Source organism: Hyaena hyaena, unplaced genomic scaffold, assembly GCF_003009895.1.
Source record: "Hyaena hyaena isolate Hyena2069 unplaced genomic scaffold, ASM300989v1 scaffold_1388, whole genome shotgun sequence".
Taxonomy (NCBI): Eukaryota; Metazoa; Chordata; class Mammalia; order Carnivora; family Hyaenidae; genus Hyaena; species Hyaena hyaena.
This window is the reverse complement of record NW_024082022.1, coordinates 234,122-378,300: the sequence shown is the minus strand read 5'-3', so window position 1 is coordinate 378,300 and position 144,179 is coordinate 234,122. Positions and strand designations below refer to the sequence as shown.

At 37.8% G+C, this 144,179-nt stretch overlaps 1 protein-coding gene across 1 annotated transcript; it reads right to left on the bottom strand.

The window, feature by feature from the left end:
* Positions 1-23,677: 23,677 nt before the first annotated feature.
* On the bottom strand, positions 23,678-82,262 carry VAMP7 (vesicle associated membrane protein 7). The gene is made up of 8 exons (XM_039223617.1): positions 82,143-82,262; positions 71,599-71,753; positions 66,557-66,614; positions 64,110-64,247; positions 61,567-61,657; positions 31,397-31,464; positions 29,761-29,853; positions 23,678-25,578 (listed from the first exon to the last, which is right to left on the bottom strand). The coding sequence occupies exons 2-8, from the start codon at positions 71,742-71,744 to the stop codon at positions 25,510-25,512; spliced, it is 663 nt and encodes a 220-aa protein (XP_039079548.1). The 5' UTR covers positions 71,745-71,753; positions 82,143-82,262; the 3' UTR covers positions 23,678-25,509.
* Positions 82,263-144,179: the final 61,917 nt, after the last annotated feature.

The window sequence follows — 144,179 nt, the reverse complement described above, 5'->3', positions numbered from 1 at the left end:
ACTGGTAAAAATAAATGATTAGTTATAAAACAAACCAGAGACCCTAAAGTGGAGTCACTTATGTTCAGAGACCCAGGTCAGCAAACCAAAATGTACTACCTAAACTAACTGGAGTTTCACACACATGCCCCAGGTAACCTGGAAAATGTACTGAATGGCCTCTTCTGATCCTCTTAGGATGGTGACCTTCCCCAAAACAATGCATCCTTTGCTAATAATTTCTTTTTCAATTCCTCCACTTCCTTTAAAAACTTTCCTTCCCTGTAGCTCAAAGGAGCTCCTTCTTGTTTGCTAGATGGGATGCTGCCTGCTTCATTAATTGTTCAATGAAGCCAAAGGGATCTTTTAAATTACTCGGTTGCATTTTTATTAAAAGGTCACACAGCTTTGTTTTACAAATGGGTTGAATAGACCTCTCCTATCAAATTCCACATAATAGACATAGACATTCAGCCATCCATCAAGGAGGTGAAGCTAACTCCCCTCTCCTATAGTATGGGCTCCACATAGTGTATTCCTGCTCAATAAGACTCATCTACACCCATGGGGAAGAGTAATTCATGGTGGGGAAGTCTGACAAACACTGCCTCAGCCAGGTGATCAAAGTGAACACAGTGACAAGTGGCCTGCAGAGCATATTCCCTTGATATAAAGTGTTGGCAGAGCACTTTACCTCTGTGATATGCTTTCTCAAAACCCATAACCCCAGTCTAATCATGAGGAAAACACCAAGTAAATCCCACTGCAGGACTTTCTACCAAATACCCGAGCAGTTCTTCTCAACATGCCAAGGTCACTGAAACAAGACAAGTCTAATGTACTGTCACAGCCAAGAGGAGCCTAAAGATACATGATTACTACATGCCATGTGGTTCCCTGCATGAGATCCTGGAGCAGGAAAAGGTAGAGCAGAAGGAACCTGAAACAAGTATGGATTTTAGTAAATAATAACATATCAACATTTATTCATTAATTGTGACAATTCTATTGAAAACTATAAAGAGAGTAGATATTAAAGGTCAAATAAAAGAAACCTATTGCATCACACTGGATGCCCTAGAGGAAATGGAGTGGTTTCATAGTTAACATACACATTAACAAAATGGACCCTAATATAAGGAAGAAACAAACAGACCAATTAACCATCCAGGGACCTTTTCCTCATGTTGGTTCTCCCACTGTTCTGGAGTTTTCGTCTCCAGGGACAGAGAAGAAACAGAGACAGAGCTGTTCTGGAACTCCCCTTGAGACCTGATGCCACCTGTCTTCCTCTCCCCAGCCATGGTCACTGTGCACAGGGAGTCTCAGGGACTGTTGATCCTGATGTGTCAAGATTTCGGATTGTAAGGGACTAGGCAAACTTAGCTGCAGTAAAATAAATTAATGTTCTTAAGTGGTGGGAAAAATTAATGCTTGCAAGTGATAAGAGTGGATTTGGATTTGGCAGATCCAGGGGCTCACAATCTCATTTGGGTCTGGCAGATCCAGGGGCTCACAATTCTGCATCCTGCTAAGTGCCTTTAAGGACGCCCCATTCACAGGCACAGTCTCTCTCACTGTATCTGGGGCCTCCAGCAACTCCATGCTGACACTCAATCATTGTCCATTCTACTGAGAACAGTTTCTCTTTCCCTTGGGTTCCATGAAAAGTCATGGCTTTATGTGTCTTTGGCCTGGCTTAGGTCACATTCTCATCCTTGAAGCAATCGAAGTATCCAGAGGCTAGAGCATGGGGTTTGCTACATTTGGATAATATGCTCATCTTCGAGGTGGGTGGAATCTGGGGGCTGCCCTCTGGAGCTGCTTGGATGGGAGGCAGGGGGAGATACAGTTCCTAAAAGAAAGCTGGAGTGCTGTACTTAGGCATGAGAACAGATGTTGGGGCAATGAAAGCAACAGATTCCACATCTCTAAGGACCCACTGCACAGTTGCAGAATCTGAAGACCAAGGAAGAAAGGGGTTTACTTAGGGTCAGGGGCTGCAGCTGTCCATCCAGTGCTCTTGTCTTCCAACAATGGTAAGACACACTTCCACTTGCTGAAAAAGCAACTTTACTATTGGTGCTAAACTCAAGGCTCCTGTCTTGGGCATTGGGTCCTCACATCTCAGAGACTGGAAGTCACACAGACCTCAGTTGTGTCCCTGGGAGAAGTGAGCCCAGGAGTCACACCTGCCCACCAGCCACATTAATCACCCATCCTCAAAGAACAAAGTGGCTCATTTTCCAGTCTCTTCTCTCTTTACTAAAAGCAGAGACCAAATGTGAGGATGGTAAGGAAATTATTGCTCAGTGAAGCAGTGGGAGGCCCAAGGACTATTCCACAACACAAATCCACACTTGACAGGCCACAGGCTATGGGTCATGCATGTGGTTCTCTGAGACCATGAAGCCTCAGTGAGAAATTGGTCACTGGGAGACACAGTTGCTCCCATATCCTTGATTCTTAATGAGTATGCATGTCAAAGATTTACATTACAATCAGGAGGCCAAAGGACCGCAGGGCCATTCTGTTGTATCACTGTTGTGGCCAGGGCCACATTCAGCATTTGAAGGATTGTGACCTCTCTTGGCAGGCTAGGAGGTTGTGAGGGAGGAGGCGCTTGTCTCAACCACACAGATGTTAGGAATGGAAAGATCTTGAAGGGCTGTCTGCGCTGTTACATTGGGTTGTTAACATTGCTTGTTACATTGCCAGGAGCACAGTCAGCTCAGTAATTGGCCACGGGGGTTGTCAAGACCCTGTCTGGCACAAGCTGGAGGACCACAGATGACTTCCTGGATGGCCAGAGGCCAAAGACTGTCCTGTATGAAATCTGTGTAGTGCTGCCTGCTCATATGGGATGAAGGATCCAGCCAGTCCCAAGACAGCCCCACCAGCCCGCAAGAAGACTGCACAAGGGGGCTGGCAGTTTGCTGCACTCAGTCCTGTATAAATCCATGTGCCCTCATGTTTTAAGGCTATGCTGGAACCTGGGGATGCCCAGAGTGAGGCAGCAGCCCCCTTCCCTGGAGGGAGGGCAGGAGGAAACCCGGCATGACCTCTGAGGCCTTCCACAACCCTTTACCCTTCTGCAACTCTTGACGTTGAGTTAGATTTGAAATAGGCAGTGACCAGACAGGCATTTCATTCTTCTTCTAAAAGAGCCCAGGACTGGGGAGAAGACAACCAATGGTCCCGCTCAATCCCTATCTCATGTGTGACCCTGGGTGAGTTCTGTTCATCCTGGAGGCCCAGAGAGATGGAGAGAGAGAAGAGGGAAGAAGGCTAGTTATGATTAACTATAATTCTAACCCTAACCCACCAATCCTAACCCTCTAACCTTTAAATGTAACTCCCTAACCCCTGACCTATACCCCTAACTCAGACTCTTGACCCCCAATCCTGATCCTCTAAATCCTAATCCCTAACATAAGTAATTCTTGAGGCACCAAAGCCTTTGGGGAGGTTAGTGGGAAGGGAAGGAAAAGATGAAGGGAAGCCAACTTCTATTTTTTGGCACTAAAATTGCAATAAAGCGGGAGGTAGCTATGATCTTTAACTGTGATAGGAAATAAACTGGGTGAGAGTTGAAAAAAGAAAACACTGAGGGGTTCTGACAGTAAAATGGAGAAATATCTCTTGTCTTATCAATGTTTCTTGAAAATATTTTATTTCTTTGCTAAGGCTTTGAAATGCATACTTTTTGTGACATCTGTGTGACATTTATTATAGGTAACTCAGTATAAAGAATGGGCAAGTAGAAGGGAAACCCAGACCCTAACCCCTAACCCACTACTCCACCCCAACCCAAACCCTAAACCTTAATCCTGAATATTTAGCGCCAAGTGCCAAGGGTGAGAAATCCTGGTCTATGCAAGACACTTCTGAATATTCTTCCAAATCTATTGTGAATCATGAGATTTTTCCAGTCTGTCTGGTGGGTATAGGCAAAATCCCTTGCCCTGTGTGAGTGTAGGATACTGTTCACTGTAATCTTTTGTGGGTTCTTTCTCAGGCATTTGAGTAGTTTCCTAAGACCTCTAGAGTCCTCTTTCTATAGCTCTCTCCTCTCCAATACCCGACTCTACAAAGACTATATGTCTTGGTCTCCATGAAAATTCAGTCATGTCTCTACTTAGGGAATCTACCAGGCTCTTCTTGGGTTCCTTTTCACTATATAAATGTCTGGGCATCCTCTCAAAATAATAAGCTGTGGCAGTTGTTGGGTCCACCTCTTTGATGTATCACTGCTTTACATTCCCTAGAGACCAGTGTCTTAAAAACTGTTGTTTCACACATATGTTTTCCTCTTTGGGGTTATTTCAAAAGAGAGGATAAATAGAGTCCCTCTGTTACTCCATCTTGCCTAGAAGTGAAAGTCTGTAAAGGGTATCAATAAATTTAATGTTCTCTCTATGTGCATGAGACCTTTAAACATTTTCTTTATGCTGTTCCAAAATTGAAATGGGAATAAAAAAGGTATATCAGGGTGTCAGCCTGTGCATATGAATTTTCTCATATAGAGTACGGTCATTGTTTTCCTTCTCTTTGGAAAAGAGATGTAAAAAATAGCAACATAGTTAAGATTTAGATAATATTTTGGTTTAATAAGCAAGCATGAATCCAACATAATTTTGCACAATGTACCCTGACCAAAAGAATGTTTTAACTTACCCAAATGGTCTTTACCAAAAGGTAAAGCAGCTAAATTGATGTTATAAATGAATCTAGGAAGTAATTGGTTGTGCTAAACAGGAAGCACTGATTTTCCCAGAATGTAGGAACTTTATAGAAACTTCTTTACCTATATACTTTTAGTATTATATGTTGCCAGTGAAGGGAACTCATGTGAGACTTGGAAAGCAGAAAAGAAGTGGAGGCCAATACTCTCTGAAGGTCAGGGCAGTCAGACACAAAGATGTTAAAGTGCCTGGTGTTCCCCAGATTTTTGTCATTCTCTTCCAGTCCATATCCACCTCATCCTCCTGTCTGCTGAACCTGTTGACCAACTGGGACCCCAAGCCAAGTACTTCACATCAAGCCTCCTGAGGCTGCAGCTTCCATAAATTTTTCCACAACATCCTCTTCACAAAGCTACTTTGGCAAAAAGATATGTAGGGATTCTCAGGTTTTCCAGCAAGCTCCAACCTGTCCACTAGTGCTATTGCTTCAAGTAGAAATGCTTAGGACTATTCCTCTGGTCCCCTGGCACCTCCCTTCCAGATCTTCCCTTCCCAGTTTTTCAGACACTTGTATAAGCTTAAATCGTATTGAACCCCTTGCTTCTATAATAATTGTCTTGATTCAGTTTTCCTCACTGAATTCAAATTGACTCATAGCTCAACCATCAACAACACCACTCATCTCATTTATTATTCTTAAAAAGATGGAGCAATCAGTAACAGACCTGCTTCTAATGTAAATGTAGGAAAGTCTAATGCTGCTATTATTTTTGTACAGCCATTTCCTTCAAGATACTCTAGGAAGCAACCCAATTTCTTTATCTGTCTCAAGGCTAGGAAAGATATGAACCAGCAGAGTAAAGCAAGGAGGAACCATTATCTGATGTAAACCATATCCACTCATTTAGAAGGAAATATACGGATGGTGACACCATTTGACCTTGCAGCCAACGGTTTGAAGTACAGAGAAAGAGTTATTTTGTGCCACTTCTTTCTCTGTTAATAACCAAATAAATAGCCATCCTTTTTTTCTGTAAATGTTTGATTAGGGATGGAATACTTCAATTAAAACCTATAGGAGGCCTGTGGAGATACTAAATGGGTTGTTTAGAGTTGCCTTAGCCAAAACAAACAGACAAAATTCTACCATTCCTGACTTCAGTTGCCTAGGTTCAAATAGTTGATTATTGTTTTGTTGTGGCCCGACTTCTTGTACATTTGATCTTGGCCCTTCTTTGTTTCTGTTTTGCTATCCCTGTCTGTTATAACAAATGATTGTCTCCCACCCTCTTATTCCTTTCTTTGTGCCATCTCATTATGAGCCAGTCATTTGACTTTATTTATTTATTTATTCATCCATCCATCCATTCATTCATACATTCTTAGTTTATTGTCAAATTGGTTTCCATATAACACCCAGTGCTCATCCCCACAAGTGCCCTCCCCCATGCCCATCACACCCCTTCCTCTCTCCCACACCCCCATCAGCCCTCAGTTTGTTCTCAGTATTCAAGAGTCTCTCATGGTTTGCCTCCCTCCCTCTCCCCAACCATTTTTCCCCTTCTTCTCCCTCATGGTCCTCCGTTAAGTTCCTCCTAATCCACCTATATGTGCAAACATATGGTATCTGTCCTTCTCTGCCTGACTTATTTCGCTCGGCATAACACCCTCAAGTTCCATCCATATTGCTATACATGTCCAGATTTCATTCTTTCTCATTGCCATGTAGTATTCCATTGTACACATATACCACCTCTTCTTGATCCATTCATCAGTTGATGAACACTTAGGCTCTTTCCAGTTTTGGCTACTGTTGAGAGTGCTGCTATGAACATTGGGGTACATGTGCCCCTATGCATCAGCACTCCTGTATCTCTTGGGTAAATTCCTAGCAGTGCTACTGCTGGGTCATAGGGGAGCTCTCTTGTTAATGCTTTGAGGAACCTCCATACTGTTTTCCAGAGGGGCTAAACCATTTTGCATTCCCACCAAGAGTGTAGGAGGGTGCCCATTTCTCCACATCCTCGCCAGCATCTAGAGTCTCCTGATATATTAATTTTAACCACTCTGACCGGCGTGAGGTGGTATCTCAGTGTGGTTTTGATTTGTATTTCCCTGATGAGGACGGACGCTGAGCACCATTTCATGTGTCTGTTGGCCATCTGGACGTCCTCTTTGGAGAAGTGCCTGTTCATGTCTTCTGCCCATTTCTTCACTGGATTATTTGTGTTTTTGGGCGTAGAGTTTGATGAGTTCCTTATAGATATTGGATACTAGTTCTTTATCTTATATGTCATTTGCAATTATCTTTTCCCATTCTGTCAGTTGCCTATTAGTTTTATTGATTGTTTCCTTTACCATGCAGAAGTTTTTTATCTTGATGAGGTCCCCGTAGTTCATTTCTGCTCTTGATTCCCTTGCCTTTGGGGATGTGTCAAGTAAGAAATTGCTGCAGTTGAGGTCAAGGAGGTTATTTCCTGCTTTCTCCTCTACGGTTTTGATGGTTTCTTGTCTCACATTCAGGCCCTTTATCCATTTTGAGTTTATTTTTGTATATGGTGTGAGAAAATGATCTAGTTTCATTCTTCTGCATGTTGCTGTCCAGTTCTCCCAGCACAATCTGTTAAAGAGGCTGTTTTTTTTTTCCCATTGGATACTCTTTCCTGCTTTGTCAAAGATTAGTTGGCCATACATTTGTGGGTCCAATTCTGAGTTCTCTATTCTATTCATTGTTCTATGTGTCTGTTTTTCTGCCACTACCATACTGTCTTGATGATAACAGCTTTGTAGTAGAGGCTAAAGTCTGGGATGGTGATGACTCCCATTTTGGTTTTCTTCTTCAATATTACTTTGGCTATTCGGGGTCTTTTGTGGTTCTATACATATTTTAGGATAGTTTGTTCTAGGTTTGATAAGAATACTGGTGCAATTTTGATTGGGATTGCATTGAATGTGTAGATTGCTTTGGGTAGTAATGACATTTTAACAATATTTATTCTTTTGACCCAAGAGCATGGAATGTTTTTCCATTTCTTTGTGTCTTCTTCAATTTCCTTCATAAGTTTTCTATAGTTTTCATCACACAGATCTCTTATAACCTTGGTTAGGTTTATTACTAGGTACTTTATGGTTTTTTTGTGCAATTGTGAATGGGATCAGTTTCTTGATTTCTCTTTCTGTTGCTTCATTGTTGGTGTATAAAAATGCAACCAATTTCTGTATGTTGATTTCGTACCCTGCAACTTTGCTGAATTCATGGATCAGTTCTAGTAGGCTTCTGGTGGAGTCTGTTGGGTTTTCTATGTAGAGTATCATGTCATCTGCGAAAAGTGCAAGTTTGACTTCCTCCTGCCAATTCTGATGCCTTTTATTTCCTTTTGTTGTCTGATGGCTGATGCTAGGACTTCCAGCACTATGTTAAACACCAGTGGTGAGAGTGCACATCCCTGTCATGTTCGTGATCTCAGGGGGAAAGCTCTCAGTTTTTCCCTGTTGAGGATGTTGTTAGCTGAGGGGTTCTCGTAGATGCCTTTTATGATGTTTAAGTAGGTTCCTTCTATCCCGACTTTCTCGAGGGACTTTATTAAGAAGTGATGCTGTATTTTGTCAAATGCTTTTTCTGCATCTATTGACAGGATCATATGGTTTTTATCTTTTCTTTTTTGAATGTGATGTGTCACATTGATTGATTTGCGAATATTGAACCAGCCCTGTAATCCAGGAATTAATCCCACTTGATCATGGTGGATAATTCTTTTTATGTGCTGTTGGATTCGATTTGCAAGTCTTCTTGAGGATTTTTGCATTCGTATTCATCAAGGCTATTGGACTGTAGTTCTCTTTTTTTTCTGCTGGGTCTCTGGCTTGGGAATCAAAGTGTTGCTGGCTTCATATAATGAGTCTGGAAGTTTTCCTTCAATTTCTATTTTTTGGAATAGCTTGACAGGAATGGGTATTAAGTACGTTTTAAATGTCTGGTAGAATTCCCCAGGGAGGCCATCTAGGCCAGGGCTCTTGTTGGGAGATTTTTGATAACTGACTTGATTTCCTCACTAGTTATGGGTCTGTTCAGATTTTCTATCTCTTCCCGTTTGAACTTTGGTAGTGAGTGTGTGTTTATGAATTTGTCCATTCTTCTAAGTTGTCTAGTGTGTTGGTATATAATTTTTTATAGTATTCCGTGATAATTGCATGTATTTCTGAGGGGGTGGTTGTAATAAGTCTTTTTTTTTTTTTTATTCATGATTCTGTCCATTTGAGTGCTGTCTCTTTTCTTTTTGAGAAGCCTGGCTAGAGGTTTGTCAATTTTGTTTATTTTTTTCAAAAAACCAACTATTGGTTTCAATGATCTGTTCAGCTGTTTTTGTGGTTTCTATATTGTTTATTTCTGCCCTGATTTTTATTATTTCTCTTCTCCTACGGGGTTTGGGTTGCTCCTGTTGCTCTCCCTCTAGTTCCTTTAGTTGTGCTGTTAGATTTTGTACTTGTGCTTTTCCTAATTTCTTGAAATAGGCCTGGAGTATAATGTACTTTCCTCTTAGGACTGCCTATGCCACATCTCATATAGTTTGGATTCTTGTATTTTCATTTTCATTTGTTTCCATATATTTTTTGATTTCTTCTCCAATTGCCTGATTGGCCCATTCATTCTTTAATAGGGTATTCTTTAACTTCCATGTTTTTGGAAGTTTTCCAGACTTCTTCCTGTAATGGATTTCAAATTTCATAGCATTGTGATCTGGAAGCGTGCATGGTATGATCTCAATTCTTTTATATTCATTGAGGGCTGCTTTATGTCCCAGTATGTGATCTATCTTGGAGAATGTGCCATGCACACTTGAGAAGAAAGTGAATTCCATGGCCTCAGGGTGTAGGGTTCTAAATATATCTGTCAAATCCATCTGGTCCACTGTATCGTTCAAGTCCATTGTTTCTATAGTGGTTTTCTGTCTAGTTGATCTATCCATTGCTGTAAGTGGAGTATTAAAGCCCTCTGCTATTAGCACATTCTTATCCATAAGAGTGTTTCTGTTTGTGATTGTTTTATATATTTAGGTGCTCCTATATTCGGTGCATAGACATTAATAATTGTTACCTCTTCCTGATAGATAGACCCTGTAATTATTATATAATGCCCTTCTTCATCCCGTGTTACTGCCTTTACTTTAAAGTCCAGTTTGTCTGATATACATATAGCTACTCCAGCTTTCTTTGACTTCCAGTAGTATGATAGATATTTCTCCATCCCCTTGGATGCTAACCTATGTCTTTTGATTGGAGCATTCAGTCCATTTACATTCAGTGTTATTAGTGAAAAATATAGGTTTAGAGTCATTGTGTCCTTTGTGGGATTCATGCTTGTGGTGGTTTCTCTGATATTTTGCATTCCTTGCAACATTTCCCTCAGAGAGTCCCCCTCAGGATTTCTTGTAGGGCTGGTTTAGTGGTGACGAATTCTTTCAATTTTGGTTTCTTTGGGAAGACTCTTATCTCTCCTTCTATTCTGAATGAGAGGCTTGCTGGATAGAGGATTCTTGGCTGCATATATTTTCTATTCATCACATTGAAGATTTCCTGTCATTCCTTTCTCGCCTGCCAAGCTTCAGTAGATAGGTCTGTCACCACTCTGATAGGTTTCCCTTTGTATGTTAGGGCCTTTTTCTCCCTAGCTGCTTTCAGAATTCTCTCTTTGTCCTTATATTTTGCCAGTTTCCCTATGATATGTCGTGCAGAAGATCGATATTCAAGTTACATCTGAGAGGAGTTCTTTGTGCCTCTTGGATTTCAATGTCTGTTTCTTTCACCAGATTGGGGAAGTTCTCTACTATAATTTGTTCAAGGACTCCTTAAGCACATTTCCCTCTCTCTGCCTCTTCTGAAATTCCTACGATGCGGATATTGTTCCATTTGATTGTATTGCTGAGCTCTCAATCTCTCCTTTCATGTTCCTGGATCAGTTTATCTTTTTCTCTGCTTCCTCTTTTTCTATAATTGTTTCTTCTAAATCACTTATTCTCCTTTCTACCTCTTCAATCCGTGCATTTGACGCCTCCATTTTATTATGCATCTCATTTATAGCATTTTTTTAATTCATCACAACTATTTTTAAGCACCATCATCTTTGTAACAATAATTTCTCTGATGTCTTCCATGCCTTTTTCAAGCCCAGTGATTAATTTTATGACTATTGTTCTAAAATCTTGTTCAGTTATGTTGCTTATATCTGTTTTGAGCTGTTCTTTAGCTGTCATTTCTTCCTGGAATTTCTTTGGAGGAGAGTTCTTACGTTTTGTCATTTTGGTTAGCTTTCTATCTGCTGTTAGTTTTAAAAGCTTGTTATGCACTCTGCACCTGCAAGTGCTGCTGTATTAAGAGGGTTCTTTGGCTATCCAGGGCCTGTCCATTCAGGAAGTGTTCTTTGAATGTTGTCTCTTGGTTTCTGTTGTTGAGACTTTGGTTATTTTATTTCCCTACTTGTAGTGGTATTTGGGTCTCTCCACCATGTGTACTTTGGCTTATTTCTTGAGGTAGCCCTGGAAAAGAAAACAGACAGACAAATACACAGGGAACAAAGGCACACAAATGCACAGACAAATCCAACAAAGACACAAACTGAAAGGAGGGAAGACAAATAATAAAAATATAAAGAAATAAAAAAGAAAAAAGAAGAAAAGATAAAAAGATATAACCCAAAAGACAAAAAAACCCCAAACAGTCTAAAAGCATAAAACCAGAATTCCCAGCTACAAATAAAGAGCTGGGTGTATGCAGTGCTGATGGAAGAGCATGATAAAGAGAGAAATGACAGGATGGGGAGGAAGCGAAATTGGAAATGAAATGACTACGCAGAGAGACTAAGAGGCTTGATTCAGAGGGAGAAATCGGAGAATATAGTTAGAGGCGAGGAGAAAAAAACGAAGATAATGTCACTCAGAGAAACTATATAGTCTGATTACTCCAGAGTGAGAGAGATAAAAAGGTAGTGGTGGAGGTGTAGAATTTATATCTAGAGAATGGATTAAACGTGACTGTTTAAGCAAACGAGTGACCAGAGTGCCCTGTCCAGCAGAGTGGAGGGTTATGAATGAGACAAGGGATAACATATCTGAATAGAAAGAAGTATCTAGAATTAATCACGGCAGTGATTAATCAAGGCCCCAGGCTCCGGTAAAAAAAAAAAAAAAAAAAGTGCAGCTCTCTAGCATTGATGGGCGTGGTTTGGCGTAGGTGGGTCTTAGCCTCCACTGTGCTGCCAGCAGCTCCCTGAGGCCCCGCCTTGGTGGTTGTGGGGAGAAAAGTGGCAGCGCCCCAGTCCCTTCTCGAACCAAGCATTGCAAATCACTCCTTTGGCCTGATCTCTCTGTGCTGCGGGTGTAGCCAAGGCGGAATGTGTTCTATGTCCCACTCCTTGCCTCGTTTCCAGGTCCCAGTCCACGTGCTTTCTTGATACCAAACACAGTCCCGCAGGTTGCTGCTTCCCTGCTGCTGGGGTGGGGGCGTGGGGGAAGCGGCGCTGCCTCAGATCCGCAGGAGTCAAGCCGCGCACAGCCTGGGATCCACCGCCTCCGCGCTGCTGGGGGTCAAGCCTGGGGAACGTAGCCTCAGGCCCGCAGCCTCCGTGCCATCGGGGATGGTACCGGGAGCACAGCAGAGCAGTTTTTCTCGGCGACCTCTGGGACCGGGGGCACCTAGTTCAAAGTCAGCACCACAGCTAGCACTAAAAACACTCTCCTTCCAAGCCGAGGTTTTTCTCTTCTCCAGGGACAGTTCTCTGAGCAGTTTCAGCTGCTCTTTCTTTTCCCCTCCACTCACCACCGCTGCCCGTAAGGGGGGCTCCCTCCTCTCCCTCCGTGTCTCTGGTCCTGGCCCACTTTTATCTTCCCCAGTTCGCACTCACGCACTTAAGAGGTTGCCTTCCACTGGGAAGGCTGTCTCTTTGTCTTCCCAAACTCCTATGGCTCAGTGTCCTACAACTTCAGTCCTCTGTTTGAGAGATTGGTGCAAGTGAAATGCACGGAGCTCCCTACTTCTCCGCCATCTTGTCTCTTCCGTCATTCAACTTTAGATAGAAAGATTTTTCGGAATTATGTCGAATTAGATTACAATCCCTGGTTGTTGTTGTTGTTGTTGTTTTCGGTTATGTCTCAACCATGGTCTAAGGATGGTACTTGTGGAGGTTGTGTGGCCATTTCAATATCTTTCACTGGTTTCAGTATGGTATACATATACATTTTTAAAAAACTTTTTCTGAGTCTTTTCGTTTTGAAGACACAAAACACACCTGGAACAATGCCCTTTACTGAAGGCTCCGGGCCACATTTATTTTTCTTTGTTTCGAGTTTTTATTTAAATTCTAGTTAGTTAACATATAGTGTACTATTGGTTTCAGAAGTAGAATTTTAGTGATTCACCACTTACATATAACACCCAGTGCTCATCATAACAATTGTCCTCCTTAATACCCATCACCCTTTAGCCGATCCCCTGCCACCTTCCCTCAATCAACTCTCAGTCTTTCTCTATGATTAAGAGTTTCTTATGGTTTGTTTCCCTCTTTTTTCTCTCCCCCTTCCCCTATGTTCATCTGCTTTGTTTCTTAAATTCCATATATGAATGAAATCATATGGTATTTGTCTTCTTCTAACTGATTCATTTCGGTTAGCATACTACATTCTATCTCCATCCATGTCATTGAAAATGGCCAGATTTCAATTTTTGATGGCTGAGTAATATTTCATTATACACACACATACATACATACATACATACATACATACATACATACCACATCTTCTTTATCCATTTATCACTTGGTTGACATTTGGGCTCTCCCCATAGTTTGCCTATTTTACATAATGCTGCTGTAAACATTGAGGGGCATGTGCCTTTGCATCTGTACTTTTTTATTCTTTGGGCAAATACATAGTGGTGCAATTTCTGGGTTTTACAGCAGTTCTAACTTTTTGAGGAACCTACATACTGTTTTCCAGAGTAGCTGCACAAGTTTGCATTCCTACCAACAGTGCAAAAGGGTTCCCCTTTCTCTGCATTCTTGTCAAATCGTTTGTTTCCTGTGTTGTTAATTTTAGCCATCTGCCAGGTGTGAAGTAGTAACTCATCATGGTTTTGATTTGTATTTCTCTGTAGTGATGTTGAGCATCTTTTCATGTGTCTGTCAGCCATCTGGATGTCTTCTTTGGAAAAATGTCTGTTCATGTGTTCTGCCTATTTCTTCACTGGATTATTTGTTTTTTCAGTGTTGAGTTTGATAAATTATCGATTTTGGATACTAACTCTTTATATCACATGTCATTTGCAAATATCTTCTCCAATTTTCATAGGTTGCCATTTAGTTTTGTTGATTGTTTCCTTCACTGTGCAGAAGTTTTTTTTTTTTTTTTTTTTTTTTTTATCTTGATGAGGCCCAAAAAGTTCATTGCTTCTGTTTCCCTTGTCTCTGGAGATTTGTCTAGTAAGAAGTTGGTATGGCTGATGTAAAAGAGGTTGTTGCCTGTGTTCTCCTCTAGGATTTTGATGTTTGATGGTTTCCTGACTCAAATTTATGTCTTTTGGCAATTTTGAGTTTATTTTTGTGTATGGTGTAAGAAAGTAGTCTAGTTTCATTCTTCTGCAGGTTGCTGTCCAGTTCTACCAGCACCGTTTACTGAAGAGACTGTCTTTTTTCCACTGCATACTCTTTTCTGCTTTGTCAAAGATTAATTGGCTGGGGCGCCTGGGTGGCTCAGTCGGCTAAGCGTCTGACTTCGGCTCAGGTCATGATCTCGCGGTTCATGGGTTCAAGCAAGCTCAGAGCCTGGAGCCTGTTTCAGATTCTGTGTCTCCCTCTCTCTCTGACCCTGCCCTGTTCACGCTGTCTCTCTCTCAGAAATAAATAAAATATTTTAAAAATTAAAAAAAAAAAAAGATTAGTTGGCCATACTTTTGTGGACCCAATTCTGGATTCTCTAGTCTATTCCATTGGTCTATGTGTTTGTTTTTGTGCCAATACTATATTGTCTTGATGATTACAGCTTTGTAGTATAGGCTAAAGTCTGGAATTGTGATGCCTCCCACTTTGGTTTTCTTTTTCAATATTAGTTTGGCCATTTGAGGTCTTTTGTGGTTTTGTACAAATTTTGGGATTGTTTGTTCTAGCTTTGAGAAGAATGCTGGTACAGTTTTTGGGGGGATTGCATTGAATGTGTAGATTGCTTTGGGTAGTATTGACATTTTACCAATATTTATTCTTCCAATCCATGAGCATGGAATGTTTTCCCATTTCTTTGTGTCTTCTTCAATTTCTTTCTTAAGTTTTCTAGAGTTTTCAGCATAAATATCTTTTACATCTTCAGTTAGGTTTATTCCTAGGTATCTTATGGTTCTTGATGCAATTGTAAATGAGACCAGTTTCTTGATTTCTCTTTCTGATGCTTCATTATTGGTGTCTGGTAATGCAACCGATTTCTGTACATTGATTTTGTACCCTACAACTTTCCTGAATTCACGTACCAGTTCTAGAAGCCTTTTGGTGGAGTCTGTTGGGTTTTCCATGTAGAGTATCATGTCGTCTGTGAAAAGTGAAAGTTTGACTTCTTCTTTGCCAATTTGGATGCTTTTGATTTCATTTTGTTGGGTGATTGCTGATACTACGACTTCCAACACTATATTAAACAACAGTGGTGAGAGTGGACATCCTTGTCCCTGTCAGGACATCCTCCTGATCTCAGGGGGAAAGCTCTCAGTTTTCCCCCATTGAGGATGATATTAGCTGTGGGATTTTCATATATAGTTTTTATGATGTTTACGTATGTTCCTTCTATCCTGACTTTCTTGAGGGTTTTTATTAAGGAAAGATGCTATGTTTTGTCAAATGCTTTTTCTGCATCTATTGATAGGATCCTATGGTTCCTATGGTTTACTTATCCTTTCTTTTATTAATGTTATGTATCACATTGATTGATTTGAGAATATTGTACCAGCCCTACAGCCCAGGAATGAATCCCACTTGATCACGGTGAATAATTCTTTTTATATGTTGTTGAATTCAATTTGCTTGTATATTGTTGAGAATTTTTTGCCTCCATGTTCATCAGGGATATTGGCCTGTAATTCTCCTTTGTGTAGGGTCTCTGTCTGGTTTGGGAATCAAAGTAATTCTGGCTTCATAGAATGAGTCTAGTAGCTTCCTTCCATTTCTATTTTTTGGAACAGCTTGAGAAGATAGGTATTAATTCTGCTTTAAATGTCTGGTAGAATTCCCCTGGGAAGCCATCTGGCCCAGGACTCTTATTTGTTGGTAGATTTTTGATAACTGATTTAATTTCTTCCACTAGCTGTGGGTTTGTTCAAATTTTCTATTTCTTCCTGTTTGAGTTTCAGTAGTTTGTGGGTGTGTAGGAATTTGTCCATTTCTTGCAGGTTGTCCAGTTTTTTGGCATATAGTTTTTCATAGTATTATCTGGTAATGGTTTGTATTTCTGAGGGATTGGTTGTGATGAGTCCATTTTCATTCATGATTTTATCTCTTTGGGTCCTCACTCTTTTCTTTTAGAGAAGTCTGGCTAGGACTTTATCCAATTTTGTTTATTTATTTATTTATTTATTTATTTATTTATTTTTAAAAAACCAGTTCCTAGTTTCATTGATCTGTCTTATTGGTTTGTGTGTGTGTGTGTGTGTGTGTGTGTGTGTGTGTGTGTATTCTATATTGTTTATTTCTGCTGTGATATTTATTATTTCTCTTCTTCTGCTGGACTTGGGGTTTCTTTGCTGTTCTGATTTTAGTTCCTTTAGGTGTGCTGTTAGACTTTGTTTTGGGGATTTTTCTTGTTTCTTGAGATAGGCCTGGATTGCAATGTATTTTCCTCTTAGGACTACCTTTGCTGTATCCCAAAGGGTTTTAACTGTCGACTTTTCATTTTCATTTGTTTCAGTATATTTTTAAATTTCTTCTTTAATTGCTTGGTTGACCCATTCATTCTTTAGTAGGATTTCTTTAACCTCCATGCATTTGGAGGTTTTCCATACTTTTTCCTGTGGTTGATGTCAAGTTTCAAAGCATTGTGATCTGAAAATGTGTATGGTATGATCTCAATTCTTTTATATTTATTGCAGGCTGTTTTGTGACCCAGTATGAGATCTATCTTGGAGAATGTTCCATGTGCACTCGAGTAGAATGTGTATTCTGCTGCTTTAGGATGTAGAGTTCTAAATATATCTGTCAAATCCATTTGGTCCAGTGTATCATTCAGGGCCATTGTTTATTGACTTTCTGCCTAAAAGATCTGTCCATTGTTGTAAGTGGAGTATTAAAGTCCCTTGCAATTACCACATCCTTACCAATAAGATTGGTTACATTTGTGATTAATTGTTTTACATATTTGGGTGCTCCTGAATTTGATGCATAAACATATATGATTGCTAGCTCTTCTTGATGGATAGACCCTGTAATTATGATATAATGTTCTTCATTTCATATTATAGCCTTTAGTTTAAAATCCAATTTGTCTGATATAAGTATGGCTACTCCAGCTTTCTTTTGACTTCCAGTAGCATGATACATGGTTCTTCATCCCTTCACTTTCAACCTGAAGATGTCCTCAAGCCTACAAAAGGTCTTTTGTAGACAGCAAATAGAGGGGTCTTGTTTTTTTTTTTTTTCCATTCTGATATGCTATGTCTTTTGATTGAGCATTTAGTGTATTTACATTGTTATTATTGAAAAATACGGATTTAAAGTCATTGTGTTATCTGTAGGTTTCATGCTTATAGTGATGTCTCTGGTCCTTTGTGGTCTGTGACATTCCACTCATTGAGTCCCCCTTAGGATCTCTTGTAGGGCTGGTTTAGTGGAGATGAACTCCTTTAGTTTTTGTTTGTCTGGGAAAACCTTTATCTCTCTTTCTATTCTGAATGACAGGCTTGCTGGATAGAGGATTCTTGGCTGCATATTTTTCCTATTCTGCACATTGAGTATTTCCTGCCACTCCCTTCTGTCCTGCCAAGTTTCAGTAGGTAGGTCTGCTATACCCTTATGTGTCTACCTTTGTAGGTTAAGGCCCGTTTGTCCCTAGCTGCTTTCAGAATTCTCTATCATTGTATTTTGCCTTTTTCACTCTGATATGTCATGCAGAAGATAGATTCAAGTTATGTCTGAAGGGAGTTATCTGTGCCTTCTGAGTTTCAATGTCTGTTTCCTTCCCCAGATTGGGGAAGCTCTCAGCTATGATTTGTTCAAGTACACCTTCAGCGCCCCCTTCTCTTTCTTCTTCTTCTTCTGGAACGCCTATGATAGGGATATTATTTCATTTTGCTGAATCACTTAGTTCTGTTATTCTCCCCCCATTGCCCAGATTTTTTTTATCTCTCTTTTTATCAGCTTCATCTTTTTCCATAATTTTATCTTCTATTTCACTTATTCTCCTCTCTGCCTCTTCAATTCTCGCTATCACTGCCTCTAGTTTATTTCAAACCTCATTTACAGCATTTTAAAATACATCTTGACTATTTTTTAGTTTCTTGACCTCTGCAGCAATAGATTCTCTGCTGTCTTCTATGCTTTTTTCAAGCCCAGTGATTAATCTTATGACTATTATTCTAAATTCTTGTTCAGTTCTATTTTTTGTATGTATTTTGATAAATTCTTTAGGTGTCATTTCTTCCTGGAACTTCTTTTGAGGAAAATTCTTCCATTTCGTCATTTTGTTTAGTTTTCTGTCCCTTATGTGTTCTAATACCTTGTTATGTGTCCTGCACCTGAGAACACTACTATATTAAAGAGGGCTTATACACTGTCCAGGTCCTGGCCCTTCAGGAGGTGATTTTTGGAGTGTGTTACTTGCTCTCTGTTGTTGTGACTTTGGCTGTTTGTAGTGCTGTTTTTCACCCTCTACCAGGTGTGCTTTGATTTGTTCATTGAAGTAACCCTGGAAAAGGAAACAAACAAAAAAACAAAAACAAAAAGAATACAAAAACAATAAAACAACAACAAAAAAACAAAACCCAAAACACTATCCACAACAAAAAACAGGGTGGGGGCAGTGGTGATGAAAGAGGCCTTATCCCATACAAAGTGAGAATGACAGGGCCAGGGTAAAGAAAAGAAAAGAAATTGACCAGGCAGAGAAACTATATGGCTTAATCCGGAGAGAGAGGAAAAGAAAGAAGGAGATACAGAACAGGTATAAAGAGAATACATTAAATATGTCTGCTTAAACAAACCAACAACTGGAATATCAGACTAGAGGAGGGAAGAAATAAGGAGAAAAGGAAGGAAGAAAAAAATATATATCTATAATAAGAATTGTCTAAGAATTAAATCAGAAAATGCAAAACCGCTGGTTGCCTTGGAACTGGTGGCAGTGGTTGTCTGATTTGTCAGCATCTATCCCGCTCCAGTGGATATGCAGTTACCAGGCATGGAGGGGCGTGGTTTTGTGTAGGCGGGTCCTGCCTCCACTGTGGGCCCATTGTCCCTTCCCTGAAGCCCCACGTTGGTAGTGGTGGGGAGAAAAATGGCGACACTCAGTCTCTCCTCCATGGACCAGGTGTTCCAAACTACTCTGTTCAGGTCATCCTCACAGTGCCATGGGCACAAGCGAGGCAGTTTGTCTCCCTCTGCTGACTCCCACACCTCCCTGGTGCTCGTCGGATATTTTAAACCTCAATGTCTTAAAGAGTCCCGCTCTATGCACTCCAGTTCCAGAGAAGTGGTATTCCTCGCCCGCCAATATATGGCCTCTGGCTGGCAGAAGCAGGCAGTCTTTGTCCTTTGAATGGTTATATACCTTCTTCCCACAGCACTCCAGGGAGCGGATTGCTTCCTCCCACTGCAGACTCCGCCTCTGAACTAGTTACTCATCCCAGGGCTGGTTCCCCTCCTCCCCACATGCGTGAACAGGGCAACTGGCCCTAGTCCGGAGAAAGCCCCTCAGTTAGAGATTGAATCTTTGTCCCGCTCCGTGGCTTTTCTCTCGTCCAGATACAGTCCTACACTTCCCCAGTCTTTCTCTTCCCTTTGTCTCTCCACAGAAGGGGATCCCTCCCATCCGTGCCTATGCTGCTCGTTTTCTCTCTCCCAGTTCACAAATATGCACCAATGGCCCCCCAGGTTGTCCCCGTGGGTCTCTGGAGATGTCTCTGTCACTCTGCAGCCCTGGCTCCTGGAATTCAAAGTCCTTTGGCCTCAACACTGCTCTGTTTGAGGGACAAGAGAACTTTGGGTCCCCCTACTTCTCCACCATGTTGGATCTCTTCCTACCCGTTCATTCTTTAGTAGGATGTTCTTTAATGTCCATATATTTGTGGCCTTTCAAAATATTTTTATAGTTGACTTCAAGTTTCATAGTATTGTGGTCTAAAAATATGCATGGTATGGTCTAAATATTTTTGTACTTGTTGAGGGCTGATTTGTGACCCAGTGTGTGATCTATTCTGGAGAATGTTCCATGTGCACTCTAAATGAATGTGCATTCTGCTGCTTTCTGATGAAATGTTCTGAATATATCTGTTAAGTCCTGGTCCAGTGTGTCATTAAAAGCCATTGTTTCCTTGCTGATTTTCTGTTTAGATTATCTATCCATTGCTGTAAGTGGAGTGTTAAAGCCCTCTACTATTGTATTATTATTGAGTCTCTTTATGTTTGTTTTTGTTTTATATATTTGGGTCCTCCAAGTTGGGGCATAAATATTTACAATTGTTAGATCTTCTTCATGGAATGAATTAATTATGATGTAATGCCCTTCTTCATCTTGTTAGTCTTTGGTGTAAAATCTAGTTTAAGTATGGCTACTCAGGCTTTCTTCTGACATTCATTTGCATGATGTTTCTCCATCCCCTCGCTTTCAATCTGCTGGTGTCTTTAGGTCTAAAATGAGTCTTGTAGGCAGCATATATATGGGTCTTGTCTTTTTGTTTTATCCATTCTGATACCCTATGTCTTTCGATTGTAGCACGTAGTCCATTTACATTCAGAGTGATTATTGATAGATATGAATTTAGTGCCATTGTATTTCCTGTAAAGTCATTTTTTTCTGGAGATTTTCTCTGTTCCTTTCTAGTCTTTGTGGCTTTTGGTCTTTCTTTCTCACTCAGAGTCCCCTTTAATATTCCTTGTAGTACTAGTTCAGTGGCCAGGAATTCCTAGTTTTTATCTGGGACACTTTTGATCTCTCCTATTCTAAATGACAGCCTTACTGGATAAACTATTCTTGGCTGCATATTTCCTCCCTTCAGCATGTTGAACATATCATACCACTCCTTTCTGGCTTGCCAGGTTTCTGTGGAAAGATCTGCTGCTAATCTTATTTGTCTTCCTTTGTAGGTTAGGGATTTCTTTTCCCTTGCTGCTTTCAGGATTCTTTCCTTATATCAGTATTTTGCAAATTTTACTATGATATGTCTTGGTGTTGGCTAGCTTAAATTTTTTTTTAATGTTTATTTGTTTTTGAGAGACAGAGAGAGAGAGACAGAGACAGAGACAGAGCATGAGCCAGGGAGGGGCAGAGCGAGAGGGAGACAGAGTCCGAAGCAGGCTCCACGCTCCAAGCTTGTCAGCACAGAGCACCATGTGGGGCTTGAATTCACGAACTGTGAGATCATGACCTGAGCCAACGTCAGTCATTCAACCAACTGAGCCACCCAGGCGCCCCACTGGTGTTGGTCAGCTTTTGTTGATTTTGATGGGAGTTCACTGTGCCTGTTGGATTTGGATGTCTTTTTCCTTCCTCAGATTAGGAAAGTTTTCAGCTATAATTTGCTCAAATAAACTTTATGTCCCCCTTTCCCTCTCTTCTTCTTCTGGGACTCCTATGATATGAATGTTATTATGCTTTATGGAGTCGCTGAGTTACCTAAGTCTACATTTATAACCCAATATTTTTCTTTCCCTTTTTTCAGCTTCATTATTTTCCATAACTTTATCTTCTGCATCACTTATTCATTCCTCTGCTTCTTTCCTCTTTGTGATCATTAAATCCAGTTGGTTTTACACCTCAGTTATAGCATTTTTATTTCAGCCTCACTAGTTTTTAGGTCTTTTATCTCTGCTGTAGGGGACTCCTTGGTGTCTTCTATGCTTTTCTCAAGCCCAGTTAGTATCCTTATGATAGTTGTTTTAATTCTGGTTCACATTACTTATACCTGTTTTGATTAGATCCTTGTCCATGACCTCTTTGTGTTCTTTCTTTTGTGATGAATTCCTGTCTTGGCATTTTGTCTAGGTCTCTGTCTTCAGTATGTTAGGAATGCCTGCTATGTTTCCTGCTCCTGATAATAATGGGTATATTAAGAAGACGTCATATACTGTCCAGGACCTGGAGCTTCAGTAAGTGTCTCTGATATATGCTGGGTGCACTCTGTTGTTGTGTTTTGGCCACTCTTTCCCTAAGGTCAGTTCTCTGCAGTTTCTCTGCCTGCATTGGGGAGTGTTTGGACCTTGTCCACTGGTTGGCAGGTTTTAATTAGGTGTTTTGGTCTGCTTTTTAAAAGAGGCTAGATTCTATCTCTCTTAGAGCTGAAGCTCTGCAACACTCTATGGTCAGTAAACTTGGTGTGTGTGGGGGGATTTGTGATCTTCTGGGGGAGGGGTCCACTGCTGCTTTCACAGCACAGCACACATGCCCTAGTAAAAAAGCACCTGCAGAACATGATGGTGGTGTGGGGGGCTTGGTGCAAGCTACTCAAGCCTCCACTGTGGGCACTGTGCTGCTCACTGAAGTCCGTCCATACTGATGGATGGGGGTAAAAATGGCATCATCCCACTCTCTCATCCCTGGGGAGTTCATACCCACTGCCTATTTCATGAAGCTCTCACAGAAGAGTGAACAATCTCCCTTCATGTGTCCCAGGTATCCCTCAGATCCCTGCCTTCACCCTGTGTCTGAGCTTTCTGCTTACCCAGCAGCACAGTTCTGTTTTATCTCAGGTGCACTGGCTGGGTTTCAAAACTCCAAATTTTAGAGACCTGGCACAGCATGGACCTGCACTGACCTTCTGGGGGAGGGTCTTGCTGTGCTAAGGCTGGTGGTGTGGCCCAGAAGGGCAGCTGCACAAATGCACAGGGGCTTGGAGTTTATGGTAAAGTGCAGCAAAAAGCCAGCATCCAAATCAGCTGCCCTCAGCAGGTGCCTCTGCTCCTATGTTAATGATCGGGGTGGCTCAGTGGTGCCTAATGACTCTGCTGTCTGTGGAGAGGTAATACCACCTCTCCTATATGCACTCCAAGAAGAGGAACTGTCTCTCCCAGTGTGACCCTGGGGATTCTCAGATCATGCTGTCCATTCTTGGGCCTCTGCCCTCCTCCACAGGAACACCTCTGTGCCCACCAAGCTCCATCCACCCTAGTGATGGTGCACACTTCTAAAACTTCAGACTGAGCTCTGTTCCTTGTAAAAATTTGGGATAATCAGCTCCTCTCATCAATGGTTTTGGGGAATTTTTTAAAAAGCTTATTTTGAGAGAGAGAGTTCACACAAGGCAGGGAGAGGCAGATGGAGAGGGAGGGAGAGAATCCCAATCAGGTTCCATGCTCAGCAGAGCCTGACGTGGGGCTGATCCCATAACGTGGGATCATGACCTGAGCCGAAATCAGGAGTCGGATGCTTAACCCATTGAGTGACCCAGACGTCCATGTGGAATTCTTTTCCTTGTGCAGTGCCTTGTGCACTGTATGTGCACTCTTACTCTCTCTCTCCTCTCTCCCTGATCAGGGGTTCCACCTCTCTGCAGCACCCATGATTCTGTTCTCCCCAGATCACATCTCCACATCTACTTTCCACAGTGTGGTCTCTTTTATCCCACTAGTTGTGCAGTTTGTTCTCTCAGTCCTCAGATTAGTTTCTTGGTTATTCAGAATGAATTTATCTAGCTGTGTTCAAGGGATGGAGCAAGCATAGGGTACCCTTACTACTCTGCCATCTTAACTCCTCCCCAGGCCACAATTTTTAATGTATTTTTAGCATAAGTAAACTATGGTAAAACGTCATCAGAAGAAATTAGGTTCAAGGAGGAAATTCTAAAGCTCATTGCAGTAGTCTTAAATTTTATTAATGCCTTCAATTTGTGCGTCATTTAAAACAAGATATGTGCTTTCAAAAGCATTCTTATACATAAATAGACCAATGAACAGTTAAGTAATTTATCCCTAAGACATGCACATCATTTTTACTTAGGTGTGTATAAGAAAGGGAAATAAGTTTTTAGTCTTTTTCTTTGGATTAAAGACATTTGGAAACTATTATTCAGGAATGCCAAATGTTTTCCTGGAAGAAATGTGTTTTCCAATAGGAAATGCTTATGTAATTAAAAGGCATTAGTGTTGATAAAGAAGACCAAGAAACATTTGCACTATGTGTGATCATGAAGAAAAGTTCCAGTGGGCCTAAAGTATGTGTCAAATAAATGAATCAGACAGCATGGATAAAAGGTGTAGATGGAAAAACAGGTAGCATGAGTCAGAGTATGTGACACATATATATTCAAGGCACATGACTAGGATTATACAGATGGCTAGGTTTTATAGACTACTTTGTTCTTTTATTTGGAAAACAGTCAAATGTAATATAATTTCCATTTACTGGCATTTATTGATAAATAAATGCAATTAGATTTAGGACAGCAAATGTCCTTTCAGATACACACCAAAACTATGTAATAGCTAACAGATGCCAGTGTAGCCAAAGCAGTATGATCATATTCCAGTTTTCCCGCACTGCAGTGAAATGGATATTAAACTGTCTGGTACTGTTTCTATATATCATACTGTCTACTCTCAAGTTTCACAAAAGAATTCTTCAAAACTAGTCAGATTAAAGAGTTTATTAATCCATAAAGGATACTAAAACTATTATTCAACAGCAGTCAAACCCAAACCCTAGAGTTGACTGTTGACTATGTTCAGTTCGGGCTTCTCCCAGACTGGAAAAAATTGCCCACACTACCTCCTCTTCATACATCTCTAAAACACTAGCACATCCACTGTGGTTCTTTTATTTTTCTCTGGTGAGCTAGAAGAATTCGCCTCTCCACCTCCTACACTACCTATTCAATTAACCATACAAATGTCCTAAATATCCACCAAAGAGAAAAATATATATATATAAAAAACCACAATCTTCAACAATATTTAAACCATCATCTTTTCAAATCAACTGCAATGGGGAAAGAGAGGATATCAAGCTCTGCAAGGTTTGTGAATGGTTAAAACTTTCTTCTTGAAAGTGAATACTAAAAGGATTAGGTTAATTCTGTGTGTTTCTAATGGGCTAGCAAAATGTTCCCCATACGACTGAAAGAAAATGTTTGAAACTTCATCTGCATGGGCTCCTGGAAACAAGCAGCACCAACAAATTAATTACAATTCCCCAAGTAATAAGAATTCTCCATTTATATTGTTTTCAAGCACCTAAAACTCTTCAATAGCAAAAGACATTAAGATGAGATGTTAGCAATGCTATCTTTCTCTTGAATACTGTTGTGTGCACATACAAAGTTCATCCAAATTCTTAGTAGACTGCGCTTAAGACTGGTTGTTTCTACCTCGGTGACAGCTTTGTGCAATTACAAATAAAAATGTTTCTCTAAGTAGATGACTCTAGTTAGTGAACTAAAGAAACAAAAGCCTTTTTAACGCTACTGCTGCAATAAATGGTTCAATCTGAAGTGCACTGGAATAAATTGGACAAAGATAAATCTGGAAGCATACAACAAGATTTAAAAAAAAAGAAATGGAAGAGAGTTGAAGAGACTGGCAGACACCATCTGTCAGTATTCAAAGGCTTGAATCACATGGATTGCTTTTAACTCCTTGTTTTCTCATATTCTCGGTTAATGATAACTTCTCCTTGTTTTATTTCTTCACACAGCTTGGCCATGTAAATCCACCACAGAGAGGTGACACAATGATATAGATGAACACCTAGAGGGAGGGGGAAGGGAATTTTATTTTCTAGACTGTATCATAGGCTCATAAATAAGATATAAAACAAAGCAAAAACCTATGGACAGATATTAGTTCCATTACAGTAGCAGTTGTGTAATAATATAATACACCAAGCAAGTATTTTCAAAGGCAGAAGTGGAATTAAAATTATTCTTTTTATTACAGCTCTCACACATTTGAATTCCAGTATACTTTCTTCATTGGGAGAGAAAGCAGTGGAGTTGTTTCTCTTCACTGGGAACCAGACATAATCAAACTATATGAATTAACTCTGAGACATCATTAATTATCAAGATCGCAAATTATCATACTTCTCCTAAAGTATGATTTTATTATGAAGCACATGTTTAGGTTTTACACACGGATTATTTTCATTATTAGGATGATTAGAAATATTTAAAAGTATAAGTAGAGATTCTACATGTATATCATCTATGAGCAAGAATATTACTATGAACCTTTCGGTGAATAATGAGATGATAATTACAATTACCAAATCAAAGGAAAGTTGACGATACAAGTAACAGTAAAAACACGTCCTATTGTAGACGTGCTAGCTTTTTAACTGTACTGTCATTTTAAAGTATGATTTTTTTTTTAATATTTTTTATTTATTTCTAGGAAAGAGAGAGAGACAGCGTGAGCAGGGGAGGGTCAGAGAGAGAGGGAGACACAGACTCCGAAATAGGCTCCAGGCTCTGAGCTGGCAGTCAGCACAGAGCCCGACGCGGGGCTTGAACCCACGAACCGCGAGATCATGACCTAAGCGAAAGTCGGACGCTTAACCGACTAAGCCACCCAGGCGCCCCTTAAAGTATGATTTTTAATAGTACATGCTTGTTCACATTATTAAATTCCAAAAATAGATTTATTTTAAAAATTGGGTTCACTGCATTAATATAGTCATTTTGTCTTTCTTTAAATTACAACTTTTTTGAGATCTTTAAGTGGCCAATTTCATTAGTCAATGCCTGGAAAAAAAATTCATTTATGAATTCCATGCTCATTTCCAAAAGTCAGCAGAGTGTTTTTGCCTTCTCTATAAATGTGAGGGAGGGGGGTGGTTTACAACAAATTCTGGTTATTAATGAATAGTTTAAACTACACACACACACACACACACACACACACACTCCAGTTTGACATGAAGTTGACTATTTGCTACAGATGAAATATAAGGATTTTTAACGCTAAAGTACAATATATTAGGTGACAAAAGTTTTTGGAAAGATTGATACTGCATTGAGAGTGATGCTATGCATGTAGTAAGTCATCAATAAATAAAATCTGAATTTAACATTAATATAGCTTTGTAAATCAATCTAAATTCCCAGACCCACGTAGTAGGAAGAAGCTAAGCTAAGGAGCCTTGAATGTGCCACCTGAAGATCCTGAGCAAGGAGACATTCAAGGCCATGTACAATTTCCAGTATAATATCAACAGATCAATGGCTGCCCTTCTCTGTTACATAGATCCTGCTATCTAAGGTGGTGGTCTTTCAACAGAGGTCAAGGAAATGTGGAGCTGAGTCACAGGAATCTGCTCAGAGTTAAATCTGGGCTTCTGCAAATGGCAAGAGGAAAGGGAGAAAGGCGGCTTTGCCCAGCCACAAACCACCCTCAAAGTAAAGCATCTTCCTCCCACCCTCCTTAGAGCAGCAACTCTCAAACTTTTGATTCAGGACCTCTTTACACTCTTAAACTTTACTGAGGACTCCAAACAGCTCTTACATAGGGGGATTATAAGTGTCAACACTTACTATATTAGAAATAAAGTTTAAAGAAATACCTATATAATTTATTTAAAAACAAAAAGAATAAAAAGCCATTATAGATAAACATAACTATATTTCTCCAAGGTCAGTTTTATGTGTCAATTTTGCTAGGCTACAGCACATAGTTATCCAATCAAACACTAATCTAGGTGGTACTGTATTTTGTAGATGTAATTAAAGCTCATAAATCAGTTGCCTTTAAGTAATTCAGATTATCCTGCATAAGCTGAATTAGCCTGAATCAATCAGTTAGAAGTCCTTAAGGGCAGAGCTGAGGTTTCCTTGATGAAGAATAAATTATGCTTTGTTCCTGCTCCAGAAGTCCAGCCTGCCCTTCCTGACAGCCTGCCCTGAGGATTTTGAACTTGCCTAGCCATTCCCACCAGCACATAAGCTACTTCCCTATGATATATCTCTTAATAAATATCCAGAGAAAGTCAACGAGAGGGTACATCTGTTACAAGGACAATTCTATGGAAAAAAAAAAAGGTTATATATACCAAAAATAATAAGAGCTCTTAAAAATTTAAAGGATGGCCATGAAAAATAAATACATGGAATGAAGAGAGCTGAAAAGAAAGTTAACTTGCAGGAAGAGTGAGCTGAATGATTCTCCCAGAAAGCAATACAAAAAGGAGTTTAAGCATATTAAAAAGGTTACCAGACACTGAGGATAGTTCAAAGAGGTCCAATTTTTGTTTACATAGGGATTACAAAAGAATAGCATATAGACTCATTTATATTTATAGACAAGAGAACTACTAGAGAAGAGAACTACTAAATAAACATTAGGAAACAGAACTCATAATGCATTCAAGGAATACTGCATGATGGCCACTTAGTATTTTATTCCAGAAATGAAAGAAAAGTTCATTTTAAGTACATTTATGAATGTAATTCTTTATATTAATATTAAATGTAGACAGTCATATTAATTCACTGGGAAGAGAAATATCATTTCCCAAAATTAAATGCTTATTCCTGACTAAAACTTTAGGTAATCTAGAAACAAAAATAAAATCCTTTAACCAGACAAGAAGAGTCTAACAAGTATTCATAGTATCTATCACTCTTACAAATGAAATATTAGAAGCATTCCTATTAAAACAAGAAACTAAAGTTGCCACTGACACCGTAATGATTCCACATTGCTAGTAACTTTAAATTATATATATGTATACATATACATACATATATGTAATTACATAAAATTACATATAATGTGTGCATAAATTTGATGAGGTTTAAATTATTAATACATGGTATCATAATTTACGTATAGCAGGGGCCAACAAATTACAGCCCATAGCTTGTGAGCTAAGAATGGTTTTTATATTTAAAAAAAAATTTTTAATGTTTTATTTATTTCTGAGAGAGAGAGAGAGAGAGAGAGAGACAGTTTGAACAGGGGAGGGTCAGAGAGGGAGGGAGACACAGAATCGGAGGCAGGCTCCAGGCTCTGAGCTAGCTGTTAACACAGCCCTAAGCAGGGCTCGAACTCACGAACCGCAAGATCATGACCTGGGCCAAAGTTGGATGCTCAACTGACTGAGCCACCCAGGCGCCTCGTGGTTTTTAGATTTTTAAAAGTTCGTTTTTAAAAAAAGGATATGTGACAGACAATACATGTAGCCTAAAAAGCCTAAAATATTTACGACCTGGCACTTTACAGAACGTTTGCTGACTCCTGACAAAAGAATCAGAATACAGAATAAATTGACAAACTATTGTAACTAATAAGAGTTATAGAAAGGTGCCAGATACAAAAACAGATCAATCAGATAAGAGAAAATAGAAATAAAGAAATGGAACATGCAATCAGCTAGAAAACAGAAATGTAATTAGAAAATATGGAGTCAATTACAAAATGTAATTTTATTTTTTTTTTTTTTAAATGTTTTATTTATTTCTAGGAGAGAGAGAGAGACAGCGTGAGCAGGGGAGGGCCAGAGAGAGAGGGAGACACAGACTGAAACAGGCTCCAGGCTCCGAGCTGAGTCAGCACAGAGCCCGACGCGGGGCTCGAACGAACCGCGAGATCATGACCTAAGCGAAAGTCGGACGCTTAACCGACTAAGCCACCCAGGCGCCCCACAAAATGTAATTTTAAAGGAATCCCATTTCAGTAGTGACAAAAACACTAAATATCCAGGAATATTTGGAATGCCTTGCATGACTCCAAACATATAAACACTCTCAACAGCAAGATGAGATGTGAGTAGAATATTTTGGATGAATTCATAGGAAAGCCTCTACTTGCTCATGTGTATTGCCTCTGAAAGCTATATGTAGCTCATTTCAGAATGCTAATAATTGAGAAGGAATTCCAGCTTTTAACTTTTTAAAGATCAAAAAATAACACACCAAAATGCCAAAAACTTACGATTGATACGATGATGATGATGATGGTGAGCTTGAGATTCTTCATACACATGGCTCGTGCAAGATTTCTGCTGGTTGTTTTGAAGGTCACAGACTAGAAAAAACAAACAAACATGAATTCTTTGATCCCTGGCACTGACTACGTGACGGATTTGCAGTGATGACTGTAAACATTTTACTTTCATTAATCATGTTGAATCAAGAATTTACTACTCTCATCACAGGTAGAGTATGTGTGAGGCAGCGTTCTGAGTTACTGGAAATGGTTTTTATCTTGACCTAAGCGGTGGTTACATAGGTATAGATATATGTGTAAAAAATAACTGAATGGTACACTTGCCGCATTTTATTCTATATAGCTTATTCCTCCATAAGGAGAGACATGCTAGTTAATTAGTATCTTTTGTTATTCTGGGTCACATAGCCAACAAAATTAAAGACTTATTTGGAAAGTACAAACTATATTAACACTGGCCGAACACAGAGAGTTCTAGCTAAATAGCGTAATCTTCATAGATTAAGAATTTGGTCTGCAGATCTGGAATCAGATGCTTCTTTGCCCCATAGCAGTGGGTTACAGAGTGAGCCATTATAGAAACTTGGTATTCTGACTTGCTACATGGTACCACCCTTCCTCCAATTTCCATGTCCTTTGATTAAAATGAAACTATTATCCCTCCTAACAACTATTGTTAATAGATGTCTCTATAAAACTAACTATAACCGTAAACACTGAAATAGCTCTTATTATGTACCAGATACTGTGTTAGGCATTTTGCATGCATTATGTGCTTTAATAAGGTACATCTCCATTTTACAGAGGATGAGGACTGAGGCATAGAGAGGTTAAGTAGGTTGCCTAAGATCACAAAACCAGTTAAGTGGCAAAGGTGTAATTCATCCCAGGCATCCTGACTGTAGAGCTTGTGTTCCTAACCACTGTGATCTAGCTGCTAGTAAGAATAAACATGATTAGGCACTGATCCATTTTAAGGTGTAAACTACTCTACATTTAAATTTGTAATTGTGTAGACCTAAATTTTAACTGATCTCTGGCCTCCATCTACATACATCTATTCACTGTATAACTATCATCTTTCCTCAAAACCTTCATCCACTTTCCAGATGGAAAATGTAAAGACACATATAATTGTAGCAGAAGTAGGGCTCACTGGCCCTTCCCAATATCAAATGACTCTTGTTTGATACAATGAAGGCTCAAGCTGCCATGGTCAGCAAGAAAGAGACTGAACCGTTCAGTTTTCAGGATTCATGCTGGATCACAATTGGCCTGTACATTTATTTGTTTCATGTTTCCCAGAAACAAACTGGTATATGCTGCTGAGCTAAGTTATAAAGGCACCAATCTAAAGCTTTACAGAATTGTTTCTATACTGTATATTGAGTATATTTCCCAAACCAAAGTTTCCTTAATGGCTTCTAATGGGTTGTGACTTTTATTCTATATCTATGCCTCATTATTATCCTCATCATCACAACATAATCACATAATAGAGGTTAGAAAGGGAAAAACTTGCAAATTATTAAATTTAACATATTTCCCTATTATGTTAGCCATTAACCAGTTTCTCTACTTTATTTAGACACTGAAAAATATTACCATATCCCATACTTACTGAATCCACAAGATTTTCTGTCTTATCTATCAATAATTCCAATCTTTCTCCTCGCTGAGCTACCAGATCTGAAAATGTGGGGGAAAAAACAGAAAATGTCATTTTATATTAAAAATCTTCTATTTTTTAAGACAAATCTGATTTTAATTATAGTTGGTATTCTTGACAACTCATTTACTATAGGAGGATGTTTACCTTTAAGTAATAAAAAACCTTAGGAAAGCTGACCAACTAAAGTAGGGATTGGCAGATTTTTTTCATAAAAGGCCAGACACTAAATATTGTAGGCTTTCTGGACCAAATCGTCTCTGCTGCAATTATTCAACTCTGTCAGACATAGACTATATGTAAACAAATGGGCATGATGATATTCCAATGAAATTTTATGTGGATTTGATCCAAAGGCTATATAGTTTGTTAAGCTCTAAATTAAGGGCATGTTCTGAGGGTTTTAAAAAAAATGGAGCCCTCAAAATGAGTGAGAGTTGGATACTTCCAGAATTGCAGTGTGAGAAGTTCCACAGATGTTCTCTCCAACAAAATAACTAGAAAAATTATGAAAACAAACCACAGCTGCCATTTAAAGTCTCTGAAAACTATGAATGTCCTATGGGCATACAGCAAATGGAGATATATATACATGAAAATTATCTAATTCTTAGTAAAAACAGTCAGTCTACAACATTTGAACCATGAACTGCCCCATCTCTCAGCTCGATGAGCCAGAAGCTCTAGTCCCGGGGAGTAAAGCCCAGAGGCTCACTTTCCCTCCAAGTTCTGCTCACGGCTATGCTTTCTCCCCATGAGGGGCAAGTCATTAACGTTTCTCCTCCTCCCTCTACCTCTAGCTCCGTAACGCAGAAGCTCTGTCCCAGCAAGGCACGCCTGATGGGTCTGGGCTTCCTTTCTTTCACCTACTGCCCCACATAGGGCAGAAGCTCTATTGGAAGCTCTATTAGATTACACTGGATCAATTTATGTCTGGGGGACATCTTACTAAAAAATACAGCAATTAGCCTGCAATTAGTGGAGGCTAACATCTGGGTGTGACACCAACAGAGGCAGATCAGCTATCAGCTTGACAGGGAGATTAGGAAAAGAGACACTTGGAGAGGGATGTGTCATTCTAGGGCGACTGCATATGCTCATGGCTTATTCCTTCTGAGAAATGACATTAGAGGCTGCACACTGTGGGAGAACTAGAGTTCAGAGAAAAAGTCCAGCCCCGTCACTAAGCAAATAAAACAACCAAACAACAAACCCTGGAGGATGGGAAACAGTACCAGAGTTGCTATAACACATTACCTAAAACATCCAGTTTTCAACAAAATATTATGAGGTATGAAAAAAAAATAAACAATCCCAGGAAGCTGTGATCTACAGGGAAAAGAGCAGAGGTTGGAAACTTACTTGGGGGGGTGGGTGGGCAGTCAGCTATCGGACTTAGCAATGGCATGATATTTAAAAATCAGTAACAGAAGGAAAACTTATGGGATGAAGCTAAAGCAGTGCATAGAAGGAAATTTAAAGTAGTAAACACCTACATTAAAAAGAAGAAAGATGTTATGGACTGAATCGTATCCCCCCAAATTCATATACTGAAGCACTAACTCCTAATGTGATGGTATTTAGAGATAGGGGCCTTTAGGAGATCATTAGGTTTAGATAAGGCCATGAGGGCTTATGGTGGGATTAGTGTACTTGTAAGAAGAGACACCAGAGAGCTTACTCTGTCTTACTTTCTACCATGTGAAGACATAGTGAGAGGGCGCATCTATAATACGGGAAGAGAGTTCTCACCAGAATCTGACTAGGCAGAATCTGACTAGGCAGGCACAATGAATGATCTTGGACTTCAAGCCTCCAGAATTGTGAGAAAATGAATTTCTGTTATTTAAACCACCCAGTCTATGGTAATTTTTTATAGTAGACTGTGCAGGGTAAGAAAAAAAGATTTCATACTAATAACCTAGCTTTTTACCTTAATGAAATGGAAAAAGAAGAGCATACTAAATCTAAAGCTAAAAGAAGGAAGGAAATAAAAATCAGAGCAGATAAATTTAAACAGAGAACAGAAAACACTACAGAAAAATCAGTGAAACCAGAAACAGGTTTTTGGAAAAGATCAACAAAATTGACAAAACTTTGCATAAATTAACCGAAAAAAAAAAAAGAGAGAGAGAGAACTCAAATTACTGAATCACTATCAACTTCACAGAAATGAAAGGGATCTGAAGAGAATGCTATGAATAAGAGTATGCCAATACATTAGATAAATAAAATGGGTAAATTCTTAGAAAGACATAAACCACCAAAACAGACTCAAGAAAAAATAGACAATCTGAATTGTTACATCAAATAGATTGAATAATTACAATTTTTAAATCTGAGTATAGTTGACCTACAATGTTACATTAGTTTCAGCTGCACAACAGTGATTCAACTTCTCTGTTATGCTCTGCTTACTCCAAGTGTAGCTACCATCTGTCACCATACAATACTATCACGGACTATATTCCTTATGCTCTTTCATCCTTGTGACTTATTAATTCCCATAACTGAAAGCCTGTATCTCCCACTTCCCTTTCCCAATTTTGCCCATCTGCCACCCCTCTCCTCTTGCAACCATCAATTTGTTCTCTGTATTTATGGGGCTATTTCTGTTTTTTAACATATTCATTTGTTTTTTAGATTCCACATATGACTGAAATCACATGGTATCTTTCTCAGTATGACTTATTTAACTTAGCATAATACCCTCTAGTTGCGTCCATGTAGTTACAAATGGCAAGATCTATTTTTTATAGATGTATAATATTCCATTATATGTACATACCACATTTTTATCCATTCATCTATCAATGGGCACTTAGCTAGCTTCTATATCTTCCATATTATAAATAATTCTGGAATTAACATAGGTATGCATATATCTTTTCCAATTAATGTTTTCATTTTCCTTGGGTAAATACCCGGAGGTGCAATTATTGTATCATATGGTATTTCAATTTTTAATTTTCGGAGGAACTGCCATACTGTTTGGACAGTGGCTATACCAATTTATATATCCACAAACACTGCATGAGGGTTTTTCTCCACATCCTTACAGATACTTGTTATATCTTGTCTTTTTGACACTAACCATTCTCACAGGTGTAAGGTGGTATCTCATTGTAGTTTAATTTGCATTTTCCTGATGATGAGTGATGCTGAGCATCTTTCATGGGTCTGTGGGCCATCTTTGTCTTCTTTGGAAATGTCTATTCAGGTCCTCTGCCCATTTTTTAATCAGGTTATTTGACTGGGGTGTTGAGTTGTACAAGTTTTTTAAAAATATATTTTAGGTATTAAACCTTTATCAGATATGTCAAGATATGTCATCTACAAATATCTTCTTCAACTAAGTATATTGGCTTTTCATTTTGATGGTTTCCTTCACTATGCAAAAGCTTTTTATTTTGATGCAGTCCCAATAGTTTATTTTTGCTTTAGTTCCCTTGCCTCAAGAGACCTGTCTAGAAAAATCTACTAGGGCAATGTCAAATAAATTACTGCCAGTGTTCTCTTCTAGGATTTTTGTGGTTTCAGGTTGCACATTTCCTTAATCCATTTTGAGTTTACTTTTATGTATAGTTAAAGAAAGTGGTCCAGTTTCATTCTTTTGCATGTAGGTCTCTAGTTTTCCCAACACCATTTCTTGAAGAGACTGTCTTTTCCTCATTATATGTTCTTGTTTTTGTCATAGATTAATTGATCACATAGGTGTGGGTTTATTTCTGAGCTATTTTGTTACACTGATCTATGTGTCTATTTTTGTGCCAGCAACAGACTGTTTTGCTTACCGTAGCTTTGTAGTATATATCTTGAAATCTGGGATTATAATACCTCCACCTTTGTACCTCAGAATCATTGGGTATTTGGAGTCTTTTGTGGTTCCATACAAATTTTAGTTTTACTTGTTCTAATTCTGTGAAAAATACTACTTGTATTTTGACAGGGATTGTATTGAGTCTGTAGATTGGTTTGACTAGTATGGACATTTTTGCAATATTAATTCTTCAAATCCACGAGCATGGAATAATAGCTTTCTGTTTGCTTGTGTAGTCTTCAATTTCTTTCATGAACCTTTTTATAGCTTTCAGAGTACAAGATTTTGCCTCCTTGGGCAAGCTTATTCCTACGTATTGTATTGTATTTATTTATTTATTTGGCACAACTGCAAATGGAATTTTTAAAATTTCTCTTTCTGCTACATTAGTTATAAGCTGTAACAAACTAATGATTTCTGAGTATTATTTTTGTATCCTGCAATTTTACTGAATTTATTACCTCTAGTACATTTTGGTGGAGTCTTTGGGGTTTTCTATGTATGATATCATGTCATCTGCAAATAGAAACAGCTCAACTTCTTCCTTACCAATATGGATGCCACTTATTTCTTTTTATTGTCTGATTTCTATGGCTTGGACTTCTACTACTATGTTGAATAAAAGTGGTGAGAGTGGACATCCTTGTCTTGTTCTTGATCATAAAGGAAAAACACTGCAATTCTCACCATTGACCATGATGTCAGCTGTGGATTTGTCATATGGTTTTATTATGTTGAGGTATATTCCCTCTAAAACTACTTTACTGAGAGTTTTATGGTGAATGGATACTGAATTTTGTCAAATGCTTTTGCCCCATCTATTGAGATGACCGTATGATTTTTATCCTTTGTTTTGTTGCTATGGTATATTGCATTGATTAATTTATAAATATGTAACCATCCTTGCATCCCCATAATCAATCCCACTTGATTGTGGTAATGATCTTTTTAATGTATTATTGGGTGTGGTTTACTAATATTTTGTTGAGGATTTTTGAATCTATGTTCATCAAGGATACTGGCCTGTTTTTTTTTTTTTTTTTTGTGGTGTCTTTGTCTGGTTTTGATATAGGGTAATGTTGGCCTCATAGAATATATTTGGAAGATTTCCTTCCTCTATTTTTTGGATGAGGAGAATGGGTACTAACTCTTCTTTATATGTTTGGTAGAATCCCCCTGTGAATCCATCTGGTTTTGAACTCTTAATTTTTGGTAGGTTTTGATTACTGGTTAAATCTGTTACTAGTAATTGTTCTGTTATTCTCTTTCTTCCTAATTCAGTTTTGGAATACTGTATGTTTCTAGAAAGTTATCCATTTCTTCTAGGTTGCCCAATTTCTTGGCATATAACTTTTCAAAGTAGTCTATTATAACCTTTTTATTACTGTGGTATTGGTGATTACTTCCCTTTCATTTCTGACTTTAGTCATATGGGTCCTTCTCTATTTTTCCTCCCTCCCTTTACTTCCTTCCTTCCTTCCCTCCCTCCTTCCAGAGAGAGAGAGAGAGAGAGAGAGAGAGAGGGAACACAAATGGAAGAAAAGGGCAGGGGGAGAGAAAGAATCTTAAGCACGCTCTGTGCTCAGCAATAAGCTCAATGCGGGGCTTGATCCCATGGCTATAAGATCATGACCCAAGCCGAAATCAAGAGTTGGATGCTTAAATGACTGAGCCACCCAGGCACCCCTTTATTTTTTAAGTTAAAATAATTTTATGCACTTGAGTTATTTCAGTATTTAATAATATAATGTTATTTTGAGAGCCATTTAAGGCCTTAACTGTGGAACAGGTGGTGTTTAGCCATCATATAGACTCTCTTTAGTAAACAATCAAGCAATTAATAAAAGGCATTTTAATGAAACAAGAAAAATACAGGTTAATGATTAGAGCAAATTACAAACCCAGGGTCTACCAGTGCTGCCAGTGAGAAGTTTTTTAGATGTCAGGCTTGAAGCATCCTCAGATGGAGTTGGAACAAACAGCAGGAATCAGAAGGGTTTTTCTGATTTGTAATCCAAATGTCTGTGATGATCCTTCTGAATGGCCCATTTTAAGAAGGAATTATTAGTATAAATTGGGGAAAAGAGAATAAAAAAGAAAGGTACAACCATCATAAGAGAAGTTTGAGGTCTTTCACAGGTTCACAGGAATGAGAAGGCACATTACTTTGCTCCTTAGTTTCCTGTGAAGGGGGTACAGGTTTTATTTTAGATATAGGAGCCCATGAAGAATGCTCCTATTAACTTTTGCTGCAGTGGGTGACATAATATGACCCAATATCATCCCTCCACAGTGATGCCAGGAACAAAGGCAAGAAGGAAATGGCAGGTAAAATTAAATTCCCTTATAACCTGTAGCCCATTGACAGATACTTGAGACAAGCAAGTAGAGCATTTCTCCAGGAACCCCCTATGGCCCTAATGTTAATGCTTTGCCAGAGGGAAAAACAACTTTAGCTTGACAACAGCAAGGCCTTAGGTGTATTAGAAGTCCTCTTTAGCATATTAAAGACCCTCTGGAGGCCTCCCCTTTGACTTTACCTCCCCAACTCCATAGTATAAAACCAGCCATTCTTCACAACCCCAGTACAGCTCTTTCTGCCCATGAGTCACCTTTTGCACCAAAAAATAAATAAATTTAATTCCAGTGTAAAAAACATACAGTGTTATGTTAGTTCCAGTTGTACAATACAGTGATTTAATAGTTCCATATATTATTCAGTGCTCATCAAGCTAAGTGTACTCTTAATCCCCTTCACCTATTTCACATCACTCCCCACCTACCTCCCTACTGTTAATGACCTGCTCACTATAATTAAGAGTTTTTTGGTTTGTCTCTTTTTTCCCCTTTGCTCATTTGTTTTGTTCATTAATTCCACATGATTGAACTCATATGGTATTTACTTTTCTCTGATTAGCATATTTCACTTAGCACTATACTCTCTAGATTGATCCATGTATTGCAAATAAAAAGATTTCCTTTTTTATGGCTGAATAATATTCGTGTGTGTGTGTGTGTGTGTGTGTGTAATATTTTCATCCATTCATCTATTAATGAACACTTGGGCTGCTTCCATTGTTTGGCTATTGTAAATAAGGCTGCTATAAATACAAGCATGCATATATACCTCTGAATTAGTGCTTTGTATTCTTTGGGGGAAATAACACAGTACAGCTATTAAGGACAAAAAGGTAGCTCTACTTTTTTTAACTTTCTGAGGAGCCTCCATACGGTTTTCCACAGTGGCTGCACCAGTTTGCATTCCCACCAATAGTGCAAAAGGGTTCCTTTTTCTCCACATCCTTTCCAACATTTTTTGTTCCCTGAGTTTTTTTTTTTTATTTTAGCCATTCTGACAGGAGTGAGGCAATAGCTTACTGTAGTTTTGATTTACATTTCCCTGATGATGACTGATGTTAAGATCATTTCAGGTGTCTATTGGCCATCTGGATGTCTTCTTTGGAGAAATATCTGTTCATGTCTTCTGCCCATTTTTTAATTAGAATAATTGGCTTAAATTTTTCATGTTGAGTTGTACAAGTTCCTTATATATTTTGGAACAAAGCTTTTATCATATATATCATTTGCAAATATCTTCTTCCATTCCATAAACTTTTAGTTTTGTAGTTTCCTTCACTGTACAGAACCTTTTCATTTTGATGAAATCCCAATAGTTTATTTTTGTTTTTGTTTTCCTTGCCTCAGGAGATATCTTGAATGATGTTGCTACAACCAATGTCAGAGAAAATATTGCCTGGGCTCTCATCTAGGATTTTTAGAATTTCATGTCTCACATTTAGGTCCTTAATAGATTTTGAGTTTTTGTGTATGATATAAGGAAGAGGTCCAGTTTCATTTTTTAGCATGTTGCTGTCCAGTGTTCCCAACACGATTTGTTGAAGAGACTACCTTTTCCCATTGCATATTTTTGTCTCCTGTGTCAAAGATTAATTGATCTTATAATTATGGGTTTATTTCTGGGCTCTCTATTCCATTCCATTAATTTCTGTCTTTTTATGCCAGTGTTTTGATCACTATAACTTTGTAATGTAACTTGAAGTCTGGAATTGTGACACCTCCCATTTTTTCGTTTTCAATATTGCTTTGGCTATTCGGGTCTTCTAGATCTGTGAAAAATGCTGGTGTGTATTTTGAAAGGGCTTGCATTAAATGTGTGGAAAGCTTTGGGTAATATAGATGTTTTAACAATATTTTTTCTTCCAATCCATGAGAATGGAATGTTTTCCTATTTCTCTGTGTTATCTTCAATTTCTTTCATCAAAGTTTGATAGTTTTCAGAAAACAGGTCTTTCGCCTTTTTGGTTAAGTTTATTCCTATGTATTTTGTTATGTTTGGTGTAATTGTAAAAAAGGACTGTTTTGTTAAGTTCTCTTTCTGCTGGTTCATTAATTACTGTATATAAATGCAATGGATTTCTATACATCAATTTTGCTTCTTATGACTTTACGGAATTCATTTATCAGTTGTAGTAGTTTTTTGGTGGAGTCTTTAGGGTTTTCTATATAGAATATCACCTCATCTACACATAGTGAAAGTTTTACATCTTCCTTACCAATCTGGATGCCTTTTATTTCTTATGTTGTCTGACTGCTGTTTAGGACATCCAGTACTATGTTGATTAAAAGTGGTGAGAACAGACGTCTAATCTTTGCCTTCCTGACCTTAGGGGAAAAGCTCTCAGGATTTCACCATTGAGTATGATGTTAGCCATGGGTTTTTCATATAAGGCTTTTACTATGTTGAGGTATGCTCCCTCTAAATGTACTTTGTTGAGGGTTTTTACCTTTGCTCCAATTGATATGATGTATTGCATTAGCTGATTTGCAAACACTGAACCAAGCTTGCAGCCAAGGAATAAGTCCCACTTGTGTGTGGTGAATGATTTTTTTTAACACATTGCTGATTTGGTTTGCTATTTTGTTGGACTTTTGCATCTATGTTCATCATAGATACTGGTCTGTAGTACTCTTTTTTTGTGTGTGGTGTCTTTATCTGGATTTGGTATCAGGGGAATGCTGGCCTCATAGAATGAACCAGAAAATTTCCTTCCTCTTCTATTTTTTTTCTTGGAAAAGTTTGAAATGAACTGTACATATCTGTTAAATTCATTTGTTCCAGTATGTCATTCAATGCCACTGTTCCCTTCTTGATTTTCAGTTTGGATGATGTGTCCCTTGATGTAAGTGAGGTGCTATAAAGTCCCCCACTATTATCAATTCAGTCTTTTACGTTTATTATTAACTGTTTTATCTATTTGGGTGCATAAATGTTTATAATTGTTATACCTTCTTGTTGGGTTTTCTCCCTTCTGATTATATAGTGTTCTTCTTTGTCTTGTCACAGTATTTGTTTTAAAGTCTAATTTGTCAGATATAAGTACTGCTACTCTCAATTTCTTTTGACACCCATTTGCATGATAAATGTTTTTCCATCCCCTCACTTCTCATATCCCCTTTCTTATTTTATTATCTACTATGTCACCCTGTATCTTTTGATTGTTTAGTTCATTTACATTAAAAGTAATTGCCGACAGATATGTATTTATTACCATTTTGGTACCTGTTTTGTGGTTGTTTTTGTAGTTCTTCTCTGATCCTCTCTTCTCTTGTGTCTTTCATGGTTCACTGGCTTTCCTTAGTAATATACTTGGATTCTTTTCACTTTATTCTTTGTATATGTATTACTAGCTTTTGATTTGTGGTTACCATTAGGTTTGTATATAACATCTGCATATAGCAGTCTGTATGAAGTTGATGATCATTAAAAAAAATTTTTTTAATGTTTTTTATTTATTTCTGAGAGAGAGAGAGAGACAGCATGAGCAGGGGAGGGTCAGAGAGAAAGGGAGATACAGAATCTGAAGCAGGCTCCAGGCTCTGAGCTAGCTGTCAGCACAAGCCCAATGCAGGGCTCGAACCCACAAACCGTGAGATCATGACCTGAGCCGAAGTCGGATGCCCAACCAACTGAGCCATCCAGGCGCCTCAAGTTGATGGTTATTTAAGTGTGAACCCATTCCTTCTCTTCCCCCCCACCACGTTTTACATACATAGCATCATATTTTCCAACGTTTTATTTTGTGAATTCCTTGACTGATTTTTACAGATATACTTATTTTTACTGCTTTTGTGTTTCCTACTCTTAATTATGGTCTTTCCTTTCCACTCAGAGTCACCTTTAATATTTCTTATAGGACTGGTTTAGTGGTCATGAACTCCTTTAGCTTTTGTTTGCAGAACTCATTATCTCTCCTATTCTGAATGATAGCCTTGCTACATAAAGTATTTTTGGCTGGAGATTTTTTTCCCTTTCAGCCCTTTGAATATATCAGGACACTCCCATGTGGCCTGCAAACTTTCTGCTGAAAAATCAGCTGACAGCCTTATGGAATTTCCCTTGTGTATAATGGTCTTTTCTCCTGGTCCTTTTAATATGATCTCTTAATTGCCACTTTTTGGCATTTTAAGTACAATGTGCCTTGGTGTGGCCCTCCTTGGCTGAGTTCTGGGAAGGGACCTCTGTGCCTCTGCATCTGGATAGGTTTCCTTCCCATATTAGGGTAGTTTTCAGCTATTATAACGTCACATAAATTTTCTGTCCCTCCTTGTCTCTCTTTTTCTAGGATACCTACAATGTATTATTATGCTTGATAGGGTTGCTAAGATCCCTAATACCATTCTTATTTTGCAAAACTTTTTTTTTTTCTCAGTTGCTCAGCCTGATTATTTCCCATTACTTTGTTTTCTAGGTCGCTAATTCACTCCTCAGTGTTTTCTAGCTTGATATTTATTCCAAGTGTATTTCTAATCTCATTTACTGTGCTCTTCACTTCTGATTGGTTCTTTCTTTTTTATCTCTTTTTTAAGGGTCTCACTGGTGTCCTCCACTCTTTTCTCACGTCCAGTGAGTATCTTTATGATCATTACTTAAAATTCTCTATCAGGCGTATTATTTATATCCATTTTACTTATGTCTCTTGCTGTGGTTTGGTCCTGTTCTTTCATCTGGGATATATTCCTCTTTCTCCTCATTTTCTCTGTGTCTGTTCCTGTGTGTTAGGAAAGTCAGCTATATCTCCTGCTCTTGAAAGTGTTGACCTTCTGAAGAAGAGGTGCTGTAGTGCCCTGCAGTTCAGTGTCCCGGTCCCCAGGACCTGGTGCTTCATGGGGTGTACCCATGTGTGCTGCATGCACTCTGTTGTTGTGTCCTGGTTGCTTTTTCATTCAGTTGGTGCATCCGTAGAGGCTCTCTTTGCCTGTTGTGGGCAGTGTCTGGTCTCTGGTCAGGGTGGGCTGTGAAGTTTTAACAAGGTATACACCAGTCTGCTTGCGAAATGAGACCTGTAGCCACCACTAGGACCAGGCCAGGTAGGCAGATCTGCAAGGCACACAGGGCATGTAATTTTAATAAGGTAAGCCTTGAGCTCCCACAAGGCCTGTCACCACCACTGCTGCCACCACCTCCAGGACCGAGGTGTTGGTGATGTTTACACTGCTCTTCTGAGGGAGAGGATCCACAGCACTGGGACTGAGGCAAGCATGACTGGGAAGGGCAGATCCAACAAAGCACAGGGGAAGCAGGGCTTCATGTGAGCAGGTTAGGTAGTGAGTGTTGGCCCCACACGGGTTCCCACAAGTGCCCTGTGTTTATGCTGGGGAGTGGGGATGCAAGATGGTGCCTGCCAGCTACTCTGTTCCTGCAGAAGTCTGTCAGCCATCCCTGCCTCTCTGGGATACTCCCTGAAATGAGTAAAATACTCTCCCTCCCATATGTCCCCTATTGTGTTGTCTCTATAAGGGTGGGGATTCAGTTTCCTCCAACCCTCCCAGGCTCTCCCAACTGAGCCTCTGAGTTTTAAAATTCTAGGCTTTAAGTCCCACCGGTTATAAGAACTCATGAAATTTGGCCCTTATAGCTTTCAAAGCCAAATGTTATGTGGATTTGTCTTCACCATGCAGGCTTCCTGGTGTAATAGTCTATTTCTCTCCCCTCTTGACACCCATCAAGAGGTCCATTCTGCTCCCCACCACATCTCCACCCTTCTTACCCCCCTTCAATGTAGCCTCTTCTCTACCTTTAGTTGCTGAATTTGCTCTGCCAGTCTTCCAGTCATTTTCTGGGCTATTTACACTGATATGACTATTATATAGTTGCATCCATGGGCCAAGGTGAGCAATAGGGTCCTCCTACTCCACATCCTTAGTCTCCTTCCTTTTCTCTTTCTTTATTGATGAGTCTGGCTAAGGGTTTGTCAATTTTGTTTGACCCCTTCAAAGAAACAGCTCTCAGTTTCATTAATTTTTTCTACTTTTTTTAAGTCTCCATGTCATTAATTTATGCTCTGATCTTTACTATTTCTTCCATCTATTCACGTTGGGCTTTGTTCTTTTTCCAGTTCTTTTTAGGTATAAGCTTAGATTCTTTAATTGAGCTTTTTCTTGTTTCCTGGAATAGGCTTGTATTACTATTTATTTCCCTCTTAGAACTGTTTTCACTGTGTTCCAAAGAGTTTGGAGCATTGGGTTTTCATTTTAATTTGTCTCCAAGTAGTTTTTGATTTCTTCATTGATCCATTGGTTGTTTAGTACCATACTGTTTAGGCTTTACACGTTGGTGCTTTTCACAGTTCTTTTCCTTCTGACTGCTTTCTAGTTTCATTGTGGCTGGAAAAGATATACGGTAAGATTTCAATCTTCTTAAATTTGAGACTTGTTTTGTGGCCCAATATATAGTCTATTCTGGAGGATGTTCCATGTGTATTTGAGAAGAATGTATATTTTGTTTTATGGATGCAATGTTCTGTATATATTGGCTAGACCCAACATCCTTATTGATTTTCTGCCTGATGATCTATCCAATAAATTAGTTGAGGTGTTAAAGACTCCTACTAATATTGTATGACTATCAATTCTTCTCTTTCTATCTGTTAATATTTGCTTGACATATTTAGGTGCTCCAATGTTGGGTGCATAGATAGTCACAATTTTTATACTTCTTTTTGGAATGATCTCTTTATCATTATATAATGCTCTTCTTTTTCTCTTATTACAGTCTTTGTTTCAAAGCATATTTTGTCTGCTATAAGTATTGCTACCCTAGCCTCTTTTTCCCACTTCCAATTTTGTGGTAAATATTTTCCTATCCATTCACATACAAGTATGTATGTATCTTTAGGTCTGCAGTGTCTCTGATAGGCAGCATAGAGATGGGCCTTTTTTTTTTCCATTCCATTCTGCCACTCTAAGTCTTTTGAATGGAGCACTTAGGCCATTTACATTTCAAGCAATTATTCATAGATATATACTTATTTCCATTTTGTTACTTGTTTTCTGGTGGTTTCTGTAGTTCTTCTCTGTTCCTTTCTTCTTCTCTTGCTCTTTCTTTGGGATTGATGAGTTTCTGTACTGCTACGTTTGGCTTCCTATTTTTCTGCATCACTTACAGCTTTTGAGTTTGTGGTTATCATTGAGATTCATATATAACATCCTAATACAGCAGTTTATATTAAGTTGATGGTCATTTATGTTCAAACACATTCTAAAAAAACCCCAAAAAACAAAAAACAACCACTATTTTTACGTCCCTCCACATTTTATGTATATGCTGTCACATTTTACACCTTTCTATTCAGAATTTCCTTATGTCTAATTATGGCCTTTTCTTTTTCACTTGAGGAAGTCCCTTTCACATTTCTTGTAAGGCTTGTTTAGTGGTAAAACATTCATTTATCTTTTGTATGGGAAATTTTTCTCTCTCCTCAATTCTGAATGATAACCTTGCCAGACAGGGTATTCTTGGTTGTAGGGCTTTTTTATTCCTTCCAGCACTATGAATGTATTATTCCTCTTCCTTCTGGCCTGCAAAATTTCTTCTGAAAATTCAGCTGATAGCCTCATAGAGTTTCCCTTGTAGATAAGTTTTTCCTTCTCTCTTGCTGCTTTTAAAATGCTCTCTTTAGGGGCGCCTGGGTGGCTTAGTCGGTTCAGCGTCCGACTTTCGCTTAGGTCATGATCTCGCGGTTCGTGGGTTCGAGCCCCGCGTCCGGCTCTGTGCTGACTGCCAGCTCAGAGCCTGGAGCCTGTTTCAGAGTCTGTATCTCCCTCTCTCTCTGACCCTCCCCTGCTCACGCTGTCTCTCTCTCTCCTAGAAATAAATAAAAATATTTAAAAATAAAATAAAATTCTCTCTTTATCTTTAATTTTTGACATTTCAATTATTATGTGCCATGGTGTAGACCTCCTTCAACTTATCTTGTTTGGAATTCTCTTGTGTTTCCTGAAACTGGATGTCTATTTCATTCCCTAGGTTAGTGAAGTGTTCACCTCTTATTTCTTCAAGTAAGTTTTGTGTCCCATTCTCTCTCTTCTTCTTCTGGGATCCCTATAACGTGAACATTTGTTTGCTTGATGTTGTCCAAGAGATCCTTTAACCTACTCTCATGTTTTCAAAGGATTCTTTTCCCTTTTTGCTATTTGGTTTGGGTGTTTTCCATTGCCCTGTCTTCCAGAATGCTGGTATGGTCTTCTGCATCCACTAATCTACTGCTGATTCCTGCTAGTGTATTTTTTATTACAGTTATGATATTCCTCAACTCTGACTGGTCCTTTTTAATATTTTATATCTCTTTATTGAAGGTTTCTCTGAGTTCTTCCACTCACCTTCAGCCCAGTGAGCACCTTTACAATCAATACTTTAAATGTTTTATCAGACGTGTAGCTTATCTCCATTTCATTTTGTTATCTTACTGACATTTTTGTCTCGTTCCTCTTAGAGCATGTTGCCCTGTCTCCCCATTTAGCTTAACTTTCGATGTTCGTTTTATGGATGAGGTGGAACAGCTACTTCTCCTAAAATTGAAGGAATGATCTTGTGTCTGGTTGTTCCCTGTGTAGACTATGTGGCTTGGTGGGTTTTGCTGGCTGGCTGGAGCTGTGGCGGGCATGGGTTAGGGGTCCCAGCGTTCTTCACACAGTGGACGCCCTGGCAGGAAAGCTAAAGCTGAAGTAGCTGCAGGCCAGTATGGTCCCTGGGCTCTCCACACAGCAGGTGCTCAGGCAGGACAGCTAATGCTGAAATGGGTGCAGTTCAGGGTATTCCAGGTTGTCTGTGGGGGTGCCCTGTCAAGGTGGCTGGAGTTCAGGCCGTGTGTGGGCTGGGGGGTCCGCAGGCTCTCCACACAGAAGGCGCCCCAGCAGAATTAGCTGAAGCTGAAATGGCTGCAAGATGGGGGGTCCTGGGGATCTACGCACAGAGGCCAGCTTGTCAGGCTAGCTGAAGATGAAGTGGATATAAACCAGGATGTTCCAGGACTCTCTGCACAGAGGGTGCCCTGGAGGGGCAGCTGGAGCCAAGATAAGGTATGTGTCAGGGGGTTTTGCAGTGCTCAGTGCAGTGGACATCCTGGCAGGGGGGGCTACAACTGAAGTGGACATGGGCCAGTGTGGTGTCTGGGTTCTCCCCACAAAGTGTGTCCTGGCAAGACAGGTGAAGCTGAAGTGGGTACAAGCTGAGATGTCCTACGGTGCTCGATGCAGGGAGTGCATTTGGCTAGGCAAATGGAGCTGAGGCTGGCATGGGCAGAGGTACACCAGGGTGCTGCATGCAGGGCTGCCCTGGTGGGACAGCTGGATTCAAAGCAGACATCAGCCAGGAGGTTCCAGAGCACTCTGCATCAAAGGTTCGCTAGCAAGCTGTCTGAGGCCAACGTGGTGTGGTCCTGGGGTGTTCTGGGGTGCCTTGCACCTGTGTCACCTTGGCACAAAAGCTGGAGCTCTACAGGGGCGCCTGGGTGGCTCAGTCTGTTAAGCGTCTGACTTCGGCTCAGGTCAAGATCTCACGGTTCCTGGGTTCGGGCCCCGCGTCGGGCTCTGTGCTGACAGCTCAGAGCCTGGAGCCTGTTTCGGATGCTGTGTCTCCCTGTCTCTCTGACCCTCCCCTGCTCACGCTGTCTCTCTCTGTCTCTCAGAAAGAAATTTTCAAAATTTTTAAGTAAATTTTTTTTAAAAAGCTGGAGCTGGACTGAGCACTAACCAGGGGTGTCCCAGTGTGCAGTGTTCCCTGCTCTGTGGCCACCTTGGTGGGATGGCTGGGGCTGGTGTGGGCTAGAGGCCTGGGGCTCACTGAGGCAGCAGGCTAGTTTCTATGCCAAGACTGTGTTCTGGTCTGTGCTTTCAAGGTGGAGTGGGGGGCATAGACCATTTCTGTCAGTCCCTCCCATCCACAGAGTAATCCTGATGACTGTGCTCAAAACTTAAGCAGGAAGTCCATCCACAAACCTCTGGGAGACCCTCACCCGATGAATCTCCCTCTCACCAGTCCCAGAGTCACCTCCTCCCACTGTGGCCAGCTCCTAATCCACGCTCCCAAGTGCAACGGCAAGAGTGAGCTCCAGTAAAAGGAGTGCTCGCAGAATCAGACCAGGGTCTGAGGGCAAGGGAGAAACATAAACTTAAGCTGTAGTATCATCTTCTGGAAAACAACAAAAAGAGGTTTCCAGCCACCTAAGACCAGAAAAGACATAAAAGCTTAAGAATTCTGCCACAAGAGTAAGGAGCATGTAGCAGGAATATCCAGGCAAGGTTGTAGAAAACCCCGGATAACAGGATCACAAATGCTATTTCCTTCCGGGGGTAATTAGCAAAGACTTTAGGAGGTATCTGATACTTCAAAAGTGAAAACAGCCACACAAAACTTCAAGAAACATAAAGAATCAAGGAAATATGTCAACACTGTAAAATAACAACCATCCTCCAATAACTGAAATCAAAAGCATGAAATTTTGCATTCTAGCTAATAAAGAATTCAACATAGGTGCTCTGAAGAAACTCAACAAACTGCAAAAAAAAAAAAACAAAAAACAACAACAACAAAAAAAAACAAAACAGAAAAACCCACAGAAAGACAATCAACAAAATCAAGAAAACACTACATGAACAAAATCTGAAATTTAATAGAGAGACAGGAATCATAACAATCAAATTCTGGAGCTAAAGAATTCAATGAATGAGATGAAAAATTCAACAGAAAACACCTACCTCAAAGTAGACCAAATGAAAGACATAATAAATGAACTAGAGGATAGGAACTTTGAAACAATGCAGAGGATAACAAAGAGAAAATAACGTAAAATAACCAAAATGCCTACATGATCTATGGGACTCCATCAAATGTACAAATATTAGAATAACTGGGGTTCCAAAAAGAGATGAGAAGAGACGACAGTAAGCTTATTTAGAGAATAATGGAAAACTTCCCATACCTGGAGAGAGACCTGGACATCCAAGTTCATGAAGCTAAGAGATCACTCTATTATCTCAACACAAAAAGACCTTCTTAAGATACATTATAATAAAACTGTCAAAAATCAAAGAGAAAGAGAAACTCTCAAAAGCACCCTGAGGGAAAACAAGATTGTAACCTACAAAGAAATTCCCATTAGACTATCAGTGGATTTTGTAGCAAAAACTCTAAAGGCAAGAAATGAATGTGGAATAACATATCCAAAGTGTTGAAAGAAAAAAAAAATGCCAGGCAAGAATACTCTATACAACAAATTTATCCTTCAGATATGAAGCAGAAATAAGATATTCTCAGACAAATAAAAGCTGGGGGAGTTCATAACCACTAGACTTGCCATGCAAGAAGTACTAAAAGGAAAAGACACTAATTAGTGACATGAAAACTTACAGAAGTATATAATATACTGGTAAAGATTAAATATACAGATTTAGAAAACTCTAATTCTATAATAGGATGGTATGTTAAACACTTTAGTATAAAGATTAAAGGAAATAGGTATTATAAATATCTATAGCTACTATAAATTTTTAACAAATACACAATATAAAAAGAGGCAAATTATGACATCAAAAGTATAAAAAGGGAATTGATTAGGTGGTTTTTGTATGCAGTCAAAGTTAAGCTGCTATCACCTTAAGTTGGACTATTTTATCTATTAGATGGTTTATGTAAGCTCCATGGTAACTGCAAAGCAAAAGCCTAGAATAGATTCACAAAAGATAAAGGGGAGGAGCACTTGAGTGGCTCAGTCAGTTAAGTGCCGGACTTTGGCTCAGGTCATGATCTCATGGTTCGTGAGTTTGAGCCCCACATCGGGCTCTGTCCTGACAGCTCAGAGCCTGGAGCCTGCTTTGGGTTGTGTGTCTCCCCCTCTCTCTGCCCCTCCCCCACTCACACTCTGTTTCTCTCTCAAAAATAAATAAACATTTTAAAAAATTGAAAAAAAAAGATAAAGGGGAAATGGAGCACACAATCCCAAAATATCACCAATTTTAAAAGGTAGGCAGAAATTCAGGACAATACAGATAAACCTAGAGACTATTATGCTAAATAAAATAAGTCAGACAGAGAAAGACAAATACCATATGATTCTACTTATATGTGGAAACTAAGACACAAAACAAAAACAGAAACAGATCATAAATAATGTTAACTGGGGGTTGCTAGAGGGGAGGGAGCAGGGGGAATAGGTTAAATAGGTGAACTGGACTGAGATACCACCTTACACAGGTCAGAGTGGCTAAAATGAGCAAATCAGAGAACTCCAGATGCTGGTGAGGATGTGGAGAAATGGGCACCCTCCTACACTGTTGGTGGGAATGTAAACTGCTGCAGCCCCTCTGGAAAACAGTGTGGAGATTCCTCAAAAAATTAACAGTAGAACTCCCCTATGACCCAGCAGTAGCACTGCTAGGAATTTAGCCAAGGGATACAGGAGTGCTGATGCATAGGGGCACATGTACCCCAATGTTCATAGCAGCACTCTCAACAATAGCCAAAACATGGAAAGAGCCTAAGTGTCCATCAACGGACAAATGGATCAAGAAGATGTGGTTTATCTATACAATGGAATACTACATGGCAATGAGAAAGAATGAAATCAGGCCACGTGTAGCAACATGGATGGACCTTGAGGGTGTTATGCTGAGCGAAATAAGTCAGGCAGAGAAAATATCATATGTTTGCACGTATAGGAGGATTAGGAGGAACTTAACAGAGGGCCGTGGGGGAGAAGAAGGGGGGAAATAGTGGGGGAGAGGGAGGGAGGCAAACCATGAGAGACTCTTGAATGCTGAGAACAAACTGAGGACTGATGGGTGTGGGGCGGGAGTGGGGAGATGGGCATGGAGGAGGGCACTTGTGGGGATGAGCACCGGGTGTTTTATGGAAACCAACTTGACAATAAACTGTTAAAAATAAATAAATAGGTGAAGTGGCTTAAGAGATGGAAAGTTCCAGCTATAAAATAAATAATTAACATGTATAAAAAGTACAACATAGGGAATACAGTCAATAATATCATAACTTTCTATGGTGACAGATTGTAACTACACTTCTTGTGGTGAGCATTTCATAATGTATATAATTGTTAAATCACTATGTTGTATATCGGGAATGAATACAGGGGTGCCTGGGTGGCTCAGTCGGTTAAGCATCTGACTTCGGCTCAGGTCAGAGCTCACGGTTCGTGGGTTCGAGCCCTGCATCAGGCTCTGTGCTGACAGCTCAGAGCCTGGAGCCTGTTTCAGATTCTGTGTCTCCCTCTCTCTCTGCCCCTCCCTCACTCATGCTCTGTTTCTCTGTCTCAAAAATAAATAAACTATGAAATGAATACAATATGGTGTGTCAACTATTTTTCTTTTCTTTTTTGACAGAGCGAGAGAGGATGCGTGTGTGCAAGTGGGGGAAGGGCAGAGAGAGAGTGAGACAGAGAATCTGAAGCAGTCTCCATGCTATTAGCACAGAGCCCAACGTAGGGCTCAAATCCATGAACTATGAGGTCATGACCTGAGCCAAAATCAAGAGTCAGATACTTCAGATGCTTAAACAACTGAGACACCCAGATGCCCTTCAACTATATTTCAATTAAAAATTACATATATTTGGGGCACCTGGGTGGCTGAGTCAGCTAGGCGCCCGACTTTGGCTCAGGTCATGATCTCATAGTTCGTGGGTTCAAGCTCCTCACCTGGCTCTGTGCTGAACGTTTGCTCAGAGCCTGGAGTCTGCTTCAGATTCTTTGTCTCCTTCTCTCTTTGCCCCTCCTCTGCTTGTGCTCTGTCTCACTCTGTCTCCCAAAAATAAATAAATTTTAAAAAATTACATATATTTTTTGGGATACACACACGTATATATATGTATGCATGTATATACATATGTATGCATGTGTGTATATATATGTATATATATAGTCTGGGGGTAAATAATAAATAAAAGGAAAAAATTCAAAAGTAGGCAAATATGGAAGGAAAAAGGAACAATGAAATTATAAAACAGCCAGAAACCAATGAATAAGATGGAATTATTAAGTTCTTATATTTCAAGAATTAACTGTAGTAAGTTCACCAATCAAAAGGCACAGAGAAGCTGGATGGATAAGAAAACAAACAAACAAACAAACAAAAAACATGATCCAACAATATGCTGCTTACATGAGATTCACTTCAGATTTAAGTACACACATAGGCTTAAAGTACAGAAATGGAAAAAGATATTCCATGCAAGTAGAAACCAAAAGAAAGTGGGGATAGCTATACTTAGACAAAATAAGACTGTACACCAAAAACAGTAAAAAAAAANTAAAAAAAAAAAAAAAAAAAAGAGACAAATACAGTCATTATATAATAATACAGAGGTCAATTCATTAAGAAGATATAACAAGCTTAAATAGATATGTACACTATATCAGAGCACGTAAATAAGATTCTTAATACTAACAGATCTAAAGAGAGAAAGAGATAATAATACAGTAATAGTAGGGGACTTCAATACACTACTTTCAGCAATGGCTAGATCATCCAGACAGAAAATCAACAAGAAAACATTGGACTTAAACCATACAAGTGGTCATAACAGACACTTAGAACATTCTATCCAACAGCAGCAGAATACACATTTTTCTCAAGTGCATAAGGAACATTCTCCAGGATACACCATATGATAGGACATAAAACAAATCTTACCAAATTTAGGAAGACTGAAATCATACCAAGTATCTTTTCCAACCACAGTAGTATGAAAATAGAAATTAACAAGAGGAAAGCTGGAAAATCTATAAATATGTGGAAAGTAAAGAGCACACTCCTGAACAACCAATGGGTTAAAGAAAAAGTCAAAAGGAAAAAAAAAAATCTCTGTAACAAACGAAAATAGAAACACAAGACACCAAAACACATAGGATGCTACAAAAGCAGTTCTGCGAGGGAAGATTACAGTCATAAATATATATGTTAAGAAAACAAAAGACCTCAAATAAACAACCTAACTTTACCTTTCAAAGAGCTAGAAACAGAAGAACAAACTAAGCCCAAAGTTAGTGGAAGGAAGGCAATAAAGTTCAGAGTGGAAGTTAATCAAATAGAAACCAGAAAAATAATAGAAAAGGTCAACAAAATTAATGGCTGTTTTTTTTAAAAGATAAAATCGACAAACCTCTAGCTAGACTAAGAAAAAAAGAAGATTCAAATAAATAAAAACAGAAATAAAAAAGGAGACATTACAACTGATACTACACAAATACGATCATAAAAGTCTTATGAACAATTTTTTGACAATAAACTGGATAACCTAGAAGAAATGGATATATTCCTAGAAACATACAACCTACAAGACAGAATCAGAAAGAAATAGAAATTATGAACATTCCAATAATGAATAAGGAGATTGAATCTGTAACCAAAAACCTCCTAACACAGAAAAACCCAAAACCAGATGGCTTCACTGGTGAATTCTACCAAACACTTAAAGAAAAACCAATCCTTCTCAAGCTCTTCCAAAAAACTGAAGGGGAGGGAATTCTTCCAAACTCCTTTTACAAGGTCAGAATTACCCAGATAAGGACACAACAGGGAAATCAAACCATAGACCAATAACCCTGCTGAACACAGAGGCAAAAATTCTCAAAAAAAAATATCAGCAAATTGAATTCAACCTACATTAAAATAATCATATACCATGACCAACTAGGATTTATCTCTGGCATACAAGAATGGTTCAACATACACAAATCAATACATGTGATATATCACATTAATATAATGAAATATAAAACTTATAATCATCTCAATAGATCCAGAAGAAAACATTTTACAAAATATAACATTATTTCATAATAAAAACACTCAACAAATTGAGTACAGAAGGACATATTTCAGCATAATAAAAGTCATATATGACAAACCCATAGCTAACATCATACTCAACGGTGAAATATTCAAAGTTTTTCCTCCTAAGATCAGGAACAAGACAAAGGTGCTCACTCTCACCAGTATTATTCAGATAGTACTAGAAGTCCTCTGTAGAGCAGGCAAGACAATAAAATAAAAATAGAAAAGGAAGAAGTAAAACTGGCATTATTTGCAGATGATATGATAATATATACAGAAAATCCTAGACTCAACCAAAAAATTGTTAAACTAATCAACAAACTCAGTAGAGCTACAGGATATAAAACATACAGAAATCAGTTAAATATCTACATAGTAACAATAAAATATCCAAAAAAGTTATAATAAGAAAAACTATCCCAATCACAATACCATCAAAAATAGTAAAATACTTACAAATAAATTTAACCAAGGAGGTGAAAGACCTCTGCAATAAAGACTATAAAGACATTGATTAAAAAAAATCAAGAAGACACAAACAAATGTACATATATCCCATGTTCATGGATCAGAAGAACTAATATTGTTAAAATGACCATACTACCCAAAGCCATCTAGAGATTCAATACAGTGTCTTTCAAAATTCCAATGGTATTTTTCACAGAAATAGAGAAACAATCCAAACATTTCTATGGAACCACAAAAGACCCCAAAAGACAAAGCAATCCTGAGAAAGAACAAAGCCAGGGGCATCATACTTCCTGATTTCAAAGTTACAGTAATTAAAACAGTATGTAACTGGCATAAATACAGACACATGAACCAAATGGAACAGAAGAGAGATCTTAGAAATAAACTCCTGCATATAGTTGACTAAGATTTTACAAGGGAGCCAAGAACACTCAGTGGGGAAAAGACAGTCTCTTTAACAAATAGTGCTGGGAAAACTGGATAACCACATGCAGAAAACTGAAACTGGACCCCTGTTTTACACTACCCCTCAAAAAATAATCTGAAATGAATTAAAGACTTAAATTTAAAGACTGAAAGCATTAAACTAGAAGAAAACATAGGGAAGAAGGTATTTGACATTGGTCTTTGCAATGATTTTTTTGGATATGGCACCAAAAGCACAAGCAACAAAAGCAAAATTCAACAAGTAGGACTACATCAACAAAAAGAAAAGGTAACCTACAGAAAGGGAGAAAATAGGAATCCATACAACTGAATAACAACAACAACTACAACAAAACTATTAAAAATGGGCAGAGGAACTGAATAGACACTTTTCCAAAGACATCCAGATGGCCAACAGACACATGAAAAGATGCTCAAATACTCATCATCAGGGGCACAGAAATCAAAACCACAATGAAATTCCACCTCACACCCATCTGAATAGCAATTATCAAGAAGACAAGAAATCACAAGTGCTGGTGAGCATATGAAGAGAAAGAAGCCCCTCTACATTGTTGGGAATGTAACTTTGTTCAGTCACTATGGAAAACAGTACGAAGGTTCCTCAAAAAGTTAAAAATACAACTACCATATGATCTAGCAATTCCACTTCTGGGTATGTATCCAAAGGAAATGAAAACAGGATATTGAAAAGATATCTGAACTCCCATGTTTAATGCAGCATTGTCCACAATAGCCAAGATATGATAGCCAAGTGTCTATCAATAGATAAATGGAAAAAGATGATGAAGTGTATATATGTGTATGTGTGTGACACACACACACACACACACACACACACACACCCCAGAATATTAGTGAGCCATAAAAAGGAATGAAATCCTGCCATTTGTGACAATACGGATGGATCTTGAGGGCACTACGCTTAGTGATATAAGCCAGACAGAGTAAGGCAAAGATTATATATTACTTATACATAACGTAGGAATCTACAAATGCCTAATCTGTAGAAACAGAGAGTAGAATGGAGGTTACCAGGAGCTGGGAGATGGACAAAGTAGGGAGATGTTGTCAAAGGGTACAAACCTGCAACTAGAAGATGAATAAATTCTGGAGATCTAGTATATAGCATACTGAGTACAGTCAACAAAACTGTATTATATATATTTCAATGTTGCTAAGAGGCTAGGTATTAAATGTTCTCATTGCAGAAATGACAATTTATATGATGTGAGAGAGGTGTTAGTCAAAAGCTAAAGTGGCAATCATACTGCATTATTTAAGATGTATTAACATGTACACCTTAAACTCACATGATGCTTATGTAAATTATATCTCAGTAAATAAAAAAAAACAAAGACAAGTGGGGATTTTTTAACCAACAAGCAGAGTGAAGGGGTGGTCAGTAAATGAAAAATTACTGGGAGAAATCAAGGGTAGGCCTAAACTAGCCCTCAAGTATCTTCCTAAAGGCAAGCCAAGGAAGGACTTACACATCAAAGGTAGAGGATGAGGGGCGCCTGGGTGGCTTAGTCGGTTAAGCGTCCGACTTTCGCTTAGGTCATGATCTCGCGGTTCGTGGGTTCGAGCCCCGCGTCGGGCTCTGTGCTGACTGCCAGCTCAGAGCCTGGAGCCTGTTTCAGTCTGTGAGTCCCTCTCTCTCTGACCCTCCCCTGCTCACGCTGTCTCTCTTTCTCCCTCTCCTAGAAATAAATAAAACATTAAAAAAAAATGTTTTAATAAAAAAAAAAAAAACAAAGGTAGAGGATGAGGAACTTGATCACCTATCAAGGGTGATCAGATACCAAGGGTAGGGGATTGACTTAGCAGGATTCTTTGGTGAGACTGGCTCAGGTAGACCTGGGACATAGCCTAAGAATGAGGCCTAGACAAATAGAGGGCTGGGAGGAGATGGTCTAACATTTGATCCAGCAGGGAGTCTTTGTCATGTATGATCTGTATGCCAAAAACTACATTGTCAAAAAAAATTTTAAAAGACCTAAATAAATAGACATCTCATGTTCATGGATCAGCTTAATATTGTTGAATTTGGCATTATTTCCCAAATTGATCTACAGATTCAACACAGTCCCTATGGAAATTACAGATACCTTTTTTTTTTTCTTTTCAGAAACTGCAAAAAATTCTTATGGAAAGGAAAGGCACCCAAAATAGACAAAGCAATCCAGAAAAAGAGGAACAAAGTTGGAAGACTCATAATTCCTGATTTAAAAACTTATTACCAATCTGCAATAATCATGGCAGTGTAATACTAGCATAAAGACAGACATAAAGATAAATGGCACAGAACTAAGAGTACAGAGATAAACTCATACATCTATGGATTAACTGATTTTTGATAAGGGTGCTAAGATCATTCAATACAGAAAGAAAACTCTTTTCAACCAATGTTACTAGGATGACTGGATATATACATTTGAGAGAATTAAGTTGGACCCCTTCCTTACATTATACACAAACATTAACTCAAAAGAGATCATAGCTATAAAATGCTGAGAAGAAAACAGGAGTAAATCTTTGTGACCTTGGCTTAGGCAATGGATTGTTTTTTAGATATGACACCCAAGAGATAAGCAACAAAAGAAAAAAAATAAATTGGGCTTCAACAAATTAAAAACCTTTTGTGCTTTCAATGATCACTACCAAGGATATGAAAAGATAACCCACAGAATGGGAGAAAATATGTGTAAATCATATCTGATAAGGGCCTAGTACCCAGAATATGCAAAGAACTCTTACAGCTCAAGATTAATAAAACAGCACAATTAAAAAATGACAATGGGGGGCACCTGGGTGGCTCAGTCACTTAAATGTCCAACTTTGGCTCAGGTCATGTTCTCGGTTTGTAAATTCGAGCCTTGCATTGGGCTCTGTGCTGACAGCTCGGAGCCTGGAGCATGCTTCCGATTCTGTGTCTCCCTCTCTCTCTGCCCCTCCCCTGCTCGTACTCGCTGGCGCTTGCTGGCACTTGCTCGCTCTGTCTCTTTCTCTCTCTCCCCCTCAAAAATAAACAAATATAATTTTTTTTTTTTTAAAAAGAAACAAATGACAGCAGGGCACACCTGGGTGGCTCGGTCATTTGGGCGTCCGACTCCTGAGGTCGGCTCACATCATGATACCAGGGTCATGAGACAGCCCTGTGTCGGGCTCCATGCTCAGCATGGAGCCTATTTGTGATTTTCTCCCTCTCCCCCTCTGCCCCTCTCCCCTCCCCCACTCTCGCTCTCTCTCAAAGTAAGTAAATAAAAATAAAATAACATATATAAAATTATAATGGACTTTGAATAGAAATTTCTCCAAAGATTTATAAATACAAACAGCCCATAAGCACATGAAAAGATATTCAACATCATTAGTCATCAGGGAAATGCAAATCAAAGCCACAATATGATACCGTTTCACCATACTAGGTTGGTTATAATCAAAAACACAGATAATAAATTTGGGCAAGGATGGGGAGAAATTAGAATGCTTGCACATTGTTGGGAATGAACAATGGATGCAGCCACTTTAGGAAAGTTTGGTCTTACTCAAAATGTTAAACATAGATTTCCAATGTGACCCAGCAATAATACTCCTTAGTATTTCCCCAAGAGAACTTAAAACATAGGCTCACACAAAAACCTGTACACAACTGTTCACAGAAGCGTTACTTATAATAACCAAAAGGTGGAAACCACAGAAAAGTCCATCAACTGGTTTCAATACAATGGATTATAAAATAGCCATAACAAGGAATGAAGTACTGATTCATGCTACGACATGAATGAACCTCAACTTCATTAAGTGAAAGGAACCAAGATACAAAAGGCCACATATTATATGAAATGTCCAGAAGAGGAAAATCGATAGAGACAGGCATTAGATTAATTGTTGCTTAGGTCTGGATGTTGAAGGAGAAAGAGATGTGACTATAAATGGGTACAGGATTTATTTTAGAGGTGATGAAAATGTTCTAAAATTGATTATGGTGATAGCTGCACAATTCCGTGAATATATTATAAACCATTGAATGGTATGCTTTAAATAGGTGAATTGTATGGTGTGTGATTTTTATCTTAATAAAGGTGTTTAAAAAATCAAACTGAGATGATTACAAATGCTTCTGCTAAATTTTAATTGGATATCTCTATAATTCTAAAAATAAATAAGTCATTTAAAAGAAGCTGACTTAAAAGGTTCATTTTCTAGGAAATGTATGTATTTGCAATAAACAAAATTGTAGCAGTTGGCTGCTTCACTTTCAGGAGAAATAAAAACATCAGACAACCAAAAATAGAGGGAAAAGAAATATTAGTAGTTCCTTCCATAGGTTCTCTAGTTTGCATCTAGACATACAACTAAAACTAAAATCAATGGTAGGAAATAACTTCAAATAACCAAGAGACAAAACACATCAAGAATTGCATGTTTCTCCCTTTAATGCTTAACATCACTGATCATCAGAGAAATACAAATCAAAACTACAGTGAGGTATCTCCTCCTATCTGTCAGAATGGCTAAAATTAACAACTCAGGAAACAACAGATGTTGGCAAGGATGTGGAGAAAGGGGAACCCTCTTATGCTGCTAGTGGGAATGCAAACTGGTGCAGTCACTCTGGAAAACGGTGTGGAGGTTCTTCAAACAGTTAAAATAGAGCTTCTCTACCATCCAGCAATTGCACTACTAGGTATTTACCCAAAGGATACAAAAATACTACTTCAAGGGGATACATGCAACCTAATGTTTATAGCAGCATTATCTACTATAGCCAAATTATGGAAGCAGCCCAAGTGTCCATCAACTGACGAATGGATAAAGAAGATGTGATATGTATGTGTGTGTATATATATGTACATTCAATAGGATATTATTCAGCAATCAAAAAGAATGAAACCTTCCATTTGCAATGATGTGGATACAAATAGAGTTATAATGCTAAGTGAAATAAGTCAGAGAAGGACAAATACTATGATTTCACTCATATGTGGAATTTAAGAAACAAAACAAATGAGCAAATGGAAAAAAAAAAAAGAAAATGAGAAGCAAACCAACGAACAGAATCTCAACTATAGAGAACACAGTGATGGTTACCAAAGGCAAGGTGGGGGGGGGATTAATTACATAGTTGATAGAGAATAAGGAGTGTACTTGTGGTGAGCACCAGGTATTGTGAAAGAGTTGAATCACTATACTGTATACCTAAAACTGTTATTACACTGTATATTAACTAACTGGAATGAAAATAAAAATTAAAAAAAAAGTTCTTCCCCTTTGATTATTAATCTCATTCCTGGGAATAGGCACAAAACCATTTATAACAGTGCTATTATTATAACACAAACCTCTAAATCAGTGCTACCTAAGAGTGTCTGCTACTCTTTCAACTATCTCTAAGCACACAGTTCAGTCCAATTAACATATTCTTAACAAAATGTTCTCAGTGAAGGAAGCACAGCACTGACTTACATGCTGGAGCAAGCTCTTTATCTGGTTCTAAAACAGTACTCTGAATAACACTGCTCTAAAGAACCGAAGTGTCCAAAATAAGGACATGATGTGTAACCTATTATATAACCCAATTACATACTATATGAGCAAAAAGTAGATTCATGATAGCTAACAATAATTCAGCTCTTACTATATGCTAGGCACTGTACAAGATGCTTCACATATATTTTCTCCTCTATCTTAACTTTAGGTGTTATCATCTCCTTTTTGCAGATTAGGAAACAAAGCTCAGAGAAGTTAGAAGATTTACCAAAGGCTGACTGGAGGTAGGAAATGAAATCATGACTCAAACTCCAACACATGTAACTACAAATCTTGGTCACTATGTTATACTGCCCAAACAAAACTGAACATAAACTTTTATAATATGCATATATGGATAAAAAACTTAAAAGAAAAAATGGAAATGAATCTTTAGGATGGTGAGACCAAGAATAATCTTTTTAAAAATGTCTCTACAGAGGCAAACCATGAGAGACTCTTGAATGCTGACAAAAACTGAGGACTGATGGATGTGGGGGGGAGGGGGGATGGGCATGGAGGAGGGCACTTTGGGGATGAGCACTGAGTGTTATGTAGAAACTAATTTGACAATAAACTATTTGTAAAAAAAAAAAAATGTCTCTACAGTTTGTATGTGTTCTAATAATAAATGTAAAAGTGACTCAAATAGTAAATCCAAAATTACAAATTGACATTTATGAATTTGACAATCTCAATTAAATATTTTATAAGACAATAATATAATCGGTTTCATTCAATTTTATACAAGTTATTGTCTGAGATATTCTCCTTAGAAAGAGTGAGTCTCAAACTTGAATATGCATTCGAATCTTCTGGAGGGCTTCTGAAAACACAGATTGCTAGGCCCCACTAACAGAGTTTCTGATTCAATAGGTCTGGGGTGGGTCCCCAAAACTTGCATTTCTAACCAGTTCCCAAGGTATGGTGATGCTGCTGGCCCAGGGACATTTTGAGAACCAGTGTTTTTAGAAAAATTAGCATCATCCCAAATCTAAATACAACTGCATAATCAATTAAAAAATAAACTTAATGGGGGCACCTAGGTGGCTCAATTGGTTAAGCATCTGACTTCGGCTCAGGTCATGATCTTGTGGTTCACAGGTTCAAGCCCCGTGTCGGGCTCTGTGCTGACAGCTCAAAGATTCTATGTCTCTCTCTTTCTCTGCCCCTCCCCTGCTTGCATTCTCTCTCAAAAGTAAACAAACATTAAAAAAAATAAACTTGATGAATTTCTCCGGATTATTTTAATGTGCTAAATAGCTTCAGATACATAGTTCATCCTTTGAAGAATAGAAAAGTCAGTTTTTTGGACCAATTCTTTCTATCAAGAGCTACAAACTTTTTAAGGAGGTCAGAGAGTTATACTTTGAGCATCTACTGATAACATCAGCTACCGGGGTATCTCTAGACAAAACTGATTAATTTATTCTTGATTGCTGAACTTTTTTGTTTAAGAGTCTCAGAAATTAGTATTGCTAAGTCAACTAACAAATTAGAATGAATAGTTGTAAGTACTAAGAAAAAACCATTCATATAGCAGACAGTATCATAAGTATGTAATACCCTTTCTTAGCCAATAATTAGCTTTCAACAGTAATAAGGAAATAGTAGTTAAGCCTTTCTAGAATAAATTGATCTCAATCAAGTAATCTATTATCATTCTTGCCCACATACATGTGAATTATGCCATGAAACATACCTATGTTTCTGACCATGATTCCTTTCAGTTCATCCACTTGGGCTTGAGTCTCCACCACTTTGTCTATGCCCTTATTCTCAGAATGATGCTTCTATAAGAAAATAAGATTTAACTTAGCAGACATTATTTACACTAGGAAAACAAAAAGAAGAGGAATGACACTGATGAATGATATTAAAGTACACTGGTATTGGTACAAAGCATACATGCCATTTCATTTAAAAATTGTTATCAGAACTAGGGAAAAATATAGGAAGCACAAAAAAGTGATACTGCAGGGGCACCTGGGTTACTCAGTTGGTTAAGTGTCCAACTTTGACTCAGGTCATGATCTCACAGTCCGTAAGTTCAAGCCCCGCATCAGGCTTTGTGCTGACAGCTCAGAGCCTGGAGTGTGCTTCAGATTCTGTGTCCCTCTCTCTCTGTCCCTCCCTGGCTCGTACTCTGTCTCTCTCTTAAAAATAAATAAACATTAAAAGATTTTTAAATAAAAAATAGTGATACCACATAAGTGTTACAGTATAAAAATATCACCTTATTTTAAATAATATAAAGATATGTGCATTATCATATATCAATACACATTTAAGACCCTTGGGGCAGAAGTATGCAGTTCTATAATCTATGCTCAGATAAGAAAGGAAAAAAGAGGACTGTAGTTGGGGCAGGGAGAACAGGACAAATTGTTCCCTACTTCTTGGGTATAATGAGGTAGGGGCTGGCCGAGCTTCTGGGCATCTGTTCTTGTATCTGTTGAGATCACAGTATACATCCTATTTTCACTGGCTTCTTATAGGATCTAGAACTCTAAGACACTGATAATAGTATCTATATTGAAATCATTATCCATAGCTATCCATGGATTGCTTAATATACAATATTCTGGTCACTTCACCACGCTAAATGCTTCAAAGAGGGAACTATTTAATCCAACCAAAGACTTCATGATGAAGATGCTTTTATTATTCTCTCCATCTGTAGGTAACAATCCTGATACGGATTTGTTTACAGGGTCACTCACAGATCTGGAGCTAATGACAAACTGGCTAAGAAGAAAGTTTTGCTGCCAGCTCACCCTATTTACCTTTGACTGTGCATTGGTATATTTCTGATTGGTGATGTTTTACATGTTTTCACATATATGAATGTTTTCTAGTGGGAAGTATGAAACAAATGAACTGATTGAATAAAGATTTATAACTATTTAAAGGAATTTCATCCCCAGAAGAATGCATATTTATAAGTGCGATACTCAAAAAGAATACTTCAAAAAAAACACTTAAAGGAGAACTGAAAAGGAGAGCATTCAATTATAATAATTCTTTTTTCTCTCATTCACAACACAATCATAGACAGAACATATGTCTTTGCACTCAAATAGTTTCATGGATAAAAGGGAAGCCTTTATAAAGGTCTCAACATCATTAGTCATCAGGGAAATGTAACTTAAAACCACAATGAAATATCACCACACCCCCACCAGGATGACTAAAATTAAAAAGCCAGACTATAGCAAGCACTGGCAAGAATGTAGAAACACTAGCACTGCCGGTGGGAATGTAAATGGTACAACCACTTTGGAAAAAAGTTTGATGATTTATTACAAATTGTGGTATATGCATACAATACTATTCAGCAAAAAAAAAGAGAACTACTGATTTATGCAACATGAATATCAAAATCTTTACACTGACCATGCAAGACATATGAGAGTACATGACGTTTAATCCCTTTTACAGGAAATTCTAGAAAAGACAAAACTAATTTATAGTTGCAGAAAATAGAGCAGAGCATGCCTGTGGCAGAGTGTGGGAAAGGGGACTGACTGCAAAGGGACATCAGGAACTTTTAGAGTAACAGAGACATATCTTGGAAAGAGAGGTATTTCACAGGTGTGTGTATATATATGCAAAACTTCAGTAAGCTGATAATTAGACATTCATGTAGATGAACAGACTTTCAAATGACTAAGTTGAGCTGTTTAAAAATTACATGGGACGGGGGGCGCCTGGGTGGCTTAGTCGGTTAAGCGTCTGACTTTCGCTTAGGTCATGATCTCGCGGTTCGTGGGTTCGAGCCCCGCGTTGGGCCCTGTGCTGACTGCCAGCTCGGAGCCTGGAGCCTGTTTCAGTCTGTGACTCCCTCTCTCTCTGACCCTCCCCTGCTCACGCTGTCTCTCTCTCTCCTAGAAATAAATAAAAAACATTAAAAAAATTAAAAAAAAAATTACATGGGAGGGTAGAAGGTTAATGTATGAGTTAAGAGGCCATTCGGCATATTGAGTGGATTTATGCATTAGATGGGTAGCTGAAGTGCTGAAGTAGATGATCTTTAATGTACTTCCCCATTCTTAGATACTCTGAACCCTAACATAGAGAATATCATGTTACTTAAAATTTTCTATCTGGTAAGTTTTCTTATGTTCACATTTAATGGCACAATCAGAAAAATATATTTGCAGGTCAGGGTCCCCTATATTCAAAGTGTCTTAAGGTAATAAAGAAGATAGGAATCAAAATACCACATCCTAAAAAATATCTTACCAGCTGTGCAGCCAAGACACTTGAGAACTCACTATTCATGGCATATGGGAGTGCTGTCTGTGCTCTTGAACCGTATGTAGTCTGGAACCTCTTCTTTATCTCATTCAGAAAATTAAATGCTCGGGAACGTTCAAAATCCTGAAAAGAGAACAACACAGAGTTCAAATTTGAAAGTAGACAAAGATGATATGGATGATTAACAACAACCATAGGAACAGCTAACATTTACTGAGCAATGAAGGGGAACTAGCACTGACCTCATTTTACAAAAAGGAAACAAAGGCTCTGAAAACGTAACTTGACAAAGGTCAAACAACTAGTTAAAAAAAAAAAAAAAAAAGAGCTGAGGGTCCAATCCAAATATCTGATTACTTCCTCCAAAGATGACAGGATCTAAGGAAGCTTCTTGAGAGTAAATATTGGGTCTTACTTCTTTCATATCTTTCACAGGATCTATTAAGAAGGCCCAGCACAAGAAGATGCTTAATAAATCCATAATAATACTACAGTCTTTCACACACAAAAATAACACTAATGACATATATTTTGAATTGAGTTTTTTTCAATAGTGATGGTACACTTGAATAGATCAAGTGATGTATTCTTTTCTGGTCCCAGCCAAAAAGTATTTACATATATATATACATATGTGTGTGTGTGTGTGTGTGTGTGTGTGTGTGTATAAAATTATAAGTCAAGACATAGAAAACTCAAGTCTGATGAATACAAATTAGTGATATTTCTCATCTATTCCAATAAAGATTAAAACCCGACCTATGGCAATCATGCCAATTCCATGTCTTTTGTCACTGATCAATTTAGAAATAAGTATGTAACCTGCTCCTAGACAATCAGCAATTTCAGTTATAGCTGGATTTTAAAAATAATTTTACTACACTTGATCTTAGCCAAAAGGCCGAGAAGTGGTTTTAAAATAATTTTAGAAAACAATGGGGTGCCTGGGTGGCTCAGTTGGTTGAGTGTCCAACTCCTGATTTTGGCTCAGGTCATGATCCCAGGGTCGTGGGATCGAGCCCTGCATCGGGCTCTGCACTGAGTGTGGAGCTTGCTTAAGATTCTCTCTCTTTCTCTGATCCTCTCACCCCTCATACCCTCTCTCTAAAATTAAAAAAAAAAAAAAAAAGAAAATACTGTGAAACCAGGGATAAAAATCATTTTGATGATCACTGTGGTTGACACTCATCTCCATTTCACTCAAGATGATTATTAGTCTATGCCAAGGGTTCTTAAGCTGGGGTCAATGGTCCAAATTCAAGGGGTCCATGTACTTGAATAGAAAGAAAAATCACATTATTTTCAGTAAGTTTTAACTTAAATTTCAAATCTGAGTTTAGGTAACAAACCAAAATAGTACCAAACAGTATCTGTCACTCTGTCACCAACAGAAATTTTTTTTTCACATACCATTAGTTATAGATATCTCAAAATCTCATTTATACTCATCACCACTTCAAAATTATTATTAGTCATTAGACCTCTGACTAGATCTTGTTACTTAATGAAGTCATAAAGAAGCATATCAATTCTCAATTTTTAAGATACTCTGAATACTGTATTTCAATATAATTGGTTTTGTTTATAATCATGTGTTTCATAGACTTAAAAACATCCTGGGAAGGGCCTATGAGTGTCAAAGGAGTCTGTGGCACAATAAAGATTAAACTCTGACCTATGACAGTCGTGCCAATTCCATGCCTCTTGTCATTGATCAATTTAGAAATAAGTATGTAACCTACTCCTAGCCAGTAAGACATGAAAAGAAGTTCACTTTGAAAGCAGGGGGAAAGGGTGGGGGGGTGTGGTTTAGAGAACTTTCTTCATTCTTACAATAAGAGATTTGAGAAGACACAGTTGCTCTTCTCTGGATACAAAATAAATAAGCATGTGGCTCCATGCAACCAGAGGGAAATAGACCTAGGAAGAAGCTGACACTAAGGATAGAAGAGGAGAGAAATGACTTTGATGGCATTAAGTTACTGACCATTTTGGTCCAGAACCTACAAATACTCAAAAAACAACCTATCAATGTGAACTACAGGTCTACAAGGCCAATCACGATATATTGTGATTTTGTTTTCTGAAAGTCTATATACATTTAAAAAATTCACTATTATTTATTTTACTATTTTCGATTTGATACCAAAGGGTCACAATTATGAAGGCCAATTCTCACTACACAATGATAAACGTAGACGTGGGAAGAGGTTAGTTAAGCTAAAACTCTATCGAAACTGGGCTGATATGCATATACCCAGATATCAACTCTTCTTGTCATTTGCTGCTCCATATGATAAATGCAAAGTATAGAAAAATTTTCAGCTATGGACACCTATATTCACACCATGTTTACCTACCATAAATATAGATAATTAAGAACTATTAACAGAATACATACTTAAATAGCAACATGTCTTCAAGTTACTTACATCATCAGTGATACAAAGATATACAATCCTGTCTTGGCAGATGTAATGAAACAAATAACTGTAGGATAAAAGATATAAAACTTACTGTGGTTATGAGCAATATCACTTTCACTTCCATCTTCTATGTATAAGTAAATTTAGTACTGCCAATGTGACCATATCATTTACTGATACTATCTATCTTCCGTTTCCCCCTCCCCTATACACCTGTTTCACTCAAGTCAAACTGTTAAGAATAAATACCCTGAAAGAAAGTCTCTACTTTAACTACATAGCACAACAGTATGCACATTACCCATTAACGTGATAGCTGCAAAAGCACAACTGGACTCTTAAGGCCTAAAGAAGGGATGACATCTTAGGAAGGACACATCATTAAGATTAACCTCCAATGGGCTATCTGGTTTTCCTTGCCTTCTTCTAAGATCTCAAAGCAAACACTTTTTCTACCAAACACTCAACATTAACATTTGTTTGGCATCTACTTGGAGCCAGTTACTGGGTTGGGTGCTGAGGATACAAATAGGCAAAACCATCAGTCCCAGCCTTCACAGAGTTCACAGTGCAGGGAATTACAGAGCAGCATGGTAAAACAGGATGAGGAGAGGCAGTACACGGTGCTCTGGCAACATAGAGACACCTACAGAGTTTAGCAGAGGGTAACGGGAAAGACATCCTGGAGCAAGTGATGTGTGAGCCAACACCTAAAGAGTAAGTAGGAGACTGCAAGGTAAAGAGCAGACAAAGAGTGTTCCAGAGTAGAAAACCAATGAGCATAAAGAGAAAAAAGGCACATAATGGGTTTAGTAAAGTTAAAAGAATCCACATGACTAGAGTATGAAATGGAAGGACAATTTGTCTACACAGATGAGGCTGGGGAAGTAAGCAAATACTAGGTTATAAACATGTTAAAACCTCACTACGCTTTATTCCAAGAATAATAATGAACAAGCATCAGAGGGTTTTAGCCTGAGGAGAATGTGGTAAGATCTGCCATGTAAAAGGATGTTTTGGCTAGACCATGGAAAACTGACTGAAAGGAAGACCCAAACAGGAGACTACTCTAGTAGAGCAGGTAAGCAAATGAGGAGAGCAATAAACTAAAGTACTATGGGCAATGAAAAAGAAAAGAAGAAATAGAACAGAACTTGATAACTGGCCACTGACAGTGAGGCAGAGGGATAACTCAATTTTGCCTCCTGGATTTTACCTTGGGGAAATGGATAGATAAGAGTACCTCTTGAATTATACTTTTAATGTCCACACAGCGACTTGATATGAATAACAAGGAGGTACAGGAAGTCAGCCAAAATGTCTTCCATCACTACTCTAAAACCATTCACATCAATTCCACCAATGGCTTCCATATCACCATATCCAGTGGCTCTCTCTGAAACATGATACTGTTGACCGCTTCCTTCTTCTGAAAAGTGTTTTCTCTCCACTAGATTTCCTAATACCAAGCTTGCCTGGTTAATGCGGTAGTCTCCCTTTCTATTGACATTTTCCAGCATCCTCAGCTCCCTGTTCTTCTCTCACACACTCCCTGGATGGTGGCATCCACTGTCATGTTTTATTGTTCATTTTCAGCTACCACAATTATGATGATGATTCCCACATCTAGATCTGACCTACTTCCTGAGCTCCACGCTTACATACACTACTATCTACTAGACATATCCAACTGGACATACCAGTGACAAACACAATGTCCAAAATGGAAGTCATCAGTTTCCCCAGAAAATTTGTTTCTCTCAAATCACACTAGGGAGTAACCTGGTGCAAAGACCACAAAAAGTTACAAGACACAGTCCCTGCCACCAAAGAGCCTACAGTCAGGGGACAGAGACAAAAAATAAAGATTGCAATTATGATACAGTATGATAAGTGCTACAATATGAATAAACAAAGGATACTATGGAGACAAGCAAAACGGGGGCGATTGGTCTTGGAGTTCAGAGTTTCTAGAAAAGGAAGTATCAAAGCTCAGAAAGACAAAGTCATATTTTTACAAAGATAAAAAGATTCCAGTAAAAGGTAATAACTACTGCAAAGGATAGGAAGAGAGAAAAACCCAGCACTGAAATGAAAATTGCTAACTATGGCTGGAGAAGAAAACCAAAGGCTAAAGTAGTGACAGATGAGACCAGAGATGGAAGCAGCAGCAGATCTTGAAGAATCTTCCTAGTCATGTTAATAACTTTACCCTGAGTGCACAGAGTAACTGCTGAAGAAAAGGGACATGATCAGAACTGCCCTTTTAGGATTAAAGAAATAATGAAGAAAGTTGTTTCATCTGGGACCTATAAACTTGAGCAAAGGTTTAACAGGGGGCTAGGAGGAGGAAGACAGTCCAAAAGCACGAAAATATATATATAACAAAGCCTGGAACAACACAGCTAGGTCAGGGAATAGCAAGGAGTCCTATAGAGATAAGGGCAGAATGGTCAGCAATGGACAAAATTGTGAAGGCAGAGTTTGGGCTTTATTCTAAAAGCAATGGGCTTTAAGCAAGAAAGTGTAATCACAGGAATGTGCAATACAGATTTAAGGAGGAAGCAACCAGAAGCTGAATGGTTAGGAGAAAGCTATTAAAAATGAATAACACTAATGGCCTAAACTAACACTATGACAAATGGGGACAGAGGAAATGGAATGGATTGAAAAATCTCTTGTAGGAGAATGGCAAGGATTTGGTGAGAAAGCCAAATATGATTCTTAACTTTTAGGGTCAGAAATGGCTGGTGATGTTGTCACAGAAGAAAGAAATAGCAAGAGGAAGATCAGATTTAAGCAGAGAAATGGTTGTCATACAGTAAAAAATGGACTTATTACTTTTGGTGTACAATAATAAAAAATATTTTTAAATGAGATGATGGAACATGATTATAAGAAAGAAACAAAGACAGAAGATTAAAAGGAAAAAATCCAGTGATGGAGCCTCACTCTAGAGGATATTTAGCAGGAGTAGATTAGGATGCAGGTGGAGAGGCATGGCAGGTGCATAATGTCACCTTGTACTATAACCATACTGGATTACATAGTCTAGCTTCCCTTGTAGCTAGATATGACTATGTGACTAAGTTCTGGTTGATCAAATGTGAGTGGAAGGTATATCACCTACTTCCTGGTCTTGTCTCTAGGACTGAATGTGCTTTCCATGGGCATTTTCCCGGGAACTAACTAGGAACACAGACAGCACAAGCCTAATAAGTTTCTGAAAAAATTACAAAGCCAGACTCACAAGAAACTGGTATCACTTGACCCCTAAGACAATGTCTGGGCCAGTAAACTATACCAGCGGGCAGCAGACTACAAAACCTGTACAGTTCCCAAAGATGACATACTCCCTAACACCCATTTTGGATGTGGCCAAATGATACTGGACCAGGAAGAGCCTCCTGGAGAACAAAGCCAAGATTCTGGGAGAAAAGACAAGGAATTCCTCCAATAAAGCAGAACCACTAACCACTCCAGGATCAGAACAGACAGTCTTTGAAATGCTGTGAAGTAGTTATTTGAACACTGCTAGGAAGCGACTTCTACATGTTTCTCATTCTTCCCTTTTCTAAAGAGAGTTTGTAACTTCCACTGTGGTGGTGATGTTCTTCTACAATTGTCTATTGGGTTGGCAGGGGGAACAGGGGGAATATACGACTTCCCTTTTAGGTTATGGTCAGTAGGTCACAGAAGCCACACCTGGGCCTGACGGAGAAGACTGCCTGTCACCCAGACTCTCTGAGCTGGACAGTGACCAGGAGTCTTTGGGACCATCTCCTCCAGGGAGGATTCGTGTTCTAGATTTGGGAAGAAGAGTACATGCAGATATTTGAGTGGCCCAGAAGAGATTGGAAGATTGCACAAGTTGTCTCCTAATATCCTATTACTTCTAGAGCAACAGAATTTTAGTTAACACAGCTATTAATGACAAATTCTAACCTCCCTTCTGGCTAGGTTAGCTCTATAACTATGTAAAGAAAAATAAAACATAAGCAGAAACTTCTGAACAATAAAAACATCAGCCTACTTCTGGACTTGGCCTTTAAAAAACTGAGCAAGCACAGGGAGTTAACGAGAACTAAAGGAGCTACCTTGGCCAGAGCTAATCAAAGACACTAACTGTAAAGGACACTGCCACCCCACCAGCCTGGAGGCACTCATCTCTGGGCTACCTCATGTAAGTAACACCATAATTTGGGGTATCTCTCTTACAGTAGCTTAGACTGGATCCTAAATTATCCAAGGAGGTATCTCTGGAAAGTAATAAGAACCTCCTTCTGAAATAAGAACTAAGGAAATTAGGATGGGTTAAACAACAAAAGTTTTTAAATACTGATGAGGAAGGTGGAGGCACTTTTTATCTGATTACTAAGACTTCCCATTTAGGTCCTCCGCAATCCATTCTCCAACCACCTACCAGATTCGAGAGCAAAACCTGACCATGTCACGCCCCAGCTGAAAACCTTCAATGCCTTCCTACGGACCACCTGCAGTTCCCTACATTTGCCCTATGATCTCACAACTCCATACTTCTCTACCAGTTGTTCCTTCTATCTAGGATGCCATCTCCCTACCAGCTACCTCCCACCATCTACTACAATTATCTGTGGATTTGACGGTCTCTTCCATTAAACTCTAACCTCTATGAGGGCAAATATTATGTAATTTCTTGTTGTATCCCCAGCACCAAGCACAGTGCCTGGCAATAGTCAAGTACGCAGTAAATATTTACTGCAAGAATGAACAAAGGAATATCATATCTTTTATCTGTTCCACGTTGCACATATCCTAGAGTTCTATAGCAAAGTCATTTTTATAAGTAACAGTGCCATATTTTTTAAAATATTAATATCACTTCAATAAAATCAAATAATTTAAATTTATAATGAACAGAAGCAAATCATTTTCTAAGCTGGTAAAGGTTATTGTTCTGTCAGCTTATTTAAACTATCTACCAAGAACCTTGTTTCCTAGTTTTCTACTATGCTGGTTATAATACAATTTACTTCTTTCACCCTCTACCCATGCAGAGCAGAACTCACTTGCCATGTGAGTACGTTAGTTTGTTATTTTCAGAAGGTATCTTAGCCAGAATCTGCTCTGTCACCTCCAGGAAGTTTCCTCCACACCAAGCATGTTTGGCAAGGATAGTCGTTCCCCTGGCAACAACTGCAAAAAGAATGGCCATGGCTTCGATCTATCAAAAGGAAAAAAGACACACAAAACTTAGAATATTTCTTTGACATGATCTTTCAAAAGAAAACTATCATTTGCCAACACCTATTCAAGGCCAGTATTTTTTCAATGTTTATTTATTTTTTTAATTGAAGTAGAGTTGACACACAATGTTACATTAATTTCAGATATACAACATAATGATTTGACAATTCTGTAAGTTATGCTATGCTTACCACAGTGTTGTTACCATCTGTCACCATGCAAAACTATCACAACACACTGACTATAATCCCTATGGTGTATCTTCTATTCCTACGACTTACTGATTCCATGACTGGAAGCCTGTATCTTCCACTCCTCCTCACCTCTTATTGCCCCTCCCCTCTGGCAACCATCAGTTTGTTCTCTGCATTTACACATCCAATTCTGCTTTTTGTTTCTTTAATGCATTTGTTTTTTTTTTTACATTCCATATACATTTTCATGCAAGTGAAATCATACATTTGTCTTTCTATTTCACTTAGCATAATACTCTCTAGGTCCATCTATGTTGCTGCAAATGGCCAAGAGCGCATTCTTTTTTATGGCTGAGTAATAATATTCCTCTTTGTGTGTGTGTGTGTGTGTGTGTGTGTGTACCACATCTTTATCCATTCATCAGTGGACCCTTGGGTTACTTCTTTGGGTAAATACCCAGTAGTAAAGTTACTGAATCATATGGCATTTCTATTTTTGCTTCTTTGAGGAACCTCCATACTGTTTTCCACTGTGGTTGCATCAGTTTACATTCCTACCAGCAGTGCACAAGGCTTCCCTTTTTTCCACATTCTTGCCAATACTTATTTCTTGTCTTTTTGATAGCAGCCATTCTGACAAGTATGAGACGATATCTCATTGTGGTTTTGATTTGCATTTCCCTGATGTTAAGTGATGTGGAGCCTCTTTCCATGTGTCTGTTGGCCATCTGTAGGTCTTCTTTGAAAAAAAAATGTCTATTCAAGTCCTTTGCCCACTTTTTAATTGGATTATTTGGGGTTGATAATGTTGAGTTATGTAAGTTCTTTGTATGTTTTGGATATTAATCGCTCATGAACATATCATTTGCAAATATATTCTCCCATTCAGTAGGGTGCCTTTTAATTTTGTCGCTGTGAAAAAGCTTTTTATTTTGATGTAGTTCCAATAATTTATTTTTATTTTGTTTTCCTTGCCTCAGGATATATATCTAGGAAAAAATGTTGCTGAGGCTGATGTCAAGGAAATTACTGCCTATTTTTCCTCTAGGAGTTTTACGGTTTCATGATTCACATTTAGGTATTTAATCCATTTTGAGTTTATATACAAGACAGTGGTCCAGTTTTCCCAACATCACTTGTTGAAGAGACTGTCTTTTTCCTGTTGTAGATTTTTACCTCTTTTGTTGAAGTTTAATTGACACATAATTGTGGGTCTATTTCTGGGCCCTCTATTCAGTTCCAATGATCTATGTGCCTGTTTTTGTGCTAGTACCATATTGTTTTGATCACTACAGCTTTGTAATATATCTTGAAATCTGGGATTGTGATACTTCCAGCTTTGTTCTTATTTCTCAGGATTGCTTTGGCTATTCAGGGTCTTTTGCGGTTCCACACAAATTTTAGGACTACTTGTTCCAGTTCTGTGAAAAATGCTATTTTGATAGGGATTGCACTGAATTTGAAAATTGCTTTCGGTAGTATGGACATTTCAACAATATTAATTCTTCCAATCCATAAGCAGAGAATACCTTTCCATTTGTTTTTGTACCTGGAAACAGTATTAACCAAGATGCTATAACACTAAGACACTTAATAACAGGCTTAACAAAAAGGTCACAGTCATGTACAAACTTTCAACCCTAAACCATGTTGATATGCATAGACATATAGAGACACACCAAATATGTACATGTGTGTGTATACAATGTAATATATATGCCATACACACATTTATAGGGTGCATTTACATATTATACAACACAATCAGATATCACCATTTGAAAAACAATTACCATAAATAGCAAAGGGACATAGTAGAGGTGGTTCATACTTTTTTTTTAATTGAAGCATAATTAACATAGCGTGTTATACTAGTTTCAGGAGTACAATATAATGATTCAATAATTCTATGCATTACTCTGTGCTCATCACCATAAGTGTACTCTTAATTCTCTTTATTTCACTCAACCCCCATCCTCCCACCCTCTGACAATCACTAGCTTGTTCTATGTATTTAAGAGTCTGGTTTTTTGTCTCTTTTTTTTTTTTTCTGGTTCTGTTTCTTAAATTCCACATATGCAGTAATCCTGAAAATTTATCCTAAGGAAATAGTTCAACAGAAGTTTGACTCTAGATTCACAAAAATACATAATAACAATAATAATAGCTCATATTTATTAAGTGTTTACTGTGTGCCAGAGACCATTTTAAGCACCTTACAATTATTAACTCACTTAATCCTTACATCGATTAAATTATACACTATTATGATACTTATACTAAAATAAGCAAACTGAAGTATAGATAACTTACACACTTTGCCCAAAATTAGAGCTAGTACGTGATAAAAGCTGGAATTTAAATCCAGGTAGTATGGTTCTAGAATCCACAATCTTATCCCAAACTATACAGTGCCTCTACTTTAAAGGCATCATCCATAATAGAAACAAACTGGAAATAACCCAAACCTTCTACAAGAGGAATGGCTCTATAAATTATGGTAAGATCTTTCATAAACAAAACATTTCTAAAATAATACAGAGCATTAAGTTTAAGTCTATTTTTCTCATGTTAATGAATTTGAACTATTTTTTCCACATAACTTCTTCATTTCTCTTATCTACAGAATAAATTTATAAAAGGGGATGACCAAGTACTTTCCTATTCTACTAACTATTCAACTTAACGTTATTTGTTAACATGTTCAGTTTCATCCAAGAGGCCGATGATTCGTAAAATGTTGGTTAATGACTTATCCTGGGTGGAAGAATAACAGTCACTATTAAAAAAATTCAAATTCTGGGCATCATTACCTGAAATTCTGATTCAGTACTCTTGAGGGGACACTGTGGAATTATGTATTAAAGACAAGCCTATCTGGACACAGGTGATTCACACAACCATATTTTGTGAAATACACCAAAAGACCATAAAATGTTTGAGGTCAGGGAATCCCGAGATTCCTTTTTGGAATCTCAGCACTAAAAGACAGCACATAGAGAAGAAGTGCTCATCTGTCCTTGAGTTAAACAATTCCAGGGTCTCTTCTTCACTCCACTCTCTAAATGAGGGTGTTCTCCAGGGTTGTGTCCTTAGTCATCATCTTCTTTCTGGATTTCTCTTTACACATATGTTACAAGTTAAAATTTCCAAATCACTTCCTTATACATTATATCCCTTGATCCTAAACGCCTCAACTGACCCTATAACATGCTCCAGGTACTGCCTCACTTCTTAAAATCATAGTCTACATACTATCTCTGCTTCTCTACTTTTTAACTCTTCAACTTTTCTATAATCTGGGTTTTGCCCTGAAGAGTCCACAAAACCATGCTTGCTAAGATCATCAACAGCCTCTATGCTACAAAGTTCAGTGGACACTTCTCTATTCTCACTTACTTGACCTTTTAAGAATAATCAACACTGCTGACTAACCCTCCTTCTTGAAACACTCCTACATGTCTGGATGCTCCTTGTTTTCTTGTTGAGCCCTCCTCCTCTAGCTAACTTCTAAATGTTGACTTTCCATGGGTATTGGTTCTACGCTCTCTCATCCCAAGAAGAGCTCATCTACACCTGTCATTTTAAACATGATTTATTTGCTGAAGACACTGCAAATAGAAAAAAACCAAAGCCACAACCAAAGTTAAGGGAAAACCAAAGACAAAACCCAAGGCACAACAAGTAGTTGAGAGAAAAGCAGATGAACAGGGACCCACAAAGAAGATTGAGGAGGACGAACTGAGAAAAATCAGAGGAAAGCCAGAAGAGTGTGATGGCCTGGAAACCAAAGGGAAATCAAGCTTCAACAAGGAACAATTGTCAGCTCCTATCTGTGTTCACTGATGCATAGTAGGAAGACTATAAAAGAGCCACTAAAATTCAATAAAGAAGCAAGTCATTAGTCAAAGAGATATGTAGTAGAGTGGAACAAAACTACAAAGAGAAAAAGAGACAAGCAATTATATGGTCCCTGAGACAGATGAAAAAGTAGCAGCTTCAGTCACTTAGCAGCTTCAAGAAGTAAACTGAATTTGGCAACAATACAAAAAAAGTCTACTGTCTTAGTGGACCATAAGTTCATTATGAACTGACATCAGGTAATTGCTTAAAATGCTTACACAATCCTAAATTACATTAAGAAACATGGTGTCTTGATCTTTAAAGTACTATTACCATATATTCTGTCCTGGTTAGAATACATGTGGGAATACTGAACTCAACTCTGGATGTAGTATCTCAAGACTGGATGGAAGGGCAACATTATGGGTAAGAGACCTGGACATTCCATAATTTGAAGAATCGCTAGAGAAACTATGAACACTTAACATTAAAAAGAGAAGACTTGGAATGTGACACCAGCCTTGGAAGTTTACATGAATGACATACAGTCACCTAGAACAGGGAGTGCATTATTTGGAATATAATTAGGAACAAATGTCTGTTAAACATCAGATACACAGCCAGACACTTTTACTTTCTTCTCAGGTGTCAATAATAGGAATTTCTTACTCTCTTCTAGACTGTTAAAAACCTCACCTACTATCAAGTCTCATCTTCCCTCACTGTAACTCTCTTGCAATAGAATCTGTAATGTCTTTTTAAGTTTTTTTTTCCATTTTTTTTAGAGAGTAAGCATGCACGGGGGTGGGGGTGGGGGGCAGAAGGAGAGAGAGAATCTTAAGCAGGGTCCAGGCCCAGCACAGGGCCTGATGTGGGGCTCAGTCTCACTACTGAGATCACGACCTGAGCCAAAATCAAGAGTCAGACACTTAACCGAGTGAGCCACCCAGGAGCCCCAATCTTTTTGAGCCCCACTCTTTTTACGTTTTTAATTCCAGTTAACATACAGTGTAAAATTAGTTTCAGGTGTACAATTCGGTGATTCAACACTTACATAGAACACCCTGTGCTTACAAGTGCACTCCTTAATCCCCATCACCTGAACCTGAAAATGTTTTAATAAGCATTGAGATAATAGAAATAGCTGTAAAAGAATACTGCATTTAAGTGAGAAAACCTCACTCTAATTATTAGCAGTATGTGAATGTCTAATAAATCCTAAAGTGCTATATAAACATAATATTCAAGAAAAAAAGAATGAAAATATAAGCCAGAGAAAAAAGAGAAGGAAAAAAAAAAACAAAAAACCAATGATGAAATATAAAGAAAAGCCCTGTCTCAACACTGTTCTCTTTTTCATTCCTTGCTCGGTCCCAGAGCCGTTATCCCAATTCTACTTCCTTCCTGCTAAGAATCCTGTATGAGTTTCCTGTGGCTGCCTTGACAAAGTATCAAAAGCTGCAAAGGCTTAAAACAAGAGAAATTTATGGTTTCCTACTTCTGGAGGCCAGAAGCCCAAAATCAAGATGTTGGCAGGGTCAGGCTCCCTCTGAAACGTGCAGGGGAGAATCTTTTCTTATCTCTTCCTAGCTTCTGGCAGTTTGCTGGCAATCCTTGGCATTCCTTGGCTTTTAGCTGCGACACTTCAATCTCTGCCTCCATAGTTATATGGCATTTTCCATGTGTGTCCATGTCTTCACATAGCAGTCTGTGTCTTTTCTTATGAGGACTTATTCCAGTAAGTCCTAATTTTATTTTTTTATTTCTGAGAGACAGAGACAGATAGCGCGAGCAGGGGAGAGTCAGAGAGAGAGGGAGATACAGAATCTGAAACAGGCTCCAAGCTCTGGACTGGCAGTCAGCACAGAGCCCGGCATGGGGCTCGAACCCACAAACTGTGAGATCATGGCCTAAGCCAAAGTCAGACACTTAACCAACTGAGCCACCTAGGCGCCCCTAAGTCCTCATTTTAACTTAACATCTTAATTACATCTGTGAAGACCCTTATTTCCAAATAAAGTCACATTCATAGGAACCAGTGGTCAAGATTCAACATGTCATTTTTGAGGAAACAAAACATCTTAGAAACTCACTGTTCCTCCCAAATCATTCCTACTCTCTTTTCCATGTATTCACGTCACCCCAACTTGCCTCCCACCTCTCTCTGAAACCTTTATCCTATCTCTTTCCTTACATTAGAGGTCTGTCCTTAGAGTAATGGGCCATAAGGACAACCTCCAACAGCCTGGAGTTAGAAAGGCCTGTTTCTACTGCCTAGAAGATTCCAAGGAAAAGTCATTTTTGTTTCAGTTGCTGGGATTCCAGAAAAAAAGATATGCTATGGAGGATTCCAACTGAGAATTCTAGATGTAGTTTTTACAGAGGAATTATTAAATTGTGGTGAAGGTCTTTATCCATTAAAGATTAAGTAAGATGTTACCAGTTGGAATAACTGACATGTCCTGAATAGTATTATTTATAAAGAAAAAGGCATCAAGTTTCAAATAGTCTTAAAAAGGAATTTTTGTAATATATCCATTTGTAAGTAATGGATTGCCTGTATTAAAAACAAAGTGCTCCCCATTCCTCATCCAGAAAAAAATAAAAATAAAAACAAATTGTTAACAAAATAGCACAGCAACAATACAAACACTGCTCCTCAGTGGAGGCATCGTCAAGTAGAGGTTGAAGATGGTTTCAGAGAACTGAGTAAAGAAAAAGGCCAAGTCAGTTTTTCTCACATTCGAGTCTATGTGTTTGGACATTTCTTTAAAATGTTGATTTATTTTTGAGAGAGGGAGATGGAGGGAGGGCAGGGAGGGAGATAAAGGATCTCAAGTGGGCTCTGTGCTGACAGCAGAGAGCCCAATGTGGGGCTCCAACTCACCAACTGTGAGATCATGGCCTAAGTCAAAAAGTCAGATGCTCAAGCAACTGAACGATCCAGGCACCCCCAACTTTTTAATTTTATGTTTTTATTTTGATAACATCAAAAAATGTACGTAAATATTCTGGATCTACACATGTACCTTATAAATGAGCAATGGCACACAACTCCATGCTGCATTTGTATTACGAAGGCCTAACTGACAAGAAATTCTCTAAAATGACAGTGCCTAATCTTTAATGTCTTGGAAGCATGTGTCTGGCTGCTCTTAGGCTAACACATCCTAAAATCATAATGACAATCATGACTCAAGCACTCTTATATTCCTGTTGTGTTTTTTAATCAGTTACAAAGACACAATTTATCTTTGGCAGTAACAATTTACAACTGAAATCTATCTGCATAATAAAAACCTTTTATTTGAAGAATTAAAACTTGACATGTATAAAATGACAGAGTAGCAAAATAACATTATCTCAGGCTAAGGAGAAAATAATTTTTTTTTTAATTTTTTTTAAATGTTTTATTTATTTCTAGGAGAGAGAGAGAGAGAGACAGTGTGAGCAGGGGAGGGTCAGAGAGAGAGGGAGTCACGGACTGAAACAGGCTCCAGGCTCTGAGCTGGCAGTCAGCACAGAGCCCAACGCGGGGCCCGAACCCACGAACCGCAAGATCATGACCTAAGCGAAAGTCGGACGCTCAACCGACTAAGCCACCCAGGCGCCCCAGGAGAAAATAATTCTTAAAGATATGTCTGTACCAAGTGGAAACCAAATGATACTATAACCTGTTGTATGAATAAAGGATATGCAACTATTCAAACAGAAAAAAAGCGGAAGAATTAACTTCTCACATAGCACATGGTTATAGTCAATATACAATCAAAAGAACACATTCTGTATCATTATTTATCTTATTGCAAGCGGATGTATTATATTAATCCCTGCAACAATTCATTAGCAGAATTTTCCATAGGAAATACACAATGGAAATTAGATTTTTCCCACCCTTTTATACTATTAAATTGGCCCATTAAACTACATGGGAGGGAGGCATGGAAGGTGCTCAGGAAAGAGATGGGAAGTCATTTTAGGGGGAAGCTATGGAACAAGAGAACCACGGAAGTGAGAACAAACTAGGGAAGGTAAAACTAGCCTGATGAGATGGAATGCTCCACATTTGGTGAATGGGAAGGACTAGGGATAAGTCTAATGACCTTATATAAAGAAGGCCTTGTATAAATTAAATAATTAATGGATCTGATCAAATAGGTTTTCTATTTCAGTTCAACACAAGTCCTAAGGGTTTACTATGATATAAAGGCCACTAAGAAAGGACTTCTATACTCAAGGGAGCCATAGTACAATTGGAAAGAAAGACATAAACAAATAAATGCAATATGGTATAACCAGTGAATAATCTAAAAATGTACGCAGTTGTTCATATTTCTTAATGTGTTGTGATTATTTCATCCTGGGTAAAGTGAAGTGTTGAAAACAAGTGTCAGCTTATGTATTAGGAATTTCCTCAGCATAAAGATGTGGTATATACACACAATGGAATATTATTCAGCCAACAAAAAGAATGAAACAATGTGGATACAGCTAGAATGTATTATGCTAGGCAAAATAAGTCAGGGAAAGACAAATACCATATGACTTCACTCATATGTGGAATTTAAGAAACAAACAGATGAACATATGGGAGCAGGGGAAAAAAGGAAGAGAGAGGGAAACAAACCATAAGAGAGTCTTAACAGGAGAACTGAGGGTTGATGGAGGGAGGTGGGGGGGGGGGCTCAATGGGTGATGGGTATTAGGAGGTCACTTGTTATTATGAGCACTGGATGTTGTATTTAAGTGATGAATCACTGGATTCTACTCCTGAAACCAATAATGCACTGTATGTTAACTAGAATTTAAACAAAAATTTGAAAAGGAAAAAATATATGTAACTTAGATTTTTAAGAATGCATTTCCTTAGCATACTGTTATAATTATTTGTCTTCAGAAAAAAGGTCAAAGTCTATGTTATCCTTACTGGCATTCCAGTGCTCAGGACAGTGCCTGGCATATAATTTTCTCACAAATATTTGTTAAATAAATGAGTGAATACTGAACATGTTTTGGTTTAAACAACAAATAACTTTATATTCAGTAGGACTGGTAAGAAGGATATTTTGATTGCCAAAGTATCTCCTTAAGTAAGATAAAGCAATTGAGCTGCTTTAATCTAATCTAATCCCCAACTCTTCTGTCCAGGTCTTAGGAGGAAATAAGCCAACGACAGACAAACCACCAATTCTGATGTAATGCCCTTGAAGGAGACAGAAGAATGAAGAACAAATATTGATATGGCAGAGCAAAATGTGTTTATGAAAAGCCTGGAGTCTGGTCACAGACTTGGTGTTGTATTCTTCTTGGTGTTACAAATATTCTTTCAGGGTGATGTTCTGAACCCAACCCAATCCCTCTTTCTCAGGATAGAAGCCTACCCTGCCATGTTAACCGCCTTTTCTATTTTATATTAACCACCACCACATCACATTATCTGGATTATTCCTGTCCCTCCCTGCCCCCACACAAACGTGAACTAATGAGAGCAGCGATCTTGTTTGTCTTGTTTGTAGCTACATCCCTTGAATTTAGAAGAGTATCTATAACATATTAGCTGTTCAATAAATATTGGTTAAACATGTGAATGGGCCTGCTCTCAGGCACAGCTATTCAAAGGGAAAACGTGTATGGGATCAAGGTTAGGACAATGGAGGTACAGATAGTTGAGAGCAATTAATAAGACAGAAAGAAAAGGACTTGACAACTGGTCGTTTGTGGGGGTCATGGGAGAGGGAGATATAAAGCATTTACCAAAGAGTCTAGTGGTCAGAGTTTGTTAAATATTGGCCAATTATAACAACAACATACAGGTCTGACGCTGTGGAAATAGGTCTGGGTAGAGATACAGAGTACTTATCCGAATTGAGGAAGAAGAGGAATGTCAACAATGGGCGGTAAAGAAAGGGCACGCGGAGGGGTAGAAACCCACGAAGGAGCTCAGAAGTAGGAGATGAAGCAGAAAGTGACGTCATCAAAACAAGGGCGTAGAGACGAGTGTCAGAAGACTCAGAGATCTCAAGAGATTCAAATGCTAAAGAAAGGTCTTTTAGAATGCGAACTGAGGGAAAGTTGACATTTTTCTCCTCCTGTAAGAACAACTTAAATGATGCATTCTGACACTCTTTAATTTGAGGCCTTTTCAGAGCCAGAAAACGCACTTCGCCAAAACTGAACCTACCCGACAATTCGAACCGTCGACATCTGAGAAGCTCAAGTCACCCTTGCACTGCTTCCTCAAACCACCCTAGCACCTTCCAGTCCACACCTCTGCCCTCCCTCCGCAGTCGTCTCCCCGCCTCCTGCAGAGCGCGCCCCATTCCATTTACCTGTCCAGGCACCCCTTGAGAGCGCGTGGGCTCAGTACAGAGGGGCGCAAGTCTGAGCCGGACCGCCGACTGCCCGCTCCCAGAGGAGGCTGGGACCCGACGCCGCCGGCTTCCGCGTAAAGCGCCCCGCCCGCGCGCGGCCTCCTGGGAATCTGAGCGCTCCTCCAATGGGAGTGGGCTGTGGGGCGGGGCCTGCTGCCTTCCCATCCCCAGCACTTCCCAGCCGCCGCAGTGCATTCTGGGAGTGGTAGTTCCAACTGGCGTATAACCCGGTCGGTTGCACAGTTGGTAACTTATCATAAACATCATCAAGCGCTGTTCCTCCGGCAAAAGGAAAGAATGCACAAAAGGAAAGGGCCACCAAGAGTCTACCAGCATTGAATCTGCGAGATAAACGAAGAGCGAAGCTTACCCCTCCCTCCCCCTGCTTAGTGTCAGCAGGTAACGTCTCCTGTTACGTCACGAATAAAATAGAATTAGTCTCACAGGAATTCTCTACTTTCGCCACGAAATTTCCTAAGCTCCTTAGACCCTCAACAATCCTTTCTCCCATTCTTTTGTAATAAAATAATAATAATAATAATAATAATAATAATAAATCTCCTCTCCTTTAAGCTCCCCGTCCCCTTTTCATTCCTATTCCAGTCTTGACAACTCAGAGTCTAACTCCACTGATGAACACTTCTGTCTCATGACTCTTCAATGGCTCCTGTTTATTCCCTCTTTATTATCAGCATTTAAAGATTGGCAGAGTTTCTCTCATCTGAGACATTCCAAAGTCACCTTTCTCAATTCCACACCCTCCAAACCTGTAACCACACATAAACTCAATCTGTGGTCCTTTTCCCACCTCTCTTTTCCAGTCAAAAATCTCAAATGTGTTGCTAAAGCAATATTCACTTTTCAACAATTACCATACTTCAAACTTGCAGGATTTTGTGTTGATTATTTCCTCCTTCTTTAAATCCTCTGTCTTAGAATGGACTTCTTTAACAAAATATAACAAACTGGGTGGCTTAAACAACAGAAATTTATTTATCACAGTTCTGGAGCCTGGGAAGCTTCAGACCAGAATTCCAGTAAGTTGGGTTCTGGTGAGAACCCGTTTGCTGACTTGCAGACTACTGCCTTCTTACTGTATCCTCACGTGATGGAGAGGCATCAGCTCTCTGGCACATCTCTTATAAGGGCACCAATCTCATTCATGAGGACCCCACCCTGCTGTCCTTTTACCTAGAAAGGCACCACTTCCAACTAGCATCACATTGAGCAGTAGGGATCCAACATATAAATGGGGGAGATCACAAACATTCACTTAATAATACCCTCTATTCTTTTATCTCTAAGATAATGCACATTCTTGGTTTCCCTCCCAGTCTGTGGCAGCTCATCATTTTCCTTTGAAATGTTCATATTCTATAGTGCTCCATCCTACACTCTTTTCTCACTCTTCACAAGTTTCTTGGGTGATCTTACCGTTCCCATTGGTTTGGTTGTCATCTGTATGTTGGTGATTCCCACATATAGGGAGCCCAGAAGACTCCTGTAACACAGTGAAATACCTAATGACAGATGAGCATCTCTTTCAGGTGCTTAAAACCTAACATAGCCCTCAGTTGACCTAAGATATTTCTATTCTCCCCTCTCCCATAACCTGCTCGTCTTTCTCTTCTAATCCCATCTCAGTGAACAGCACAACCATGCAATCAGTTCCCCAGATCAGAAATCCGGCTATCATTTTAAGTGATTTCACTCCCTCAAAGTTCACATCTATACAATCATCAAGCCATATAAATTCTGTCTCCCAAATACCTCACTTGTCAAGCTTCAGTTTTCTCATCTTTAAAATAAGGATAATAATAGCACCTGTCTTCATATGTTGTTGCAATGATTAATGAATAAGAGTGCCAGGCAGAGAGTAAGCACTCAGGGACAATCAGTATTTGTCAAACAGTCAAGGTGTTTGTCATTGGTTCCCCTCCATCTGGTCTTACATAATGATAACTAGCATTTACTTTTATTTAGTTTATATTCAGGGAGATAAATAAAAGGAAAAATGAGAAATGGTGAGATATTTTGTGCAAATTACCTCTATTCCATTCCTCTGTATTTTTCCAAGCATGACAAAAGTATAGTACTGGCCATGAGGCACTATACACGTGGTTCTAATCTAGTATGTGCAGGATATACCATTCCTTAGTTATTGTTATCAGCTCTGAGTGGGTTATAGACAAACTGGAGTACATTCATAGAATCATGACTAAAATCATCAGAGCACTAGACATCAGGAATAAAGTCTCTGTACCTATAGTATCTCCTTCACCAGCTCCCCATGCCTCTTCTTGTCACTTGAGATTGCTCTATCCAAAACAAAATCTGATCACTTTGAAATCCTACTTAAAACCTTCATTGGCTCCCAAAATATGGAGGATAAAGTCTAAGATTGTCAACAGAGAATTCAAGGCCCTCCATGATCTGGCCTCTCTCTACCCCTCCTTCTTCATATTCTGCTTCTCTCACCTACACACTCTGTGTTAAAGCCTGCTCCTCTATGGTGGCATTCACTCATTCATCCAACCATCCATTCCTTCCACTAATATGCACTAAGTGCCTACTAGGAGCCAGGCCTATTATGTATTCCAGAGATATAGCAGTGAACAAGACAGACAATGTTCTTGCCTACATAGAATTAACACTTTAGTACCATGCTCTTTCATGCCTCAGTGCCTTTGCACATGCTGCCTCTCCTATCTAAATCTTATTTATTCTTCAAGACCTATCTCAAATATCACATCTTAATTTTATTTATTTTTAATGTTTATTTTTGAGAGAGAGAGAGACAGAGACAGAGCATGAGTGGGGGAGGGGTAGAGAGAGAGACACACACACAGAATCTGAAGCAGGCTCCAGGCTCCAGGCTGTAAGCACAAAGCCCGATGTGGGGCTTGAACTCAACAGACGGTGAGATCATGACTTGAGTCGAAGTTGGACGCTTAACCAACTGAGCCACCCAGGCACACCTACCCCTCGTCTTCATTTAACAGCAAATTATATGCTGCTTCTTTCGGCTTTATCCACCCTCTGCAAAGTTTTGCTTTTCATATTACTATTAATTTTATTCAGTACCTATTCTTTGTGAGAGAGAATAGTATCGTAGAAAGAGAATGAGTTTTGGAAGCAGACAACCCTGAGTTAAGAGCTCTATGAACTCTAAATGCTGCCTCATTCAGAGATTTTAGGGCTCTATCAAAGCCTCAATTCTTACTCCGTTTTCTCTCATAAAGTACTATCTGTGGCTCCAAAATTTGTATTCCTAGCACAGGCCTTTATATTGGGAAATTAGGGAAGGTCTCTCTCAGGAGGTAACATTTAAGCTGAAACCTGAATGTCAGGAAGGAATTGGCCACAATAAGAGAGAACAGAAATAAAGCCAGAGTGGCTGGAAGGTAGTAGAAGTGAGAGAAGAATGGTAGGAGAGGAGATCACACTAGCCTTCTTTCTGATCTTTAAATATGTTGAGCTCCTTCCCATTTTATGATCTTTGCACCAGCTCTCTCTGCCTGGGGTTCTATTACATCTTATTTTATTATGGCCAGAGGCTCTTGCAAGACTGTGTAATCCAGGAGACGGAATTTGGATTTTATTCCAAGTATGATAGAAAATCATTAGAGATGTTGAAGCAGAGCAATGATATATCCTGAAGTATGGGTTTTTAAAAACTTGTTTAGCTTTATTTAGCATGCCAATATACTGTCTATCTTAGTAATAAGTTAATCTCTACAGTTTTAAAACTATGTTGGGTACTTTTCAAGAAAAATGCTTCTGGATATGTGTATTAATGTGCACACAGAACCATTTATGGGTGGCTTTATGATTTTATAATTTTTTGTTCAGAAATTCTGTTACCATTTCATCAAGTTTCTGAAGAATGGAATCTCTTCTTTATAATCCATGATTTTAGATAGTTTGAGTTTATGAAGTAAAGGTTTCAATTTCCATTTCAATACCTGCAGTTTCCAAGCCTGGAATTATAGAACTGACGTTTTAGATAACCTAATCCAGTCTCCTAATTGTACACATTGAAAAATCTTCTGGTATTGACAAAGATTACAAAGCTAATAAATGATGGTGTCCGGATTACAAACCAGCTTTCGGGACGCCTGGGCGGCTCAGTCAGTTAAGCGTCCGACTTCGGCTCAGGTCATGATCTCGCGGTTCGTGAGTTCGAGCCCCACGTCGGGCTCTGTGCTGACAGCTCAGAGCCTGGAGCCTGCTTCAGATTCTGTGTCTCCCTCTCTCTCTGACCCTCCCCTCCTCATGCTGTCTCTCTCTCAGTAATAAATAAAACATTAAAAAATTTAAACACACACACACACACACACACACACACAAAAGCCCACAAACAAATCAGCTTTCATGTACCAGATGCTCCAGAAATGTCTGTAAGGCTAAAATAAGATACGTATATTACACAAAGCTCTAGTGGTATCTGGGAGACCCTGTTTTTACATTCCGCTTAACAGGATTGTATCCTGATGTGTTATTTTGTGGTTCACAAATCTAGTAACTGTTGTGTTGGCATCAAAATCATGCACGTTGTTGCAATATATCACTAATCACTACTGCTGTTTATACTTCTTTTCTCCCGGATATTTGGCCTGGGGCAAATTTTCTTCTTGTTCTATGTTTAAAACAGACCTGCCTCGAGTGCCTGTTTGCCTTTGAAATTCACAGTCAGCAGAGGGAGCCAACACATCACCGATATCTACAAAATCATTGGTATTTGAGTACGGGACAGTTCATTTTTCTTTGCAGCTAATTCCAGTCAGTCATCACATATCCTGCTGTTTCTCTGAGCCCTTAGTGCTTCCAGCACCAGCTTTGGCAAAGCAGCTCTGAGGTGTCTTTCCCACACAGCGGTGAAATTTCTCATGACATCAAGAATGTGCCATTTATTTACAACTGCAGTAGAACAATGCTTCTCATAACGTACCAAACAATTTCAGCATCCAGTTTTTGATGATTGATTACTTCTCAGTCTAATGGCTATACATAGCCATTGTACTTAGGCAAAACAAAACAAAACAAAACAAAACCACTATAGGTTTGTTTTAATTTAAACCTCCAGTGTCTGTGTGCAGCTATCAGTAATAGAATGTTCATTTTCTCTCTAATTGCAGGAGCCATTTCCCAAACAACCTGCTAGATGTCAGTGCATTATTTTAAGTTTTTATTTATTTGAGAAAGAGAATGAATGGGGGAGGGGCAGAGAGACAGTGGGGCAACAGAGGATCTGACACAGGCTCTGTGCTGACACGAACTGTGAGACCATGACCTGAACCGAAGTTGAAAGTTTAACCACTTAACTGACTGAGCCACCTAGGCGCCCCAGTGCATTTTTGTTAACTTTATGTATACACAGGAAATTTACCTATAGAAAGGGGTTTTTCCAATTTCCATATAAGTGAATGTAATTTTTTGCTTCTCCCAGAACTATAACAAAGGGGCTGGGGTTGTTTCTCCACACATGAACTCACCTTTGTCAATTTATGATAAGAGAATGTTCAGGACATGTAGCTATATATTTCCTATTCTCCAACTCTTCCTTGGTGAGGTTGAAGATGCCCATATAAATTATGCTCACATGTGCGGGGTTAGAAATATATCTCCAAGGCATGATCAATTGCAAGTGCATGATTTTCACCTTGTCACAGACCAAGTATGTTCTCACGTTTGAGTTTTCGCATCAGCTGTTTACTCAGCATTGAATGCTGAACCTCCAGATTTGTGTACATGCCTTTCTTGTAATTCAAGTCCTAGCTTCTATGGCTCCTCCTCAGATGGATTCTTCATGACCACTAATCATTAACATTTTTCTGTTTTATTTTCTTTACAAAATATGATCAAATTAATTTTTCAGTGTTTAGTTCTTTATTGTATGTCTGCCCCGTTAAATTTTATTTACTTATAGAAAATATAAATTCCATATGGGAAGGCACTTTACTGCTCTTGCCCACCATTGTATTTCTTAAGGTGACACAGAGTGAGTGCTCAATTACAGTTTGTTGAAAACATGCATCCTAACTCCTCTGGTACCAAATAGTATTCCTGTCGTAAATATATATTACTGCACATGATCATTATAGTAATGCTGTGAACTATTATTGTCAACCTCATTTTCCAGATAAGGAACGGAGGCTCTAAGCAGCACACACTCCCTAGGGCCAGGGTTTGCCTATGGAGGTCTTGCTTTCCTGACCCCGTGGCTCCTGTGTTCCCTTTAAAAAGGCTGTGAAATTTACACAGTGTTAAGTGCCTGTATCAGTCCCTGGTCGGTACACAACCTGTTTGCTTCCCGGCCTCTCCTCCTTTTGCGTTAGAGCCTCCAGGGTTGCAGCACCTAAAAGGGCACGTTTCAGATGATGTTGCTGGGGTGGGGGAAGGGAGCGAGAAGCGCTCATTTCACAGCAAAAGGATTGGAAGACGGTGAGGGGCGAAGTATTTTGAAGTACACTGCCCAGGCCCCTGGGCAGAAATTCCCAAGGGCCGCAGAGCTTAGAGTAGGGCCGAGGACACGGTTGGGGGACAGGGATAGGGCGGTTGCTCTGCAAAGCGTGCCCTGGAAGGACAAGGCAGAGTGCCTTCCCTGTGATTCTCTTCCCTCCAGAGGTGAGAGGATTCAAGTACCGCTGTCCTCAGTTACGTGGTGCTCGTGACTTGATTGGAGAAAGTGCCGAAAAATGGGCTGAACCGAGACCTTACAGCAGCAAGACGACTTAACCGGTCGCCCTGCTTAGCTTTGGTTTTCTTCTGTCTCTTTTATTGCTGCTGGAAAACAGAAAGCAGACAGGGTTTCATCTCCCTCCCCACCAGGTTCACATGGAGCATTTCTCCGAAAGAACAAGTAGACTGGGGTTAAGAATAGGGGAAACGACCCTTACCCTCGAATACAGTAAGGCTCAAAGGGGTTGTTTGAATCACCCCAGAGTTTAGAGGCTGTGGAGCCGGGACTAGAACCAGAGTGGCTGCCTCCTGAACCCTTGCTCTCCCCAAGACATTTTAAGGATTTGTTTCCTTCCCTCTACAGCCTGCAACTTTTTAAAAACATCTCTGCCTGCAGTGGTTCCCTGTAAGGATAAAAACAAAAGCTTCAAATAGCTCATGTTAACGTAATGGCTTTCACTATGTTTGAGTATTTGAAACCTGTGAATACATATGTAACACAAAATCAAGGGATATGTATGTTATATATTATATATGTTATAGTACATATAATTTGTCCATCTTACTCACCTCTGGAAAAAAATTCCATAGTGTTTTAGAAGCTCTGTAAAAAAAAAAGTGGCTAAAATTCATTCACACATCTTGTGGCTCACAGGAACACTCTCAACTCTACATTGAAGGTAATTGGTACATCTTCACACAGCCCTGCAGACCATTAACTTTGTTGAGAGATGGAAATGCTTTTTGTAATAAGACTAAGTTTCTAAGTATAATGGTAAGTCATATGGAAATTTAAGAAGATTCAGGAGCACCTGGGAGCTCAATTCGTAGAGCATCCCACTCTTGATTTCACCTCAGGTCATAAACTCAGGGTGTTGGGATCAAGCCTTGTGTTGGGCTCAAAGCTGAGCTTGGAGCCAGCTTGAGATTCTCTCTTTCCCCTTCAGCCCCTCGTCCCCACTGGCATGCTCTCTCACTCAAATAATATTTTTAAATTTAAGAAGATTGAAGCAAAATACACACTAATGGCTTCTGTTTAGTAAGCCTTTATTTATTTTGTTTGTTTTTATTTTTTAATTTAAATCCAAGTTAGTTAACATATAGTGTCATAATTTCAGGGGTAGAATTTAGTAATTCATCACTTACGTACAGCACACAGTGTTCATCCCAAGTGCCCTTCCTAATGCCCATCACCCATTTAGCGTATCCACCCCCCAAATCTCTCCAGCAACCCTGTTTGTTCTCTGTATTTAAGAGTCTCTTCTGGTTTGCCTCTCTCTCTCTTTTTATATATTTTTGCTTCCCATACCCCTATGTTCATCTGTTGTGTTTCTTAAATTCCACATGAGTGAAATCATATATTTGTCTTTCTCTGACTTATTTTGCTTGGCATAATACCCTCTAGTTCCATCCATGTTGTTGCAGATAACAAGAGTTCATTCTTTTTATTGCTGAGTAATATTCCATTGTTTATATATATATATATATATATATATATATATACGCACATATATACACACCACATCTTCTTTATCCATCCATCAGTCGATGGACATTTGGGATCTTTCCATAATTTTACTATTGTGGATAATGTTGGTATAAACATTGGGGTGCATGTGCCCATTCAAATGAGCATTTTTGTATCCTTTGGGTAAACACCTAGTCGTGCAATTGCTGAGTCATAGGGTAGTTCTATTTTTAATTTTTTGAGGAACCTCCATGTTTTCCAGAGTGGCTGCACCAGTTTGTATTATCACCAGCAGTGCAAAAGTGTTCCCCTTGCTCTGCATCCTTGCCAATATCTGTTGTTTCCTGGCTTGTTAATTTTAGCCATTCTGACAGGTGTGAGGTGGTATCTCGTTGTGGTTTTGATTTGTGCTTCCCTGATGATGATGAGAGATATTGGGCATCTTTTCATGTGTCTGTTAACCACCTGGATGTTTTCTTTGGAAAAGTGTCTTTTGCCCATTTCTTCGCTGGTTTATTTGGTTTTTGGGTGTTGAGTTTGATAAGTTCTTTATAGATTTTGGAGACTAACCCTTTATTTCATATGTTATTTGCAAAAATCTTCTCCCAACTAAAGGTTGGTTGCCTTTTAGTTTTGCTAATTGTTTCCTTTGCTGTACAGAAAGTTTTTATCTTGATGAGGTCCCAAGTACATTTTTGCTTTTGTTCCATACAAATTTTAGAATTGCTATTCTAGCTCTGTGAAGAATGCTGGTGTTATTTTGATAGGGATTACATTGAATTGTAGATTGCTTTGGATAATATCTACATTTTAACGATATTTGTTCTTCCAATCCATGAGCATGGAATGTTTTTCCATTTCTTTGTATCTTCTTCAATTTCTTTCATAAGCTTTCTATAGTTTTCAGTGTATAGATCTTTTGCCTCTTTGGTTAGGTTTATTCCTAGGTATATTATGGGGTTTGGTGCGATTGTAAATGGGGTCAATTCCTTGATTTCTCTTTCTACTACTTCATTTTATGTGTATAGAATTGCAACCAATTTGCGTACATGGACTTTATATCCTGTGACTTTGCTGAATCCATGTATCAGTTCTAGGAGGGTTTTTTGGTGGAGTTTTGAATTTTCCATGTAGAATATCATGTCATCTGTGAAGAGTGAAAGTTTGACTTCCTCTTGCTGATTTGTATGACTTTGATTTCATTTTGTTGTTTGACAGTGAACATCCCTGTCATGTTCCAGACTTTAGGGGAAGAGTGCTCAGTTTTTCCCCATTGAGGTGCTCTGCACCTTTCATATATGGCTTTTATAATGTTAAGGTACGTTCCTTCTATCCAGACTTTCTTGAGAGTCTTTATTGAGAATGGATGCTGCATTTTGTCAAATGCTTTTTCTGCATCTATTGAGAGGATCATGTGATTCTTCTCCTTTCTTTTATGTATCACATCGATTGATTTGTGAATATTGAACCAGCCCTGCAGCCCAGGAATGAATACCACTTGATTTTGGTGAATAATTCTCAATGTATTGTTAGATCTGCTTGGCTAGTATCTTGTTGAGAAATTTTGCATCCATGTTCATGAGAGAAATTGGTCTGTAATTCTCCTTTTTAGTGGGGTTTTCGTCTGATTTTGGAATCAAGGTAATGGTGGCCTCATAGAATTAGTTGGGATGTTTCCCTTCCATTTCTATTTGTTTGGAATAGCTTCAAAAGAATAAAAGTTAACTCTTGTTTAAATATTTGGTAGAATTACCCTGGAAAGCCATCTGGCCCTGGACTCTTGTTTGTTGGGAGATTTTTGATTACTGATTCAATTTCTTTACTGGTTATGGGTATGTTCAAATTTTGAATCCTGCAGAAGACCATGAATTGGGAAACTACAAGCAAGGATAAAACCATGTGTTCACAATCTAGGCAGAGGTGTAAAATAGATGAATACATATGCATGGTACAATAATAGTTGATATGGTAGATATTTTATGAAAAAAGTAGGCACAAGAAGGAAAGGAAACACATTACCATTTTATTTGTTGAACATAATTTATTGAGTTCTTGCTTTATCCAAAATACTAATGGTACATAAAACACAGTGCCTGCCCTCTTGGGGATTGCATTTTTTGAGCTCCTACTAAGTGTCAGGCAATCTTTCTTACATTGTTTACTTTTAAATATACATGGCTTCAGTTAATATTCCAATAAATCTGGGTAGTATAATTTTGAAGTCTACTTCTTCAAATTTCAGCAATAATTAGAATTTTTAAAACAATTCATAGACATTTCCTTATGCAGATATATAAAAGGACATGGTGAAAAATGATGAGAAAATTTAGGTTAAAAGAGGTTAAGTACTTTGTTAAAAGTTTATAGCAAAGGTGAAATTCAAATCCAATGTCTATTTTGATTCCACTGTCTCCTATATACCTTTATATAATGCAGCTTCCTCTGGGGCCAATTCCAAACTGACTTCACAATCAAACCACATTTTAAGAGTTGAGTGGGACAAAAGTACAATAGATGGTGCGCCCAGGTGGCTCAGTCGGTTAAGTGTCCGACTTCAGCTCAGATCATGATCACAAGGTTTGTGGGTTCGAGCCCCGCGTCGGTCTCTGTGCCGTCCGCTAGCTCAGAGCCTGGAGCCTGTTTTGGATTCTGTGTCTCCCTCTCTCTCTGACCCTCCCCTCCTCATGCTGTCTCTCTCTCTCAGAAATAAATTTTTTAAAAGTTAAAAAAAACCCAAAAGTGCAATAGAGGGAAAAAAAGATTATTGCTTATGTAATAAATCCCACAGAAAGAACCTAGTTTTCAGTCATTAAGGTAACATGATTCAGTTGTCCAGACATAATGAGAAAGTTCTTAATACAATTTTAGCCTATCAAATTAGAAAGGCCAACATTTAGGAATATTTTTTTGAAGTTATCACCATGACTTTTATTTTTACCTCCTGCAATTAAACAGAGCACTTCAGTTCAACAAACTTTAACTGAGGCATCATGTACCAAGAAGTATGCTAAATACTAGAAATACATGTTCTCAAAGAATTCAAATAATATACATAATTGATTCATAAAAATACATGCAGGTGTAAGAGTCATCAGGTCCTGGATTTTGTAACAATTCTGGTTTTAATACAATTCATATGACTTCACCTTTGTGACTTTCATCTGTAAAATTATGAGGCTGTATTAGCTGATCTTTAAGAAAAAATTTTATTAACTTGCAGTATTGAAATCTATCAAAAAGTTTGCTTTAAGTGATTACTTTTGTCTTTCAAATTTTGCTGCATTCTATTGTTTGGTACTTGATACTGAGGAATAACACTGTTATCATTTGCTTTCTCTTGGTTGGCAGATGCTGGCATCGATAACAGATAGAAATTGTACCACATTTGTATTGCACAAGGAGGGCCATACTTTAGGAAACTCTCTTCATTATATAATCGTGTTGAAATGAATATAAATGTCCATTCACCAAGTGTTTGGAGATTTCTTCCCAGAATCATTGGACTAAAACGTTGATTCCTTAAAATCAGTAATATATATAGGGCTATATAAGAATCACTTGAGAGTGTCAGCTGTTAATGTAGCTTCCTGGCCTACAAAGTCATGTTTCTTTTTTATTTTAGAGAGAAAGAGTATTCACTCATGAGCTGGGGAGAGAAGCAGAGGGAGCGAGGGAGCGAGCGAACGAGCGAGAGAGAGAGAGAGAGAGAGAGAATCTTAAGCAGGCTCCATGCTCAGTGCAGGGCTCAGCATGGGGCTCGATGCAGGACTCAATCTCACAAACCATGAGATCATGATCTGAGCTGAAATCAAGAGTCAGACATTTAACCAACTGAGCCACCCAGGCACCCCAACGAAGTCACATTTTGAAGGGTGGATGAAGAGGATCTGTATTTGTAGCAAGGGACCTAGATGATGCTTATAAGCTTAGAAAATACTGGAAAAGACTGTGAAAAAGTATTTAAATCCCCAATATCAAATTAGGATCAGATTTAATCCTAAACTAGGATCTGATTTTTCAATCTATAATAGTGCCTACCAGAATTAACAATATAAGCTGTCAGAATGTTTTTTAGTAGATATAACCTAAATTTTTCATTCTGTAGTCTCAAGGCCATTTACTATCCCTAGTAACTGGTTCCCTATAATTCTGGGCTTCATGACTCTAGGATATACTGCTATCAAGGCCTAATTTCAGTTGCCAGTTTGTAAAACCAATGCAAATGGAATCTGTCACTAGACAGAGACCATAAGCCTCATTGTTTTCAAACATTATTCAAAGCTTACTTTCATTTGATGAGCCATACAAGTTTTTTTAGTTATACAAATAATGCATTATCAGTAATAGAAAAATCAGAACATGAAAGTAAGTAGTAAGGAACATATAAAACTCAGCTTTAATCCTACCATTTAGGATATATACCTCACAAGACTTTATATATACGTATATATATGTGTATATATATGTATATATATGTGTATATATATATATATATATACGTATGTATGTGTGTAGAATTACTTTATTTTTTTTAATGTTTTATTTATTTCTAGGAGAGAGAGAGAGAGACAGCGTGAGCAGGGGAGGGTCAGAGAGAGAGGGAGTCACAGACTGAAACAGGCTCCAGGCTCTGAGCTGGCAGTCAGCACAGAGCCGACGCGGGGCTCGAACCCACGAACCGCGAGATCATGACCTAAGCGAAAGTCGGACGCTTAACCGACTAAGCCACCCAGGCGCCCCTAGAATTACTTTAAATGTTTTCTGAGTGCTTACAGTTTATGAGGCTGTATGGGAAGTTAATTATACCATGGAGAAGATCACCAGTAAATTAATCACTTACAAAATTATTTCTCCGCAAAAATCCCTCCCTGCTTAGCAATAGCCTCTATACCCTCCATCACATCATTGGTCATTTGTTGACTATTGAGTGCTTACAATGCGAAAATTACAAATTAATTACAAGGTAAAATTATAAATGTTGCAAAAGATAACAGGATTTCATAAAACTGAAAATGGTGTTGGATACCTGCTTTAACAGCTACAGCCACTGATATGTGAATTAGATCACTTAAAAATTGAAGTGAAGAGGGGCGCCTGGGTGGCTTAGTCGGTTAAGCGTCCGACTTTCGCTTAGGTCATGATCTCGCGGTTCGTGGGTTCGAGCCCCGCGTCGGGCTCTGTGCTGACTGCCAGCTCAGAGCCTGGAGCCTGTTTCAGTCTGTGACTCCCTCTCTCTCTGACCCTCCCCTGCTCACGCTGTGTCTCTCTCTCTCTCTTAGAAATAAATAAAAATATTTAAAAAAAAAATTGAAGTGAAGAAAATCTACATGGACGATGAGTGATAAGAATTTTGATATCAAATTGATAAGGAATCTTTAAAAGAAATGATAAACTGTTCAAATGTTTTGGCAAAGTTATCCTTTTTATGCTAGGAGAATAAAAAGTGTGGTGAAGGATACTGTATCATGGTAATTCTTTTTTTGGAGCAATGCCCCAAATTCCCCAATTAGTTCATTCTTTGTCCATTTTAAAAATTAGTGCATAACTGCAGTTAAAACCTAAAATCTTTTAAGTATGAGATTAGCAAGCATATTTTCACAATTTTTGGCTTATTTTTCTAGGTAAACTCCTAAGGAAACCTTTTTTATTTTCCATTTGGGATGAAATGTTCTTCCCTTTTAGGTCAGATCTCTTCAGGTATCATTTTAAGTACTAGTTGTCCTTAGATAATGAGGACTTCCTGTGTAAAAGTGTACATTGTATTGTTTTTGTTTTATTTAAATATAAGTGACATATTATATTAGTTCCAGGATACAGCATGATGATTTGATATTTGTATATATTATGAAGTGACCACCACAGCAAGTCTAGTTAACATCCATCACCACATATAGTTACATTTTTTTTCTTGTGATGAGAAGTTTTATTTTTTTTAATTGTTTTTAAATGTTGTATTTATTTTTGAGACAGAAAGAGATAGAGCATGAACTAGCAAGGGGCAGAGAGAGAGGGAGACACAGAATCCAAAGCAGGCTCCAGGCTCCGAGCTGTCAGCACAGAGCCCGATGCGGGGCTTGAACTCACAAATTTTGAGATCATCATCTGAGTTGAAGTTGAATGCTTAACCAACTGAGCCACCCAGGTGCTCCAAGAACTTTTAAGATCTACTCTCTCAGTAACATTCAAATATACAATACAGTATTATTAGCTATGGTCACCATGCTATATATTACATCCCCAGGACTTACTTATTTTATAACTGGAAGTTTGTACTTTTTGACTATATTCACCTATTCAGCCTACCCATATCCCCCACCTCTGTCAACTACCAATCTGTCCTCTGTATCTCTGAGTTTGTTTGTTTGTTTGTTTGTTTTTAGATTCCACATATAAGTGAGATCATACAGTATTTGTCTTTCACTGCCTGACTTATTTCACTCAACGTAATGGCCTCAAGATCCATCCATGTTGTACAAATGACAAGATTTCCTTCTTTTCATGGCTGAAATATATAATATTCCGTTGTGTATATATTCGCCACATTTACTTTTCCATTCATCCATTAATGATACTTTAGGTTGGTTCCATGTCTTGGTTATTGTAAATAATGCTGTGATGAACATTGAGATGCATATATCTTTTGAGTTAATGATTTTGTTTCCTTTGAATAAATACTCAGAAGTAGAATTGCTGGATCATGACTCTATTTTTAATATTTTGAGGAACCTCCATACTGTTTTCCATAGTGACTGCACCAATATACATTCCCACCAACAGTGCACAAGGGTTCTTTTTTCTCTATATCTTTGCCAACATTTGATATTTCTTGTCCTTCTATAATAACCATTCTAGCAGGTATGAGGTAAAATCTCATTGTGACTTTGATTTCTTTGATGGTTAGTGATGTTAGTAATTTCATGTACCTGTTGGCCATTTGAGTATCCTATTTGAAAAAACTTCTGTGGCGTTCTTCTGCCCATTTTTAATTGGATTATTTGTTGGTTTTGTTTGGTCATTGCTTTGTATAAGTTACTCATATATTTTGGTCATTGCTTTGTATAAGTTGCTCATATTTTAGATAATAAACTCTTATCAGATGTGTGGTTTTCAAATATTTTCTGCCATTCCATAGGTTTCATTTTCATTTTGTCATCACTTCTTTTGCTGTGCAGAAGCTTTTTAGTTTGATACAGTCTTAACTTATTTTTCATTTTCTTGCTTGAGCTTTAGGTGTTATATCTAAAAATTCATGCCAAAATCAAGGTCAAGGAGCTTTTCCCCTTTGTTCTCTTCTAGGAGTTTCATGGTTTCAGGTCTGACATTTAATCTTTAATCCATTTTGAGTTATTTTCTTATGACTGGTGTAAGATAGGACTATAGTTTCATTCTTTTGCATGAGAAAATCCAATTTTCCCAGCACCGTTTATTGAAGAGACTGTCTTTTCTCCATTTAGTATTATTGACACTCTTGTCAAATGTTAGTAGACAATACATATATTTCTGGGATCTTGATTATGTTCTATTGGTCTGTCTGTTTTGTGCCACTACCATACTGTTTTGATTATGATAGCATTGTAATACTGTTTGTAATCAGGAGGTATGATGTCTCCTGCCTTGTTCTTTCTCAGGATTTTCTTGTCTATTTGGGGTCATTTTGTCAAATGAATTTCAAGGTTTTTTTTTTTTTTTCTGTAAAAGTTGCCATTAAAATCTTGATGGAGATTACATTGAATCTATATATAGTTTTGAATATATAATATGAATATTTTAATAATATTAAATCTTTCAACATGGAATATCTTTCCATTTATTTGCGTTTTCTTCAATTTCTTTTATCAGTGTCTTAGAGTTTTAAGTTTCGGGTTTCTTTTGCCTCCTTGGTTAAATCTATTCCCAATTATTTTATTAGTTTTTGGACCCTTGAATTTGTTGATTAGGTCTAATAGATTTTTTTTGATAAAGTCTTTAGGTTTTTATATACAAAATCATGTCATCTGAAAATAGATAATTTTTACTTCTTTTCTTATCTTGATGCCTTTTATTTCTTTTTGTTGCCTGATTGCTCTGGGTAGGACCTCCACTATAGCAGTGTGGTAGGTAGAAAGGTACACAAGACTTCCACTACAACAGTGCCATAAATGATATAGATATAGATATAGATATAGATATAGATATAGATATAGATATAGATAGATCACATTTTGTTTATCCACTTATCTGTCAATTGAGGCTTGAGTTGCTTCTACATTTTAGCTATTGTGAATAAATCTGCTATGAGCATTGGTGTAAAACTATCTCTTTGAGACCCTGCTTTCAATTCTTTTGGGTATAGATCCAAAGTGAAATTGCTGGATAATATACTTCTATTTTTTTTTTTTTGAGGAACTGCCATATTGTTTTCCACAGTGGTAGTTCCATTTTACATTCCCATCAAGCCTGCACAGGATTTTAATTTCTGCACATCATCACCAACACTTTTTTTCTGTTCTTTTGGAATTAGTCCTCATAATAGGTGTGAGTTTTGATTTGCATTTCTCTAATGATTCATGATATTGAACATCTTTTCATGTTCATACTGGCCATTGGTGTATCTTCTTTGGATAAAATGTGTGTTCAAGGGCTTTACCCATTTTTGTATCTGGTTGTTCATTGTTATTGTTGAGTTTTATGCATTCTCTATATATTCTGGATATTGATCCCTTATCAGATATATGATTTGCCAAATATTTTCTACCATTCTGTGAGTTGCCTTTCACTCTGTTGATATTGTCTTTTGATGCACAGAATTTTAAATTTTTATGAAGTCAAATATGTCTATTTTTCTTTTGTGTTTATGTCTTTGGTTTCATATCCTAAAACCATTGTCAAATCCAATGTCATGAGGCTTTTTCCCCTATGTTTTTTTAATTTTTTAATGTTTATTTATTTTGAGACAGAGAGAGAACAGGGGAGGGGCAGAGAGAGATGGAGAGAGAGAGAAAATCCCAAGTAGGCTCCACATTGTCATAGCAGAGCCCAACATGGGGCTCAAACTCACAAACCATGAGATCATGACCTGAGCCAAAATTAAGTCAGACCCTTAACTGACTGAGTGATCTAGGCACCTCTCTCCTATGTTCTTTTCTAAGAGTTGTATAGTCATGTCTTACATTTAGATATTTTATCTATTGTGAGTTAATTTTGTATATGGTGTTACGGTCCAACTTCATTCTTTTGTATGTGGATATTTAGTTTTCTCAGCACCATTGATTTTTTTTATTTTTTAAATTTTATTATTATTTTTTTAAGTTTATTTTTATTTTTTTCTTTAATAGTTTCTTGTCAAGCTGGTTTCCATATAACACCCAGCCAGTGCTCATCCCCACAAGTGCCCTCCTCCATGCCCATCACCCCCCTTCCCCTCTCCCCCATACCCATCAGCCCTCAGTTTGTTCTCAGTATTCAAGAGTCTCTCATGGTTTGTTTCCCTCCCTCTCCCCAACTAATTTTCTCCTTCTTCAACCACATCGTCCTCCGTTAACTTCCTCCTAATCCACCTATATGTGCAAACATATGGTATTTGTCCTTCTCTGCCTGACTTATTTTGCTCAGCATAACACCCTCAAGGTCCATCCATGTTGCTACACATGGCCAGATTTCATTGTTTCTCATTGCCATGTAGTATTCCATTAAACCACATCTTCTTGATCCATTCGTCCGTTGACGGACACTTAGACTCTTTCCATGTTTTGGCTATTGTTGAGAGTGCTGCCCCTATGCATCAGCATTCCTGTATCCCTTGGGTAAATTCCTAGCAGTGCTATTGCTGGGTCATAGGGGAGTTCTATTGTTAATTTTTTGAGGAACCTCCATACTGTTTTCCAGAGGGGTTGTACCAGCTTACGTTCCCACCAACCGTGTAGGAGGGTCAGCAACGTTTATTTAAAAGACTGTCTTTTCCCCCACTGAATAGTTTTGATGCTTTTCTCAAAAATCACTTGACCATGTGTAGCAACATGGATGGACCTTGAGGGTGTTATGCTGAGCGAAATAAGTCAGGCAGAGAAGGACAAATACCATATGTTTGCACGTATAGGAGGATTAGGAGGAACTTAACGGAGGACCGTGGGGGGAGAAGAAGGGGGGAAATAGTGGGGGAGAGGGAGAGAGGCAAACCATGAGAGACTCTTGAATGCTGAGAACAAACGGAGGACTGATGGGTGTGGGGGAGAGGGAGGTGATGGGCATGGAGGAGAGCACTTGTGGGCATGAGCACTGGGTGTTCTATGGAAACCAACTTGACAATAAACTATTTGTAAAAGAAAAAAAATCACTTGACCATATGCATGACAGTTTATTTCTGGGCTCTTTATCCTATTCCATTGGTCTATATGTCTTTCTTTATGCCAGTACCACACTGGATTTGATTTGCATTTCCCTAATGATTACTGATAAGTACCTTTTTATATACTTGTTGGCCATTTGTGTATCTTCTTTGGAGAAATGTCTGTTTAGTTCCTTGGCTCATTTTTAATCTGGTTATTTGTATTTTTTGCTATTGAGTTGTTTGGGTTTCTCATATATTTTATATATTAACATTTTATTAGATGTATGGTTTGCAAATTCCATAGGTTTTATACTCACTCTATTGATTATTTCCTTTGCTTTGCAGAAACTTTTTGGTTTGATGCAATTTGACTTGTCTATTTTGCTTGTGTTACCTTTTATTTGTTAACTTGACAAACTAAAGAAGACCCAGGTAGTTGGTAATCATTATTTCTGGGTATGTCTGTGAGGGTGCTTCTAGAAAAGATTAACAATTGATTCAATAGACTGAGTGAAGAGATCTGCAACAATGCAGAGGGGAACATCTGATCTTTTAGGGGCCCAAGTGGAACCAGAAGGGACAATTCTCTTTCTTCTCAAGCTGAGGTGCCCATCTTTTCCTGCCCTTGGACATTGGGGGTTCTGGTTCTTGGGTCATTGGGCTCCAGGACTTATAACAGTGGCCCCTTGGAACTCAGACCTTGAGTGTCAGAGTGGGAGTTACATCGTTTGTCCCCCTGGTTATCAGGCCTTCAGACATGGACTGAATTATACCACTGGTGCTCCTGGTTCTCCAGTTCTTAGACATCAGATTACAGGACTTCTTGGCCTCCATGTCTATATAAGCCAATTCCTATAAGCAATCTCCTCATATATCTCTATCTTTAATTTATATGTAAGTGTATATCATCTATATCTATATATATCTATATCATCATTATCTATTCTATTAGTTTTGTTTCTCCAGAGAACTGCGACTAATACAGGGTCATGTCCACAAAAAATAAATAAATAATTGCACAGACCAATGTCAAAAAGCTTTACTCTATGTTTTCTTCAAGTAGTTTCATACTTTCAGGTTCTACATTTAAGCATTTAATTAACTTTGGGTTAATTTTTGTATATAGTATGATATAAGGGTCCAATTTCATTACTTTGCATGTGGATATCCAGTTTTTTCAGCACCACTTATTGAAGAGATTATTTTATCTCATTGTGCATTTTTGCACCCTTGTCAAAGATGAGCTGAGTATAAATGTATGGATTTATTTCTAGACTCTCTATTCTGCCTCATTTATATAGATGTCTGTTTTTATGCCAGTATCTTACTGTTTTAATTACTGTAGCTTTGTAATACCTTTTGAAAGCAAGAAGTCTGATACCTCCATCTTTGTTCATCTTGCTCAAGCTTGCTTTGGCTATTCAGGGTCTTTTCTAGTTCCATATTAATTTTAGGATTGTTTTTCCTATTTCTGTGAAAAAATATAATTGAAATTTTCATAAGGATTGCATTTAATCTATATATGACTTCAGGTAGTGTGGACATTTTAACAACATTAATTCTTCCAATCCATGGATACAGGATATCTTTGTATTTCATTTGTCTTCTTTGGTTTCTGTTATCAATGTTTTATAGTTTCCAATGTACAGGTCTTTTGCCTCCTTTGTTAAATTTATCCCTAAGTATTTTTGATACTATTGCAAATGAGATTGTTTTCTTAATTTTTTTTTGGATATTTGGTTGTGTATAGAAATGCAACTGATTTTTTGTGTTGTTATTGTATCCTGAAATTTTACTGAATTCATTAGTTCTAAGAGTGTTTATAGGTGGGGTCTGTGGATTTTCTATATATAAAATCATATTATCTGCCAAAAAAGTATATTTTTACTTCTACCTTATTTGGATATCTTCCATTTCTTTTTCTTGCCTAATTACTCTAAGTCTTCCAGTACTATGTTGAATTAAAGTGGTGAGAGTGGGCATCCTTGTCTTTTTCCTGACCTTAGAGGAAAAGCTTTTAGCTGGTGACTATTTTACTGTTACTATGATAATTAGCTATGGGCTTGTCATATATACCCTTTTTTATGTTGAAGTACATTGTTGATTCACAACCTCAGGAACTTCTTGGGTGTAATCTGAAGACAGCCCCTATGTATGTGGAGGACAAGGAGAGAACAAAGAAAGAGGCAGACCACTCCATATTGTTATATGGCAGATTTAATAAGACAATTTATATATGAGTGGCCACAAGATGAATAGATCTCCTCACCCACCTGCCAAATCTTAAAATTTTATAATGATGCCTTAACTGGGTTCAGTCACATATACTGTCCATATCACTATCTCAAGGCTATGTCTTCAGGATAGCTTCTGGGACAGAAGAAGGCACGCAGAGTGCACAAAGGACTGGGGAGGGGATGAGTGGCCTCTGATTGCTGGGGCCCAGCTCATGGGTAAACCAGTGGTCACATCGTCTCAATGACCTCCCCCAACATACATTCCTTTGATACATAATTTATTGAGAGTTTTTATCATGAAGGAATGTTTAATTTTGTCAAATGCTTTTTCTATATCTATTGAGATGATCACATGTACTCTTCGTTCTGTTACTGTAGTGTATCACATTTATTGATTTGTATATGTTGAACCATCTTGCATAATAGGGATCAATCCCACTTGATCTTCAGTTTGCTAGTATTTTGTTGAGGATTTTTACATCTGTGTTAATCAGGGATATTGACCTGTAATTTTCTTTTCTTGTAGTATCCTTGTCTGGCTTTGGTATCAGAGTAAAGCTGGCTTCATAAAATGAACTTGGCAGTGTTCCATCCGCTTCAGTATTTTTTGGAAGAGATTGAGAAGAATTGGCATTTATTGGCATTTTTTTGTCTCTAATGTTTGGTAGAATATACCAGTAAAATCCATCTAATCTTGGGCTTTATTTGTTGGAGATTTTGATTACTGATAGGCTCCTTATTCATTATTCATTATCAAAATCTATTCAGATTTTCTGTTTCTTCATGACTCAGTCTTGGTAGGTTGTATGTTCCTAGGTATTTACCCATTTACTCTAGGTTAATAAATGTGTTGGCCTATAATTGTTCATAGTCGTCCAATATGATCCTCTGTATTTCTATAGTATCAATTACATTGTCTACTCTTTATTTCTTTCATTTTATTTCTACTATTTATTTCTACTATTCATTTTATTTCTTTGAATCTAATCTCTTGTGTTCTCGATAGTCTAGCTAGTTTAGATAGGCTTGCCAATTTTGTTTATCTTTTCAAAAAACAGCTCCTAGTTGTATTGATTATTTTTATTGTTTTTGAATTTACTTCTGCTCTAGTCTTTATTATTTCCTTCCTTTTGCTAACTTTGGGCTTTGTTTTTTCTAGTTCCTTGAGGTGTAAAATTAGGTCATTTATTTGAGATTTTTTCTGTAATGTAGGCATTTATCCCTGTAAACTTCTTTCTTAGAACTTACTGCATCCCATAAGCTTAGTATTTTATGTTTCCATTTTAATTTGTCTCAAGATATTTTTTGATTTCCCACTTGAATTTTTTGATCCATTGGTTGTTTAGGAGTGTGTTGCTTAATTTCCACATATTTGTGAAATTTCCAGTTTTCTCCTCATTACTGATTTATAGTTTCATATCATTGTATTTGGGAGAGATACTGATATGATTTTAATCTGCTTAAGTTTATTGAAAATTGTTTTGTGACCCAACATATGATCTGTCGTGGAGAATGTTCCATGTGCTTTTGAAAAGAACGTGTATTCTGCCATTGGATGGAATATTTTGTATATATCTGTTAGGTCCATTTGATCTATACTGTTATTCAAGTACTCTGTGTCCTTATCCATTTTATATATGTATGATCTGTCTATTGTTCTAAGTGGGCTATTGAAGTCTCCTACTCTTATTTTATTACTGCTATCTCTGTTTTCATTTCTGTTAATATTTTCCTTTCATATTTAGATGCTCCAATGTTGGTAGCTTACATATGTACAATTGATATATCCTCTTTATGAATTTATTCCTTTATCATTATATAATGACCTTCTTGATCTCTTCTGACAGTTTTTAACCTAAAGTCTATTTTCCTGATATGAGTGTAGCCACCCCTGCTCTCTTTCAGTTATTTTCTTTTTTTTCCTTTTTTTAAATTTCTTTTAATGTTTTATTTATTTCTGAGAGAGAGAGAGAGAAAGTGTGAGCAGAAGAGGGTCAGAGAGAGAGGGAGGTACAGAATCTAAAACAGGCTCCAGGCTCTGAGCTAAGCATCAGCACAGAGCCTGATGTGGGGCTTGAACCCATGAACTGTGAGATCATGACCTGAGCCAAAGTAGGACACTCAACCAACTGAGCCACCCAGGCGCCCCTCTTTCAGTTATTTTCATGGAGTATCTTTTCCATCTTATCACTTTCAGCCTACGTGTGTCCTTAAAGTTTAAGTGAAGCTCTTGTAGTTAGATCTTGTGGGTTTTTAAAAATATTTTTAGCCACCCTGTCTTTTGATTAGAAAACTGTAATCAATTTAGGTTTTTTTCACTTGCAAATTCAAAACAAATTTATTGTGCACTATGCAAAGTTTTGGGGACAGAGAGAAAACAGTCCCAACCTCAAGTTCACAGTGCCAGCAATCTATTTTTATAGCAATGTTTGAACCATCTCCAGTTTTACAGATGAGGAGAGCAGTAGTCTGGCCAGAAATAATATCCAGTTAACCATGTAGCTGGGGAACTTAAATCTAGGCTGTCAGTATCCTTTCAGCTATAGCATAAAGTCTCTTAGATAACACTTACGATGCTCCTGGTAATGATCTAGGTACTTTACAGATATCACCTCATTTAATTCTCTCAACAGTCCTAGGAGACAGGGAAACAGGCACTGAGACTAATTTTTCCACATTCACAGAGCTATTTATGGCAAAGCTAGGATTTCAATCCCAGAATTTCTGGCTCTTTACTACATTATACTGCCTCCTGGTAAGTTTTTCTTGTTTGTTTGTTGTTAATTCTTTTTTAAAGAGGGAGGGGGAAACCAGCTCTTAAAGACAGCACCCTTTTAAGCAGAGAAGAAGTATAGTAATGTTGAAGCAAAGTCATGGAAAATGGATTTGGCAAAGCACACAGAAGCCAGTGTCTAGAGATCTTTGATTGACTAACTGATCATTCTGAAGTTCTCTAAACCAGGAGCCATCAACCATTTTTTTTCCTACAACCCCTCGTAAGAAATAATTCTATATTGCAACCAAATACCTGCAGATACACACATACACAAACTTTAGTTATAGATTCATGATTGTAAGCTGAAAACTTAAATTTCTTAAAAGAATACCTCTCATTCCTTGTGCCATGCATGCTGAGAGTTTTTATTCTATTTCACTTTTTTAAAACGTTTATTTATTTTTGAGAGAGAGAGAGAGAGCGCGCGCAGAAGAGAGAGAGACACAGAATCCAAGGCAGGCTCCAGGCTCTGAGCTGTCAGCACAGAGCATGATGCGGGACCTGAACCCATGAACCACAAGATCACAACCTGAGCCAAAGTCAGACCAACTGAGCCACCCAGGAAGCCCAATTTCATTTAGTGTTTTTTAAAAAAAAAATTAACATTTATTCATTTTTGAGAGAGAAATAGACTGCGATTGGGAGAGGGGCAGAGAGAGACACACAGACACACACAGAACCCAAAGCAGGCTCCAGGCTCTGAGCTGTCAGCACAGAGCCCAGCGCAGGGCTCGAACCCACAAGCGGTGAGATCATGACCTGAGCTGAAGTCAGACGCTTAACCGACTGAGCCACCCAGGTGCCCCTCATTTAGTTCTTTAAAGGCTGATTTAACCCCTTAAATTGATTTCATGATCCACACTAATGGGTGGTAACCCAGTATGAAAACACATTAGGCACAACATGAAACAAGTAGTAGTCACACACACACACACACACACACACACACACACACACACACACACACAAAACAGTGATGTGCTTTGAAAGATACAGTTAAGCAGCAGCAGAAATTATCAGGAAAAAAAGGAGACCAGGTGGGAGAATACAACAATACAGGGAAGTGAATGAGAATGGAGAGAACATTTCAAAAGATTTTGTTTAAGACAGAATACTCTGAACTTATTGACTGGATATGCAGGGAAAGGGAGAGGGCAGAACCAGAGATAATGCTGTGATTTCTAGCCCAGGTGACTGAGCAAATGAAGTGACTTTAAAAGGAATGGGGAATTCAGGGGAAGAGGCAAGTAGTACGCTTTTAAAGTTAAGAGGAAAAAAAGACCCAAGAGGAAAAGAAGTTCCACAGGGGAGCACATTAAAAGTGGTAGATGCCACTGAGATGGAAAGATGACTGAGAAAAAAGCACTGGATTTAGCCAATAAGAGTGAGTGGTGGGAGAAGCCAAATTCAAACAAGTTAAGCAGGGAGTGATGGTAAGAAAGTGAAATAAATTTAAGATCGTCCAGACCCCTCTCTCAAGGTGTCTTGTCCCAGAAATGTTGGTTGGATTAGTATGCACATGGCTCTGGCTCGTGCTTGTTTGCTTGCTCTCTCTCTGGTGTGTGTGTGTGCGTGTGCGCGCGCGCATGTGCCTGCTCTGAGCCCTAGGTAAGTGTCCTAGCAGTTCCACGCTAAAATCTGCTTGTTGGTCTCTTCTATACTGTCGGTACCTGGTACCAGTGCCTGGCTTGTCCCTGCCACAGCCCTAGCCTGGATATGAGAACTAAGGCAGTGAGTATTTCCTGGGCAGTGAGGTGGGCATTGAGTATAATCAGGCAATGCCTTCTCCAAAGAGCACGTCCATGCAATTGCCAAGCAATTGGAAGTTGGTGAAATGGGCCTTCTTGCAGCTTACTGCCTGAAGGTCAAAGGTCCTCATCGACTCCAAACCTGCTTCACAGACCAAAGTCCAAGCCCAGCTAAGGCTGCTGCCATAGTGACCTCTGCCCCAGAAGTAATCAGCTTAGGTTTAAAGTAGTTATTGATAGGTAGGCACTTACTATTGCCATTTTGTTAATTGTTTTATGATAGTTTTATAGTTCCTTTTTTTCCTTCCTCTCTTGCTGTCTTCCTTTGTGATTTAATTGCTTTTTTGTAATGGTATCCTTTGATTCCTTTCTCTTTACCTTTTGTGTCCACTAGAGGTGTTTTCTTTGTGGTTAATATTAGGGTTACAAAAATATCTTAACAGTTTATTTTAAGCTGATTAAAACTTTCCTTCAGAGGCACCTGGCCGGCTCAGCTGGTTAAGTGTTTGACTCTTGATTTCAGCTCAGGTCATGATCTCATGGTTCGTGAGAACCGCATCAGGCTCTGTGCTGACAGTGCAGAACCGGCTTGGTATTCTCTCTTTTCCTCCCTCTCTCCCTCTCTCTCATTTCCTCTCTCTCTTAAAATAAATAAGTAAGCTTTAAAAAGAATTTTACTTCAATTACATACAAAACTCTGTACTTTTACTTCCACACCACATTGTATGTTACTGAAGTCACAATTTATCTTTTTATGATGTGTTCATTATCAAAGTATTATAGATCTATTTGTTTTTAATACCGTTGTTTTTTAACTGCTGTACTAGAGTTAAAAGTCATCTAAGCACCACCATTACAGTATTAGAGTATTCTGAATTTGACTATATACTGATCCTTTTCATTGAGTTTTATACATTCATATGTTTTCATATTATTAATTAGCATCCTTTCATTTCAACTTAAGGAATTACCCTTAGCACTTCTTGTAAGGCAAGTCTAGTGGTGATAAACTCCCTGTTTGTTTGTTTTTTAAGTCTTTATCTCTCCATTTCTGAAGGACATCTCTGCTAAGTACACTATTCTAGTTTGGCAGGGGTTTTTTTCTTTCAGCACTTTGAACGTATCATCTCACTATTTCCTGATCTGTAGGGTTTCTGCTGAGAAAATCACTGATAGACTAATGGTGTTTCTCTTATATATGATGAGTTGCTTTTCATTTACTGCTTTCAAATTTTTCTTTTTGTCTTTGAGTTTTGAGAATGTGTTTATAATGTGTCTCAGTTTAATCTTTGGATTGATCCTGTTTGACTATTTGAGCTTCATGCATCTGGAAGTCCATGTTCCTCCCATAATTTGGGAAGTTTTCTGTCATTATTTATTTAAATAAACCTGCTCTTTCTCTCTTCTTCTTTGAGTCCCATAATGAATATATTAGTTCATTTCAGAGTTCCCTATAAAACCAAAAGGCTTTTTTCACTCTTTATTCCTCTTCTTCCCTTCATTGGATAATTTCACATGATCTGTCTTCAAGTTCACAAATTGTTTCTTCCATTTGACAATTTTGCTTTGAAGCTCTCTATTTCATCTTTCATTTCTTTCATCATTTTCTTCAGCTCCAGAATTTCTGTTTTTTAATGATGTATTTTTTTCTTTGTTGAAATTCTTTTGTTCATGCATTGTTTTCCTGATCTCATTGCATCGCTTGTGTTTTCTTGTGTCTTTCTGACCTTCCTTAAAAGAATTATTTTTAATTATTTATCAGACTACTTGTAGATCTCCATTTCTTTGGAGTTGGTTACTGGGAAATTGTTGCACTCCTTTACTAGTGTTATGTTTCCTTAATTTTTCATATTCCTTGAATTCTTGCATTTCCATCTTTGCATTTGAAGCAGTCACTTCTGGTCTTTACTGATTGGCTCTAGTGGTCTCTTAGACCTTTCCTGTGGATCCTTTTGTTCCCTCTTAGGGGAGAGTCTTTTCTCTTTTCTCAATCCTGCATGGCTGGGCCATGTGCTGAGAGCCTCCCACTTACTCTCCCTAGGCAGGGCTCTGAAGCATTCAAGGTTATGTGTTTTCTCCCAGCAGAGCAGAGTTGAGCCACCTATATGTGCTTATGCACATCTGTAGAGGCTTGAGTGTGTATTTTGTGAGGTTGTGAAGGCAACCATCTCTGAGAGGGTATATATGTAGATCTAGTCAGCAATTGTGGATAATTGGGAGAGACGCGGGTGATATATCTTACAAGGTTTGTTTGTGGGCTTCCTGGAAGATTATGCCAGGTAAGTAGTAGAATCCATGACTCTTTGTTGACTTCAACTTTCCAGTTACTCTGAGTCCCCACCTCTTTTCCCTGCTCCTTGCTGCCCCCTGACTACTCAGGTACTAAGTGTTATGGTGGGATGAGAGTGGAGCAGCTAAGGAAGTCAGATACTCACTTTACCCCATGGGAGAAATAAATCATAGGCTGAGAGGATCTATCTTGGCACTGAGCTGTTTGGGGAGGGCTTATATAGTTAAAAAGAAACTGTTTTTGTTAGCCTCTTCTGTGAGTCTACTCTCAGATTTTTGGCTTCAAAGAGATGCTATAACCTCTCTGTGGATTTCTGTACTTTCACAAAGGTATTCTTATCTGTGGGTGGTTGTCATAATCTGTTTCTTTGTGGAAGAGGAAGGCTAAAACTTCTATTCCACCATCTTGCTGACATTACTTACCTGAGGATTTAAAACCAGATTTGTCTTGGGGTGCCTGGGTGGCTCAGTTGGTTGAGCATCTGACTCACGATTTCAGCTCAGGTCATGATCTCACAGTTTGTGGTTCATTGGGCTCCCTGCCCATGGCAGAGCCTTCTTGGGATTCTCTCTCTCTCTCTCTCTCTCTTCTTTTCACCTGTGCACTTTCTCTCTGTCTTTCAAAATAAATAAATAAACTTAAAAAATTAAATAAAAGCAGGTTTGTCTCAATCAAACATCATGTTCTTTGAACTCTATAGCACTACCTTATTTGCTGATTATATCCACTTAAAATATGCATATGAAAATTAAACATGCATTTTTCATTTTATCAGGTCTATCAATAGCTTTCAACACAATTGACTCTTCCCTCCTTCAAGTTTTTCCTTTTTTTATTTTCATGTTTTATTTATTTCTGAGAGAGAGAGAGACAGCATGAGCAGGGGAGGGTCGGAGAGAGAGGGAGACACAGAATCTGAAACAGGCTCCAGGCTCTCAACTAGCTGTCAGCACAAAGCCTGATGGGGCTTGAACCCATGAACTGTGAGATCATGACCTGAGCCGAAGTCAGATGCTTAACCAAATGAGCCACCCAGGCGCCCCCTTGAAGTTCTTTTCTATCTTGGCTTCCATTAAGCTACATTTTCCTGGTTTCCTATTTATGTAGCCACTTTCCAGTCTCTTTTTCTAGATTCTTCTCTTCTACATGGCCCTTCAATGTTGGATAGTCAGGACTCTTCCTGTGCCCTTTGCTTTTCAATTCTACACAGTTTACTGAAGAAATGTCTGTCATCCATTCTTGTGACCAACTATCATTAATATGCTGATGACTCCCACATTTGTATCTCCAACATCCATCAGTTTTTCAAACTCAACACTATATCCAACCACATAATCTACATCTGCATATATCTGTTACCTCAAGTTCAGTATCCTCAAAATTGAACTAATTACCTTTTTTTCAACCTCAGACCTGATCATCTTCTGGGGTTCTCAGACTCAATAAATGGTAATACTGTTCACTCAGCTATTCAAGTCATAAGCTTATGAATCAATCTTATCTCTTCCTTCTTCACCCCATATATACAATGAATCAAGATGTACTATTGATCCTACTTTCTTCAAAATCTCTCCAACTGATTAGCTTTGCTACATCTCTACCACCAAAATATACTAACCACAAAGCTACCAACAACGCCTAATTATAATGTTTCAATGGCATCTTAACTAGTTTCTCATAAAATCTTTTGTCTCCACACCAATATTTTCTCTACATACCAAAAAGTAAAAAATTTTAAATGTAAATTTGACTACATCATTGCCTTGATTTCCATTGTTTTTTTGTTTTGTTTTTTTGTTTGTTTGTTTGCTTTGGAGCTCCCTAATTACTAAATCAAACTTAATGTTGCTAGGTCACTGCCTACTTCTCTCCTATCTCATATCCTGCTTTCTTCCCCTTAATTTATTCCAGGTATACTAACCTTCTTTCATTTCCTTAAACATACCAAGTTATCTCCTGCCCCAAGCATTTGGCCATATTAGTCTATCAAACCAGCCCTTTTACATAGCTTACTCCTTCTTATTCTTTGGATCTCTTAACTATCCACTTTGGTTCTGATCCCTTGAACACTAGATTATATCTTTCATTATATACTTATTTAGCACTCAGTGCTCTCACTACTAGTACTACTTATACTGAAGCATAAAACTGAGAGATATACATATTACAACCATGTCTATGACTTAGACCTACAATCCTATTATAAAATGTACCTGAGCTACCGACTCAAAAATTTTAATTTGTATTATATACTGCTTGAAAGTCATGCATTATTCATTCAATGTCAAAATGCCCAGAAATACTTTTAATTCTTCCTTATTTCCTACTGCAACTTTTCAAATCCTGCTGGGTCAGGCAGTGTTGACTCATCTTGGAAAATATACTCATTCAACTTCACTTACTTTGACTTTCAAATAGTAGTTCCTTATATTACAAAAAAAGAATGGAAGAAAAAAAGAGAAAGAAAAGGAAAGAATCATTTTCTATTCTCCTCTCTTGATACAAAACCAAGACACAACTATGTGTGTCTATAAGAGTCTCACTTTATTATAAAGACACAGATAGGTTAAAAGGAAATATGTGGCAAGCAGTATATAGTATAAATATAATCAAAGGAAGCTGGAGTAGCTATATTAGTATCACATAAAATAGTCATGGAACATTTACCAAAACAGCCATACTTTGGGCCACAAAACAAGTCTCAATAACTTTAGAAAAGGTGAAATCACGCAGAGTATGATGCACACTGGAATTAAATTAGTAATCTATAAGATATCTAAATGTTTAGAATTAAAAGCATATTTGTACATAACACATGAGTCAAAGAAGAAACCATAATTTAAGTTAGAAAATATTTTTAACTGGGGTGCCTGGGTGGCTCAGTCAGTTAAGCATGTGACTTTGGCTCAGGTCATGATCTCACGGTTTGTGGGTCTGAGCCCCGCGTCAAGCTCTATGCTAACAGCTCAGAGCCTTGAGCCTGCTTCAGATTCTGTGTCCCCCCTCCCTACCCCTCCCCTGCTCATGCTGTGTCTCTCTCTGTCTTTCAAAACTGAATAAACATCAATAAAAAATTTTTAAAAGAAGAAAATATTTTTAACTGAATGAAAATGAAAACATGCCATACCAAAGTGTGTGGGTTTTAGCTAAATCAGTGCTTTAGGGAAATTTAGGTTATTAAGTACTCATTATATATTAGAAGAAAAGTATTCAAATCAACAATCTAAGCCTCTACCTCAATAACTATAAATGGAAGAGCAAATAGAGAAGGGAAAATCAATGAAATCGAAACCAGAAAAACAATAGAGAAAATCAGTAAGATTAAGAGCTGGATATTTGAAAAGATTCATAAACCTTAACTAATATGATCAAGAAAAAAGGATGAAGAAACAAATTATGATTATCAGGAATGAAACAGGGAATGTCACTGCAGATCCTTCATATATGAAAAGGATAGTAAGAAAATATTATGAACAACTTTATGCCAAAAGACTTTACAGCTTAGATGAAACTGACAAATTCCTCAAAAAATCAAATTTTGAAACTGACAAAAAAAAGAAAATATAAGTTTATATTTTATGAAGACATTGAATTCAAATTTAAAATACTACAGGACCAATGGTTTCACTGATGAATTCAATGAAACATTTAAGGAAGAACTAATATAAATCTTACACAAACTCAGAAATTAGAACATATTTCTCAAGTATTCTAAGTCAAGCATTTAGGCCAGCATTACACTGTTATTAAAACCAGACTATGGATCAAGAAGATGTGCTTCATCTATACAATGGAATACTCCATGGCAATGAGAAAGAATGAAATCTGGCCATTTGTAGCAACATGGATGGAACTTGAGGGTGTTATGCTGAGTGAAATAAGTCATGCAGAGAAGGACAGTTACCATATGTTTGCACTTATAGGTGGATTAGGAGGAACTTAATGGAGGACCGTGGGGGAGAAGAAGGGGAAAAATAGTTGGGGAGAGGGAGAGAAGCAAACTATGCGAGACTCTTGAATGCTGAGAACAAACTGAGGGCTGATGGGGGTGAGGGAGAGCGGAAGGGGGGTGATGGGCATGAGGGAGGGCACTTGTTGCGTGAGCACTTGTTGGTGTTATATGGAAACCAACTTGACAATAAACTAAGAAGAAAACGGACTAAGATATTACAAGAAGAGAAAGCTACAGAACATCCCTTATGAACAAAGATATAAATGTACTTAAGATATCCAATTGGATACAGCAGTATATATAAAGGATAATGCATTACATCCAAATGGGATTTATTCTGGGAATACAAGGTGGAATTAACATTTGAAAACAAATTGTAAAGCAAATGATCATGGGGGAAAGAAGAGAGAGGCAAACCAAGAAACAACTCTTAAGTATAAAGAACAAACTAATGGTTACCAAAGGGGAGATGGGTGGGAGGATGGATTAAATAAGGATTAAGGAGTGCATTTGTGATGACCACCAGGTATTGTATAGAAATGTTGAATCACCAAATTGTACACATGAAACTAACTGTATGTTAACTAAGTGGAATTTAAATAAAAACTTAAAACAAGAAAATAAATTGTTGTAATTCACTGTATCAACAGAATAAAGGATAAAAGCCATATGATCATCTTAATACATTTGGGAAAAGCATTTGACAAAAATCAAGATTAATTCATAAAAAAAGCAAAAAAAAAATCAAAACCCACAAAAATCTAAAGGTTACTTACTTAACCTAACAAAGGGCATCTACAAAAAAAAAAAAAAAGCAGCTCTATTGTGTTACTCTTAGAATTGAGGACTAAGCAAGGATGTCATCCACTCTTGCCATTTCTTTTCAGCATTGTACTGGGGATCCTAGCCACTGCAATAAGGTTGGTATAAAAAATAAAAGATACAAAGATTGGAAAGGAGAAAACAACACTATCTGTATTGTTATCACAAGTAACATGATTGTGTACATGGAAAATTCTAATAAGTCTCTAAGAAAACTATTAAATATACAAGTGAGTAAGGTCACAAAAATATAAGATCAACATACAAAAGTCAATTGTATTTCTGTAAAATAACAAATAACAATTGGATATTGACATAAAAAACCAATTACATTTAAAATAGCATCTCCACACATTTATTACTTATTTATTTTTTTAAGTTTATGTATTTTGAGAGAGACAAAGCATGAGCTGGGGAGAGGGCAGAGAGAGAGGGAGAGAGAGAATCCCAAGCAGCCTCTGCAGAGTCAACTAGAGCCTGACATGGGACTCAAGCCCATTAAACTGGGAAATCATGACCTGAGCCAAAATCAAGAGTTGGAGGCTTAACCAACTGAGCCACCCAGGCACCCCAAACATTGTATCACTTAAAGTTACATTTAACAAAATAAGTGCAAACCTATACATTTAAAACTTCAAATTTTGCTTACAAAAATTGAAGAAACATAAATGGAGAGATACATCATATTCATAGATTAGAAGAATCAATTGTGTCAAAGTGTCAGTTTTCTTTATATTAATTCATAAATTTAATGAGCTGTTCAATATCCCAATAGATTTTTAAAGGATATTTATAAGCTGATACTAAAATTTATATGGAAATGCAAACAATCTAAATGCCATAAAGAATTTTCTAAAATAAAAATTTACCTGAGTTCAAGATAAAGTACAGAAATCAAGATAATTTGGTGTTGGGGAAAAGATATTCCTTTAGCTCAATGGAACAGAATAAAGCACCCAAAAATAGACCCACAACGGTTATGGGTAATTGATCTTTGACAAAGGTGGCAAATAATTAAATGGATAAAAGATAATCTTTGTAATAGGTGGTGCTGGAACAACTAGATGTCCACGTACAAAGAAAAAAAAACCAACTTGACACCTCATGCCACATAAAAATTCACTTTAGATGGACAATAGAAAAAGACAACAGAAAATCTTTGCAATCTTGGGATGAGTAAAGATTTCCGAGGACACAACTGTAAAGCACGGGCCATAAAAGAAAGGGAAAAAAAAACACTGATTAACTGGACAGCTCCAAAATTTAAAGCTTTTATTTGTCAAAATATACTGTTAAAATAAGACAAGTAACAGATTGTGAGAAAATGTTTGCAAAATAGATATCTGGCAAAGGATTTATATTGAGAGTATACAAAGAATTCTCAAAACTTAATAATAATAAAAGGAAAACAACCTACAGAAAAAGTGGGCCAAAAATTTGACTAGGCATTTTATAAAAAAGATATATACAGGCCAATAAGCACATGAAATGATCCTCAGCAAAACTAGTCACCAGAGAAATACAAATAAAATCACACTGTGATACCACTGTACACCCAATAGAATGGCCAAAATTAAAGGATGTTATGATACCCTGTATTGGTAAGGATGTGAAGAAACTGAAACTCTCACCTTTTATTGGTGAGACCATCAAATAATACAACCACTGTGGAAAACAGTTCAGCAGCTTCTTATAAAGCTAAATATATGCTTTCCATACAACCCTGTAATTCCATCCACAGGTATTTATCCAGTAAATACAAAGATATTTCTATAAGAAATCTTGAGCTTGAATATTCATATCAGCTTTATCCATAGTAGCCCTACCCTGGGAACAACTGAAGTTTCCATCAACAGATGAATAAACAAAGGGTTACGCCCTATAATGGAATACTACCCAGAAATTAAAAAAGAATAAACTACTGATACATGAAACAACATACATGAATCTCAAAAACTATCTGCCAAGTGAAAGAAGTCAGACATCAAAGGGTACATTCTGTATGATTCCATTTTTATGGAATTCAACTGTAAACTACAGTGACAGAAAACAGATGGACTTAAGGGTTGGGGGAGGGATGTGAAAATACTTTCTTGGGTGATGAAAATGTTCAACATCCTGATATTGATGGTAGTTACATGATTATATACATTTTTCAAAACTCACCAAACTATAATGGGTATATTTACTGTGTATAAATTATATCTCAGTGATTAAATGTGATTAAAACATTACAAAAAAGAACAAAGCAGAAATACTTTGTATAAAAAATAGTACAATATCCGTGATAAATAAAAAATAGTACAAAGTTTGGGATAAATAGGAAAATGGATACAGCTAAGGAGTGGATTAACAAATTGTGAAAGTCAAATTGTGAAAGTTGATTGAAGAAATTTTTCTTTCAAAAAGAAAATGTAAAAGAAAACCTTGGAAATGTGTGTGATGAAAGTAAAACATCTGGGTAATGTGAGTGTCAGGAAGGGAGAAGAAAATTAAAATGAGGAAGAGAAAAATGTAAAGAAAAAATATAGATAAACTTTACAGAATGAAACATAAATAACATTTCTTATTGACAGTGCTCTTAAGGATAAGTAAGGAAAAAAACCCATACCGAATGACAGTGAAATTTCAGAATGTCTTAAAAAGAAGATTCTAAGAGCTTATAAAGTGAATGAGTAAATTTCCTAACAGTGGTATGCCTAGTGTATTTATCACCTGGAGCAGATCATTTTTTAGTGTTTTCTTCCTTCATATGACAAAATTGTTTTCAATGGTAAACGTAATAATATGCAAAAATCGTTATATTCTTGGTTTCATCTTTATTTTTTGGTTTCTTCTTTAGCTTAAAAACAATGTCTTAAAAAGACTAAATTTCAATTTCTAGTACATTATTCAAACTGAGTAAAATATTTCATGTGTGAACTAAAACTTTCACTATGAAACAAAAAATTTGTATCTTTCAGTTCATACTCTGACAGTTCAAAACAAATAAAAACTCTAAGTGATCAAACAGAATGATGACATCTGTACTTACAACTACTGTGCTATCATTATTTTAAATCTACCATTTAAATACAGGAATATGCAGTAATAGAGGGGTCAGTGACATGAACTGTACCTGCAGCAAGCTGGAACAATTAGAAATCATTATGAACTAACTGCCCAAATGAATGTGTGTCATTGAGTCTGCATGTGTCATGGGTCAACTGCATAATTGGGATTTCTCTGAACTAACTTCCATGTACAATTAAAGGGTAAATAACCAAAATACTAATTTGAAGGTTATATATAAATTGTTAGAAGTAATTCTTTTAATTCAATAATAGTAATGTCAAATGTTAGAACTTAGCCAAATAAAAGGGTTTTTTAGTTGGTAGAATACAGAAAGAAGTTGACAAATCTACTACATGGAGATGTTAACACATTTTTCTCAATTAGTGTAAGATCAAGGAGACAAAAATAGTTCAGAAGAATATAAAAATATCAACATCACAATTAAGAAGTTTGACATAAACTAACCAATACTGACCCACAAAAATATAAAAATTTTTAATAGTCCTAAAATCATGAAATAAAATTAAAGCAGTATTTTAAAAATATTCCTCCAATGAAAATACCTGGTCCAGATGGTTTCACAGGCAAGTTCAACTAAATTTCAAGATGATCATTCTAATTTTAATCAAACTCTCCCAAGCAACAGATAAAAAAGAATGCTTTATAACTTATCTTTGAAGACAGCATAATCATAGTACCAAAGAGACAAACACATTATATAAAAGTAAAATGACATTTTTCTTTCATTTATAAACATACATGTTAAATCCTACATGAAATATTAATAATTGAATACAATGGTTGGTTTTATGCTAGAGATGCAGGAATGGTTTAATATTAGAAAATATATAAGAGCATTAAAAGATAAAACCACATGATAATATAAATCTATTACAGTAAAAGCCTTTTATAACATTTTGACTGTTGGAAGGAATGCAGTCTATTTTCCAGTAGACAGAAACAAGGAAGAATGTAATTCTGGTGTGTGCTGGCAGCCATCCTATGACTTTAAAAGGAGTCAGCCATAGGATGAGTCTCACAACATGGATATCAGAATTCAATGGAGAGATTTGAACAGGAGATGATACATTTTGTATTATCAGCCTATATATGGTATTTAACACTACAAAACTGGTTAAGGGAGGAGAGTAAGTGTAGGCAGGGAAGAGATCCAAGGATAGAGCCCCAGTGTTTGGAAGTTACTTAGTCTTCCGGGAATTGGCTGAAATTTACCTTACAGGGCCAGGGGAACAAAACAGCTCTGAATTCAGTGACCCTAATAGGAGAATAAATTCTGGATGGAAACAAAACTTGATAACCAAAGGGTAGATTCAGTTTTGATGATGTGGCCTCCCTAAGATTTCTCCTATTTCTGAGAGTAAAGGCCAAGATTTTCTCTGGTTGAGGAAAATATCTGTCACCTGGCTTCAGAGGGGAAATTTGTGTAGATCTGAGGATTGGGATAATATAGGCCATGTCATTTTTAAATTGAAATACAATTTTATATTAGCTTCAGGTATACAAGATATTTATTCAATAATTCTATGTTACCCAATGCTCACTATAAGTGTAGTCACCATACAACATTATTACAATATTGTTGACTATATTCTCTATCCTGTACTTTTGATCTCCATGACATATTTATTTTATGACTGGAAGTTTGTAACTCTTAAACCTCTTTATATATTTCAACTACCCCCTTCCCACCTTCCCTCTGGCAACCATCAGTTCTATGTATTTAAGTGTCACATTTTTGTTCATTTTTTATTTTTATTTTTTAATGTTTATTTATTTTTGAGAGAGAGAGAAAGAGAGAGAGACAGCTCCAGTGCAGGAGGGGCAGAAAGGGAGGGAGACACATAATCCAAAGCAGGCTCCAAGCTCTACTCTGTCAGCACAGAGCCCAACGTGGGGTTCAAACTCATGAACCGAGAGATCATGACCTGAGCCGGTCGGATGCTCAATTGACTGAGCCACCCAGGTACCCCTGTTTGTTCATTATTTAGATTCTACATGTAAGTAAAATCATATGGTATTTGTCTTTCTCTGATTTATTTCACTTAATCTAATACCCTCTAAGTCTGTCCAAGTTGTTGCATGGCAAGAGCTCATTTTTATGCCTGAGTAATATTCCATTATATGTACTCCTTCTTTATCCATTCATATTCTTTATCCATTCATCTATGGATGGACACTGGCTTGCTTTCATATATTCTCTATTGTAATTAATGCTACAGTAAACATTAGGGTGCACGTATCTTTTCAAATTAGTGTTTTCATTTTATTTGGGTAAATACCCAGTAGGGGAATTACTGAATCATATGGTATTTCTATTTTTAATTTTTTGAGGAAACTCCATGCTGTTTTTCACAGTGGCTATACCAATTTCCATTTCTACCAGCAGTGCACAAGGGTTCCCTTTTTTCCACATCCTTGCCAATACTTGTTATTTCTTGTCTTTTTTTTTAAATGTTTTATTTATTTCTGAGAGAGAGAGAGACAGCGTGAGCAGGGGAGGGTCAGAGAGAGAGGGAGATACAAAATCCGAAACAGCCTCCAGGCTCTGAGCTGGCAGTCAGCACAGAGCCCGATGCAGGGCCCAAACCCACGAACCATGAGATCATGACCTAAGCTGAAGTCGGACGCTTTACCTACTGAACCACCCAGGCACCCCATTTCTTGTCTTTTTGATACTAGCCATTCTGACACTGAGAGGCAATATCTTTTTGTGGTTTTAATTTGCATTTCCCCAATGGTTAGTGATATTGAGCCTCTTTTCATGTCTTCTTTGGAGAAATGTGTATTCAGGTCCTCTGCTCATTTTTAAAACAGGTTATTTGTTATTTGTTTTTGAGTTGTATTTTATATACTTTTGATATTAACCCCTTATTGGATATATCATTTGCAATATTGCCCTTTTGTTTTGTTGATGATTTCCTTTGGTATGCAAAAGCTTTTTATTTTGGTGTAGTCCCAATAGTTTATTTTTTGCTTTTGTTTCCCTTGCCTGAGGAGAGATAGTCATAAATATGTTGCTAAGGCTGATATCCAAAAGATTACTGCCTGTTTTTTTTTTTTTAGGAGTTTTAGGGTTTCAGGTATCACATTTAGGTCTTCAATCCATTTTGAAGACCTTTTATGGTATAAGACAGTGGTCCAGTTTCATTTTTTTCTGTAGCTGTCCAGTTTTGTAACACCATTTATTGAAAAGACTATCTTTTCACATTGTATATTCTTGCCTCCTCTGTCATAGATTAATCGACCACATAAGAATGGGTTTGTTTGTGGGCTCTTCTATCCTGTTCTATTGATCTCTGTGTCTGTTTTTGTGTTCATACCATTCTGTTTTGATTATTACAGCTTTGTAGTATATCTTGAAATCTGAGATTGTGACACCTACAGCTTTGTTCTTTCTCAAGATCACTTTAGCCATTTGAGCTCTTTGGGATTCTATACAAATTTTAGGATTATTTGTTACAGCTTTGTGAAAAATGCTGTTGGTATTTTGATAGGAATTTCACTGAATCTGTAGATTGCTTTGGGTAGTACAGACATTTAAATGATATTAATTCTGCCAATCCATGAGCATGGTATATCTTTACATTTGTTTGTATTGTCTTCAATTGCTGTCATCAGTGTCTTACGATTTTCAGAGTAATAGGTCTTTCACCTCCTAGGTTAAATTTATTCCTAAATATTTTATCCATTTTGGTGCAGTTGTAAGCACAGTTGCTTTCCTAATGTCTCTTTCTGCTCTGTTATTAGTGTATAGAAATACAACAGATTTTTGTTAGTTAATTTTGCATTCTGTAACTTTACTGAATTCATTTATAAGTTCTAATAGTTTCTTGATGGAATCTTTAGGGTTTTCTACTAAGTATCATTTCATCTGCAAATAGTGACAGTTTTATTTCTTCCTTACTTATTTTGGATTTTTTAAAATTTATTTTTCTAGTATGTTTGCTGCAGCTAGGACTTCTGGTGCTAAGGTGAATAACAATGGTTAGAGTGGACATCTTAGAGGTCCTGATCTTAGAGGATAGCTCAGTTTTTCACCATTGAGTATGATATTAGTTGTGGGCTTGTCATATATGGCCTTCATTATATTGAGGTATGTTCCCTCTAACTCTATTTTTAAGAATTTTTAAAAATTATGAGTAGATGTTGTATTTTGTTAAATGCTTTTTCGTCATCTATTGACATGATCATATAGGTTTTATCCTTCCTTGAGTTAATGTGATGTATCACATTGATTGATTTGAAAATACTGAACCATCCTTGCATCTTTGGAATTAATCTCAACATGACTATGGTGAATGGTCCCTTTAATGTATTAATGAATTCAATTTGCTAATATTTTGTTGGGGATTTTTGCACTTATGTTTATCACTGATAAACACTACTTTTAAAAACATACTGCTTTTTTGTAGTGTCTCTCTGGTTTTGATATCAGGGTGATGCTCTAGGCTTTGTCATTTTAAGGTTTAATTTTCAGTGTTTCCTATGTAGGGTTATGGATGGGAGAAAAAACAGATGTAAGAAAATGATCATTGAGTATAACTGGAAGGGCTGATTGAAAGTACATTAGGGAAAAAAACTGAACTACAAGTTTCTATCATATGTGTTTCCAAAATTAACTGCCCTATGGTTATCTTATGTAAAATAGTAGCCAGAGGACAAAGATGAATTAGAACAGTTCCACAGGGAAACATAGAGACCCTGATATATGTTTATTTTTAATCAGACACCAGAAGGGTTAATTATATGAGGTCATTAGAAGAACAACTGCTCCAGATTATTTCTCTGATATGTACAAAAATGGAGAGTTCCAATAGCAGATATACTCTCCCAGCAACAAAACTACTAAATCCTACACTTTAAGTAGAACACCACTGAACTGGAATTAGTCCAAAGGATAAGGAGGGTGATAGGAAATCAAATAAGTTCAGGAAATTTTAGTCTGAAGAAGAAATGATTCTAGGATGGCAGGATCATTGTCTACAAATATTTAAAAAGTTGCTATGTAAAAGATGAACTAGAATTGATTTGTGTAGCTATTGTAGGAAAATGAGCCAGTTCTTGAAGTTGCTGAGTTGCTGATTTAAGACCAACATAAGATACAGTTCTAGCTGTTCAACAATTGAAAAGTCTACTTAATGAAATAATGATTCCTCTGTTCAAAGCAATACTTAAGAAGAAGTACAATGATTCTAATTTAGGATACTGGTGAGAGTATTATAACATGAAGTGGCTGTTGAATGAAAGAAACCTTAAGATCTAATTTAAGATTATTTTACTTTATGAAAAAATTACTTACATCTTATTGGATTCAACCCTGCATGTTATCTGTGGGATTAGTATTCCCTTGAAGATTTATGTAATATGTACTTTGTTTATTCTTTCTTACTTTTCAAATTTTCGACAAAACTTTTGAATAGTACCACATCATGCCTCAGGCAGAAAGCAATCTATGAATGAAAACACGTTGGGCACAATTGCACATAATAGATATGTAAAATATTTAATTAATGATTCTGCTGTGAATATCCCTTTTTTTTTTTTACAAATAGTTTATTGTCAAATTAGTTTCCACATAACACCCAGTGCTCATCCCCACGAGTGCCCTCCTCCATGCCCATCCCCTCTCCCCCCCCTCATCCATCAGTCCTCAGTTTTTGTCAGCATTCAATAGTCTCTCATGGTTTGCCTCTCTCCCTTTCCCCCACCATTTCCCCCCTTCTTCTCCCCCTTGTTCCTCCGTCAAGTTCCTCCTAATCCTCCTATACGTGCAAACATATGATATTTGTCCCTTTCTGCCTGACTTATTTCACTCAGCATAACACCCTCAAGGTCCATCCACGTTGCTACACATGGCCAGATTTCATTGTTTCTCATTGCCATGTAGTATTCCATAGTATAGATAAACCACATCTTCTTGATCCATTCGTCTGTTGATGGACACTTAGACTCTTTCCATGTTTTGGCTATTGTTGAGACTGCTGCTATGAACATTGGGGTACATGTGCTCCTATGCCTCAGCATTTCTATATCCCTTGGGTAAATTCCTAGCAGTGCTATTGCTGGGTCATAGGGGAGTTCTATTGTTAATTTTTTGAGGAACCTCCACACTGTTTTCCAGAGGGGCTGTACCAGTTTACATTCCCACCAACAGTGTAGGAGGGGGCCCGTTTCTCCACATCCTCGCCATCTGCTATGAATATCCTAACCATACCATTCAGTCCACATTTCATCAACTCATTCACAAGAATGCTATCCAGACACCCTTAATATACCAAACCAGAAGTCTATTAAGAAGTAGAAATAATAACAATAATTCTTTGTTTATTTTTGTTTCTTAGATTCTACATATGAGTGAAGTCATATGGTATTTGTCTTTCTCTAACTGACTTATTTCACTTCGCATTATACCCTCCAGATCCATCCATGTTGTTGCAAATGGCAATATTTCATTCTTTTAATGGTTGAGTAGTATTCCATTGTGGATGGATAGATAGAAAGATAGATAGATAGATAGATAGATAGATAGATAGATAGATAGATACTGTAAACAGGGGTGCATATACCTTTTCAAATTAGTGTTTTAATTTTCTTTGGATAAATACCTAGTAGTGGAAAACCCTGGATCATATGGTAGTTCTATTTTTAATTTTTTGAGGAACCTGCATATTGTTTTCCATAGTGGCTGCACCAGCTTGCATTCCCACCAGCAATGCCAGAGGTTTCTCATTACTCCACATCTTTGCCAACTTTTTTTGTTTCTTGTGTTTTTGATTTTAGCCATTCTAACAGGGATGAAGTGATATCTCATTGTGGTTTCAATTTGCATTTCCCTGATGGTGAAATAGATGAAGGGGATTAAGAGTACGCTTATCATGATGAGCACTGAGTAGTGTACAGAAATGTTGAATCATTACATTGTATACCTGAAACTAATATAACACTGTATGTTAATCATACTTGAATTTAACAAATAAATAAAATTTTAAAATAATAAAAATGACTGAGATTTATTGATCACTATCTACTAGGCAGTCTTTTAAGGCTCTTGCATGTATTATTTTAATACAACCCTTTGAAATAAGTACTATTGCTATCTCCATTTTAAAAATAAGGAAACATGGGTGGCTCAGTTGGTTAAGCAACTGACACTTGGTTTCTGCTCAGGTCATGATCTGGTGGTTCGTGAGTTCGAGCCCTGTGTGGGGCTCTGTAGCTGGCAGTGCATAGCTTGCTTGGGATTCTGTCTGTCCCTCTCTCTCTGCCCCTACCCTGCTCGTGCTATCCCTGTCTCTCTCAAAATAAATAAATAAACTTTAAAAAAGTATCAGTGGGGGTGCCTGGGTGGCAGTTAAGCATCTGACTTCAGCTCATGTCATGATCTCACAGTTTGTGAGTTTGAGCCCCATGTTGGGCTCTCTGCTGACAGCTCAGAGCCTGGAGCCTGCTTTGAATTCTGTGTCTCCCTCTCTCTCTGCCCCTCCCCTACTCATTTTCTCTCTCTCTCTCTCACTATTTGCACGTGCAAATAAACATTAAAAAAAAGAATAAAAATAGAAATGGATCAGTGGGCTTTAAAATTAAAAATAAATAAAAATTAAAATAAGGAAACAGAAGCATAAAGAATTTATGCATCATGCTAAACACAGCTACTAAATTGCAGAGCCAGGATTCATACCCAGGAAGCTCCACTCCAAAGACCCTGTTCCTAACCACTTCACTATGCCATTTGCTATTACTTGATTGCAGATGGTCACATGTAACTACTTCACTCTTTTAAGTTAGATAAAAGATAAATTTGCAAGTAATATGTAAATATCTTTTTATTATAAAATGAAAGCATTACTTTAAAGCTAAAATTTCTCTTTACCAACTCCCCAAACTCGTATTCTACCCAATATAGCCAATATTATGTTAGTTGTATAGTACTTGAAATATTTTTAAATTTTTTTACACATATATAAATATATGTATACACACATGCACACACATACATAGTTTTTTTAAAAAGTTATCAACATAAGAGTAGAACTATTCCTCTATAATTTTCATTTTTATTCAACAATATACCTTGAAGATCTTTTAATTGTAATACACAGAGATATCCTTTTTTTTTAACTGTTGCATAATATTCCATAATGTGAAAATATTTTTTATCTAGCCATTCCCCAGTCAGTGGACATTTGGGTCCTTTGAGAGTTTTACTATTACAAATAAGGTTGTGGGAGGGGTGTCTGGGTGGCTCAGTCAATTGTCTCCGACTTCAGCTCAGGTCATGATCTTGTGGCTCATGGGTTTGAGCCCCATGTCGGGCTCTGTGCTGACAGCTCAGAGCCTGGAGCCTGTTTCATGGATTCTGTCTCCCTCTCTCTCTGCCCCTCCCCCACTTGCTCTCTCTCTCTCTCTTTCAAAAATAAAACATATAAAAATTTACAAATAAGGTTGTGGGAGTATTCTTGTCATGGCTGCTTTTCTCATGTACAAATGTAACTCTAGAGTAGATATAAAGAAGTGGAATTGCTTGATCATTGAGAATGTGCATTTTAATTTTAATACATACTGCTAACTTATCCAAAATGACTGAATACACTGACATTCCCTGTAGGAATGGTAGAAACTATAAAAGAACAAAATAGCTCCTACCTAATCTACAACGTATTAAAGATATGTGGATAGATGGGTTCACATAGAGAGAGTGTAAACTATAGAATCTGGAAACACCCAAAGTTATATCTCCAGCATGACCTCTCAGCTGAGCACACGACTCATATCCAGTTATCTGACTGATAGCTCTACTTCTACATCTAACAGACATTTCAAATCTGATGTATCAAAAACAGAACTCCTGATCTGCCACTCCCCTTATCTCAATCCAAACCTGTTTCTTTCTCTCTCTGGATTTCCTATCGCATTAACTATACCACCATGCACCCAATTGCTTCAGCCAAAAACCCAGGTTCTTAGCCAATCTTGTTTCATCTGTATCCCTACCCACTGCCCTCCATTTTGAAATAATGCCAAGATGCATCATTTTATCCATAAACATTTTAGTATATATCTGAAAAAGATAAGGACTCATTTTCAAACATAATCACAATACCACATGTAAAGATACCAGCTACCAGCTAATTACATCTAAATATATGATTACATGTAAAAATAACATATCACCAAATATCCATTATTTCTAAATTTGCCTAGTTGTCTCCCACATTATTTTTCAATTGATTTGTTTAAATCAAGATCCAAGCAATGTACCTAAGTAAGACTTGATTGACACGTCTAATCTCTTTTAATCTATGTTATATTTCTCTTCTCCTTCCTTTTAATATATTTGTGAAAGAAATCAATTCTTTGTCCTGGAATATTTCCCAAACTCTGGATTTTGCTAAATGTTCCTCCCTATGGTGTCATTTAACTTCTATTTAAAAAATTTTTTAATGTTTATTCATTTTTGAGAGAGATACAGAACATTAGCAGAGAAGGGGAAAAAGACAGAGGGAGACACAGAATCCAAAGCAGGCTCAAAGCTCTGAGCTGTCAGCCCAGAGCCTGACGCAGGGCTCAAACTCACAAACCCGAGATCATGACCCGAGCTAAAGTCAGACGCTTAACCGACTGAGCCACCCAGGCGCCCCTAACTTCTCTTTTTAAATAAAATTTTTTAATGTTTACTTATTTTTGAAAGAGAGAGAGAGAGCACAAACAGGGGAAGGGAAGAGAGAGAGGGAGACACAGAATCCGAAGCACACTTCAGCTCTGACCTGTCAGCACAGAGCCTGATGCAGGGCTTAAACTCATAAACCATAGATCATGATCTGAGCCAAAGTTGGACACTTAACTGACTGAGCCACCCAGGCATCCCTCATTTAACTTCTTCCAGGGTTCCCAACTCATTAACTGTTATCACTACTCACCAGTTCCCCTGACTCCTGCATTTTCTGTAGCTAGGTATAGAGGTTTATCAGATTTAGATTCAAATTTTTGCAAGAATAAATTATAAAGGGTGGTGTTGTATTTCCTATTGCATTACATTAGGAGACACATGAGATTTGGTTGTATCTCCTTTTTTTGTGATGTTAACACTGGTTAATTTGTTCATGTTTTGACAGCCAGATCTATCTATTTTTTAAAAGCTTATTTATTCATTTTTTGAGAGAGAGAAAGACAGACAGAGAGAGAGCAAGTGGGGAAGGTGGGGCAGAGAGAGAGACCCCAAGCAAGCTCTGTGCTGTCAGTGCAGACTGACATGGGACCTGTTGTGGGGCTTTAACCCACAAACCGTGAGATCATGACCTTAGCTGAAATCAAGAACCAGATGCTCAACTAACAGAGCCACCCAGGTGCCCCTATCTATTTTTTAAATTTACCCAACCACTTTTCACCTAATAATTTTTTCAGTTCTTAATGATCTCTGCTTAGAACTATAATTTCATTATATGTTTCAAAATGGTGATATTCTCTCATTCTTCTTGCACCTTCTTATAAAAGGTGGGATTCTTCTGTGAAGAAGAGCTTTTCCACATCAACTATTGGGTTACCCTGAAGTACTTTCAAGAAAGACAGAAAAACATGTTTGGTTCTTTCCACTTATTTACTAGTTATATATTATCTACTATGGTTATTGCCTGAAATAATGCCATGCAACAAACAACTTCAAATTTTCAGTGGCTCACAAGTATTTATTTCTTGTTCACAGATTTGCTAGTTCTTTGTGGTTCTGCTGAGGTCTGCTGGGCTTGGCTAGGTTTGACTCCAGACTGAGGGTTCGATTCAGGTCTGCTCCACTTATCATTGTAGCACCACACTAGAGGTTACCCAAAGCACATTCTTCTCATGGCAGATGGCAAAAGTAGAAGAAAAAGCCAACACACAACAAATACATTTAAACCCTCTGCTGTGTCCTGTCAATTCATATTCCAATGGCCAAAGTTACACAACTAAGCCAAATATATCAAGTATTCTTTGTCATATTATTTGAGATTGTAACTACATTTCCTAGAAACACTTTATTTGAATGGTTCCATGTTAAAGGACCTTGTGTGAGATTTAGGAGGTAGAAGTGAAACAATGGCTATAATTCTTGGAAAATCTTCATGATCAGATACTGTTCTTTTTTTTAATTTTTTTAGTGTTTTATTTATTTTTGAGAGAGAGAGAGAGACAGCGTGAGCAGGGGAGGGTCAGAGAAAGAGAGGGAGACACAGAATCCAAAGCAGGCTCCAGGCTCTGAGCTGTCAGCACAGAGCCCAAAGCAGGGCTCGAACCCACAAACCGTGAGATCACGACCTGAGCCACCCAGGTGCCCCTATACTCTTCTGATTATCTATTGTTACATAACAAAACATCCCAAAATTTAGTGGCTGAAAAAATTTATTATTCTCTCTTATTGTTCTGTGAGTTGACTGGGTTCAGCTGAATGATTATTACTTGGGGTCTTACAGCTTATTCAGATGATATCTGATGCTGAATTTATCTTAAAAATTAACTCAACTGGACATCCAAGATGGTTTATGCACATGGTTGACTCTTGCTTGGACACTTACTTGTTGAATGGGAACTTAGCTGCTGCTGTGGACTATAGCATTTATATATGGCCTAACCATGTGGCTTGGGCCTCTTCAGTATGGAAACTGGGTTCCGCAAGGGAATATGTCAACAGTGAGTACTCCAGGACACCTGAGTGGCTCAGTCAGTTGAGTGTCTGACTCTTGGTTTCGGCTCAGGTCATGATCTTGCGGTTTTGTGAGTTTGAACCCTGTACAGGGCTCTGTGCTGGCAACGTGGAGCCTGCTTAAGTTTCTCTCTCTCTCCCTCTCTCTCTGCCTCTGCGTCACTGTGCTGTCTCTGTCTCTCTCAAAATAAATAAATAAACTTTAAAAAAACCAGTGAATGTTCCAAGAAGCAGGGATCAGAAATATTAGGCCAGGTAAGTGCTGTGCCTAGAACTGGCATAGTTCCACTTACAACATATTCTTTTTGTCAAAATAGTCACAGATAGGGACCAGATTCAGTGGGATGAGAAATAAATTGGACCTCCAGATGGGGGAATAGCAAGGTTATATTGTAGAAGAACATATAAGATGGGAGATATTGTTGCAACAATCTTTGAAAGATATAAATCTGCTGCAGATACAGTGATAGACAAATGCAGAGGTGCCTTATAGATTCCAGTTTGTCATTACTCTCCTCCGCTCAGCATTTGTCTCTTCTTATCAACTGCTGTCCCTGATGACCAACAGCAGCCCCAGATCTACCTTCAGATACTAAGTTTGAAAGAAATGATGGCTTCCACAAAGGCATAAGCTTTCCACAGATATCTACATAAGTTCCCACTTCATAGTCTTACTTTAATGGCTTGATGTAATTGGATTCTCAGCTTACCCTGAAAAGCTCCAACTGATCCATTTGCTCTAGTGCTTCAGAGGACGGATCAGTGATTCTTTCTCTGATCCTTAGCCCTACAACTGCAAGGAACTAAATTCTCCAATAACCAGTGAGCTTGGAAGAGGACCCTGAACCTCAGATGAGATCACAGCTCTGGCTAACACTTTTGATTTCAGCCTAGTGAGACCCTGTACAGAGAGGATCCAACTAACTTGTGCCTCAACTCCTGATTTTATGAGATAATAAATTTGTGTAACTTTAAGTCACTAAGTTTGTGGAAATTTCTCATGCAATAGAAAATTAACACAGCATCTTAAAAATATTGAACATTCCAATGCATGACCATAGTGTATCTCTCTATGTATCTCTACAATGTTTTAGACTTTTAGGTGCATAGGTATTGCACTTATTTAATTTACTCATCATGTTTAATGTTTTTGTATGCTTCTGTAAATGACATTTTTAAATTTCAATTTCCAATTGTTTGTTGCTTAGTACATAGAAATACAATTGATTTTTTTATATTGACACTCTCTCTGTGACCTTACTAGTTCAAATAACTTTTTATATAGATTCTTTAAGATCTTATGCATAGATGATCATGTCATTTGTGAATAAAGGATTTTACTTCTACCTTTGAAATCAGTATGCTTCTTATTTCTTTTTATTCCCATACCTGCTGACTAGGATTTCCACTACTATGTTGAATAAAAATTGTGAGAGTTGGCAGTCTTGACTGGTTCATAATCTGAAGAGAAAGTATTCATTCTTTTATTTTTAGGTATTATGCATGTTGCAATATTTTTACAAAGCTGAGCTGCAGGGAGACTTTTTTCCCTTTGGCTCCTTGACCCAGAGTTGCTGCTGCCTCTTCCCCATGTACCTCCTAGAGACCAGCAAGGCGCCAGGCCCAGTCACCCTTTGTACCCTCACATATGCTGCTAAAGGTTTGCCCTGTAATCCTCAATGTTTTTAAACACACCCACAAGACCAGATAAGATGGTAACTCGGGTGCCTAAATCTAACAGTTATAAAAGTTCGAGTCCCTTCTCTCCCCTCAAATTCCCCAGTATACCTTTTTTTAAAAGCACTTGAGAGATTGGGAGAGAAGAGGAGAGAGTGATCAGGGGGTGTAGAGTGAAAAAGAAGTTTCACAACAAAACTTTACATTTCCTTTGTTTTCAAGTGGATACCTGCTCAAGCTCAACAAGTGAATTTCCGATGTTTTGATCCAAAGTTCTTCTCATTGCTGACACAGTATCCTTATTGGAGGCTTTTTGACTCAACAGTTAGCATACATTGCATTTTGGTCGGAGCTCCAGGCTTGCTGCCCCACTGTCATGATAATATCCCTACAAACTCCCAGAGGAGATTGAGCAACAATCAAAGCATCATTGGAGTGGCTCTTTGTAATCCTTGGTCTCATTAACAGCCTAAAAAGTGGAGGAACCTTATTCCCACATTGGCCTTCTCACCACTAGAGAGAAAGGATTCTTTCTCTATTACATCCCTGGGAATTTTCTCATATCCTCTAACACAGCACACACCCATCCTCATTGCCAAAACTGCCATGAACCATGAGGGGTCTAGGATTTTACTCTGCTTACAAACTAATTGATATTATTACTGTTTACTATTACTATTAGTATTACTATTACTATTACTATCACTGGTTCGTGAATGCTGTAAGATAGATATTTATAGATTCTGTGGATTGCATTACAGGAAAGAAACACTGAGATTAGGGTATTTGCCATTTTTATAGTGAACCACTGCTCTTTGTCTAAAGGACAGACATTACCTCATCCCTCTAGGCTGCTCACTGAAAACACAACACTGAGAAATGCCTGAGGCAAAGAGAACTCAGGGCCTTGTATTTTTGGCATACTCAGCAAGAACTTGCAGGGATACTCAGTTTCCATTATAGACACTCAGGTTCCATTATAGGTTACCTCTCTCAATTGAAAATAAGTCTCACTCAAGAAATAATAGATCACTTGAGAAGTCATGGCTTTGGAAGTTATTCCCTGTGATCCCCTTATTTGCTGCACGTAAGGTTTCCTTTATGTGACAAATCCACCTGCTGTAGTCTCTATCTGCACCTCACCAAGGAGCAAACTCAAGTTTTTTCAGTTACAAATTTGGGACCCAGATGGGACCCTTGTCCTTCTCAAGTTCTGCTCTCCAGTTACCTGAGTTAAGCTACCAGGGCGTGGAGCCAACTCCTTGGAGGACTCTCCTTGGTGCTTGTGATAACCGGCCCAGTATTCTGATATCCCCTGAAATCCAGTGGCCACTTTGAATGCTTTTATTTTGAATGGATCTCTGTTGGGATAGGTTATGCTGGGTTCATAGCATAGCTTTTAGAAGAAAACTATAGTTGTCTCACAAAGTCTAGGCAAAATGTGTATCACAAAAATAACTGAATTTCCTTGTCTACTACACTATAGGGAATTCTCATCGGACCTTTAACCATGTCCATTTTTTAGTCTTTTGTCATTAACAGTCATTGTTCTGATGCTCTTGCAAATATGTTTCAGCTTCAAGGAGATTTGTGGAAAGGATTTTTAACAAATACAGGTTTCTGATACCCTTAAAATTATAAAACTAAACTGAATAAGGATTTCCAGAACTAATGAGAAAATTGCATTCAAACTGATTAAGAGTTAGTAACATGAACCAAATGAATTGAGAAAGATGATTATAGTTTTTATGACTTTTGTATAATGCATTGCTGGTTCTTGGAGCACCTGGGTGGCTCAGTTGCTTGGGTATCCGGCTTTGGCTTAGGTCATGATCTAATGGTTTGTGAGTTCAAGCCCCATGTCAAGCTCTGTGCTGACAGCTCAGAGTCTAGAGCCTGCTTCAGATTCTGTGTCTCCCTCCCTCTGCTCCATCCCTCCTTGTGCTCTGTCTCACTCTCTCTCAAAAATAAATAAACATTAACAAAATTTTTTTAAAAATTGCTGGTTCTCTAATGTTTGCTCTTCCAGATTAAAAAAAAAAATCAACCTTTTTCTCTTAAGCTATCTATGACTTATAGAAATTTGGTAAATATTCCTTTGGGAACAAATTGGAACATTTATCTTTTTTCCCTACCTGAACCCTCCAGAATTCATAAACTCTCAGTAAGTATTCTTTTTTCATGGCATTTGTAGTTACTTGCATAAGTTCAATAAGAATGTGTTCTCCTTGAGCAGGACACCATTGGAACCATTGGCTATATTACCAAGATTTTGACTGGAATGCCATATTTGAGAGAGACATGCATAGACTCAGATATGAACAGACAGCTTTAGGGAACTAAGGTTGAGCTTATGGAGCCAATAAAGCCCCTTGGAAATGTTGGCCTGATACCTTGCTTACAGAGTTCCCAGCAACCTTACCACATGAGTAAAGAATGTCACTTCCCCAGGTGCAGGGAACTCCTGATGTTTTGGGGACCTTGGACAAAGAGAAAGTAACCCAAATCTATAGGTGAGTCTGATGATAAGTATTTGGCTTGGTTTCTTAGCCTTGAGAGGCTGTTGAGAGTTCAATCTACAATTCCTTATGAAAAGCTCCAGCAACCACAAGAGACTCTTAAATACAGAGACAAACTGAGGGTTGCTGGAGGGGAGGGGAAGGGGAATGGGTTAAATGGGTAATGGGCATTTAGGAGAACACTTGTTGGGATGAGCACTAGGTGTTAAATGTAAGTGATGAATCGCTGGGTTCTATTCTTGAAACCAATACTACACTGTATGTTAACTAACTTGAATTTAAATAAATAAATTTAAAAAAAAAAAAGAAGAAAAGTTCCAGCAAAGCAGATTTAAAAAAAACGTTTATGGCCAATCACTTTTCTTGCTACATGTATGTAAATAGTCCAAATCTGTTAAACCTGGATTTGTCTTACAAACAAATTAGCATTAATTTGGCTATTTTTGACAGAAATTAGGGTAATTTTAGAAATTAGGGTAATTGTTTCAATAACACACCTCTGTAGATGTTAGATTCTAGCTCCGATTAATTTATCTTTCACTGTTTGCTGTTTTCCTATAAAACTGGGTTAGATCTTGAATTTTTCTGGTTTCCTTGAATATTTGACTATGACTCTCCAAACTAAAGTTTCCAATTTTCTTTCATTATCTTGACTTAGAATCACTGAGAACTAAAAGTGCCCCTTATCCTGAAGCCCTGCAAACCAAAGCTAGACATCTTCAGGCAAGTTTCAGAGAAATAGCCACAATGGCTCATGTATCCTCATTCTTATATGCCTATTGGTGTATGGGCCACTCAGAAAGATCACTACAGACGTTTGAACTACAAGCCAGAAAAATCCATCAGATTGCCACCACCTGCTCCCACCCGCTTTGAGAATACTTCAAAGCCAAAATCTAGAAATCTTTTCACTGGCAACACTCAGGACTCAGACACTGGGTTTATAGTTTGCTCCAACCATTAATCTGTGCTTTTCTTTTGTTTCCATATAAATAGCTGTTCTTAATTACCTGATTGCTTGCACAGTATAAGCCTAATTTTGAAAACCCACTTGCAGGACTGCCTCCCGAAATGAGAAAACTATTAAACTAAACTAATCTATTTTCAAGACTAAGACTGGTTCATAAGATATGGAGCAAATTTCTTACCTACGGTCCAGAACAGAACAGTTAAATTTCAGCTAAGAGAAAACAATGTTAATCTATGATGTTTTTCTAAGAAAAATTTTGTCAAAGAGAGAATTCTAATCTGTAACCATACCACAATAACTTTTTACAGAAATTTATTCCAGATATGAGACAGATTCTTATAGATAACTCCCGGTTATGAGAAATTAAGTCAGAGGTCTCCATTATACTTGGAACAAGCTAATCATACTAAATACCAGACTCTTTTTTCTGGAATCAAGTGTTAAGTCAATGTTACAGGGACTCCTAAAATTTGGGTTACATGTATTAATGAAATGTGCTTTACAAACATTTTGGCCATGCAAAATGTACAAGTTTAGCCAAGTACCAAGGTATATTTCCAATAAAGTGCAGAGTTGTTTTACTCCTCAAACTCTAAAACTGTACTCCATTTCAGCAAGAAATAGCCATTGTCAGTGTCTCAATTCCTTCAAAATTGGAGAATGATCATAAATCTCAGGGGAATTGAAACCATGCCCCATGGGGTTAATGAAGTTAAAGCTGTCACCAGAAAGACCTCCACTGACCTTCCGTCCTTTCACAGGAATGTTAACCGTATCTTTTAGAGGCAAACAACAGGAAGAGCTCCAGCCAGTTCAGACCAGTTTGAGCTCAACTACTTACTCACACCTGTGCAGATGGACCATGGAATGTCCAACAGTTACCTCTACCACATAATAATGTTAAAATCACCACACAAGGAAGAACATAAACCTCATTAACATAACATACAATATATATAGTCATGTTTCCTAAGTACGCATCAGTGATCTTATTGCTACTTCTGCATGCAATAACAAAACTCCCTTTTCTGAATATTTATCCTATCCTTAAATAAAAGAAACACACTCACTCCTCCCCACCCCTCGCCTTGGTAAGTCACAGCTCTGGAAGTTATTCTCCTGTGATATCCTTATTTGCTGCAAATAAAACTTTCTTTGTATGACCAAAAAAAAAAAAAATAGATCAACTGAATATTCTTATGTATATTAAAGAAACAATTTATAATAAAAGCCCATCATACACACATATACCAGGTTCATACTGTTTCACTGGTGAATTATGCCATTTCAGAAAGAAAGAAGTTTGTTCTACACAAACTCTTAACAAAAATTGAAGAGAAAGTTATACATACCAGCCTATTGTATGAGGTTAGTGTTACTCTGATACCAAAACCAGACAAAGACACTGCAAAAAATTACAAGAAACAACAGACCAATATCCCTTGGAAACATAGATGCAAAACTCAACACAAAGTATTAGGAAGTTGAATTCAGTGGTACATAAACATAATCTACAAAAAACATGTAAAACTAATAAGTGAGTTTAGCAAGATCAAAGGACATAAGGTCAATAATAACAAAAAGACATATTTCTATATACTATTAGTGTACATTTAGAAGTGAAAAAATCTAAAAATAATACTATTCACAATAACCCCCCCAAAAATGAAATATTAAGTGTAAATCTAACAAAACATATATAGGATTTGTAAGCTGAAAACTATAAAATATTCATGAAAAAATTAAAAGGTCTAAAAATAATCTTAAAAGTAAATATGCCATGTTCATGGATTCGAATAAAAATATAAATTCAACTTAAAATTATTTATAAATTTAATGTAAGTCTTATCAAAATCTCAGGAAGATTTTTTTGTAGATATAGACAAGCCAATGCCAAAAAGGAAACAAACAAAATAGAATAGCTAAAGCAATTTTGAAAAAGAATAATCAAATTGGAGCAATCACCACCTTATTTTAAGAATTACTGTAAAGTTGGGCACCCAGGTGGCTCAGACTGTTAAGCATCTGACTTTGGCTCAGGTCATGATCTTACAACAGTTCGTGAGTTCGAGCCCTGCATTAGGTTCCTTTCTGTCAGTCCAGACCCCACTTCAGATTCTCTATCCCCCTCTCTCTGTCCCTCCCCTACTCACACACACACTCTCTCTCAAAAGTAAATAAACATTAAAAAAAGAATTACTCTAAAGCTACAGTAATCAAAACAATACGACATTAGCAGAAGGAGAGGTCAATGGAGGAAAATAATGCACCCAGAAATAAGGCTGGAGAGGGGGGAAGATGGCAGCAGAGTAGGAGCACCTTAGGCTTGCCTTGCTTGTCCCATGAATACAACTAGATGATTATCAATCATCCTACAAATCCCAGAAATCAACCTGAAGACTGGCAGAACAAACTCCACAACTAAAGGTAGGGAAGAGGTCAAATCAAGAAGGTAAGAAGTGGGGAGACACAGTTTGGAAGAAAAACAGATCGTGGCTGCTGTAGTGAGGAGAGAGACTCAGTTGTAGAGAAGGGCAAGAGACAGACTAGCACACAGGGGAGTGCACAGGGAAAATGAATCTCCATAGCAGTTGCCTTGGGAAGTGAGAGGGACCGAATTTTATGAGTTCTTGCTATCTGCCTGAAGTTTTAAGGATCAATGGGATTGGCTGGGATAAAGCCCTGAGGACATTGGGGTTGCTCTTGGAGAGAAGGCAGGCAAGCAGACCAGGAATATACAGTATGGAAATAGCGATCTGGAAAGTGCCTGGGGCACACAGTGGGGAGGTTATTTACTCATTGAGCGTGTCCCAGAGAGGCAGCATTCATGGAGCGATGCCTCTTGGAACAAAGTAACTGGCCAATTCCATTTCCCACCCCCACCTCTCAGCATAAGCACAGGGACACCTGTGGGAACCAACACAGTTACAGACACTGGCTACTTAACTTGTTTACACCAAGACCCGCCCACCCCCATGCTCCTGTGGAATCACCCCTCCCAGTCACACTTGTCCCAGTCCCAGCACAGTGGGACCCCTCCCAAAGAAGACTGGCCCAAACTCCTGCCAACACTATGTCTCCCAACCTGGGGTTTTTGCAAAGCCTTGGTTCTGGCAGCAACAGGTCTTGTTTCACAAGCAGACCAGAGCACACCTAGTTAAAACTTGCTACATTCAGGCCAGGGATCAAACACTGTCCACAACAAGCCAAGAGAGCCTATGTAGATAACTGGCCTAAAGTGGCCAGTACCCAACACATGCAGCATACACTGGAGACACTCCCGGAAGTGCCGAGCTGTAGGGAATACGGATAGTACACTGGAAGGCACTACAAAACCTCTTCTTCATAAGGCCATTACCCTAAAGAACAGGAGAATCACTGACTTTCCTAACACAGAGAAAGAGGCACAGAGACTTAGACAAAGTGAGAACACAGAGAAATTTATCCCAAATGAAAGAACAGGACAAGGCCACAACCAGAGATTTAAGTGAAACAGATATAAGTAACATGCTTGATGGAAAATTTAAAGCAATGATCATAAGGATACCCACTGGACTTGTGAAAAGAGTGTAGGACAACAGTGAGACAATTAACATAGCGATAAATGATAGCAGAGATAAAGGCTCGATAAACAATGAGAAACACACTTGATGGAATAACAGCAGGTTGGAACAAATTACTGATCTAGAAGAGAGAGCAATTGAAAATAATCAAACTGAACAAAAAAGAGAAAAAAGGATTATGCAAAATGAGATTCGATTTAGGGATCTCAGTGACTCCATCAAACATAATAACATTTGTATTATAGAAGTCCCAAAAGAAAAAAAAAAAAAAGAAAAGGGGGCAGAACATTTATCTGAAGAAATAATAGCTGAAAACTTGCTTATCTGGGAAAGGAAACAAATATCCAGATGCAGGAAACACAGAGAAGCCCCAACAAAATCAACAAAAACAGACCCACACCAAGACGTATTGTAATTAAACTGGCAAAATGTAGTGATAAAGAAAAAAATATTCAAAGCAGCAAAACAAAATAAGACACATACATATATAGGAAACTCCACAAGGCTATCAGCAGATTTTTCAGTGGACACTTTACACGCCAGAAAGGAGTGGCATGATATATTTAAAATGCTGAATAGAAAACACCTACAGCCAAGAATACTCTATCCAGCAAGGCTGTCAGTCAGAATAGAAGGAGAAATAGTTTCCCAAACAAACAAAAGTTAAAGGAATTCATGGTCACTCAACCAACCCTGCAAGAAATATTAAAGGAGATTCTTTGTGGAAAAGAGAGATCAAAAGTGACAGTATACAGGTAGGGAACAGAAAAGTGGTAAAAATTAAAACTTCTATAAAAATCAATCAAGGAACTCACTAAATAAAAGGGTATAAAATATAACACCATATACCTAAAACATGGGGAGGAGAGAAGAAAATGGGTTCAAACTTGAACAACCACAACTTTATATAGACTGCTATATGCAGAAAATATTATGTGCAAATGTAATGGTAACCATATATCAAAAACCAATAATAAACATGCAAAGAATGAATGAGAAAGAAGTAAAAATATATTACTAAAGAAAATCAGCAAAATATGAGTGAAAGACAAGAAAAAATCAGAGATAATCTTCAGAAACAACCACAAAACAAATAATAAAATGGCAATAAATGCATACCTATCAATAATTATTTTAAATGTAAATGGAATAAATACTACAATCAAAAGACATAGGGTGATATAATGGATAAAAAAAAAACAAGGCTTATCTATATGCTACATATAAGTGACCATTTTATACTTAAAGACACCTGCATATTGAAAAAGTAAGGGGATGGAGAAACATTTATCATGCAAACGGATGTCAAAAGAAAACCAGAGAAGCAATACTTATGTTGTACAAAACAGACTTTAAGGCAAAGACTATAGAATCAGAGGAGGGAGACGGCAGTGGAGTGAGGGGACCCTAGGCTCACCTTATCCCATGAACACAACTAGATAATTATCAAATCATCTTAAATATCCCAGAAATCAACCTGAAGACTGACAGAACAAACTCTGTAACTAAAGGGAGGAGCGCCTGGGTAGATCAGTCAGTTAAGCGTCCAACTTTGGCTCAGGTCATGATCTCATGGTTTGTGGGTTCGAGCCTAGCATTGGGCTCTGTGCTGACTGACAGCCAGCTCAGAGCCTGGAGCCTGTTTCAGATTCTGTTTCTCCCTCTCTCTCTGACACATCCCTGCTCACGTTGTCTCTCTCTCTCTCTCTCTCTCTCTCTCTCTCTCTCTCTCTCTCTCTCTCAGAAATAAATAAAACATTAAAACAAATTTTCAAAAACCTCTATAACTAAAGGGAGAGAAGAAGCCACATTAAAGAAGATAGGAAGTAAGGAGATTTGGTTTAGGAGAGAAATAGATCATGGCTGCTGTGGATGGGAGAGAGCCATGTTTAGTAGAAGGGCGAGACAGAGAGGAACACACAGAAGAACACAGAAGAGGGATGTTTCCCCAAAGCCATTGGCTTGGAAATCAAGAGGGGCTGAATTTCATGAGTTCTTGCAACCAGTAGAGCCTAAAGCCTGGAGTTTTAAAGGTCAGTGGATTTAGCTGGGAGAGGGCCTAGAGGAAAGAAGGCAGGCAAACAACCTGGGGGTCAAGACAGCATGGAAACAGTGATTTGAAGAGAACCTTGGGCACACAGTGGGGAGATTATCAGCTCTTCTCGGATATCCCTGAGAGTCAAGGTTCACAAAGACACCTCTTCAAGAACAAAGGAGCTGGCTGGTGATTTTCCCATCCCCACCCCTCAGCATAAACACAGAGCCACCTGCAGGAAGCCGCACAGCACTGACACTGGCTACCTAACTTGCTTACACCAAGCCCAACCCCCCTGCACTCTGGCTGGACTGCCCTTCTCAGTCCTGGCACAGCTGGCCCTTCCCCAAGAAGAACAATACAAATCTCTACCCACACCAGTAAGTATAAGTATCAATACTTACGTCACACAAACTAGACTTTAAAACAAAGTCTGTAATAAGTAGCAAATAAGGGCACTATATCATAATAAAGGGGACAATCCAACAAGAAGATATAACAATTGTAAATATTTATGCACCCAACATGAAACACCCAAATATATAAAACAATAACAAGCATTAAAAAAACTCATGGATAATAATACAATAATAGTAGGGGACTTCAAGTTCCCATTTACATTAGTGAACAGATCATCTAAACAGAAAATCAACAAAGAAACAATGGGTTTAAATGACATACTGGAAAGGATGGATTTAACAGATATATTTAGAGCATTCTTTTTTCTTTTTCTTTCTTTTTTGATTCTTATTTTATTTTTTTCAAGTTTTTATTTAAATTCTAGTTAGTTAACAATATATGGTAAAATTAGTTTCAGGTGTAGAATTTAGTAATTCATCACTTACATATAACACCCAGTGCTCATCACAACATTCCATCCTAAAACAGCAGAATACACATTCTTTACAGGTGCACACAGAATGTTCTCCAGAATAGATGACATATTATATCACAAAATAGTCCTCAACAAATAAAAGAAGAATGAAGTCATACCATGCACTTTTTCTGACCATAAAGTTATCAAACTAAAAAGTCAATCAAAGAAAAAATCTGAGAAGATCACAAACACATGGGGCCTAAACAACATACTACTAAATAATGAAAGGGTAAACCAGGTAATCAGAGAAAATAATTTAAAAATACATGGAAACAAATGAAAATGTAAACACAATGGTGAAAAATCTTTGGGATGCAGCAAAAAGTGGTCCTAACAGGGAAGTATATAGCACTACAGGCTTACATCATGAAGCAAGGGAAATCTCAAATAAACAACCTACCATTACACATAAAGGAGCTAGAAAAATAACAACAAAGCCTAAAGCCAGTAGAAGAAAGAACTAATAAAGTTTAGAACAGAAATAAATGGGATAGAAACTAAAAAAAAAAAAAAAAAAAACACCAATAGAACAAATCAATGAAACCAGGAACTGATTCTTTGAAAAAATAATAAAATTGATAAACCTCTAGCCACACTTATCAAAAAGAAAAGGGAAAATACCCAAATAAATAAAATCACAGATGAGAGAGGAGAAATAACAAACCACAGAAATACAATTTTAAGAGAATATTATGAAAAACTATATGCAAACAAATTAGACAACCTAGAAGAAATGGATAAATTCTTAGAAACATATAACCTCTCAAACTTAATTCAGGAAGAAATAGAAAACTTGAACAGACCAATACACAGCAAAGAAATTGAATCAGCAATCAAAAACTTCCAAATAAACAAAACTTCAGGGCCTGATGTGGTTTCACAGACAAATTCTACCAAACATTTAATGAAGAATTAATGCCTATTTTTCTCTAACTATTCCAAAAAATAGAAGAGGAAAGATAGCTTCCAAATTCATTCTGTGATACCAGCATTACCCTAATACCAAGACCAGAAAAGGATACAACTAAAAAGAGAACTACAAGCCAATATCCCTGATGAACATAGATGCAAAACTCTCAATAAAATACTAGCAAACTGTATTCAACAATACATTAAAAAAACATTCACCATGATCAAGTGGGAGTTATTCCTGAGCTGCAAGGGTAGGTCAGTATTCACAAATCAATCAACATGATACAGGACACCAGTAAAAGAAAAGATAAGAACCATATGATCTTTTTAATTGATGCAGAAAAAGCACTTGACAAAGTACAACATCCATTCTTCTTTAAAAATTTAGATTCAAGTTAGTTAACATATAGTGTAGTATTGATTTTGGCAGTAGAATTTAGTGATTCATCACTTACATATAACACCCAGTGCTCATCCCAAGTACCCTTCTTAATGCCCATCACCATTTAGCCCATCCTCCCACCCTCCAGAAACCGTTTGTTTTCTGTATCTAAGAGTCTCTTATGGTTTGCCTCCCTCTCCCTATCTTATTTTATTTTTCCTTCCTTTCCCCTATTTTTATGTTTTGTTTCATAAATTCCACATATGGGTGAAATTATGATATTTGTCCTTTTCTGACTGACTTATTTCACTTAGCATAATACTCTGTAGTTCCATCCATATCATTTCAAATGGCAAGATTTCATTTTTTTGATGGTTGAGCAATATTCCATCCATTCATCAGTTGATGGACATTTGGGCTCTTTACATAATTTTCCTATCGTTGATAGTGCTGGTATAAACTTTGGGGTGCATATGCCCCTTCAAATCAGCACTCCTGTATCCTTTGGGTAAACACCTAGTAGTGCAATTGCTGGGTTGTAAGGTAATTCTATTTTTAACTTTTTGAGGAACCTCCATACTGTTTTTCAGGGTGACTGCACCAGTTTGATTCCCACTAACAGTGCAAGAGGGTTCCCATTTCTCCACATCCTCACCAGCATCTGTTGTTTCCTGAGCTGTTAATTTTAGCCATTCTGACAGGTGTGAGGTGGTATCTCATTGCGGTTTTGATTTGTATTTCCCTGATGATGAGTGGTGTTGAGCATATTTCCTTATGCCTGATAGCCATCTGGATGTCTTCTTTGGAAAAGTGTCTCTTCATGTCTTCTGCCCATTTCTTCACTGGATTATTTATTTATTTATTTGGGGGAGGGGCTGTTGAGTTTGATAAGTTCTCTGTAGAGTTTGGAGACTAACCCTTTATCCAATATGTCATTTGCAAATATCTTCTCCCATTCTGCCTGTTGCCTTTTAGTTTTGTTGATTGTTTCCTTCACTGTGAAGATTTTTACTTGATGAGGCCCCAATAGTTCATTTTTACTTTTTGTTTTCCTTTCCTCCGGAGACATGTCTAGTAAGAAGTTGCTGTGGCCGGGGTTATAGAGGTTGTTGCCTGTTTTCTCCTCTAGGATTTTGATGGTTTCCTGTCTCGTATTGAGATCTTTCATCCATTTTGAATTTAGTTTTGTGTATGGTGTTAGAAAGTAGTCCAGGTTCATTTTTGTGCATGGCACTGTCCAGCTTTCCAACACCATGTGCTGAAGAGACTATCTTTTTTTTCCATTGGATATTCTTTCCTCCTTTGTTGAAGATTAGTTGGCCATACATTTGTGGGCCATTTCTGGGTTCTCTATTCTGTTCTGTTGATTATGTGATTGTTTTTGAGCCAGTACCATACTGTCTTGATGATTACATCTTTGTAATACAGCTTGAAGTCTGGAATTGTAATGCCTCCAGCTTTGGTTTTCTTTTTCAACATTACTTTGGCTATTCAATGTCTTTTCTGTTTCTATATAAATTTTAGAATTGTTTGTTCTAGGTCTATGAAGGAGGCTGGTGTCATTTTGATAGGGATTGCATTGAATGTGTAAATTGTTTTGGATAGTGTAGACATTTTAACAATATTTTTTCTTCCAATCCATGAGCACAGAATGTTTTTGCATTTCTTTGTGTCTTTTTCAATTTCTTCCATAAGCATTCTATAGTTTTCAGAGTACAGATCTTTTACATCTTTGGTTAGGTTTATTTATGAATGTCTTATGGTTTTTTGTGCAATTATAAATGGGATTGATTCCTTCATTTCTCTTTCTGCCTTATTATTGATGTATAGAAATGCAACAGATTTCTGTACATTGATTTTATATCCTGAGACTGCTGAATTCGTGTATTAGCTCTAGCAGTTGTTTTGGTGGAGTTTTTCAGGTTTTCCATTTAGAGTATCATGTCGTCTGTGAAGAGTGAAAGTTTGACTTCTTCCTTGCCAATTTGGATGCCTTTTATTTCTTTGTGTTGTCTGATTGCTGGGGCTAGG

Excerpts from the sequence above, each read along its gene's own strand:
- VAMP7 (XM_039223617.1), bottom strand. The coding sequence starts at position 71,744 with ATGGCCATTCTTTTTGCAGTTGTTGCCAGGGGAACGACTATCCTTGCC. Across the intron at positions 64,248-66,556 it reads ATCTTTGTATCACTGATGAT|GATTTTGAACGTTCCCGAGC; the intron begins GTAAGTAACTTG and ends TTCTCTTTTCAG. Across the intron at positions 31,465-61,566 it reads AATCATGGTCAGAAACATAG|ATCTGGTAGCTCAGCGAGGA; the intron begins GTATGTTTCATG and ends CCACATTTTCAG.